This window comes from Galeopterus variegatus, unplaced genomic scaffold, assembly GCF_000696425.1.
Source record: "Galeopterus variegatus unplaced genomic scaffold, G_variegatus-3.0.2 Scaffold1920, whole genome shotgun sequence".
NCBI classification, from domain to species: Eukaryota; Metazoa; Chordata; class Mammalia; order Dermoptera; family Cynocephalidae; genus Galeopterus; species Galeopterus variegatus.
Genome location: NW_007728031.1, coordinates 32696 through 176874, shown reverse-complemented (window position 1 = coordinate 176874; position 144179 = coordinate 32696). Strand labels below are relative to the sequence as shown.

General features: G+C 36.1%; 1 protein-coding gene across 1 annotated transcript; it reads right to left on the bottom strand.

Moving 5' to 3' along the window:
- Positions 1 to 70498: 70498 nt before the first annotated feature.
- Positions 70499 to 123750, bottom strand: ANKRD50 (ankyrin repeat domain 50). Its single transcript, XM_008579596.1, has 5 exons — positions 123481 to 123750; positions 121045 to 122307; positions 84405 to 84634; positions 75125 to 78675; positions 70499 to 73586 (listed from the first exon to the last, which is right to left on the bottom strand). Exons 2-4 carry the CDS (start codon positions 121554 to 121556, stop codon positions 75128 to 75130), a joined length of 4290 nt encoding a protein of 1429 aa, XP_008577818.1. The 5' UTR covers positions 121557 to 122307; positions 123481 to 123750; the 3' UTR covers positions 70499 to 73586; positions 75125 to 75127.
- Between the last annotated feature and the right edge of the window lie 20429 nt (positions 123751 to 144179).

Here is a 144179-nt window from a genome sequence, read left to right as displayed (position 1 = left end):
ACTAATCGATTAAATGTAGTATTTTTAAACATATCAAAAAATAATTAATATTAGAAAAAACTAAAATAAACAGATAAAAATGCAACAAAACGGTAAAAATGTTTAGGGTAGTATTTATAATATTGCTGAAATGGATAAGAATAAAAACAGTAATTTGTCTATATATAAGGATAGTGTTACTTACTCAGCCTCAGTCTCTGTGTGTTGTACCGCCAACATCGGTTACAGGTTTTACCCATCATCTCCCATAGGAAAATCAAGACTCACCTGCGTACAGAATGTCTGGAAGTGGCTGTATATTCTCTAGCCAGTTTTGTCAGATAAACAAATTTCCTCCTACTGTTACAAATCTACAATATATACCTCAATAATACCACACATTAACCAAATAATTGAAGTAGTTTAGAGTTGCACACACACACACTTCCCATAACATAAACAAATAAAGTTCACTACTTCATTGTTAGACATTTGTTAAATCTAAAAACATATGGGTACAGTGGAGAAAATATGAATAATTGAAAACATCAGCTGTTTGTGTAGCAATGGATATTAGGAGAGAATTTGAAAAAAAGAAAAAAGAAAAGAAATTGGGTGCTCAATAAGTATATAAAAAGATGTTCAGTTTTACTCTGTTAAGAAATAAAATAACTTTCCATATGAGCAAGAGTTTTAAAACATTATAATATCCAGTTTTGATGAGGATGTAGGGAACCAGCCATCAATGTACACTGTTGGTGAAAGTCAAAATCGATGCCATATACTGGAGCAGACTTTAGACTACACAGCTAAATTTAAAACAGTAGTGATTCTTTTACCACGCATTTCCCCAAAGAAATCTCTGCAAAACTGCACCTAGATATATAAGTACACTCATTTCAGGATTATTTTAAATAACATGAAACTGAAAAGGAACTTGTTAATTTTTTCTTCCTTTCATTTCTTCCTTTCTTCTTTCTTTGAGTGTAAAGCTCTGTTTTCCTTCCTTCCTTCTATTCATCAAATATTTAGTAGTATGTTTACTCTGTATCAGGTATCTTGTAAACTTGTAAGGAGTCATTGCACAGTTTTACCTGGTGGCCTAATTTTTTTTTATTTTTTATTTTTATTTTGAAAAGATCACTTTGGTTGCAGTGTGGATGATAGATTTGAAGAAGCTGGTAACGTCAAGGGAACAGAAAGAAGGGATATAGGCAGAGCAGTTATGCAAAATTCAAACACGGGAAAACTGTGAAGGCAGTAAAAAGAAGAAAGTAGGTTATGAAAGTTGTCAGAATCAAAATGGAGTCGCTTGAGTCAAAAACCCCGGACAGAGTTGGGGAAGGCCATGAAGGGAGGGTTCTCATGCACAAATGCCTGATAACAAAAATACTACAAAGGACTCTGCAAAACCACAGCCTTGCACAAAGACCATAGCAACCTTAACAAAAAATACTTCTGTGAGGATATCTGCTCAGCAACTGTGTATCCAAACTGGGACTAGTGTTATCCTTGTTATTAAGCCTTGGAGCCAAGGATAATTATCCCAAAATAATTATGCAATACTCTATCACTTTTCCTTTAAAATCCTTTGCCTTCCTTTACCTTCCTGAATACGCACATAATTTGCTATGGCATTGCAATGTTATATACCCAATTAAACTCACTATTCTTTTAGAGGTCTTTCCGATTGTTATTTAGGTTAACAGGTCTATACATGTTGATTTGAAGAAAGGGCCACGCTATACTAACATGAAAGCAAAAACATATAAGCATTTCTTTTCAGGAAGGATAACGAAAATTTAAATATTAATTACCCTTAAGAAGTAGAAGTACAAATTAAAAGAACAAAGAAACTCAGACTTCTCATATTTTTTTAATTTTAAATATTTTTGTATTGCTTACATTCTTACAAGGTTTTTGTATAACTTTCATTATTTTTTAGCTGAATTAACTAGCTTTGTATTATAAACTATTTTATTTTCTTTACATATTATAAATTACATTTATATTTCCCATTTAAAAATTGTTTTCTCCAATTTATTTTGTTCTTACAATTTGGCTCAAAATATTTTATAATCATAACAACGCTGTAACAATATTTAGTTACTCTTCTTTTTCCTTAACTTTCTTTTCCTTAATGAAGACTAATATCAGTTTAGAAAATAGAACTTAAACTAAAAGCAAAACAAAAAACTAAAAAACTGGCATTTTCATTTCAGTTTCTTTAAGGTTTATTAATTTATTCAAATCTATGGCATATTTACCTTCAAAATGGTGCCTTTTTTTTTTTGCAAGAATTAGCTTTTACACAGTCCCAATAGTCTTACATTTCAGATACACATCTTGAGTCATTTTTGTTTTCAAAACCCAGGACAACACTACACTGTCTTCAGTACATTCTATTTCACTAGAACAGAGGGCTTGAAACAAAATGTATGGACTGAGAGCAAATTTCACGTTTGGAAAAAGGTAAAATTCTGATAAAAGGAATAAGGCCATCTGCAAGAATCCTTCCTGACATCATTTTTAGACTGCTTTAAAATTAGTTTGATACAATATTTGCCCTTTTCTGACTGGCTAATATTACTTAGTATAATATTTTCAATATTCATCCAGATTGTAGCATATGTCAAAATTTCTTTCTTTTTTAAGTCTGAATAATATTCCAATGTATGTATTTACCACATTTTGTTTACACATTCATCCACTGATGGACACTTGAGTTGCATCCACTTTTTGGCTATGGTGAGTAATGCTGCTACGAACTTGAGTGTACAAATATCTGTTCAAGTTTCTGTTTTCATTTCTGTTGGGTATATTTCCAGCAGTGAAATTGCTGGGTCATATTACAATTATGTTTTTAATTTTTTGAGGAATCACATAAACAGGTATAGTTTATATTATGGATGTTTTAGTACGATAAAAAATTTAATTTCAGCTTGATATAGATTCTGCTTAACTGAAAGCCTCCCACACTCTGATTCTGCATGAGAGAATCACTGCCAACTGAACTGGTTTGCCCGCTGAGGAGAAATTAATTCTATACTCCTCACACAATCTGTATTGGCTCTTCTGTGTCCTAACTTGTACTTCTTTCAGTTCCTTAACTTTTCCACCATACCAGTGCTCTCCATGCCCACAGACCCCCACTGCAAACAAAGCTATTCTTTGAAAAATATTTTTTTAATTCACACATATTAATTGCATATATTTATGGGGTATGGGGTATAGAGTTATATTTCAATACATACATACAATGTGTGATTTTCAAATCACAGTAATTAGCATATTTATCATTGCAAAAATGTATCATTTCTTTGTGATAAGAACATTTAACCTCCTCTCTTCTAGCCAACTAAGAACATTACAATAAATTATTGTTAATTATATGAACATACAATAAATTATTGTTAATTATAGATGCCCAGCACTACTGTACACCACTAGAACTTGTTTTTCCTTCGTATTTTGTGTCCATTACCCAGCCCTTACTATAGCCCTTCCCCCACCCCTTCCCAGCCACTAATAACCATAGTTTACTCTCTACTTCTAAAAGTTCAATTTATTATTATTGTTATTTATTTTTATTCTTTTAGCTCCCACATATGAGTGGGAACATGCGATATTTATTGTTCTGTGCCTGAATTATTTCACTTAACATAATGTGTTCCAGGCTCATCCATGTTACCACAAATGACAGAATTTCATTTCTTTCCAGGGCTAAGTAGTATTCCATTGTGTATATATACCATATTTTCTTTATCCATTCATCTGTCAATGGACACCTAGGTTGATTCCATATCTTGGCTATTGTGAATAGTGCTGCAATAAACATGGTAGTGCAGATATTTCTTTGGTATGCTAATTTCCTTTCTATAGATAATTATACTCAGCAATGGGATTGCTGGATCATATTGTAGTACTATTTTTACTGTTTTGAGAAACCTCCATACAGTTTTCCATAATGGCTGTACTAATTCATATTACCATCATCAGAGTATAAGAGTTCCCTTTTCTCTGCATCCTTGCCATTTGCTATTTTCTGTCTTTTTGATAATAGCCATTAGAACTGGGGTGAGATATCTAATTGTGGTTTTGATTTGAATTTCACTGATGACTAGTGATGTTGGGCACTTTTTCATATACCTGTTGGCCATTCGTATGTCTTCTTTTGAGAATTTGAGAAATGTCTACTTGGGTCATTTGCCCATTTTTTAATCAGATTTTTTTTCTTTTTGCTAAGTTCCTTGTATGTTCTGGATATTAATCCTTTGTAGTATGAGTAGTTTACAAATGTTTTTCCCCCATTCTGCTGGTTGCCTCTTCACTCTGTTGAATGTTTCTTTTGCTGTGCAGAAGCATTTTAGTTTGATGCAATCCCATTGGTCTGTTTTTGCTTTTGTTACCTATGCTTTAGAAGTCTTCTCCATAAAATTTTTGCTCAGACCAATGTCTTAGAGTGTTTACCCTATGTTTTCTTCTAGTAGTTTTATAGTTTTAGGTCTTACATTTAAAACTTTAATCCATTTTGAATTTTTTAGGGGTCTAGTTTCATTCTTCTGCCTATGGATATCCAGTTTTCCCAGCACAATTTACTGAAGAGGCTGTCCTTCCCCAATGTATGTTCTTGACACCTTTGTCAAAGATCAGTTGGCTATAAATATATGGATTTTTCTGGGTTCTTGTTCTGTTCAATAGTCCATGTGTCTGTTTTTATGCCAGTATCATGCTGTTTGGGTTACTATAGCTTTGGAGTATATTTTGAAGTCATGTAGTGTAGTGTCTCCAGCTTTGCTCTTTTTTTCCTCAGGATTGCTTTGGTTACTTAGAGTCTTCTGTGGTTCCATATGAATTTTAGGAATTTTTTTTCTGCTTCTGTGAAGAATATCATTAGTATTTTGATAGGGATTGCATTGAATCTGTATATCACTTGGAGTAGTATGATCACTTTGAAAATAATAATTCTTCCATCCCATGAACATGGAATGTCTTTCCATTTTTGTATATCCTCTTTAATTTCCTTCATTAGTGTTTTGTAATTTTCACCCCCTTGGTTAAATTTATTCCTGGGTACTTTATTCTTTTGGTAGCTATTTTAAATGGGATCGTTTTCTTGATTTCTTTATCTGCTGGTTTTTTGTTGGTATATAGAAACTGTACTGATTTTTGTATGTTTATTTTGTATCCCACAACTTTACTGAATTTGTTTATCAGCTCTACACTTCCACATTTTGACATAGAGAAAGTTCCACTACCTCATGTCTAAGCACTTTCCTACTGCTTATTGTGTTTTCTGTGATTGAAAAGACTAGAAATCTGAAAGCCTGGATCAAATTTCCATCTCTGCCACTTACTCAAATTGTGACTTTTCACAATGAATTAAATTTTTTGATCCACCATTTGCTCATTCATTCACTTTTTTAAAAAAAAATGTATTGTTCACAAATAATTTTCTGGGTACTTTGCCAGGTGCTGAGAATGTGAAGAGATTGTGCCATGCCTCTGTTCTCAAGAAGTTCACAGTTAGTGGAGCAAAAATAGTGGCCCAATATCCTTCACAATGATAAAGTAGAAAACTTCTTAAAGAATAATCCATGAGAAAGGATTTTGTGCATTTTAAAGTATTGAATACATGAAGCATGATTAACATGGCTCACCCTGGCCTCTTGCCACACATAGGATACTCTCAAATCCACATAACAAATTGAGAAGGAGGTTTTAACTGTAAAGTGAAAGAATAGCATTCCTTATTTGTACAGAAAAAAGAAGCTATGACTAATAATTTGTATTTTTTAAATACAAAAAAAAATCTAACTCAATTTAAATATTTGGCTTATCCAAATTCTTGTTTCCTTTCATGCACGTCATAGTTATATTTACTGATGACTCTCAAAGTGTGTTGACATAAAGGGAAGGTCTGCATAGTTTTCTCTCCCTTTAATTAAAAAATAAAATAGCAATTAGAAAAAATAATAGAGGAAATAATTTCTGCCTTATGAGGACATTCAACATGTCAGAAAAGATCCTAGAGGTAACCATCTTTGGGTATTACTTTCACTGACCTCATACATCAAAGAGCTGAATAAATGGGAGGGTTGGATGATAAAAATGCTGATGCAATCAGCCAACATTTTTTCATTCTTCGTTAATTTCTAATCTTGTCTATCTTCTCCATGCAGTACTAGGCTAAATGGGAATATCAGCTCCATGGTTAATACCCACCACTGAAGAGCAATCACATGCCCCCGTTATCTTAGTCGTGGGTACTCCACGAAGCGATGCAAAATAAACAGGTGTCTATTAAAAATGTAATAAAATAATTAAATAGTTTATCCTGGTTACTATATTGTCCACAAATAAAGATGCCCTACCACTGAGAAACTTACCAGGCAAGATGGAATCATGTAATTTTAACTAAGCAAATATTGAAACAACTTGCAAGATATTTTGTTTTCCCCAACTGTTTATCCATATAAGATAAGCAACTTATCCAAAGAAGATAAGCAGCTGGGGAAAACAAAATGTCAGTTGCATCATTCAACAGAGAAGTATAGAGAGGAATTTACTACTTGTTTTCAGTTTCACGAATTAAGATTATTTAAAGTGATCATTAGTACTTCTGTATTAAAACAATAAAATATGCATTAGTTTTGACCAATGTTAAAATCTATTCTCACTCACTTAAGAGATGTTTCCTGAACAGTGACTCTGTACCAGAATGAGTGTCACATAGGCTGTTGTAGCAGCACAGGATGCAACAGGTGGTCAAATCACGGGAGTTCAGTGAAGGTTTCATAAAGAAAGTCCCATACTGAGACTAGGAGGGAAGAAGTTTTACTGGCAAAGCAGAGGAGTGACAAAGTACTTCAAGCATACAAATAACAGCAAGTACACCGGACAAGAGGGAAGCAAGAACGAACACATCTTAGAATTAAGAGAAAGTCAGTATTTGAATATTGAATGCAAGGGGAGAAATATTTGACAGACGAGGCTGGAGAGTTATCAGAGAGCAGATCAAAAGGGAATATGCAATCTAATAGGAAGTTGTAACTTCTTCCTACTGCAATGGGACTCTCCCAAAGCATTTTAGGTAAGAAAGTGACAAGTATTACAAAAAAATAAATAAATAAATAAATAGGATAACAATTGTGTTTTTTTCCAACCATTTTTGTGATGTACCTGCTTACCTGAAACCAATCAGCCTAAATTGTGGTGACATTTCAGTTTTCTATGAAGTTGGTCATGTCAGAGGTATTGTGCTGAGGAAACAAAGTGTGTCTTTCTTCCGTTTGCATCCAAAAATAGATCACTTCTCCCAGCACAAGAGACAGTCAGGAAGAAAGTGCAGGATAGAAAAGCAACCGAAAGGAGCAAGATTTCCACTTATAGGATCTAATTTAAAAAAAAAAAATCTCAGAATGGCAAAGATGTAATTCCAGTCATATGCATCAGGCACGTGGTAGGTGTTTAATGAGTACTTGTTCACTGAAGAGTACATTAGTACAGCTTGTAGAGAGGAGAAATTATATGTGAGACAGTTAATGCTGTATCATATAATGAGGCCACAAAGACTAGAAAAGTGGAAGGGTTTAAAAAGGAAGAGAAAAATGAAGGGAAAGGAGTACTACAAGAAAGGAGGTGGGAAAGGAAATGTGTAATCATGATTTATAATTAGAGCAGCCAAGTCCTAGCAAAGGAAGACAACACTGAGTCAGTTTTAGAGGGCTTAGAAACCACCTGCAGCACACAAAAGAGGGCATAAAATAAAGGTATAGAGTACACAAGAGCCCTTAAGAGCAGCACCGACTTACTGGAAAATTAATAGCATGGAGAAATTGGTGCTCAACAGGAAGCAAACCCAAATAATGTTATTATTCAATGTAAATGTACAGAAAGTGTGTTTTTCAATTTTTCCACAAGGAGACTAAATTTATGTTAAATAAATTTTGTTTGAAAGTCCAAAATTTAGATCCCTAATCAGCCTTTGTCTCAAGTAGAAATATTTCAATCTGGTTAGATTTTATAGGCAAATTGACTTCATATTTTATAATGAAGAAAACTTCCTAACTCTGCTACACAAGGAGGCCACAAAGATTGCCTGAGTAGTCAGGTTTGACCCTGAGAATAAGGAGCCCCATCGCTCCCCATCTCGTGTGAGTGTAATAACTATGGACGGGCAACAGCCCTGACCGGAGGGAGGGGAGGAGAAAGAAAGCACTGCATGGGGCATTACTGCACCTGAGAAACATAAGAAACTCACATTCCTATTTTACATGGTGGAAACCAATTCTGTATTTAGAATAAATTAACAAGAGTCTGGACAACTTGTCAAATGGATTCTTCTTTCCTGAGAATTTTTTACTACACTTTTTCTTCAGGGAAATTCAAATATTAATACTATTATCATTGTGCCTATTTTGATCCTTTATTTTTCATCAATTATCTCATTTAATCTTTATAATCTTCCCATAAATTATTAGTATTATCCACATTTCAGATGAGAAGAAACTCGACTCCACTTCTATTTAAATTCAACATTCATGTTGTGGAATCTTTTGCTCTACTTCCTTTCTTCTATTCAGTTGGATTTTCAAGAAAGACACTTAACTTCCCCTACTGCAAGAAGAATTTAATTGGATTTTGATGCTGTAATTATTGAAAAGCAACGTCAGAGTTGGCTGTGGGGTGGTGGGGTGGGTAAAAATAAATACTTATTGGGAATCAACTTTTCACCAGACCTCACTTGGATGCTTTACATACAGTGTCTCTCATCTGACTTCCACAACAATGAGAGAAAATTAGTGGTTCTTACTACATTTCACAAGTAAGGAAACTGATTTTGTGAGTTTGTCACTTCCTTAAAGTCCATCAGTTACTAACCAAAAGAACTAAAATTTGGGCCGGCCCGGTGGCGCACTGCTACAGTGCGCTGCTTGGGAGCGCGGTGGCGCTCCCGCCGAGGGTTCGGATCCCACATACAGACCGGTTCCGCTCACTGGCTGAGCGAGGGGCGGGCGCAGCACCAAGGGTTGCGATCCCGTTGCCGGTCCCGGTCCGGTACGGGCGCGACACTGAGGGTTGCGGTCCGTTGCCGGACATGAAAAAAAGACAAAAAAAAGGAAAAAAAAAAAAGAACTAAAATTTGAGGGAATATCTGACTTCAAATCCCATTAGTGAAACTATTGATTTATATATTTTCTCCCAAGTTATTCTTATCACATACATTTCTGTAGAATATTAAAATTAAAATTCACTCCTTAATATCCTAACTCCATGTACACTGATTAGATTTGTCTGATGTTTTTAAATATTTTTCTCTAACAAAATTAGCAGAGTTCTATCCACACCCTGAGGCTATCTCATTCTCCACAGTCATCACATATATTTATTTTATATCCCATCTTGCTTCCAAACTGGCTAATGCTTGTGCTAGACTATTTGTGGTCACTCTGGCACTACCACCACTAAAGCTAAGGCTATATTTCTCAGAATCCCCTTCCCAGTAAATGAGAGGAGTTTGTAAGGGAGTTCAAAGTGGAAATGAAGTAGAGATCAAGATCTTCTGGGGTCAAACAAGAATGTTTTATCAGAGGCTTTTCAGACCTTCCCACTAACTTCTACTTCACTCCTAATGGGCCTTGAAGACCTCTCCAAGAGCTCCCACATGCTGCCATGGCAGGTTCTCCACACTCACCTGTGAGCTCCGGCTTCTCTATTTCTGCTACCTACGCCAGTATTTCTCACTGAGATACTCACTGTTAATTTCTGTGATCATTGGCAGCAGCTTTGACTTCCTGCCCTGGAGTTTTAGAGTCTAAAACAGGCTTTCTCCACCTCAGCATCACTGACATTTTGGATCAGATAATTCTTTGTTGTTGGGAGGAAGCAGCTGTCCTGTGCATTTCGGAAAGTTTAGTAGCATTCTTGATGTATTAACCATATTTTTGTTTTTTATAAATTGATGCTTACGCATCTATAAAATGTACCCAAGTAAACTCTGGCTCACTTAAAAACATCTATAGATTTTAGATAGTTCCAAACCACATGCTCTAATAGTCACAGTGAACCTGAATTTAGCAGGGGCACCACTTTTAGACCTAACTAGGCAATCTTAAACCTGCATACCCTGCCGTGCCTGTTCCTCTCAGGCACTTGCGCACAATTCCCCACTCTCCGTCTGCCTCCTCACTGAACTCAGAGCTTCCTCTGAGTGGTTCTGTGTGGCATGCAGTGTTCTCCCCAGGGAAAGATGGAGTATAAAAAAACTGTAAAACTCTTTATAGTTTCTCTCTCTTGATCTGCCTCTGGCCTCACCAAACCTCACTCAAAGTAATAGGGTTAAAACATCTGGCCTGTGCCCAATGGAAACCAGTAGCAACCTTCACCCTACCAGTCATGACATTCAAAAAAGTCTCCAGACACTGCTGAATGCTCCAGTTGAGAACCACTGACCTAAAGTACTCACTATCAACCTCTGATCTTCAATAGCTGTTTTCCTGACATGCCTTATCCCAGCTCCTCCTTCTTACAATAGTGTAAGCAGTTAATTCCAAGTTATTTCTGGCTAACACAGAATAGCTTCTTTTGTTCTAACCAAACCTGACTGAAAGATGTTACGTAACTGATAAATTATTTTTTGCATATAAATCATCCAAAATGTATTTAATTCGGTCACATAAAATATTTACTAGAAGTTGTTAAATATTGCCGTAGTTTGTGATATAACGTATTCCTTTTCTATAGATGATATTTCAATATAAGAGCATCTTTATTATTAAAAAAATATTAGTTTAATATTTAAGAAATATTCAACTTCTGCAACCTATTGCATTTTGAAGAAAAATGTAACCCATTTGGCAAGTTTGTTTCTAGGGAGATAGTTGCTGGTTTATATTTTTAGAATATGTTTATGCAAGAGTTAGATTATAATTTACCAAAATGTTAAGTATAAAAAAGCCAACTAAAAATAAAAGTATTTGATGTGGTTGTGGTACAGATTATTTTGTACTATGCATATGCAGAACACATGAGAGGGAAAGTAGTACTTTCCCTTGATTGTCAATGGCCTTACCAGACTAAAGCCAAGAAGAAGTGAACAAAGAGAACGAAGGTTTTGATGCTTTCTAAACTGGAGTAGATCTATGTGACAGAAGATCTTTTGACAAAACAAGCAGACAAGCAAACAAAAAAGAGCCCCTCTTTTTGTTTGTTTATTGTAATTTCACCTTCAATGAAGTTTGATTAGTCTTACCACAGATAATAATTTTAAAAATTGACCTATTTGTACAACTGTGAAGCTTTATGGGCTTTGAAATTCTCCAATGTAGGATATTATAGAGGTGCCAGGTAACAGAGATATAATATAAATCTTGAGTAAATGTTTCAAAGTATAGAATTTCATGCCTTTCTTCTCCCATCTGTGCTCTAATCCTGCCTTTGAGAAACAAAGCGTCAGGAGCACTTCACAGTGTGGTGCAGAAAATATAAATAAAACTTACAAAAAAAAACCTCTTCAGTAAGTCAGCACCCACTGAAGTCATGCCAGCCTGTGAATTACAGTTTGCTGAAGCTTTAGAAATGAGGATAAAATTGCAGGATATTATATCTCATGTGATACGAAAAAGTGTTTTGCCTTGTATATCCCGTAGAATAGAACAGTACTCTAATCTAAACTGGTTCACTTTCTAAAATATTGTACGTTTCATGACCTCCAAGAGTTTTCATCCATATTCATCAGTCTGTTGTTCACGTCTCATAATATTCAAGCAATGGACCAACAGTGCCAACCACAGTTCTGCATGTGGCTCTAGCCAATCCGAGAGCATATTCATTTTAAATTTAAAATGGAAAAACAATTGCTGCATGTTGAAATTTACATATTTATTTTGCCCCTGGAACCTGTTAATATATTAGTTTGCTAAATGCATGTTGTAGGTCATACAGACTCTGTATTTGTATGAATAAAATAGAAACACCATAAGATGAAATCTCTACTAATGGTACCATAAACAATTTCTTGACCTTTGATAAATGAAGTTGTAAAAACATCAATTGCCTTTGGACTGAATATTATTTTCTCCTCTTTGTCTCCCTGGAAAATATGCTTTATGATATATCCCCTATAAATCATGCCTGCCTACCCCGCAAATTAGGCTTTCTCTTTTATGTGTTTTTATTTATTCAAGAAATATTTACTGAGCTTCTACTGTGTGACTGGCTCTGTTCCTGGGTTATTAAAAGTGGGGACATATTTCCTACCATAAATGAATTTACACTCAAATATTAGGTATAAAAAGTTAGCAGGATAATATTTGATATGTCAGCCATGGCATCCTATTCCTATCACGTAAGTCTATGACCTTCCTGACAACCAAACATCATCTATTACCTCAAAGAAGTGATGTTACAGCAGAATGAAAGAAAATGATTTTAATACCAAACTCCTAGTTTTCAAGAAGAGTTAGGACATAAGAATCCAAAAGAAGTAAGAGAAGAATTTCACATTTCTCCCAAGCTAGATAAAGTTTTCTGGGTAAGTAGACATTGTGAATCCGTGAGAGACCAGGGCCTCACTCATGCCAGCTCCAAAGCTGGGCCTTCCACCTCTCATGGTGGAGGAACACTCAGAGTATTTGAGAAGAAAGTGAGAAAGTGAGCCCCTATTGCCTTGATTTAAATAAAGCCCAGTGAGGATCAAGAGCCAGGCTGTCTTTTCACACAGTGGTAGATAGTGTGATAAGAACAGTAAAGTATAAAATGATCCACCAGGGACAGTCTCCCAAATTTTCCCTCACCTCCACAAGACACAGGAAGAACCACTAAAAATATTCTTTAAAAAGATGTAAATAAGAAATCTAAAGTAGAGATAAATGAAAACATAAAGATTCATCAATTAACCCAAGAAAAGCAAAAAAGAGAAAAAAGAAGAAAAGAACAGATGAAACAAGCAGAAAAAACCTAGGAAGTTGGTAGGTTTTAATCCAAATATATCTATGATTATATTAAATGTTAGTGATCTAAAGACAATAATTAAAAGTGATAAATTGTTAAATTGGATAAAAAAATAAAACCCAAATATAGGCTTTCTAGTAAATCCACTTTAAATATAAAATATAAAGAAGTTGAAATAAAAGAATATAAAAAGATACACTAAAAGAAGATAGAAGCAGCAATATTAATATTAAAATAATCCTCTGAACAAGGTAAATCACTAACCATGAAGAAGGATATTCTATAATAAAGATGTAGCCAATTGACCAGGCAATTATAAAGTTTCTAAATGTGCATGCACCAAACAACAGAACCTCAAAAAACATAAAGCAATAACTGAAAGAACTGAGAGGAGAAATAGATAACTCTGCAGCTCTAGCTGGAGATTTCTATGCTTTTCTCTCAGAATCAATATAATAGCTAAACAGAAATTCTGCAACAGAAATCTTGAACAATGTTATTGAACTAATTGACAATTATCGACCACTCTACACAGTATTATCAGAATAAATATTTATTTAAATTGCACATGTAAATTAATGTTCACAAAGAGAGACTATAATCTGTACCAATAAACAAAACTTAATGAACTTAAAAAGAATTAAAAGCATACAAAGTGTATTTTGAAACAAAACTGAATTAAACAAGAAATCAGATAATTGGAAAATCCCCACATATTTAAAAATTTAATAGCACATTTGTATATAACTGATGGGTCACAGAAAAAGTTACTTATGAAATTAGAAAATATCTCTAACTGAATAAAAATAAAAACAGAAAATGTCAAAGTTTGTGAGATGCAGCTAACACAGTGAATAAAGGGAAATGTATAGCATTATTGCTTATATTTTAGAAAGAGAAAATCCATGATCAAAGTTTCCACTTAATAAATTATTTTTAAAAAGAGCAAATTAAACCCAAAGGAAGCAGAAGGAGAGACATCATAAGGATAAAAACAAAAAGAAAATGACATTCTATAAAAAAATCATACAATTCTTGTCAGGGACTGTGGTGGGGTGGTTTTTGGGGGAGTGGGGCAAACTTGGTTTGACTACTAAAAAGAAAAAAAGGAATTTGCAGGAGGTGATGAAACTCTTCTAAATCACCTTGACTGTGGTGGTGGTGATTACTCAAATGTATGCATTTGCCAAACTTAGCAAAAATGTACCCCCAAAAAAGAGGACTTTATAGTATATAAATTATGTCTTAATTTTTATTTCTTATTTTCTTTGTCTTTTATTGAAATATAGTTGATTGGGGCCCTCCCGTGGCGCACTCGGGAGAGTGCCACGCTGGGAGCGCAGCGAAGCTCCCGCCGCGGGTTCGGATCCTATATAGGACTGGCCGGTGCGCTCACTGGCTGAGCGTGGTGCGGGTGACACCAAGCCAAGGGTTGCAATCCCCTTACCGGTCATGAAAAGGACAAAAAAAAAAAAAAAAGAAAGAAAGAAATATAGTTGATTGTACATCTTAACTTCTAAAATTCAAAATAAACTATTGAAACATATAGCAGGAGTATCTAAATTAGTCATGTTCCCAAAGAACTATCCCAGCACAACTATCTACCTACTTGGCTTTTCTACTAAATACTAAGCTCCTGTAAAGTAGAGATTTTGTTTCCTTTGTCTCTGCACCCCAGCACCCACTATGATGCTAGTAAAAGGAGAATTCTTAATAAAAGTTTTTCGTGTATACATAAAATGATTCAACTAAGAGTTTTAAAGCTCAGATAACAGATCTGATTGATTGATTCTATATGATCCATACTGGAAAAAATTAATATTCATACAAATTTTTTTTTTTTTTTTTGTCTTTTTTCCGTGTCCGGCAACGGATCGCAACCCTCAGTGTTGCCCCCGTACCGGACCGGGGACCGGCAACGGGATCGCAAGCCTCGGTGTTGCTCCCGTGCCTCGCTCAGCCAGTGAGCAGGACAGGAGCCGGTCTGTATGTGGGATCCGAACCCTCGGACGGGAGCGTCGCTGTGCTTCCCAAGCGGCGCACTATCCAGTGCGCCACCGGGCCGGCCCCGGCCCCCATACAAAATTTTAAAAACATATGACATATGGATGATAGAGCAGCTAAACTGAAGAATTCCAAATGGCCCTTGATGAAAGGTTTATTACTTTCACAGAGCATCTATTTTAAGAAATTTCTGGATCTGTCACACAGAACTTGTGTGATAAAGTTAAGAAAATTAAAACGGCTGCAGCTCAAGTTGGGACCTGGGAGAAGTGGAATTGTGTATCTTAACATAAATTATTACGGTCCTAGGGGGTCTGAAAGAGTCTATCTTGCAGGTAGGAAGGGAAAAACCACTCAAACACAGAAAGCAGAAAGTGATAAGGAGTCTGAGAAAGCTCACGCAGACTCGAAGCTCCGTGACAGTAGTGTCAAAGGATTTTATTTGAGCCAGCTGAAGCGCAGTAGGGTCCTGGGAGAGTCTAACTGCACCAGCTGTCCCTCTCCATGGTGTGTTTGATGTGCAGGGCTGTGCCTGCAGCCCCAGAGCTTTAAGAGCACGTGCAATTTTCCAGTCTCATTTACTGACAGAAATAAGACTGCTGGGAGTCAATTTAGTCGGTGTGAAGCATTGTATTTTAGTAAGTGTCTTTCTCTGAAGCCACAGATGAAGGGCGAGAAAAAAAAAAAGAATTCTACTCAGTAGATAATCAATAAATTACTTGTTATAAGAATAAATGGATGAATAAATGAATCAATAGTGAATGAATAAATGAGCGAGCCTTAATTTGTATTATTTGGCTTTTGAAAAAATAGAAGCTAGGAGATTAATGGTAATGATGATTAACTTGTGTGGAGCAGCCTTTCAGAATTCAAACCTACTTTTCACTGATCTCCCTCATTTACACGTGGATTTGCTGTTGGCCTGGTTCGTTAGCTTTTCCTGTTTTTAGTTTCCAAAATTCTAGATAGTACTGCCTCTTGGGAACTCTTTTCTGATACTCTCTGTTCTCTGCATTTCTTTGTCTTTGTCTCCTATGAATATATTCTCCTCACACAGCTTTTCAGTAAGAAGACTCATGCCTTTATGAGCCCATAGGCTGGTTTTGTGGGTTTTTTTCCTATGAAACAAAGAAAACAATAAAATACACTTCTTTTCATGGAATTAACTAGAGATTGTATCTCCTATCTACATAATAGCATTTTCATTCTTACAGATTTAAAATAAAATAAAAGCAAAATATCCCCCCCTTTTTAAACTAATTTATGAACTTTGGGTTCCCTTTTAATTTATCAAGAAGACAACAATGAATTATAACGGAATAGATGTGTTTGGAACTATTGGCCAAAGGAAATTTCACTTACCTCTTTATCAGTCCGAGTTCTGTCCATGTTACTTTGGCATTAAAAAAAAAAAATCATAAACTGAAATAAAGCCAATGCCTGCTTGAGATAAGCAGAAGAAATACATGCCAAGCTACATAAACTCACTTTGATATCATCTAAAACTACATTAACTTAAAATTTCCCAAAATAAATTTTGTTATTCATTATTAAAAATAAGAGACTAAGAATGTGAAGACTAGGGTATTGAATTGGAAATGGTTTAGTCTTATTTTAATTTTCTGATTTTCTAGTTGTAATAATTTCATAAGGTTGCACAGCCAGAATCCTGTAATACAATTTACAAAATGTGACAGTATTTCATTCAGTTAATGATTCATCATGGATGACTCTCTGCACCTCTGTTCCATTTCCTTCCACTGGAAAGCAGATGATAAGGCTTGCAACACAGTTACCTTACTGAGCTTCAAGAAGATTGAATGAAAAATGAGCAACACTTTGAATTTATTAAAAGGTGCTCCAGAAAAGGGAAATAATATGCATGCTGTTTAAAAAAATTTGATCTCCAAATATTTTAAGCTCTGATTAGATGTAGGTCAATTGAATCAGTTGGCGTTTTTAACCAACGGGTTTATTATATGTAGAGATTGGCATTCCTAACTTTAAACTGTTTGCCTGATTTTTCATGTTCAGATTCTCATAACAACCTAATGAAGTAAGTTTCAGGTTTAAAAAAAAAAAGTGAGACTCAAAGACAGAAAGGGATTGTTCAAGTCACTCTACTGGCAACAGGTAGAGGTGGGATGTGAACCCAGGCAATCTGATCCCAGGCCCTATTCTAACCCATTGGAACTGTTTCCTCCAAGTGTACCCATCTTAGAAAGTAGTGAATAAATAGAATTATCAGTATAATCTGAAGAACTATCTCAATTCTAACATTGCTTGGGCTTTTATGTGGTATTTTTGTTCCTAAGAAGTGTGCATGGTGATTGGTGTTTATTAGCAGAACAATAATTCATTTCACAAATAAGGGCATATAAGATTACTCCTAGATCCACTTTTTTGTCTGGTAATAGCATGCTTCCACAGTTAGAGTTGGACTAATTGAGGAACTATGGAAGTTTTCTGTTGTTTCTCAGTTTATATGGTGTAGAGAATCATATTCTTTCCTGTTCCCCTCCCCCCACCTCCCCCCCACTGGACTTTTGACCCGTTTTCCTGAAAACCTGGGAATTTTCAAGAAATGGTCCAACATGACTCACTTCCAACAGTGGAAGAACCAAGCCCATTATTTCTTTTAAAAATGTTACCTACAAGTCTACAAAGAATTTTACTTAATAATAATTTGCAAATTTGGGATATTCTAATTCCCAAAGAGAAAAAGCATTTCTGAATCTGAGGCTAATAAACAAACTGCAGCTTTTGTGATTTCCTATGTATACAGATGGCTTCTTGTTAAGTATGATCCTAAAATGGATGAGTACAGTTTCTAGGATTTTTAATGTGTGCATTGGACAAAATTTAATACCATCTTCTTTTGCTAAATATGGATGTCACAACGGGTAAAAGATTTAGAGAGAATTTTGCAACATAATTATCAGGTGCACTGCTAGTGAAAGATCATTACTGTGTCCATAATGCTTTGGATCCTAATTTTGTCACTTTCTCTCTTCTTTTTTTTGCCTCACCTTTTCAAGTTTGGCTATTATAACAATGATCATTTCTTGTTTCTGTCGCTGCAAAGATTTGAGGGATTTTTTTCACAGTCTTTTCAGTGATTCACTCTAGCATTAGAGTGGAGTTTACATAAAGAAAAAAATGGGTCCTCTAAAAAAAACTCATGTCAAAAGAGCACAGGAGCCAACTACAAGAGCTACCAATGACCAAAGCTGAAGTAGTTTAAGCAACAAAATAAATAATTAATGCTGAATTATAATCCCAAGTATAAGATAAATACCCCTGAGTTCATACCAATGTAAATAAATTATTGAATAAACTAATAAATGAGGGAAAAGAGGTAAATCTCCTGTGCAGAAGAGTTCCAATTAAATTATATAGATACACCACCGTAAAGGAAGGAGGACGTAACTCTCCACTCCCTAAATGTGTGCTGTATATAGTGATTTCCATTAGAAGAGAGCATTATGGAGTTGGGAAAATAGAGACTTTACAGTGCAGGAACTTGACAAACAGTGTTTCAGCAATCTGATCAAGATTAATATTAGCAGTCATAAATCATGTTGATAGTATATACCCTTGATATGAAATGATAAAAATGGCAGTTTACCTCTCTGGTCTTCCTTCCCAAAACCCATAACACCAGTCTAATTTTGAGAAAAACAGTGGACAAATTTCAATAGAAGAGCATCCTGTAATATATCTGACTAGTATTCCTCAAAACATTAAAGTCATCAAAAAATAAGAAGGAATGTCTGAGAAGCTGTCACAGCCAACACGCATCTTAATGAGACATGATAACTAAATGTAATATGGTACCTTGATGATACCCTGGGACAGAAAAAAGACATTAGGTAAAAACTAAGGAAATTGGAATAAACTATGGACATTAGTTAAGAATGATATATCAATACTGGTTAATTAATTGTAACAAATGTACCATACTAATGTAAAAGTTTAATAATAGGTGAAATCATGTGTATGGAAATTTCTGTACTATTATCTCAATTTGTCTTGAAATCTAAAACTGTTCTAAAAATAAAATCTAATAATTAAAAAAAATTGGGTCATCTGACTGTATTGAACATAATGAAACTAACAAAATAACCTGTGGGGAAGGTTGAATCAGAGTACTTCATGATTAAGTAAAACCTTAGATGACAAACTACTTGAAAATCATGTTCTGTCCTAGTTACAGAATGATTTTTTAAAATCTTTATAAATGTAGGATTTTATTTTTTACAAGATCATAATATAGCTACATTAAAAGTTGTTTTAAATGGGATATAATAAATATCTCCTCCTTGGTGTTTTTCCTGATATTATTTTCCTTGCATTTCCAGTCTTTGCTTATATGTGTATATTCACAAGGTTGTCCTAAGTTTAGAAATGTTGGTTTGTTCACTCACATTATGCATTTGTTTGTTGTTACTTGTCCCTTATAATTATAAATTGACTGAATAGTTATAGTTATTCTAGTTCATTTAAAAGGCAAATTATTTTTGAAAACATAATAGAAATAAAATGAACTGAAAAAGTACATTAAACTCATTTTATAAAAAAACTAAGACTGAAAAAAATTCAGAAGTATCAATGGCTTTATTTTATTTGCTATAGACATAAAAATATTGTGATTACTTTGAACTACAATCTCTTTGCTCTACTAAGTAATACTGTTCATCTTGAACATATTCCTGTATTTTTTAATTGTGGGGAAAATTTGGTTATAGCCAACTGTATTAGTCTGTTTATATTGCTTGTAACAGAATGCCCCAAACTGGGTAATTTACAAAGAAATGAAATTTGTTTCTCACAGCTTTGGAGGCTGAGAAGTCCAAAGTCCAGGGAGCATATCTGGTGAGGGCTTTCTTCCTGGTGGGGTGACTCTACAGCAACTCAGTGTATCACATGGTAAGAATGGATGAGCAAGAGAGCTAACCTTACTCTCTCCTTTTAAAGCCATCAGAACCATGCCCATTGCTCCATGAATGAATCAATCCATTCATGAGGTCGCAGTCTTCATAATCTAATTACTTCTTAAAGTCCCCACCTTTCAAATACCATACTTGGATTTCCTATCCTTTTAACACTGTTATAGTAGGGATCAAGTTTCCAATGCATGAACTTTTGGGTGACACATTTAACCCATAGCACCAACTTATAATAAATAAAATAAATGAATAAAACAGATTATTTATTAAACCAAGCCAAAGATAATCCTCAAATCTGTTTCTTTTTTGTGATTGAAAATCTGTTAATCTTTTGTGATTTGGAAGATGAAGCCTTGTGTACATATTTTAACTGAAGTGATATATTCTATTTCAATAATTAATCTGTTTCACTGGTTTTGGCATATTATTTATATACCAGAAACCAAAATACATGTCAATTTTTGAATACTAGATGCATGCTTATTCCAATGTACAAACCAAACATTTGCTTTTGCAGACCTTCTTTGCAAGGCATAATTTTTGAAATGTGGCTTTTAAATCTTCTATTATTGGATATTTTTTAATGTAAAGAGCAGAAAGCATGAATCTTAAAACTTTTGTAACATTACAAAATGCTATGCTGCTATTTGCCAAGGATATTTTCACGTAATCCTGTAACCTTGCAGAATTCATAAAAAATAATAATATCGCTTTTAATATTATGTGCCAGGCCCTCTGATAAAAATTTTCTTTTTGTATATTATCCCTTAAACCTCACAACAACTTTGTGATATTAGTACTTGTAACACCATTTTACAAGTGAGAAAACTTCAGAAGGGCTAAGTAACTTTCCCAAATCATAATTAGAGGAGAAGTGATTTGATATCAAGCTTGTGGGACTCCAGAGCTTACATTTAACTGTTTTACCAAATTTAAAACTTCTTTTTTAAGTCAATAATTTTATTTAAATTTTTTTAATGAAACATAGTTGGTTATATATATTCGTGAGGTACTGAGTTGAATATCGACCCCTGTGTACAATATGTGATGATCAAATCAGGATAATTCTATATTCATCACTACAAAACATAATCATTCTTTGTGACCTTTTACCAATTTCTCACTAACTCCTCTTCCCACCTTCCCACCTCTAATAACCACAGTTCTGTTCTCTCCTTTTGAAAGTTCAACATATTGTTGTGATTGTTGTATCTTTCTTTCTTTTTTATTTATTTGTTTATTTTTTCGCTCCCAGTTATGATTGAGGACATGTGGTATTTCTCTTTCTGTGCCTGGCTTATTTCACTCAACATAATTTTCTCCAAGCTCATCCATGTTGTTATGAATGGCAGAATTTCATTCTTTTTTTATGGCTCCATTTTGTATATATGCCACATTTTCCTTATCCAGTCATCTGTTGATGGACATTTAGTTTGGTTCCATCTCTTGGCTATTGTACATAGAGTACTTTTAAATCCAAAATCTTATAGAGACCTTGAAAATGTCTGGACCTGCAGAAGTACACAGACCACTGCCAGAGTATTTTATCTCTGTGAGTACCAAAAGAACAAGTTTAATAATACAATGCTAAATTAGGTTCCCTGCTATTCAATCTTACAGCACACAATGTTTTCCTTAATCTTGCTTTTCATATGGTTAAATTCTATTTTAATTTTAGGTCTAGTCTTCCCCCTTGCTCTGAAAGCACCATGAGGGGAGGAACCATGTGTGTTTGCTCATTTTACTTTTCTATTCCTAGAGTCCAGCAAAGTGCCTGTCAGAGTGAGTCATCTCATTTGTAAGGATACCTTACACTTCCAATGACAGACTATCCTACTTATTAGTATACTTGTTACTATACTAACTTGTTATTACTTCTTAGATGATATGGACATGTACTTATTTTATATAACAAGGAACTTGGAGTTAAACATATTTGGGAGAGGGGTTTAGTTGCTTACAGATGCCAGGACATTGGCTGAACATATCTGTGTGTGTTAGGAGCTGCTGCATAGCAAAACACTCAAAATTGAGTTCCTTAAAACTGTAAGGACTTATTATAGTTAATGAGTTGTGGATCAGCTTTGTGGCTCTCCTACTAGTCTCAGCTGGGTTCAACCATGCATCTACAGTTAGCTGATGGATTGGCTAGGGCAAGCTGCTCCGGGATGACTTCAGCTGAGAAGACTTGTCTTTGCATTGTGGGGTCTGTCATCCTCCAGCAGGCCAGTTTGGACTTGTTCATATGATGGTGACAGAATTACAAAAGAGAAAAAGAAGAAGCACCCATGGCTCCTAAGACCTAGACTTGGAACTGGTCCACTCTCATTTCTTCCATATTCTATAGACCAAAGCAAGTATTCAGAGATAGTCTAGGTAACTGACAACTTCCCTTAATGGTTAAGTCTCACTTGGCTGATGGATGATGAAGGTGAACCAACATTAAACTCTGTAGAGTCTTATTCTCTGGATGTCTTTCAACATACATTCTCATTTGTATTTCTACTCTCATCATTATATTGTAAAAATAACAATGGTTCTCAATGGTTAGGCCAAAGTACAAGTATATCCTAATTGGAAATACAAGAAAGGACTGAGGAATTGTATCCCAGAGAATGAGGAACTAGGGGGTAATCATGGAATCTTGGCTTGGGAAGGGGCATCAGAAATCAGATAGCCTCACCCTGCCTCATTTCTATGTCGTCTTTTGACAGGTACCTATGTGAGACAGCCTATGCTTTATCTTTCCCAGTTCATTAGCTAGGAAAAGATGGCTTCATAAGTAACCCATTCTTTTCTTGAATAATTCCAGCTATAAAAAGTTATTACACCAGTATAGATGTTCTTTGTTCTCAAACGTTTCACTAGTTCTCTGATCCTTCTCTTTCTAACTCCTGATTTTTACTTCACCCCCTAAGCTTGTCCCCATGGTGCATCACAACACATGCAGGTTTGCAGACATATTTTTTAAAAATTTTTATTTTATTTTGTCAATATTCAATGTGGTTGATTATTTGCAGACATATTAAATTTCCTTTCCACCTTGTTTTTCTTCTACACTTCCTGGCAAACCTTCATCTTCAATCAATACTAACATCCTGTAGGATTTTTGAAATTGAGCAAGATCCAATGTAAATCAGTCTGTAGACAGTTTATTACTATGGAACTCTAGCAGAACTTCTCGATCATGACGAAGATGGAGAAAGCTCTTGACTATGTTAATAATTTTTATAAAGAAAAAGCAGGCACTTTCAGTTTCATTACATCACAGATCACATGATTTAGCTGACCTTTCACACATATGCAACTTAAATTTTTGATTGAAATTTTTTTTTTTTGTCCTTTTTGAGACTGGCCGCACCGCGCTCAGCCAGTGAGTGCTGTGAGCGCACCGGTCATCCCTATATAGGATCCGAACCTGCGGCGGGAGCACTGCTGCGCTCCCAGCGCCACACTCTCCCGAGTGCACCATGGGCTCGGTCCTGTTTGAAATTTTTAAAGAGTGGTCATGTTGTATTGATTAAGTTGGAGTTGTCTGAAGTTAATAACTGAACTTGTACAAATAGAATTTTGCAACCAATAGATGGAATATACACTTGTTCAGCCAGCTGGACTACTTCTGAGCAAATGACTTGAACTAAAAAAGGAAGTTGCTTTTTTCTTTTTAAAAAATGCAGAATGATTTTTTAAATGAGGGAAGGGGGGTGAAAGAAATGTCTCAATTCCTAAGCTTTTTACTTATTTTCATATTTTCCACCACACATCCCAACACCTTAAATTTTACATCTAGGCTGCTGAGAGATGTAAAAAAAGAAGCCAATAAATGATTTTAACCTCAGCTGAACTCTTCAACACTGCTCCAATAACCTCTAAACGTCCCTGAAGAGAGTTCCTACTGTCCACCAAAGTTGTTTAGAAATTTAAAGTCTTTACTTATTTTTCCTACTAAACTTCTCCCTTTCAGTAAGAGAAAACCAGGGTTTAGCCTTCATTGAGAAAATTAATGCTGAAGCATAAAATTTCTGTCCCCTATCTAAAAACAGTAATTTTATCTGTACCACTCTCAACCCAGTTCCCCCAATCTCAAAGAAAGGATAATATCACCAATTGATAATTTTGGGGATTTCTCCTTGTTTTTGTTTCCACCTCAGAGACCTGACAAGTTTCTCTTCTCCCTCCAGCATCTCAACCTCTTCCTCTAACAGGATTTCTTTCCTCCATGCATAGAAATGCAATCATGTAGCTCCTACCTTAAAAATATTTATACTTGTTGTCCCCAATTTAATCATTGGACCTCAGTCTTTTGACCCACCATTCCATTGAAATGGCCCTGATCAAGTTCACATATGACATCTTAAGAGTTAAAGCCAAAGTGCTTTTTATAATTTATCATCTGTAACATTTGGCATTATTGACCAGTCTTTTCTTGAAATTAACTCTCTCTATGATTGTGTGCTAGTGGACTCTTCACTCATCCAACATATATTTATTAAGCATTTATTTTCAGCAAGCCACTGTTCTTGGCACTTGGAATGTATCATTGAATGTATCAGTTAATTACTGCTGCCCATCTGGCGCTTATATTCTATTGAGGGAAGTCAGAAATGATCAACACATATAATAAAACTAATTTGATGGTATGTTAGAAATTGGTAAGTTTTATGGAAAAAAATAGAGCAGATGAAGGGGGTCAGGAACATGAAGGATAAGATCAGTCACAGCATTAGATTTAATGGCCAGCTTAGGCCTTATTGAATATGTGAGATGCAGGGGACACGGGGTGTAATGGGAATTTGTGGTAATGGGAATGCTGCCAGTATGGATCTGGCCATCACATCTTGGGCACGAGTGTTGACAATCAGCTTTGTCTTTCATGAATATTCATAACCAATAAAAATAAATAAATAAATAACTAAAGGAAAATGTGAGATATGAATGAAAATTCAAAAATATGAGAGAAGTATCCAAGAAGAAATATGGAAAAAAGAGCATTACAGGCAAATGGAAAAATTAGACTAAATTCCTGAGGAGCATGCCTGTGTGTTACGAATGCCAAAGACACAGTACAGCTGGAGTGGAGCAAGCAACAGGAAGAGTAGGAGGAGAGAGATCGTTCCGTGACTGGGGGTCAAATGATGCAGATCTTTTCAGGCCATTGGTGGGAACTTGCCTTTTCTTCTGAATGAGCAGACGAGTGACATGATTTGATTTTGGCTGTACAAGTTGCACTCTGCCTTGAGTGAGAATAGATTGCAGTAGGTAAGACCTGTTTTAGTAACCCAGTGAGAGTCAATAGTGGCTTGGACCATGGAGGTACAAACAGAGATGATAAGTGGTTGGATTCTGGCATATTTAGAAAGCAGAGCCAACAGAATTTCCTGCATGTAGGGTATAAGAAAAATCAAGAGATCAAGGATGACCCAAGAGGTTTTGGATAGAGCAATAGGAAGAATGGAGAAGCCATCAAATGAGACAGCAAAAGCTTCAGACAGAGCAGATTGGACAGAGAAAATTGGAAGTTCCCTTCCAGACTTGTAAAGTTGTCACCTGGATATGTCAAATAAGCAACTGGATATATGAGTCTGAAGTAGGAAACAGCAGCCTGAACCAGAGATGTGTATCCTGGAGTCATTAGTGTTTAGATAGTATCAAAAGCCATTGCCAAAGGAGTAGTGTAGTTAGAGAAGAAAAGGGGACCAAGGATGGAGCCCTAGCACAGTGCACCATCACATGCCACATAGAAGACAAGGAGCCAGTAGAGGAGACTGAGTAAAGGCAGCCAGTGAGGTAGAAGGAGAGCAGAGAGAGTGTGGAGCCATGTAAGAAGGAGTGAATTAGTGACCTTGATTTGGTCACTTCCCCAATCTCATCTTCTATGTGGCTTGATTGAGTTGACTGGCTTAGGAGTTTAATCACCATCACGGCTCTTACTGCTCTTGGGATCAGCTCAAGAACTCTGGTGTGTTTTGTTTTTTTTTTCATTTAAACAACTTTATAGCCTACCTTCCTGCATTCAATTCTACATTTTTAAGTTTAAATATCAAACAATATCTATCAGTCTTTTATTACATTTATTATATTTTTTGGCTATTGATAATAAGGCACTGAGAACAGAAGGTACAGGAAATCCTGAAAATAGTGGGACACTGAAAGCACCCTCAAATACACATTTTATATGCCATATTTTCTAGAGTCTAATAAGACTTTTTTTTTTACAATTTCAACTTTCCAAAATCAGTGTCTTATAATTTACGTGAATGTTCAATATAATAATATTTTCATTCTTCCACCAAAAACTGTTTTCAAATCAATGATGAATATGCCATATTTTCTAGAGTCTAATAAGACTTTTTTTTTTACAATTTCAACTTTCCAAAATCAGTGTCTTATAATTTACGTGAATGTTCAATATAATAATATTTTCATTCTTCCACCAAAAACTGTTTTCAAATCAATGATGAATATGCCATATTTTCTAGAGTCTAATAAGACTTTTTTTTTTACAATTTCAACTTTCCAAAATCAGTGTCTTATAATTTATGTGAATGTTCAATATAATAATATTTTCATTCTTCCAACAAAAACTGTTTTCAAATCAATGATGAATCTATAACTAAATTAGCAGCATATTAGAAGCAAAAAATTCCTAAGGATTATTTCTGGGACAATAACAATAGCTAATATTTATTAATCCTTAGGTATCATGCTTAATGCTTAACAGGCATATTATCTCATTGAATTCTAAATGCAACCTTATGAAGTAGATGTGATTACTCCTGTTTTATATATGAGAACCTGAAGCTTAGAGAAGTTAAGTTACATTCCCAAGATTATACAATTAGTATGAAAGCCCAAAATTGAGCCAGGTCTTCCTGACAACAAGAGTATCCTCGTAGCCATCATGTGATCTAAGCTATTTAAGTGAGTAAAAATCCTTACAGAGACATTTGTAATCATAAAAGATTAGAAAAGTTCTGCATACTTTCATAATCAAATTTCCATTTGATCATGAATAATAATGTCTTAACACTATATTACCAATTTCCTTTTAAATTTCATGGACCTGGAGAGAAAGCTTGTTTTCTCCCTTCTCCCTCCAAAATGCTTTTGTCTGTTTTCTTCAGTTAACTACTAATTTTAAAATGTAGTATTTAATGCATATATTTGTAATAGATTTATTTTATATATACACATACACAAGATACATATGTACATACACAAACAAAGAGAGACAAGAATTTTTAAATTCTAATTTTTGTCAAAACTTTCTCCAGGCTGATTCCCTTATTTGCACAGCCTATGTTTATTATCTACATTTCTGCTTCAATAATTTCAACTTAACTGTAATAATTCGTATGATTCTGTGATATAACACAAATCACATCCTTTAAATGTAAAGCATTTCCTATATAGTGCTGTGAATTTTATCACAAAATTGTTGGCAATTTTGCCATAATCATAAGGAGTTATTTTGATTTCTCATTAGTGCACTATATGCTGTAATTTACTTGGTCCCTTTGTTTAAGGCAATAGTTTGTGATTACAGGATGCGCAACAGACAGAATACTAATGTTTTCTCAGAATACTTGGCTAGGACAGTTTTAGGCAGCTAATCCAAAAGAGATTATAGCGTAACTCAAATTCTAATTTAAAAACAGAAATTGTCCTATGTTTATACTTTTATTACCTGGCATTTACCTTGTAATTACAGTTACCAGTTATAATACTTACAGTAATTTAAAAGTAATGTGGCTTTCATGCCTTCTAGCTCAAATCTTCTACATCATTGAATGGAAAAATTGCAACTCAAGGCATGCGGACAGAAATGAGTGTATTTATAGTGAAGTTTTTCTCTTCATCTAGATTTTTAATTGTGGTGTTATAAATGGCATTGTGAGAATAACCTCAAACAATTACTAAGAATAAGCCTGCAAAACTTATTGGTTATTCAAATATAACAAGCCCTCTCATGTAGAAATACAGATGAAAATTGTAGGGACAGATTATTCAATGGCTAATCCTTACAGATTTATTTATAAGTAGTCCAAGAATAGCCACCAAAAGATTACTTTTTTTCTCCAACATTAATTAAATTCTATTCAAATATTGGAATATTTTAACTTAAAATATTGTTAAATTGACATCTTTATATCTTAAGTAAGCTATATATAAATTAGCTGTATGATATCTAAAATGTTTAATGATCTTCAATCTTTAGATTCAAAAGTTCAAACATAATTTAAAACAGAAAATTAGATGGGATTTCCTTAAAAACAGAAAAAAAAAATAAACATCATCAGCTCTGTGGGCATGCCAGTCATGGATCTAAGAAAGTCTATTTACTCTGAATGCACATTCATGTAAGAACATAATAATTACCAGAGTGGAATTGAACCACTGGCCCAAAACCTTTTAGTAACTAGGAATGGTGTATTGAAAACAGCCAATTATGACCAGTTATAAACTTTTCTAGGGCAATGACTAAATGAATCAACATCCAATTTTATGAGAATACTTTATATTCTGGTTCTTTTTAATTTGCACTAAAGGTTCTATAATGTATCTCCATTGAAGTGAAATGTTTATTTTATAAAAAGCACTAGTATAATTCCAATAGTTTAAGATTTTACTGAGTAGATCAAACTCAATTTAAAATTTAAGAAGAGTCGTCCTAGGACTGATCCCTGGCAAATTTTATTTCTTATCACAGTGGCCTGATCATTTCTACCTGTATTAGATAAGATTAGATTCAGCTCCAAAGGACAGAAAGCTCAAGATAGCAAAGGCTTAAATAAGATAGATGCTCATTTCTGGATGTCAGTAGTCTTGGTCCACAATTACCAGTACCTTTGGCACTTCACAACTTGTTCTTCCTAATCTCAACACATGACTTCCATTTTATGGTCCAAAATAGCTGTTCAGGCTCCAGCAATCACATTTCATTTCAGCTAACAGGAAAGAAAAAGAGACAAAGGAAGAAATACCTCTTTCCTTTAAGGACACTTCCCGGAAGTTGCATACAACTTCTGATTATATTCCAAATACCAAAAAATTAAGTCACATCCTGATATTTAATTATAGATGAGTGTGGAAAATGTATTCTTTGTTCCAGGCAACCATGTGCTCAGGTAAAAATCAGGAGTTCTATAGCCATGGGAGGGAGAACAAACAGCAATATCAACCACATTGCTCGCTGTTTGATTCAAGTCTGTTGCATATCTACGGCAAACTGCCCCTTCTCCATTTTGATGGTGATTTATTTATTCACAAGTAAATGTTAATCACTTGACAGTTATTCCTTCTAAAACAGGTCCAGTTGATGAAATTGAAATGATTTTATCCCCCATATAAACTATTTTGAGTTTATCTGAGTAACATTGTTGTTACATGACTCCTATGTTAAAGAGTGTTAATCTGTGTTTCCCCAAAACAAAGGTTTGTCTGGGTAAATAGGTGGGCACATGGTTCTACCATGTCCCTCTGATGCTCTGCTTATGACTACTTACATGTCTGCTTAAATAACTAATGATCTCAATTGCATAATACTGAATTAAAATTCAGTAATAAAAGAATTTTTAAAGTTTCTTAATACAAATTCATAGGACTGCCTAACACCTGGGAAATTCATTTTTTCTCTAATACAATTCTTCTTGTTATAAATTGGCCAATTTCTCTACATCATAGCCAGAAATAAATACATAAAATCTAGCCACTTCTCAAAATCTCTATTCATAGCCACCATCATCTGTCTCCTGGATTATTGCAAAGGCCTTCTGACTGATCTCAATGCTTTGGTCTATTTTTTAGACATAGAGGTGAGAGTGATTCTTTCAACATATAAATCAGATCATGTTCCTTCTTGGTTCAAAATCATTCCCTGGCCCCCATCTCAGAGTAAATGGTGAAACCCTTACATGGATCTTCAAGACCTACTAACTCTCTGATTTTATCTCTACTTTTTTTTCTTACTCTGCGCTACAACAAAGAAAGACTTCTTGTTTTATGTCAAGCACATTGAGCATACTCCTGCTTCAAGGCTTTTGCATCTTCCCCGCACTAGCATGTTTTTTTCCCAGTTGCTCACATGCCTAAACCCTTACTGCTTTCAGTTCTCTACTCAAATGTCATCTTCCATCAGATGTCTCTCCTCACCATCCTAAATAAAAATATAACCCCCTACTTAACATACCACATTCCTCTTACATTTCTTCACTTTTCTCTATAGCATATATATGTAGATTTAGATGCTATATGTTGATTTATTGATTTATTTGCATATTCTTGTGCTTCCGCTGGAATGTGAGCTCCATGAGGGTAGGAACTTTGTTTTGATCAATACTATATCCTACTATCTACAACATCAGTCATGTACTGGTACTTAACGATATTAAATAAAAAATTAACATGCACCCTAGAGTTCCTTCAAAGTTCGTGAGTGAATGCTACTGTCTGAGTCTATTTATCCTATCTTCTTCATTGGAGCAGGTTATCTTCACCATTTGTTCTAGGAGCATTAGCTGCATGCTTCAAAAGACAATTAAGAAACAGAAATATCCTCAGTGTCCTTCCCAATAACACCTAAGAAAAGAAAGAGAATTTTTCTATTTCCATGCTAGCACCTCCTTCACCTCAGAGTCTACCTTATACACCGTCCATCTGATTCCCCAGTCAGGCTCAGCCACTAGGATGTACTGTTTCTGGAAGCCTTGATAAGAAGCTCCTTATTTTCACACTGGAACTAACTTATAATAATAAATAACTTTATTAATAAAATGTCATTTTTCCCTCTAGTAGCTCTTTTCTCTTATCTTTTTCTCCTCAGCAGTGCCTATATTTTCCTCTGTTCCTTGTATAAATTTTAATACTGGCCTTTAAAAATGAGTATGAGGGGACTCCAAACAGTTCGTGGAAAATGGAATTAAAAATAAATGAAAAATACAACTTTACTTCTCAACATAAGCTCCATCAAGTTCAGGACACTTTTGTAAGCAATGATACCAGCCATTTAGCATCTAAGGAACTGAAGATCCTGGGAATTTCATGTCGATGAAATATTTTTTACATTATTAAGTGAAGAAAAATGGGTGCCCTTTAAAGATTTTCCAAGATTAGGAAACAATAACTCAGAAGGATCCAAATAAGGACTGTAAGGTGGATGCCTAATGATTTCCCATCAAAGTTCTCACAAAGTTGCCCCTGTTTGATGAAAGGAATGAGCCGGAGCATTGCCATGGTGGAGAAGAATTCTCGGGTGAACCTTTCCTGGGCATTTTTCTGCTAAAGCTTTGGCTATCTTTTTTTAAAACACTCTCCTGATAAGCAGATGTTATCATTCTTTGACCCTCCAGAAAGTCATCAAGCAAAATGCCTTTAGCATCCCAAAAAAACGTTGCCATGACCTTTGCTCTGGACTGGTCCACTTTTGCTTTGATTGGACCATTCCACCTCTTGGTAGCCATAGCTTTGATTGTGCTTTGTCTTCAGGATCATGTTGGTAATGCTATGTTTTATCTCCTGTTACAACTCCTCTAAACAATGCTTCAGGATCTTGATCCCACCTGTTTAAAATTTCCTTTAAAGCTCGTCTCTTGTCAGTAGCCAATCTGGGTGCAACAGTTTTGGCATCCATCAGGCAGAAAGTTTGCTCAACTGTAATTTTTTAGTCAGAATTGTACAAGCTGAATTAATTGAGATGTGTATGGTGTTGGCTATTATTTCTGCTGTTAATCATCAGTCTTCTTCATTAGAACACAAACAAAGTTTTTCTTCTCAAATTGATGTAGATGGTCTGCCACTGCAGGCTTTATCTTCAACATCGTCTTCTCCCTTCTTAAAATGACTTACTCGTTTGTAAGCTGCTTATTTATTTGGGGCTCTGTCCCCATAGACATTTGTAAGTCAGCAATGATTTCATCATTGTTCCTCCCAAGCTTTATCTTAAATTTGATGTTTGTTCTTGCTTCAATTTCAGCAGAATTTATGTTGCTATGATTGGGGCTCTTTTCAAGTGGGCAAAAGTGACCTTCTTAATGCCTCAAACTAGATCCTGTTCAGACATGTTATAACAAGTTAGAATGAGTTTATTTTGGTGCAAAAAAATTCTTTAATTTATTCATAGTTTTTTGTAATACACATTTTCCATGAACGTGTTGAACTTGTCATATTTAATGACTTCTATATTCCACGTTTACCTATTTGCTTTAATCTTTTTATCTTCAGTGTTTGCATTTTTGACATTTCCCTTTTCTAAAACATACCAGATATGCAATAGCTACATTAAATGCAGTGTGCTGTTTTCTAACACCCCATAATAAAATCTAATATTTGCATTTACTAAAGTGCTACATTGATATGCTATTCCTAAATTTATACACCTGTAGAATTACACCTGTAGGTTAGCCTACTATGCCTCTGCCTTGCACTTAGAGAAATAACATTTTCTTTTATGCAGACATTTCAAACAGTCATGCAACACATGTTTATTTTGTGGTGCTAGGGATTGATGTAGTAGAATGAAGCAGTCATCAACTCTGCTTTTATAATATTTACAGTTCGGATATATGAACTGAGAAAATAACTACAGAAGGAAATAGATATAAATAGCCAGAATATAGTCATTCTTTCTGACTATTTAATTTATATTTACCTTTTTGAGCAGAGAGTTGAGCGTGAGCTAAGTATGTCCTTCATATGTGATTGCTGACAAAGAATTTATCTATGTAAAGTTTCCAGCTGGAGTTGTATAATGGTTTCTGCCATATGTTTTACTTGTATACAAAAATATAAATTAAAAAATCCTACGATACTGAAATATAAATGGAATATCTGTTGGAATTATTTTTTATCTTTTTTTGTAATTTATGCTTTAGAATGTAATTTTTAACTTTTGAGAATAGTAAGAAATTCTGTTTTTGTTGTTGTTGTTCCCTATCTAGTACTAGATTCTACTGAGATTCAGATAATTATGTATTAGTGCCAACTATTACATGTCATTCAAAAAACCCCTAAAATATAAATTAATAAAATAGATAATGCTATTATGAGAATGAATTTAAGTATGTTTTGAGTTAGGATAGCTAGGTACATACATATAAATAACTCTGCCCATGAAGTGTTTATTAATGCTTTTGTGTTAAGCAGGAAAAAATTTTCTACTGGAAAACTGTAATGCTAGGCCCTTGACTTTATCTTATTCTCCAGAATTTAAATGAGTTTGCAGTAGAAATGCTCACTAAATTTGGAGATTTATATAATAATGGCTGACATTTTTATTGCTCCCTGTATGCTAGGTACTATATTTTAGTTAATCTCTACAAACATCCCATAAGAGAAATCTTATTATTATGTACTAAATGTGAGAAAAGTGAAACTCAGCTAAGTGAGCTGGGTTACCCGAGATCATACAACAAGAAGTGGCAAGGCTAAGGGTAGAATCCTATTTAATTAGACCCCAAAGACAGGGTTTTCACCACTACTCCAGAGTGCTTCTTATGGAAGGTAATAGCTAGCCCTGAAAGCAGAGACTGAGAAAGAAGGCAGAAGCAAGCTCCAAAGCTTGCTTCATGGTCTATAAAATGTACTGAGTTAGGAAACTCTTATTTAGCTCAGGATCCATCAACAACAAAATATGATCTTAGGTCACTTAGGTTTACAGTTCTAATAAAATGAGATGATGGCATTAAATAATTTTAATTACATATTCTCTAATATTCCCTGGCTTAACAATTCTCTATGAACTATTATTTTTAAAGTTATGTGCAATACATGGTTAAGTGACTTACATTGGTAAAAGAAATCTGGATGTTTACACAATCACAAATTTAATGGATCAATTGTGTAATCTGGTTGCTCAAAATTAACAGATCTTTAGAGTTCATCAGTATTTGGAATACTCCAGAAAATGGGAAGTGATAGTCCCACGGAGTTGCACACAGCTCAGACAGCATTTTTGGTGTTCATTCAGTTCTGACCCAGGCAAATAGGTGACCTACAAATATATAGAGCGGGAGTTTCAAGACCCAGGTCAGGATGTAGAATTTGGGTAGCACTGAACTAGGTAGCTTCCAGAACTAGAAGGGTGTCAGATAAAGTGGGAACTCCATATCTAATAGCATATCTAAAAAGGTTTCATCCAAGAGCACCAAGCCTTTACAAGGCTTTACAAACCCAGAGTTAGCTTTCTCTGTCTCTCACTAGGGCCACACAAGGAGCAGGAAAGTGTGCACAATTGTAAGACTCAATGAATCAAAATGGAGAGGGAGGAAGGAGGGAGGGAGAGGAAGGGAAGAGAGGGGGAAGAGAAAAGAGTGGCGAGCTAAACTGAACAATAAAAAAGTAAATTGCCTGAGGAGTAAGTTAACTCTACCAAGAAAAAAAGGTAGTGGGTTTGGCACACAGGTTGGCAAATATAGTACATCTGGACTCTGGAAAGAATATTTGCAAGAGTGAGTAACTTGCCTTTAGAGAATGCTGGGTGAAAGCAGATGTTCTGAGGGAAAAGAAACTGCCATAGTTGTCAGTACAGATTGTTCCAAATCTTTCCATGACATATAGGCTACAGACATGTTTTGCTAACAACAAACTTAATTGTCAGGAGAAAAAAAAATAATTCTCTATGTGCAAGAAATAGCTAAAGATATAAGCTTGCACACTCTTCTTTAAAAACATTTCTGGGACTCCACTGGATTGGACTTCAGGCTTCCTGGATTTCTGATCCTATCTTTTAAAAGAAAAAAATAGTGATACTACTCATACTACCTTGTGTGGTCTGACACGTGGGACAACCTGGCATTTGTTAGCACCTGCACTGGGCAAATGCGTAGCATTACTCAGTGTAGTTACTCTAATGTTGAGCCCAAATGATGTGATGTTCTCCAGAAAGAGCTCAGGAGTAGCTCTACAGTTTATCACCCCTCCCTGTGTCAAGAGCAAACCCTGCAAGGCCCTCCACTCCTCCACTGGCTATTTTCTCTAACTTGCCCATCACATCTCTTCTCTCTCTCTCTCTCTCTCTCTCTCTCTCTCTCTCTCTCTCTCTCTCTCTCTCTCGTTATCATCGCTTTTCTTTTTCTGCAAGCAAATCTGCTTAAATTCCCACACACTCAGTCTTTTCCCAAGACACTTATCTGGCCTCTCTTTGTGTCTCTCTTAATCTATATCATCCCCCTTTTAAAGCTTTGTTAAATATGTATTTTCTCTAGAAGAGTTTGCTCACTGACTCCACAACATTATATAACACCATGACCACTCATCGTGTCCACTGCTGTAACACACTGATTAAAGTTACACTGTCATGTTGTTACATTGTCATGTTAGATACATTGCACTGCATTGTTCTTATTGACTCTATGTGATTTTCTTAGGATGATCTCTAAAAAAGAAGGAGTAACTCTATGCTTCCTTTTGATCACTTCCCCTTCCTTTTTTTTCCTTCATCTCAACACACACACACACACACACACACACACACACACAGAGGCACACACACTTTGCCCAGTTTAGTAATTTTATTCAGAGAGAAGGGGTAAATAAATACACAGGATTATCACTATTTTCTCCATTCTCTTCCATAACTGAGATTGCATTCACCTCAATATAAAGTAACTTTCCACTATCAGGAGGACATTGAAGTGAAATCTGATGGCATGGCTCATCAGAAAAAAAAAGAAAAATCACATATTGGAAAAATAAGGGATACTGCTATAAATGTGGAAAAAAAACCCACACCCATGGATACACTATAGAACTAATTTTGCTTTCCCTTTGAAGCTAGCCCTTAATAATTAACTAAGATTGTATCACAAGCAGCTGACCATTATACTTGAAGACCCTACATCCTATCTTCCCCAATACATCTCTCAAAGATAGCATCACAGAATGGAGACCAGAGGAGACTTTGTCACCATAGATAATGTGAGAAGGCAATTGTCCATCACACTTGAAAATCCTACATCCTGTCTCCTCCAGTACAGCTTCCTATGTAAACCCCAGCCCTCAATAGATCAGGGAGGCAGTTGGGACTTTACCCTCTGTCTCCCCGTCAGTGTCTCCCAAAACAAAAAGGCCTTGCATTAAGTTCTATCTGGAGGGTGTGATTGGCGATCCTACAGTGGTGAGCACTTGGACACACATGGGTCAGGGATTCCCTTGACTAAGTCAGCCTCTCACACTCAGCTGACAGTGAAGGGGAATTCCACAGGGCTCATTTGTCACCACTGCTTTGCTTCATTCTTAGGAAACTGGATACCTTGTGTATAAAAGTAACAAGATTATGTACCTCACATAGGCACCAAAAGAAGTCTTCTTGCTTTTTCTCTAAAATCCATGCTGAGTGCTCTCTCCACCTGCTCATGTCATCGCAACCTCTGTTAATAGATAGGAGGTGGTAACCATTACATGTACACAATGTAATTAATATCACATTAAGTGGATAATGCAGATGTTTTCTCTAAATTGAAAAAAAAATAAAAAGAAAAATCAGTTTAAGGAACATTACTAAGTCCTGGGCACTTCAAAATGGTTAACATCTTCAACACCTGCCAAGAATATTTTACCACCTTTTTTTTCCAAGTGATAATACAAGGTCTAAAACAAGTTGACAAAATATCCCACATTCATACAGATTGTAAGTAGCTGATATTCAAACCTGTTCTTTATACTTCAAGCCAATCTCTCCATAATTATCACAGCTCCCTCAAAGGAAAATAGATATATATTTTTTCATGACACAGCTTAGACAAACAATATGCTTTAGATTTTGTTGCTTAAACAAGGATATGATGAGATAAGAGTCTTATATAGGGAAGCTGACATTACAAATCCAGAAACATAAAAAAAGCCAAATGTAGAGAAAGAAAAAAACATGTGGATCAGAAATGCTCAAACTTGAAAAAGAAATCCACATGATGTTTTACATCAGTCTGAAAAGTGATGCCACCTGACTCTCCTCAGCAAATAAGTGAGAGGATGGAAAACAAAAAAGCAAAGATGCTTCTTTCCTACCATAGTCTGCCCACTGCCACCAGATGCCCATTTCCGAGTCTTCTCCATTGCCCACACTGCTTCGGTTTGCAGACTCTGAAGACTGTTGATGAAGCACCACTTGGTGAATTTACATTCTTTGTCTTCTCTGAAGAGATGGCAGAAATGATCCCCAGTGTTCCAAGGTTTCTCACTTTCCCCAGAGCCTCCACAAACTAAGCCCAGTGTTTTCTCTTTTCTTCACTGGGAATTCAATTCAAAATAAAAGGGTACTTCACAAAGTTCATGGAAAGATTCCTGTGATCTTTTAATTCTATTCTTCCACAAACTTTTTGAAATACCCTTGTATGGATGTGTACATATGCCCTTCCTTGCAGAGTGAGGCGCATGTAAGCCCAGCCCAAGTAAGAACTTCTTATGGATTTTAAGAACAGGTTAATATAAGATGGTTTTGAAATTTTCTCTTTCATCCTCTTCACTCTTCCCAGTTTCCTGAGGTGCATGTGATCCCTCCTCGGATAGTGTTAACGCCTCTAATTGCTCCTTTCCCCAAATTCTTCACTCAAACAACCCACTCCCAGGCCACACTTTCCTTTCTACTTTCCTGTCTAGCGACGCCCCCCATGAGCAATTGGATATGAACCGAGTCCTCCAGCTTTTAGGTCTGGCATTCAAAGTTTTCATTTATTGAATCCTACCTACTTTACCAGGCTTAGCTCTCTGTAATCCCAGCCACACACATCACTCCCTGTACCCCGAGCATTTTCTGTGTGCACTCTAATGCCTCCGGGATTGGCTTAATCTATTTTCTCTTCCTAAAATGACACCATCTCCTTCACTGTTTCCATCTGTTGAATTCTACTCTACCTTTCAACTCTACCTCTTTCTCTTACACAATCCTTTTTTTTAAAAAAGTCTTCCCATACAATTAACTTTCCATTCCCTCAAACTCTAACACCACTTATTTTGTATTTCTTGCTTACCATAGTCCACCTTTACTATAAGTGCTCTATTTTGTTGAATGGTTTGTGAGCTCTTGCAGGACATGGGAAGGGTCTTTATCTTTTCTATGTCTTCAACATACCTAGCTCAGGGTTTTGTAAGTAGCAGTTGCTCAATAAACTGAAATTAAATTATTTCAGGGTTTTTATTAATAGCACAGAGATGTTTGTCTCATTTATATAAATAAATGCAGTCATTTAGAACAAGTTTATTTTGTTTATGCTTTTCAGTGACCTACCTAAAAGCTCTGTGAATCAGCTTAATTAGAAGCAGAGAGAAAACAGCTGTTTGTTTAACATTATTTTAGTAGCTCACAGCATAAACTGTGTTTAAATTTCTATCAGTTTCCCATCCTCTCTCAGTTAATATCATTATTGGTATGTCACTATGTAGTAGGCACCATAAAAAAGTAACAAATTTATTGTCTACTGTGTTTACAACATAAATGGGAGGTATTAAATGGTTCAATAAAACTTTTTGTCAGAGAAATCACTGTACCATAACCATAAGAAGTATTAGAGACGTTGTTAAAATCACAGCCTCCTGCTGTGAAGCAGTATTTTTTGGAATATGTGTATGCCTCCATCAGCAGAGCCACCGAATGGGACCCAAGGTCATTTCTGACAGCATTCCTTCACTTTCTTGTGTATTTTTGTCTCTTTTTCATCTTCCTTTTTTCTATAGCCTTTCTCTCGCTCCCCTTATTCCTTCTCCCATCTTAAATCTTGGATTGAGCAGGAATACACAGGGATGACTTTAATGTCCCTCAGTGTGTTCAGAGTCAGAGGTCACTGATCCCAGTGTAGAAGGTGCCATTGTTCAAAAAAGTTCAGCAAATGGACTGTTCCAGATTTCTTCAGCATTCTGATTAACCACGAATAAGAGAATTCTTGATATTTTCTCTCTATATATTTTTTGACAACAAAGAATATATTGATATAGCTTGCTGCCTTAGGAAGTAGAATATATTAAATATTACAGAATTCTTTTTCTTAGGATTTTATGTAACAGGATAAATATTTAGATTATATGTAATCATTATATAATAAAGAAAATGGCATAGGGAAAGATATTTTTGTTTGTTTTTCTGTTTTTGCTTTTTTTTTTTTTTTTTTTTTTTTCCCCCTGAATGGGTACTTACACCAAATTATGCTCTGGAAGTTTTTGGTGGAATTTTGTAAAGTAAAATTTTGATGTAAGCTTATTTTTTGTATGTTTTTTTTTTTTTTTTTTTTTTTTTTTTTTTTTTTTTTTTTTTTTTTTTTCCCCCTGAATGGGTACTTACACCAAATTATGCTCTGGAAGTTTTTGGTGGAATTTTGTAAAGTAAAATTTTGATGTAAGCTTATTTTTTGTATGCGACCTCATTTTTTCAGCTTTTTGAGGGGGAAAAATAGTTAATTAAGGGTTCCAGTCATATGGTTTAAACTTAATCAGGATTGACCATACTGGAACTAAAATTTTTGAAATGACACACACAAACTCGGTTAACTTCTGTCTTTTGAGGTCACATATTACATTAAAGTCAGTGGTTAAATAACCAGTCCATGAAAAAATGACAGTTTTCTTTTGCCAACATTATTTTAATTGTAAGCTCCAATTTCTTCAGCATTTTGTTGTTTTCTGATATGTAACCAGCTTACGCAGCACCTTGGTTTGCTGTTCCAAGTAATGTATTGGTTTTCCCTCTTTCCCATAATTAAATTCAAGGAAATATTTCCCCCAACCTACATCTCATAATTAGTAGTTAAGTATATGAAACTATCCACTAGTTATTTTTCTATATTTTAAAATTTTAATATAAGAAGTTGGGTTAGCACATCCATTTCTTAATAGTCTAATTTATTAGATGACATATAATGTGAACTCAAATCCTGTCATAAATAGTTACATCTTTCACTTTGTGTACTATAAAGTAATTTCAGCTTTAGGGACAAGAATTTCAATCCTAGTATTATTTTCCATAAATATGACTTACATTTTCCAATCTTTTTTCTTTGCCTCTCTTTGCTAAATGTAGACACAAGCCCTACTTATTTAAACAAACAGTAGCTACAGCCTTGAGTTTCTCTCTACTTGATCCCACTGTGTATTTCTTTGGGGTAAAATATGCTTCACTAAGGAAGAATAGTTTTCTTCTCTCTGTAAGTGCAACAAATCACTTATCACACAATGACATAAAAATATAGTTTGTTTTGGGGCCGGCCCGGTGGCGCACTGCTACAGTGCGCCGCTTGGGAGCGCGGCGGCGCTCCCGCCGAGGGTTCGGATCCCACATACAGACCGGTCGCTCACTGGCTGAGCGAGGTGTGGGAGCAACACCGAGGGTTGCGATCCCGTTGCCGGTCCCGGTCCAGTACGGGCACGACACTGAGGGTTGCGATCCGTTGCCGGACACGAAAAAAGACAAAAAGGAAAAAAAAAAATATATATATATATATATATAGTTTGTTTTTAGTTAGCATGTGTGATAAAGTATCATAAGCCCACCATGGCTGAGGCCAATGAGACAGAATGGTGACTTCCTGAATGAGATTTATTTTTTCATTTGCTGCTGCTTTGGGTTGATTAGTCATTACTGCCATCTAAAAATAGAAAACTTCCAAGGAATGGGGTAGTATATGTGCAGAATAATCAGTCATCTGGCATGCTGGTTATCCATACAAATTCACAGACCTCACCTCTAGAATTACTGGTTAGAAAGCCTGCAGAATGGTGCAGTTAATGCCACTTTTATCATTTTATTACTCCCCACCCCCCAACTACACCTGCTACACGTAATTCTGAATCAAAGGTACATGGACCACAGGCTGTGAAAAAGTACAACGGAGACCATGCTTCTGTGCTGAAATCTTCTTCTGCTCTTCTAATAAAAAATGGTCAATGATTGACAATGTCCTAGACTCAATCTAATATTTTTCCTACTTATATTAAAGCATAAAGTTGGGTTTTCTATGGGTTGGGATATTCAGTGCTATGGTGAAACAATATTTTGAAGTATTAACTAATGTGTTATTCCCTATGTTTTATGTTAGTTATTCTGTGACTCTATGACATTCGGGCAGATAAATTATGTAGCATCTATTGTTCTCTGTACATGTAGAAACAGAGAACAACCTGTTGAGATCAAAAGTAGCCTGCAACGCAACCCAAGGCATATGACTCAAGTGAAATTTTACTGTTTCTGTCTCCCACTCCCTGCTTTCTCTCACATCAAGATGCAAAGTGAGCTCAAAAGTTGGGGGAAGAAAACTGTGAGAGGGATATCTAGGAGTGAGTAGACTTTGTCGGGCCCAAAGAGGGGACATCCATACTCTGCTGAGGAAATTCTTGAGGGAGGATACAGAAGGACTCCAGAAAATGTTTTCCATTTTGTTATGAAAAACAAGTATAGAGAGAATGTTTACTGCATTTTTTTCTGGAAAAGATATAGAAAGGGAATCAGAGTAGAAATGGCTTCAGAATTTCTCCAGGAAACCTCATACAATTTCCTTTCACCAGGAGCAGATGATTCCTTTTTCCCTGAGTAAATAGGAAGGAGGGAAGAGATGTGAGAAGCCCCCTTAGCTTTCTGTAGTGCAGCATAGGCAAGAACAGCAAAGTGATTCCTGTGCACCGAAGAGGGGTTCAAGCATCAACTGGGTCTAACATGACCCAGAGCCTTGCAGTCAAGACTAAAGAATGTCACGGCAGTCATCTGCAGGAACCAACACACAAAGGCCAGAATAAACAAGGCTTCTGCAACAGATGCCAGGACGGTTCCCTGAGATATATGCCACCCTTCACCACTTGGCACTATGTAAGATCCTTGAAGCCTAGATACAGCCCTAGAGAAAGGACAGGGAGTGTTTTGGGGGGTGGGTGGAAGGATGGCCTATGAGTGAAATCAGAGTTCATGTTAGATATACCAGTTGGAAAAAATAAAGAAAAATCGATTTCTTGGATATCTGAGTTTGGGGGCTAAACTAGATGGCTTATTACAAGAATGCAAACTATACACAGTTGAAATACATTTCAAACCAAGATGATTTAAAGCATCTAGCTGTCCCTTTCTAAACCCTGAGTTGACAACACTTTTAGTCCATAAGGTATTTTAGATCTTTCTATAAGAAAAGCATTTGGCTTTATAGGCCATCTTTCAGCTCAGGACTGTGCTGATGTCCCAGCCACATTAGAAGCCAGTGAAGTTTGATGAACATATTGCATCGCTCTCTACTCTGGTTAACGCCATCAACTGCTGTCACTCAACAATCTTGATTTTTCCCCTTCTTTCCTACTTTTATTGTCAGGTTTTTCTTAAAGAATTTTTATTAGCCCTTAACTCATTCCTGACTCTCTTGGTCTTGACTTCCTGTTATGTTATAACCAAATAGTGAAATCGACTTTGCCCTCACATTTTCCCCAGAGCTCCTTTCCATTTTTTTATCAACCCCCATCTCCCCAAGTAGCATGGCTGTGTATGTTGCCCTTTAATCTAAAGTTTGTGTTCTTAATATTTTTACTTTAAATTTGTGACATATTTTATTTTCCAAAGGTGTCTGTGACAATAACTCCTATTCTACAGATTCTCCTGTAATGTGAGTTCTCCACATACCCATCAGGAGCTAGAGTGTGTTTCTGCACCCTTTAAACCCCGAGCCTGCTTTGACTAATAGAATATCACGGAAGTGACACTGTGCTAGTTCTGGGGGCAACCCTTAACTGACATAGCAGCTTACACCTCTTGCTTCTTAGAAGTCAGCTGCCAGAAGAAGTGAGACTATCATTCTGTGATGGTCCCAGCTAGTTGGGAAGGCTCTGGAAAACAAAACATCTTTTTTAAAAAAAAAATGTATTGAATCATAATTGATTATACATATTTTGGGGGTTCAATGTTGACATATGTTGATCAAATCCATATTACTTGCATATATATTGTTACAAATCATACTTATTCTTTATGCCCTTTGTCCAATCTCTCTCCATCATCTCTCCTTTCACCCTCCCACCTCTGAAAACCCTAGATTTCATCTCTCCTTGTGAAAGAGTAATGGTTACTCTGTTAATTTGTTGCTTAGATGATCTGTCCGATGCTGAGAAGTGTGTTCAGTTCCCCCGGTGTTATCGTACAGCAGATGCTTCTTCTGTCTCTCTGGAATGGGTTTTGTGGAGAGAGACATCCTCTTCTTTTCTTTGGTCTCTGCTGGTGACTCTCCTTGTGTCAATGAACTCTAGTGGCTGGTGGACCATCTGCATGGTGGATGTGGAGTCTAGCCACTTTTGTAGCAGCTGTGGTTATTGTGGTGGTTGTGGTGGGCCACCCACATGGATGTCATGTTTTTGGCATGCTACTTAATTAGCTGCTGCTGGCTCCTGGCTCCAACCTCAGGACCCCAGGCAGGCCCTGTGGCACTGGTGGTGTGCCTGGTTATAGGCCGAGGGTCTGGTCCCCAACTCCCAGCAGGCCCCAATGGGTACTCTGTTTTTTCTTTCAGTGCCGTGTTAGATTATTTACTGTTCCCACCACTTAAACTCTGCGCTGGAACTAATTTGTTGTCCTTTGCTTACTTTTAAAGTGGGGAAACTTCCTGTGGGGACCAGTACTTGAGCTGTGCAGTTGAGCTAAATTGCTGCTTTGCTGCTGATTCCCTGGGGAAGGCCTTTTGTGCAGCTCTAGTTTTAATGGTTGACTTTATAGGTACTTCCAGCTCTCATGCAATCCACTGCACCTGGCTTGGCTAGAAACACTGGTCTGGGCCTGAGTCTTTTCATCAAACTGCACCCCATGCAATTCTGTATTACTGACCAGTCTCCTTGGAGTCATCCTACACTGACTGGGAGGCAGATCAGCTGTCTTTGCTGTGCCCCAGTGTTCTCCTGGTGGGCCTATCTCCCCTACTGCCATGCTTCAAATACTTCCCATGGGACGAGTTCCTTGCAATGACTCACTGGCCTCTAAGTGGCTCCTTTTTTTCATTTGTTGTGTCTTCTCAGTCCTATGTGGGTCCACAGGAACCCTATTAGTGGTCTTGCTGGCCTGGGGGCCACCAAGGCCCTCTTCTCCAAGCAACTTCATCTAAAAGGCACAACTGTGGCTTTTGCCAGCTCCTGCTCTGTGTGCTCAGCAGCTCCAGCCTGGAAATGGCTGGGATTCAAAATGATTGGAGCAGTTTTTTCTTTCTCTCATCCTGGCTTCTCCTGCCCTCATGTACTCCGTAGGTCTCTCCTCCTCTTCCCCTGAGCCATAGCAGTCGCAGCCTTGCCATCATTGCTTTTCAATAGTTGTAAATTAGTTGATTTGTGGGAGAGAGTGATGCTGGGGACCATCTATTCCCACTGTCTTGACCAGAAGTAAAAAAAAAAAACCCAAAACATCTTAAGGAAAGACTGAGAGGCCAAGGAAGACTGAGGCTCCACACATGTGAGCAAAGAAGCCACCTTGAATATCTTCTCATCAAATCAAACGGTATAAGAGGCCCTAAGAGAACCAAACTGTTGAGCCAGGCAACCTACAGAACCACATGAGATAATTATGAATTGTTTAAAGCCATTAAATTTTGAGATGTGCTATAGTCTGAATGATCCTCAAAATTCCTGTGATGAAACATAATCACCAGGGTGGTAGTATTAAGAGGTGGGGCTTTTAGGGGGTGATTAAGCCACAAAAGCTCTGTCACCAGCACATCTGGGTCTGGATGTTTACTTTCAATATAAAAACCTAAATAGTTAGAGAAGAATGCATTTTGCAGTTGGTATTAAGACCAAAATCTCGAATAGTCTTGGGACTTGGCAGAGGGCCCCATGACTCCTGAGGCTGTGGTCCTTTGAAGACCAGCAGGGAAGTCCTGATTAACCAGTTTGAAGGCCTGAATGGCTCACTGGCCTTAACTCTGCTCTTAAAGAGTAATCTCAATATTGTTCTTTATCTCATCAGCCTATTAATTTCCTAGACTTTTGTCACAGTCACTTGAATATGATACTGCTCGATTCTTCTCAACCTATCAGAAAAATCGGTCCCAACCCTCCTCCCATATTCTAATCTCCGTGTTGGCTTCCTCTGCCCTCATTTCCCTTTGCCAAAGATTGTGAATTTGAGAACAATTAGTCATTTCTCTACTCATTCTCAGGTGCATTATCCTCTCCAGTTTTGTTCACTGCAAAGCACTAGCCCTTTTTTCTGGAAACTGCACCTGTTTTACATCAGGGTGCTGCTTTTTTCTTCCTCTTCTACCTTCGAGTTCTAAAGAAAGCTGACAGTGATATTACCCTACCTTCTTTGACAGAGTTGACTTACCCAGGGGTGATCCAACTGGAATTTTTCCTTGGGAAGAGTGGGATGAGTAGAAGTTGCTCTTTAGTGGCAATGTTATGAAACGTGAGGACTCCAACCTATGATAGAAACTGATCTACAATAAAAATAAAAATAAAAAAAAAAAACCCTTACATCCAGAGAGAACAGAAGAAAGACAGAAGGGTGTTTGCTTCCTGGATTCAGTTTCCTGTTAGGCTAAGGTCACCCTGAGGTTCCGTGGTTAGGCAGTCCAGCCTTTCAATAAAGTCCCCTCTCAGCTGGAAATAATTTGAACAGATTCCTATCTGTTGCAAACGAGAAAACTCGTGATTAATATATTCATCGCCTGTGGCCATTGAATCACCCTTCTTTTAAGAGATCCTAATTCTGGCCTGGTCAGACCTTAGCTTCTCTTTGACTGGTTAGCATGCCTTTTTGAGGAAGTTTCACTGAAACCATCTGAAGCGAATACATCACAGTTGTTCTATGAAAATGTTTTCTACAAAGTAGGTTTTCAAAGCTATTTCAAGGTCTAATAATTTTTCCTTTCAGAAGGTATTTATAATTAAACTGGACTCTTTATTATCCAGTTTAGAAGGTCTCATACCTATCTGTACTTACATTTTTTGATGAAGGATCTATGTAAAGTATCCTTGATCCTTCAGCCAAAGAGCAAGTTCATTTTAGGTTTGGTATGAATGGGCCTGTCTTCCTTCTTCCAGGACCTGAAGTGTAGATCTGAATTTGGACTCTGCATCATAAATAACTTAAAATTAAGATCATCTCGGGGCCTTAGAATAAAGATAAAAAAGCAGTGTCGATGTGATGGCTTCAGCACTGTAAGATCGCAGTGAGTTTGGGGCACCAGAGCCATTTCGGTTTCATTACTAATTTTATGATGAATGCATATCTGTGAGTGGTAGGACAGAGTACAGCAGAATTCCGCAAAGAAGTCATATAGAGAAGTAAATCTGAATGTGGAATTTGTAATAAATCTATGACCAGATACTTTTAGAAGCTCATTTCACAGAGCTCTAACCCCACCTTCTAGCCCATCCCCTGATTCTGATGTAAGGAGATAGTTCAACTATTCCGTGAAAAATACAATTCTGTACATGTTCAGAAAATCCTTTGTGTTCTTTGCTCCCATTAAGGATAATCCAAAACAGACCAAAAAATAAAAATAAAAAAAAGCCACAGGGCAACACCACTAGTCATGCACTAATCATTACTTTACACCTCAGAATGTTCATGCCTGCTTCAGGCAAATCTCCATGAGAATTCTAAATGTTTTGATTGCTCAATAATCACTGACAAAATGCAAGAGGCCCTCATTGTGCAGTCATAGCAGGCCTCCCCAAGTGCGAATTCCCAAAACCTACTAATTTGTCAGCAGCTGCAATCTTCTGATCTCCAAAGTTACATTTGCTTGGAACCCAGCCTTTGTTTAGAGTAATTAAAATGCCCTGGGCAAAATGCACATCTCCCCCTTAAATGTACTTTTCCCTCTGAGTTGCCTGCAATGCATTTATTTACTTTAAAGAGAAACTTACAGATATGAAAAAGCTTATGTGGGGGATTAGCCATAAAGCTATGTGGTTCTAGAAATCTAACTTTGCTCTCTTTGATTTATGAATGGGAACCGTCACTGGAAGCTTTTTGGGGTATAGCTGCTCTTGAAATCTGTGTCAGTTGCTAATCAAAACATACTGTTCCACAGTAGAGGAGATGTATGCATGTTTCTGGAGGAGAAAGAGTATGTTTGAAGATGTTGGCTGTTCCAATTTTAACTTCCTTTCTTCATGGAACATAGGCCTTTTCCAGGCTCATTAAAATGGGGTGGGTGGGGGGCTTTGAAAATGTTTGTTGTTACATGGTGTAGTGTGAAGGGTGGGTGTGGACCTCAAGCTTAAGCTGAAAGAAAAGATAAAAGTGACAGGTCTTTACCTGTAGAGATCCATGAAGATCGTTGAAGTCCTGAAAAAACTGAGTTACAAAACAGAAATAGAATTCTGTAGACACAAAGCAATATTGCCACAGCCAAGGGTGACCTGAACAAAATGTAAACAGATTATCAAATACTGTCATTAAATTAAATTTTCTTTCAATATTTGAATATGGTTTTCAAATTTTCTCTCTTCATTGTCCCTTCTTATTTTCTTCTTTATAAATATTTGAGATTCCATGTTACCTGGTTATTGAGAAGATACTGGAATTTATGACTACTTAAACTTATTTCTGAACATTTTTATTTTATTAAAATTTAGAAATAATTTTAAGTAGTCTCCAGCATTAACAATTGCCAGTATTTGAAATATATATATATATATATATATATAGTAAAATATAATAATATTATACTGTATATTTCTAAATAGCTAGAAAAGAGGATTGTGACCATAATCACCACAAAAAAAAAGGTAAATGTTCAGGGGATGTATATGCTATCTACTTTAAGTGAATCATTATACAATACATGCATGCACTGAAACAACACAGTGTACCCCACAAACATGTAGAATTAAATTTTAAAATAAAAAAAAATCTAGGTACAATATCTCTAATTTTATGATTGGCAAAATATTTTGATATAATTGTATGAATAGCTGGAAGAACGAAAATTCTTATTTCTATAGATAGAACAGTGACTCAGGAAGGAATGTAAAACAAAGAGCATCAAAGCATAGGTTACTTTCTAAGTCTTCTGCATGCTAACTTGGTGTTTTCTCCAGTAAGTACATCATGTGCTATTTTTTAAAAATCATTCCTGAATTTAACTACCGAGGGAATGTTCCCTACAGAAACCTACAAAATAAGGTTTTTTTGTTGTTTTACCTTAAGTGCACTGCATAAATTAACATTGACGCTAAAGATAATTTTGCCAGGAATAAACCATACCTGTAGGTGCGAGAGATTTTCAGCTTAACATTTGAATTTTAGAGCATGGAACTTAAATTTCATACCAACAGAAAACACAGCACGATTGACACTCAAGTTTCACTAAATGACAACTAACAATACCCTATTTATCCTGGCTAATTGATGGATCACTGTAAAAAGGTATGACCACAAGATTGTTGTTGTAGTTTCAACGAATGAAAACACTTTCAGATGTGTATTGGTTTTGTAGGCGGTGGTTTTTTTTTTTTTCTTGTTCTGTTTTGGTAAGGGGATTGAGTTTTTATCAAGGTCTAGTTCCAAAATCAGTTTATATATAATAGCTTATCATATTTTCATCTCATTCTTTCCCCTATAATTCAAAGATAATCAAATGCCTATGGCAACTCTTCCACTCCCTACATATTCAAACCCATGTTGACAACTTGCCAGATTCTCATGTTCTGAAACTGTTTGGAATCCTCTTGGAGGTTTTCCTGGCTATTGAAGGTCTCTGCCTACAAAACTCGGAAAACGAGCAGCTCACAAGATCATGCCCAGCTGACTCTTCTTTCACATTAACTTGTGTATCGTCATGTTGGCAACTTTTCCTATCTCACAAGTAAGAAATAGTAACTAAGAAATCAACTCATTCCAAATCCTCCCTACAGACAGGTGTTTTCCACCAAAACTATGTAATTTTTACTTTTTAAAAAATTTCTGAGGTTTGTCATCCTTACATTACTCCTATTACAAAATCATTTACTATTACTGAACACTTTTTAAAAAAAATTTAAATGGTGACCATCTTTCTTCTTTTATACGTAAGATACAGGACAACTATTTAACATTTTCCTCATTGATTTTATGAATTCGGAGGTAATATTGAGTCACCCTTCACCTTTTGTTTCTCATGATTTACAATCTCAGCTTACTTGACTTAGTCCATAGTCCCTAAATTGCTACCTATTTCTTCAGCTTTTCCTTCAACTTAACACTCAAAAATGACAAAAACAGAATCTTGGCTCTGTCTTTTGACTGACTTCGTTGACAATGTATAAGTTACTTAACCTCTGTAAAACGATTTCCTTAATTCATAAAATATGGGTAATAAAATTTATTTCATAAACTTTTCTAAGGGTTAAATGCAAAATAAGTACATATAATGCACTTAGCACAGTGCCTTCAGTGTAAACTCTTCGTAAAGTGTAAATTCTCCACAGATTGTAGGCTGAGGAGGAGGGGGGCATACAGGAGGATCTGTAATTTAAAATATATTTCTTCTTAAAAATTAAAAAAAAGAAAAAGAAAGGATAGGAAAGAAAAAGGAGCTATCCACTATAAATACATAACCTATAACTATCCACTGTGGCTGTGTTAGGAAGGACTGGCTCTGTTCTGGCTTTGCCTGTTGGCCTCAACCTAAATAGTCTGCTTCTTTGCAAACACGTCCCCTGATTGCTTTATACCCATGTGTTCTGCCTGCTGTTCTCATTTCCCCAACTCCTGAGCTGCTGTTACTACTCTTCAAATTGAGGGCACCAGAAGATGGAAACCTGCAGGGCAGCAGAATGAATTTAATCCCATTGTTAGTTTTTACTCTAAACTGCTCAGCAAGCAAAGAGCAACTCCTTACAGAATGTGTTGCTCCTGAGAGTCAGAGGGTAATGAACTGTAAAAACAGATGGCTCAATCCCCTACAGCCATTACAGGGTTAACTTCCCACGTGCCTGGGAGCAGCAAGGGTGCCCACTGCCTGCTGATCATCTCTCCAAATCCCTGGTATAACTAAATCTGTTTCTCAAAAGAAGTCTCCTTTGTGGGGGGAGAAATATGAAAATGTGTTAAGATGATCAAGAAAAAGAGAAATCCTCCATTCCTTGTTGCAGAAAACTAATAGATATTATGTAATTTTCCTCCCAGTAATTCTAAAGAGTTGATACTTTAATCTGGGAAGGTAGCTGGAAGTTTTTGCCTGTGGATTGAAAGAGAATACAAATATAGGTTAGGTTTTCAACAATGTGTTCTGTAAGAAGCTTCGTGCCAGTGTGTTCCTCTCTGTCTTATGACCTTTCTGACTATAGTTTGGTTTAAAGAATTCACCATCGGTGCAGGCATATATCCCTTATAAAGTCTAATAGAAACTGCAAATGCACATTAAGGGAAAGCACGTCTCAAAATAAAAAAAAAAAAAATAAAAAAAAAAATAACAAAAAAAAGCTTTTTCTTTTTTTTTTTTTTACACTAAAGCTTTTACTACAAATAGAAAAAAGAAAAAGAAAATAACATCATTGGTCCTTTTACTTTTTCATGCATTCTATTTTTAAAGCATTTTTTGGGAAAAATGACAGTGGCCGTCTTTTATATTGTCGTTGGTTAACAGGGTTCTAAAGACATTTTTTCCTCAGAGCATGGTGAAAAGTGCCTTCATCCATTGAAGACAAGAGACGAAAAAAAAAAAAAAAAAAATAAATAAATAAAAAAAAAAAACTTTTTTTTTTTTTTTTTTTTTACACTAAAGCTTTTACTACAAATAGAAAAAAGAAAAAGAAAATAACATCATTGGTCCTTTTACTTTTTCATGCATTCTATTTTTAAAGCATTTTTTGGGAAAAATGACAGTGGCCGTCTTTTATATTGTCGTTGGTTAACAGGGTTCTAAAGACATTTTTTCCTCAGAGCATGGTGAAAAGTGCCTTCATCCATTGAAGACAAGAGACGATGAAGAGAAAACTAGCTTTCTTTTTTGGTCCATATTATAATTTTTGTTGACCTGAGGTGTTTCTTCATATTGTACTGCTGTGATAAATCAAACACAACTACAAGTCTTGCAATATTATTTTCATTTTAGATTGTTCTCAGAGATAACTATTTTGCTTGTGACATAAAGTTTCAAGATACTTCTTCAGAAATTTGTTTGGGGAACCAACTGCAGTCACTTTGAAGAAGTGTGTACATATGTCTTATTTGTAAATCTCGACTTTCAGCTTTAAGGTTCTGACAAAGACTCCCTCCTTGAACAAACTGCAGTCAGGCTCCTCTGAGCCCTCTTCTCGACAAGGCCTGCTCTGTGGGCTTCCCCATCCACCCTTGCAGAGTCAGTTGTAGCAACGATCCTGCTAAGTCAGTTCAGAAAGAACCTCCACGCCCTTGAAATCTGATTGATTTTTGGTATATTAATAAATTTCTCATCTCCTACACTTTATGCCTGATCAACCTGGCTTGCCTTCAGCAAGAACGCTGTTAAGTCAGTTCAGCGAGAATCCCTCTACCTTTGATGTCCTCCTGTTACAAAGTTTTCATCCAACAACCTGACCTTCTATCCTGCTCCTTAGCTATAAATCTCCCACTTGGTCTTGTATTCAAAACTGAGCCTGATTTCTGTCTCCTATCTTGACAGTCTTGATACCTACCACAATAGTCCTGAATGAAGTTTTCATTACCATTTTAACAAGTGTCAGAACAATTTTTTTATCATTAACAGTTCATTACTAGTTTCTACAAATCTCAGTAATCTATTCCCAGAAATTCCAAATAAATCACAGGAACCCACTGGAGGAGCTAACCTGTTGCTTCATTTTTTTAAGTAGAAAATTTCAGAATATTTACTAGTCTTTGAAGGGAAAGTTCATTGCTAATGCTAATTTGCTTTTAATCTGCTTTCATCTCTTATTTATCTCTGCTTCCCCCTCGTTAATAGCATGGCATTCTTCAGGTATAAAGTGCTATTCTGCCTCTAGCCTCTAAATAAAAGCATACAGTTGTATATGCTAAAATCAATCCTTATTGGTCAGGGGGGAAAAAAAAAAGGTTGCCTGCACACAAAAATCTATTTAGGGATTTGATGGAAATAAGTTTTCTCCAGAAATTTATAAGCCAGAAATTAGTCAGCATTTTATGAAAGAATACACTATTCATTTAAACTGTTAACTTAGTTTGAACATATAGACTCAGTCTATTATAGTCTTAGTCACAGTATCAAAAAAAATAAAAGCCAAAGTACTTGTCTGACTGACGAGTTAAATCAAAACAATTCACAGTTAATCAGTAATCAATGACTACAAAATTTACTAATGAATGAAAAAGGACACATTTGATTCCTCAGTTAATTTAAAATACTGTTTGCTAGACTTGGCCAGTCATGTGGGAAACAAAGAGAAAAAGGCAAAGGCAACTATTTAGTGCCTCAGCAAATGTTTTATATATGTTCACTACTTTAATCCTCACAACCTTGTAGTAAAGGTATTATATTCATTTTGCAAAAAGAAAATCAAAGCTAAGAGAGTTTAAGTAATTTGCCTAAGGTCATATTGCTAGGAAATAGTAGATAACAGCTTTGAAATCAAGTCTGACAACAAAAGTTCACACCTTTTCCAAGGCCTGCAGCTCAGGCAGGAAACAATTTTGTATCCGTAGCTGATTCATGGATCGCAGCCATGGTAGCTAAGGTGATACTGTAATGAGTCATCATGGCATGAATCCAGCTCTTGTACAAATTGGCAGGTGAGGCCTCCTTCAAGAGAAAGATTTAAAGTGTCTCTAGCAAATAAATAATATCTTAAAATATTAAGCTAGAAAACAAGTTCAAAAAATCAAATTTGTCAGTTTCATTGACTTTTCCTTTAATTGGGAATAAATTCATACACCTGGTAAATTAATAATAGGTGTCCAGTGAAAAAATCTGCCTCCACTTTGGTCTCATGGGTCAGTTCCTATCCTCCTCCTCCCACATTTAATCCAGTTCTTATCTGCCCGTCTCAGTGGCTGTTTTACACACATGTTATTGTCACCATTTTAAATGCAAAAGGCAGCATAAGATACACATTGTTCTGCAGCAAGCTTTTTTCCCAAGTGACAAAGCATGTTAGAGATGGAGAGTTTTTAATATACTGTATAGAGAGCTTTCTCATTCTTTTTCTTTTTTTTTTTACAGTTGCAGAGTGTTCCATTATATAGATAGACAATAATTAATTTTAATCAGTCTCTTACCAATGGACATGTTTTTCAAATGTATTGCCATTATCAGTTTTCATTTGTGTGTTGGACTTTGATTGTCACTGGCCAATTTTCTTTTTCAATTATTCAAACAACGCTTCTGTGAATAAATGTGTACCTACACCATTTCATACCTGTATGGGCTTATCTGTAGGTAAACTACCAAACTGGGATTGCTGGGTCAAATAGTAAATGAGTTTGCGGTTTCCTTGATAGTAAGTAAATTGTTTTCTATCGGTATCGCAGCAGTTTGCACTCACACTTGCAATGTGTGAGCATGCCTATTTCTCACAGACTTTATAAAAAAAGAGATTTTTTCAAAATCAAATTTTAGGATTTTTGCCATTCTGATAGATTTTTTTTAAAAAAGCTATTTTAGTGTATTTTTTTCACTGTAATGTTGTACTTGTTTGTTATTTGTATATGTGAAAACTACTGAAAATACACATTGCATACTTCACTGCCTTACTAAAATCACCAATTGCTTGGGACAGTTTTTCAGTTGATTTGTTTGGGCTTTTCCAAGCAAACAATGACATTGTCTGCACATAGTGATAACTTACCTGCTTTACAAACTGTACTATATGTTTTTTTCTTTCTCTAACTGTATTAGCAACTAATTTCAGAACATATGCAATAAAATTTTATAGGACTATTAAAAAATGCATATAAAAATCTGTGAACTACAAATAGGGTCTATAGTTTTGTTATAATATTGCTCCCATGTTCATTTCTTGACTTTCAAAAATGTACTATAGTAATGTTACGTGTTATTGCAAGAATCCCTGTAAACAATACATGGGAACTCTGAACCATTTTTGCAAGTAAAAGTTTTCTTGTAGTTGAGCAGATTCTTGCTCTAATTCTTAGACTGATTTCTTTTTACAGGAACTTAGACCTTTTAGATATCAGATATGCCTCTAGATAGTAGGAAACTCAATGATATTGTTTAGTCTATGCACATTCAAGGTTCATAATGTGTCTCATGTGTCCTGGTTGTATTTCACATAGCATGGCTATCTTTCTCCACTTGAAAAATTGTATTAAAAATTACAACTGAGATATATGCTGCTGTTTCCTGTACTGATCTCTGATGGGAAAACAGAAGTACCTCTGTTCTCTGTGTGACAGGCTGAAGGAGGAAATATGATCCATTCTCCTTTGAAATAATGGAACTTCACTGTGGAGTCCCTTATGGGGAAGGAAGAATATCAAAATAATCAATGGGAAAAATAGAAACATAAGATCTTAGGGTTAAGGAGGGGATGGAAACTCATTCAGCTTGGATTAAGAAGATCTGTCATAGGATTGAGACTAAGTTTTCTGAGTCATTCTGTTAAAGGAGAAAAGTTGAACTAGATGACCCAAGGCAGTAGTTTACAAGCAGAGCTGATTTTTTCGAAAATCATGGCAAGCTGCTGAAGTGATTCTGATGGCCAGCTGGGTATGGAAATCCACTGAATCAAGACAAATTTCATGTCTAAAATTATTGTTTTAGGCAGGACTAGAACAACATCTATTGCAGAGATGAATGATATTCTCAGCTTAATAATAATAACCAATTGAAAAAGTGAGCGTTCTTAAACCAACCCATATATGCATTGCATTTTCAAACCTTAAAGGAAAGTCATTCTTCTTTTAAATTACTTTCTGTCCATTGGAAATTCTGGATTCACCTTCAAGCCTTTATTCTTAAGAACTCCTTTTTTTTTTATGACCGGTAAGGGGGTCACAACCCTTGGCTTGGTGTCGCCTGCACCGGGCTCGGCCAGTGTATATAGGATCCGAACCCACGGTGGGAGCGCCACTGCGCTCCCAAGGGCCGCACTCTCCCGAGTGCGCTGCGGGGCCGGCCCTGGGGCTGGCCCCTTAAGAACTCCTTTAAGAGAGTGTATTTGACTGAAATACACCCTAAATAATAGCTTAAGTGCAGTGAAGCCAAGCTTTTCTTTCCGATATTATGAAGTACATTGAGTAATTTGTCATTCAGGATTTGAGTAGGATCACTGCAAAAAAAGAGGAAATACTTAAGATAAGTGTTTTTTATATATCTGTATAAATATATCCATATTTATGTGATAATACATTTCTTGCTTAATAGAAGTTTTAGTTTATATTCCCACTAGCTTTTCATTTCTTAAATATCAAAAATGACTTAGCAGTTTTTATTTTCCTTAAAAAATATTTTTAAAATTCTTTAGTTAGAATCATCCACCTAAAGGGACTTACTTTTAAATCCTGACTCTCACTTTAACTTGTATTACCTTGTGCTTAAGTTAAAAAACAAAAAACAATAACAAAAAAACTGCCTTTGGGCTGTTTTTCCTTTAGTATTAATGTTTACCCCTAAGTGATCAATATATTTTTAATATGGAAACCAAGAACTGTTTCCTCATATCTTTCTGAGAAGCACTAGAGACCATGCCACCTTGCCCGCTTCTCCCGTTAAGGTTCTAGAGTGTCACTCTTGGTTCAGGTCCCACATTTGTACTCTCATTACTGCCCTACGGGAAGGGCTGGGACCAACAATAACAAAATTTGGCTTCTGTTCTCCCAGGAAGTACCTGTGAGCTTAGGCAGAGAAGACATCTATATCGTACACAGTTAAGATTTGATGGGGAAAATATTTCAAAGCATGATGATCACAGTCTTCCTCCGTCTTAGAAGCCTGTGAAGGGCCCTGCTGCTATGCTGGGAATTAATACTGAAGAAAAGCACACTGAGCGCAGTGTCCGGGGTTAAGTGCTCTGTCACTAAGGCAATGCAGTGAAGCTGACTTCTTGGTTGAATTCCAAATTGAGCTCTGCCTGATCTCCACATGCTCCTGCACCGTATTCACAAATACATTCATACAATTCTTCAAACAAATTATCAGGGTTTGAGGATAACTCCAGTGCAAGCATCAACACCAGTACCTGGCTCTTTCTGAATCTATAAAACCCAAATCACTTAGCTATGTGACCCTAGTCTTATATTTATCCCCTAGTTCCATTGAACTTTAATTCTAATGTTCTAGGCACTTGCTTTCTCTTCCATCGCTGCTTTAAATCAGACATTCATGTATCAATGTCCCTTTACCCATCTTAACTCATCCTCTCATCTTGTTTGGAGACAATTCTCCATAGTCTCTCATATTTCTGCCCATTTTGTAACATCTTTCATTGTGTACTATCCTTTCAAAGGTGTTTGTATAGTATATAGCCTTGGAGATACAGTGTCTACTTCCAGTGCAGAGGGTGATTTCTTTGCTGTCCAAGTTAATAAAGACAATGGCTCTCTCTGGGGAAAAGTTTGGGCAAGTCTGCAAGGTTTCCTAGATCGAGGGTTTCCTAGGCTCTGGATTTCTTAGCTGTCATGCACAACCACTGTGCATACAGCATCCTCCTGGGCCTGCCTCCAAATCATTCATGTGGAGCTCGTGGGAGTGAGGAAAAAATCTATGCAAAGATGAAGCTCATGCTGCCTTCTGTGCTGTGAAAAGTAAAGTTTTTTGGTCTCTAACCCGGAAGTCTTGTGTCTTCTGCTGGCATCTCCAAGACTGTGACAAGCTAACTTGTGAGCTTGCAGGTAGGATAAAATCTCAGACCCTGCACAGTTCTTGACATGCCTCAGTTCATATAAGCAGTATAGCTAGAGTTTTCTGTGTTGAGTTTTTCTAGGATTTCTTCCCTCTTTCTAATGGCAATCTGATTTCTTCTAGAGAATTGGATATTTCCACTGGATAGTATATTCAGGAATTTAATTAGGTGCTCTGTCCTCTCCTAGCTAAGGGATGGAGGCATGACCTAGTCTAACCTCACTGGAAATTAAAGTGACAAAGACAATGAAAACAATTGTCATTCATTCATCCCAGCAGTAACTCCCTAAACAAATATTTCCTGCTATTTTTCTACATCTATTTTCTAGAATCTATAGATAATGTGTGCCCAGGTCAGTTTCCTTACATTTCCTATGAATTGTATAAAATTCTCATATCCCCAAAATACATTCCTTTCAGCTTAAGTTGGTCTCCTATTGCTTCAGTCAAAAAATTATAACATAGACAGCATTCTGGAAAGTTTGAGCCTAGCTACCCACAAGGGCATAATGTGTTTTTTGTGTTTTGTGAGCTGCCTTTTCACATAGCAATGATTATCTCCCTCTGCAACTGGGGATTAGAAACAAGACACTATTAATGATATAAGTAAAAGAGATAAAATGCCCTACATTTCTAGATTTTGTAGATCTCTCTGGTTCCAAATCTATTTCAAATCACTCATTCATTAGTTTAACTAATACATACTGAGCACCTCTTTTATGCCAAGAACTGCTGGAAATATAGGTGTGAACAAAAGAGAAGCTGCCTCTGCTCTCACAGAGCTTACCTTCTAATTCTGCTCTATAACTTATTTTACTCTCTCTAAAATAAAGCCTGTTAGGATATAAATTTTTTATGGGCAGAAATTGTGCTTTTCTTGTTTATCACTTTGTAACAAGTAGACATTAAGTTTCGATAAGTATTTATTGACTAAATAAATAAATTGCACTTCCAATGGACAGTTGCTGGCACTGAAATAAACTCATTGTTTATAACAAACAGAATTGTCCAAGACAGAGATTACAAGCATTAGAACACAAAAGGATGAAAGAATAAAGTTCTCTTTGTATTTAAATAAGGCCAGTCTAATAATTTTCACAGTTAATATTCTTTTGACAAATTCTCAATGTTATTAAGAATTTAACTAGAGAGGGAATATAACAATCAAATTTAAAAAGTAAAAAATAAATCAAAAATAAATCAAAAAACAAATAAAAAATTGTATGAATATAGAAGTAGTGAGTAGAATAATGGTTATCAGGTTGAAAGGGAAAGGGGGTTGGGGGGGAGGGGAACAGGTAGATAAAAGGTTGCAAAGTTATAGGCAGATAAGAAGAATAGGTTCTGTGTTCTAGGCTGATTATAGCTAATAATATATTATATATTTCTAAATAGTTAGAAAAGAGGATATTAAATGTAATCATTTGAAAGAAAAGATAAATGTTTAGGTGATGGATACACTGTTACCTTAAGTGAGTCATTGTAAACTATATGCATATATTGAGACAACACACTGTACTCCACAAATATGAACAATTAAGAATAAAATTAAAAAAATAAAACCATTAAAGCAAAAAAAGAGAAATGTATAAGTAGAATTTAATTCACAGTTTAATGAAGAGTACTTTTTTGCACAAATCAAATGAGAATATAAACCGGAAGTTTATTTATTTATTTATTGTATTGGTTATGAATATTCATGAGATACAAAGCTGATTGTCACCCCTCATGCCCATGATGTGAGGGCCAGATTCATACTGGCAGCATACCCATTACCACGAATTGCATCGGTACCCCATGTCCCCCACCCAATTATCCCCAACCTCCCTCTCCCTCCCCCGCACTCCACCTTGTAGCCCAAGGAATGTTCTCTCCCTCTGACAGTTCAATGCACTACTGTGGTTTTTCTTTCCTTCTGTCTTTCTATTTTAGCTCCCACATATGAGTGAGTACATGCGGTATTTATTCCTCTTTGCTTTGCTTATTTCACTCAACATAATTTCTTCCAGCCTCATCCATGTTGTTACAAGTGATCGTATTTCATTCTTCTTTATGGCAGAGTAGTATTCCATAGTGTGTATATACCACATTTTCCTTATCCAATCATCGATCGATGGACATTTAGGTTGGTTCCATATCTTGGTTATTCTAAACAGAGCTGTGATGAACATGGGAGTGCAGGTATCCTTTCAACACAATGATTTCCATTCCTCTGGGTATATACCTAGAACTTGGATTGCTGGATAGCATGGAAGATCTATCTGTAGTTGTTTGAGAAAACTCCATAGTGTTTTCCATAGTGGTTGTACTAATTTACAGTCCCACCAACAGTGTAGGAGTGTTCCCTTCTCTCCCCATCCTTGACAGCATTTTTTATTCACTGTCCTTTTGATTCTAGTCAGTCTAACTGAGGTGGTATCTCACTGTGGTTTTAATTTGCATTTCCCTGATGACTAGTTATGTTGAGCATTTTTGCATGTACCTGTTGGCAATTTGTATGTCTTCCTTTGAAAAATGTCTATTCAGCTCCTTTGCCCATTTTTTAATTGGATTATTTGTTTTGTTACTGTATAATTGCTTGAGTTCCTTGTATATTATGGATACCAATCCCTTGTCGAATGCACAATTAGAAAACTCTGTAGGCTGTCATTTCACTCTGTTGATTGTTTCCTTTGCTGTGCAGAAGCTTTTTAGTTTGATATAGTCCCATTTGTTTATTTTTTCTTTTACTGCTTGTGCTTTCAGGCTCATGTTCATGAACTTTGTGCCCAGACCTAGTTCCTGAAGTGTTTCACCTACATTTTCCCTTAGTAATGTTACAGTTTCAGATCTTATACTTAAGTCTTTAATCCATTTTGAGTTGATTTTAGTGTATGGTGAGAGGTGCATATCTAGTTCCATTCTTCTGCATATGGATATCCAGTTTTCCCAGCACCACTTGTTGAAGAGGCAATCTTTTCCCCAATGTAGATTTTTGCTGCATTTGTCCAATATCAGATGGCTATAAGACTAAGGGGTGATTTATGGGTTCTCAATTCTACTCCACTGGTCTAAATGTCCACTTTTATATCAGTACCATGCTGTTTGGGTTACAATAGCTTTGTAGTATAATTTGAAGTCAGGTAGTGTTATGCCTCTGGCTTTATTTATTTATTTATTTATTTATTTATTTATTTATTTGGTCAGGATTGCTTTGGCTATTTGGGATCTTTTGTTGTTCCATATGAAGGGTAAGATTGTTTTTTCCATTTCTGTGAAGAATGTCATTAGTATTTTAATGAGGATTTCATTGAATCTGTAGATTGCTTTGGGTAGTATAGACATCTTCACAGTGTTAATTATACCAATCCAAGAGCACAGAATATCTTTTCATCTTTTTTTGTCTTCTTTAATTTCTTTCAGAAGTGGTTTGTAGTTCTCATTGTAGAGGTTTTTCACCTCTTTGGTTAAATTAATCCCTATGTATCTTATTTTTTTTTTTTATAACAATTGTAAATGGGCTTACTTTATTTCTCTTTCATTATTTGAGTATATAAATGCAACTGATTTGGGGGCATTTATTTTGTATCCTGCAACATTACTGAAGTTTTTAACCAGCTCTAGGAGTTTTTTGATAGAGTCTTTAGGTTTTTCTATATATCCTATCATGTCTTCTACAAATAGGGAAAGTTTGACTTTGTCTTTTCCAATCTGGATTCCCTTTATTTCTTTCTCTTGCCTGATTGCTCTGGCCAGTACTTCTAGTAATATGTTAAATTGAAGTGGTGAGAGTGGGCATCCTTGTCTTGCTTCTGTTCTTAATGGAAAGGCCCTCAGTTTTTCCCCATTCAGAATGACACTGGTGGTGGGCTTGTTATAAATGGCTTTTATTGTGTTGAGTTATTTTCCTTCTATACCTAATTTGTTGAGAGTCTTTATCATGAAGGGATGTTGAATTTTGTCAAAAGCTTTTTCAGCATCTATTGAGGTAATCATATGGTCTTTGTCTGTGAGTTTGTTGATGTGATGTATCACATTTATTGACTTTTGTATGTTGAACCATCCTTGCATCCCTGGGATGAATCCCACTTGATCATAGTGTGTAATATTTTTTAATATGTTTTTGTATTCTGATTGCTAATATTTTGTTGAGGATTTTTGCATCTAGGTTCATCAAGGATATGGACTGTAATTTTCTTTTTTTGTTGTGTCTTTATCTGCTTTTGGTATCAGAGTTATGTTGGCCTCATAGAATGAGTTCAGGAGAGTAGCTTCTGTTTCAATTGTTTGGAATAGTTTGAGGAGAATTGGTATTAATGCACCTTTAAATGTTTGATAGAATTCAGCTATAAAGCCATCCGGACATGTACTTTTCTTTGTTGGAAGATTGCTAATTACCACTTCAATCCCCTTGCTTGTTATTGGTCTGTTCAGGTTTTCTATCTCTTCTTGGTTCAGTCTTGGTAATTTGTATGTGTCTAGAAAATTATGCATATCTTCCAGATTTTCATATTTGTTTTCACACAGTTGCTTATAGCAGTCTCTAATGATTCTTTGTATTTCTGTGGTATCGGTTGTAATGTTTCCCTTTTCATTTCTGATTTTTGTTTTTGGGTCTTTTCTTTTCTTTTCTTTTTTGTTAACCTAGCTAATATTTTGTCTATTTTATTTATTTTCTCGAAAAACCAACTTTTTGTTTTGTTGATCTTTTCTATTGTTTTTTGGATCTCTATTTCATTAGTTCTGCTCTGATCTTAATTCTTTCTTTCTGTCTACTACCTTTAAATTTGGATTGTTGTTTTTCAAGTTCTTTGAAGTGTAGTGTTAGGTCATCTATTTGAAGTCTCTCCATTCTTTTGATGTAAGCATTTATTGCAATAAATCTGCCTCTTAGTACTGCTTTTGCAGTATCCCACAGGTTTCAGTATGGTGTATGTTTATTTTCATTAGTTTTTAGAAATTTTTTTATTTCTTGTTTAATTTTTTCTTGGACTCATAGGTCATTCAGGAGCCTATTCTTTAGTTTCCATGTATTTGTTTAGTTTCCTAAGTTTTGCTTAATATTAATTTCCAATTTTTTGTCCACTGTGGTCTGAAAAGATATTTGGAATGATTTCAATTTTTAAAAAATTTGCCGAGACAAGACTTGTGACCTAATATGTGGTCTATCCTGGAGAATGTTCCATGATAATGAGCTGATGAGAACAAAATATATTCTTTAGTTGTTGGGTGAAATGTTCTGTATATATCTGCCAAGTCTGGTTCATCTAAGGTGTAGATTAAATCCTGTGTCTCTTTGTTAATTTGTTGCCTGGAAGATCTGTCTGATACTGAGAGAGGGGTGTTCAGGTCACCTATTATTAACGTATTATGGTATATTTCTTTCTTTAGTCTAATAGTATTTGCTTTATATATCTGGGTGCTCCAGTATTGGGTGCATATATATTTATGATAGTTATTTCTTCTAGCTGGATCAATCCTTTTATCATTATATAGTGGCCTTCTTTGTCTCTTTTTATGTCTTTAGGTTTAAAGTCTATTTTATCCAGTGTAAGAATAGCTGCTTCTGCTTGCTTTTGGTCAGAAGTTTAAAATAAGGTAAAATTATAGTCTTCATTGATTGTTTTTTGTCATCTTATTGTGGTGTCCTTATTAGGGCTTCTATTTTTGTTTTAAGATTACACTTTTTTTTCCCTCCTGGTACATCTTTTATTCTTTCATTTCACTAATTTTATTTCACTTTTAATTAGTTATTTTCTCCACTGATCCAACTGTTTCCATTTCTGCTTCTTCTAAAACTTATATCAAAGTCACTATTACCAGGGCTCATATCCAATGCCTACTTTTATTACTGCACTACACTTATGGTAGATGCTCAAAGAAAGATTTGGTCAGCCAGGGGAAATGATGTGTCTGTGACATTGAGTGGGTCCAGCAGCCCACACTTCTCTTTCTACATACCTGAAAACTGCTTGTTCTCCATGCATGCTGGATAATTAAAGGACAAACGGGCACGTTTTCTTGACTTCAGTGACAGCTACTAAATTCTTCATTCAAAAGAATCAACTGAATTCAACTTAATTGTCTCCAATACAAAGAGGTCAAGGCAGGGCATCAGCTAAAAGCAAGTAAGCAGTCAACCACAAGTGTTCACATGAATAAGTGATGAATAATTGGTTTGCTTTTTCCTGTTATATTCAATAGAAACTAAGTAGAACAGATGGGAAAGCAAAAATAAGAAAATATATACTATTTTGTACTAAGAGTTGGGTTCCTGTTTAAGCATGATTAAGCCAAGAGTTTTGTTTTAACAAGTGGCCTAAAATAGCAGGATTTAAATGTTTCTCATTACCGTGCAGCTGTTTTTGAATGAAAAGAAAGCCCAATTCAAACAATAGTAATTGAACACTTACTATGTACAAAACAATCCAAAAGATACAAAGTTAAGTAGGACTCAATTTCTATCTAAGTGAAGATTACAGTGGGAGAAAAGGAGACAATCTGTTTAGCATAAAACAGAAAAAACCTGTAAATGACAAAAATAAATTACAACAGTAATTAAAAAGAAATTATCTATGGCTGGGAAATGGGGACAAAGACCAATGTGGACAGAGAAATATAGCTGTGAAAGGGCATAGAGTGTTCTAGAAATAGCAAATATTTCTATGAGGTAGGAGCAGAGGATTTGGTGCATGTCCTGTGGGGATGGAATGGTGGAGAAAATGGAGGAAGAAGCAACTGTAAAAAAAGGTAAAAGATGGTCTATGACTGGCTTTGTGCACCATATATTAACTGTGGCATTCTGTTAGGGGAGATTTTGAAGGTTTGAGGTATGTTATAATCTGGGTGGTGTTCTGAAAAGATAACTGGTGGCCACACAAAGGAAAGTCTGCAGAAGAGACAGACTGAAGACCGCTGAAGAGTCTGACATGATCAGAGCCCTGCTGTAAGATCATTTATCTGCCATCGGTGTCTAAAGTTGGAGAAATCAGGGCACAGAGGACAGGAGTACTAGTTGATAGGGGGTCCAAGGAGACCAGGGAGGCCCTAAACAAGGCTAGCAGAAAAGGGTAGGGGTAGAATCCGTAGGTAAAAGTGACTTGAATATGAGAGGTACAGAGAAGCAAGATGATTCCAGAATGTATTTCTTACCTGCATTTTAGCAGGATAGATTCTAAAAAGAACACAAAGGCGGACACTCTACTGTCAAAAATCGTTTGAAAAAACATTAGTTTATGCAAAGTTTAATACGTAATTATTTCCTAAGCAAAATATTTGGTTATTTAAAATTTTAGTCACAAAATGTGCACACTTTCCCTAATTTCCTGAGGAAGAGCCAAAGACTTATCTACTAGGAAAAGTTACCTGATGGGAGTTTCCTGGCCTCTTTCGTGCATAAGCCTCACCTACACAGCATCATCTACAATATCCAATTTCCATTTCTTTAAAGTAGAATGAAAAACTCTACTTATTCAAAGAAGAGACAAGAAGACAACTGGTGTTTTTAGAATATGCATGTAGAGATTTTTAGCTGGTGTTTGGAAATGCATAAATTGCCTTTCCCTGTGAGAATTTGTGTGTGTGTATGAGAGTGTCTGTGCTTGTCGTTTATCCCCCTACTGAAATATGTTAATGAAGTTATTAAATCACCATCAAATCTCCTATGATCAGATGGTTGATTTGAATGTAACCTCTACATTCACAACAAACATTAATTTCTTCAGATATAAGAAGGTTTATATTTATATATGAAAAATACACATAGATGCACTGGTTATTGTCTCAGCTAAGAATCACAGAGCACAGACAGGTACCATACTAGTGACATATTTCTTGTTGAAAACCACAATTATGTAGAGTTAGATGTGTACAGATTCTAACTATTGTGACCACACTTGCCTTGAACTATTTTTGAAAATGTTAAGGTAGGTCAAAGCTAGACATAATAAGAATGACAACATGAAAGTAAGTGGCACAGGAAGAATCCCTAATAATAGGGTAGAGCCCTGAGTGTGGACATGGCTGTCCCCTTGACTAATATAGCACAAGGCACTGTGTATCTCTGAGGTCCTCTGATGGTGTGCATGCTGTGCTCCCTGTGGGCTCCAGAGTCCTAATTCATGGAGAAAGCCTAAAATACAAGCTTTTTTGTAGCTGGTAGACTCTTAGGTGTAGAGAATCATTTAATCTAGCATTGGGAAATTTTGTGATACATAAGGATGAAGCTACTTTTCTTTCATAGCAAGATAGTATAGCACAGGGATTAGTAATATAAGTACTAAAGCTAGACTGCTGGGGTTCAATCCTAGCTTTTTGACTCACCGTCTATGTGCTCTTGGGCAACCCACATAAACTTCAGTACAAACCTTGGGTGTCTCATCTGTAAAATGAAGATAAAAATAATATTTACCCTATAGGGTTGTTGTGAACCTTAAATGAGTAGATAATTTAGAGCAGTCAAACCAAATTACAAGTTAAAATATTTTAATATGTAAAACATACAAAATTCTCCTGAAAGTGAAAACTGAAGACACAGGCAATTAAATCTGTTTGCTCATTGGAAGTAGTTTATAAACAAGAGAAACTAGAGCCAGGAAAGCAGGAATTCAGGAGAGTATAAACCAACCAGAGGTGGGGTGGGAGAGGAGAGCAGGTCTGGTCCAGGCAGTGTTCCCAGTCAGTCAGTTAACAAGGTCTAGCACAGATGAACAATCTGTGAATCAGTGAAACAGAAGCAATCAGGCAAGTAGGGATCAAGAAATACTAGAAATTTTGGTTAGTAATGGATCCAAAATTAGATGAAAATTAGGATGCTTTTGGTTAAAAAAAAATTCATAAGGTTCATGGGAATCGTAGAGTCAGATCAGAATAGGCAGAACAAGTGACAGAAAAAACATTCATAATGTAAATTATTGTTATTCAAGACACAGTATGAATCTATTTTCTCAAGGAGATTTTTCCTTACCAACAATCTAAAGCAGTAAGATAAGACGAATCAGAGATCTTACCCAGTATCAAGCTCTAGAAAAAAAAAAATCCAAACATAGAAGTAATCAAGAGGGATCTGGAAGCTCCAAGCAGGAAAAATAGTTCCCCAGGTCTTTTCTTCTACTGTTATATACACTCCAGCTTAGAATAATAGTTGGGGTTTCTAAGTGAGTTGTGTGAGCATCTCAGTTATGAGATCTCTATTTTTTACTAATATAGTTATATACTTACTACTTATGTGACATTTTGGGGGGAACTCTGTACTTTAAGTTCACAAATACAAGGTTTCCTTATCTCGAGCAATTCTAGACAAGGGAGATCCTGCTAAAAACATTATAAAGATTAAGACTCTCTAGCTAGCAAATACTACTAGTTTACACACCTAGAGGTCTGTCATTAGCATATTGGCAAGATTAGACTGGTCACCTCTGCCTTCTTTCTTTCCTGAGATGGATTTCAGACCTGTTGCTCAACTCTTTCCTTTCCAACTAGCTACTACGCTTTAGTTTTCTACTTGGCACATTACATTTGTATATTTGTTTATAACCTGTTCCCACTCTGCCCACCATCACCACTAAAGGGTGAGCTTCATGTGAGTAGGGACTTTATCTGTCTTATGAACTGCTGTTTCCTCAGTCCATTAATATAAAATAGGGGCTCAATAATTACTTATCATTTTCAGAGAGGAGTCATTAACTAGACTTTTAAGAATGAATTAGATTTTGAGAAGGTAAAAATACCATTTCAGGTCACAATAAACAGTGTGTAGAAAAGATTGAGAGAAATTGCACATCACACACACACACACACACACACACACACACACAGATTAAGTTTTGCAATGAATTGAATAGGGTAATTACCCTGAACAGATCAACACACACTGCATACATGTATTGAAATACAAGTCTGTACCCCATACAAATTTACAATCAATATGCTTCAATAAAATTTTTTTTTTAAAAGATTGAAAGAATAAAAGTGTTTGAGTGGAATTCATCTCCTGGAAAAGATAATCTGATTTTCTTTTGACCACGGTTTTCGAGTTTTGAAGACTGATGATGGAACTGTTTTGTATTTTGACCATTGTGTAGATACAGGAACCTATATGTGTGATAAATTGAATAGAATTAAATTCACACACAAATGAGTACAATGAATTGTATCAATGTTAACATACTGACTGATATTGTTCTACAGTTTTGTAAGATTTTACCATGATAGGAAACTGGATAAAAGGTACATAGGATCTGTCTGTATTATTTCTCACTATGGCATGTAAATCTACAATCATCTCAATTAAAATTTCAACTAAAAAGACTGACAATATTAAGTGTGGGTGAAAATGTGGAGAAATTGGAAATCTCATCCATTGCTGGTGAGAATGAAAAATGGTACACCTATGTCAGTTTCTTATGAACTTAACCATATACCTCACAATCCACCAATCCCACCCTAGGTATTTAACCAAGACAAATGAAATCATATCTTGGCAAAAATATATAAATATAAATGCTTATAGAAGCATTATTCATAGTAGCCAACAACTGAAAATAACTCAAATGCTTTAAATGTGCAAATGGATAACCAAATTGTGGGGCACAAAGAATGTAAATATATGACATAAATATTATAGTTTTATTCTATAACTCAATTGTGGTGATTGTATTATATACACTTGTCAAACTCATCAAACTATACTTTAAAAGGGTGAATTTTAGTGTATGCAAGTTATGCCTCACTTAAACTGTATTTCTATATATATCAGAAAAAATAGAATGTAAAAAATACAGCAGAATCAATAAGAAACAAATTACCTACTAAAATAGCTAATAGATGCACATACTTCTACACAGAAAACTAGAACCATTACTCAAAGTAAAGAAGATGTAAATAAATGAAGGATATAACAAGTTCATCGAAAATCAAGTTCAATGAAAATCTCAATCAAGATCTCAGCAGGTTTTAAAAAATAATAGAGAAGCTTATTTTAAAGTTCTACAGAAATGCAGAATGCCAAGATAAGCCAACGCAACCTTGAAGAAAAAAGTGGGAGGATCTAGACTATTTTATATTAAATCTTATCGTAAAGCCACAGTAATTAAATGGATATAATATTGGCTCAAGGAAGGACAAAAAGACCAACCTACATAAGAGTACCTGATTTATAACAAAGGTGCTACTAACATGCAGTGAGAAATAGATAACTTTTCAATGAATAATGCTGGATTAATTTGATAATTAATCAAGGTAAAACAATAAGGCTATTAGAAGAAAACATAGAATATCATCATGACCTGAGACAGGCAAATATTTATGCAACAGGATACAAAAAGCATAACTAACTAAAAAAGATTATATTTTATTAAATAAGAATCTCTGTTTAGGGTCGGCCTGGTGGCGCACTGCTACAGTGCGCTGCTTGGGAGCGCAGTGGCGCTCCCGCCGAGGGTTCGGATCCCACATACAGACCGGTTCCCGCTCACTGGCTGAGCGAGGTGCGGGCACAACACCGAGGGTTGCGATCCCATTGCCGGTCCCGGTCCGGTACGGGCGCGACACTGAGGGTTGCGATCCGTTGCCAGACACGAAAAAAGACAAAAAGGAAAAAAAAAAAAAAAAGAATCTCTGTTTAGCAAAATATTCCATTAGGAGAGTGAAAGTGCAAAGCATAGAGTCTGAGAAGATATTTGCATTGTATATATTATATAAAGGAGGACTTAAATCCAAAATATACAAGAATTTCTATAAACTAAGACACTCCAGGGGAAAAAAAAGCATATATTTCTCCACAAGATAGGATATCCAAATAGATGATAATCATACAGAAGTGACTAATTTCATCAGTCATTTGGGAAATGCAAATTCAAACCATTAGGCAGTGCTAGTACACAACCAAACAGATTTTTTAAAAAAGAAAGAAGAAAAAGAAAATTAAATTCCAAATTCTGGCTAAGATTTAGAATAATGCAGACTTGCAAACAACTGGTGGGAGTAGAAATTGATAAAACCACTTGGGAAACCATTTGGCACTGTCTACTAAAGCTGATCATACACATACCCTAAGATCTTGTAATTTCAGTTATATTTTTGAAAAATATATATACATATGGGCACCAAAAATATGTACAAAACTATCATTACTGGCAGTATTCTTAAGAGCCCCAAACTGGAAATAATCCAAATGTCCATTAGTAGTAAAATGGATTTTCAAAAGTAGTAAAATGGATTTTCAATGGAAAACTACACAACAATATAAAAAGCACAAACAATACGGTGCTGCATAGCAATGAAAAACAGCACACCACTGCTACAAAGTGGGGATGAATTTCACAAATATAATGTTAGGGGAAAGAAACGAGCACAAAAAGAACATGTTGTTTGATTCCATATAAAGCAGTATAAAGTTTAAAAAAGAAAGTCAATACTAATCTATGGTAACGAAAGTCAGAAGAGTGGTTTTCTTTGTTGGGGGTAAAGTCTGGAAGCAGCAAGAGATGTTTCTGAGATTATGGTTATGGTCTACATCGTGATCCAGGTGATAAACAGGTTTGTCCGATTTGTAGTAATTTTGGGGATAGCAATTTAGGATTTGCGTATCTTCCTGTACATATGCTAAAGCTCAATATAAGTTTACAAACAAAATGAGATTAAGACACATCCATTAATAATGTAGCATCAATTCTATCAGGATACACCATGATTAATATACACACATGTAGTCCAAGAATAAGTAAAAGCTACAAGTATACAGGGGTCTTCTAAACATTACAAATATTCTTCTAAGAATATGGCTCAGAATTTAGCTAAATTTTGCTAGTATAGTAATTATAGTGTGAATTTAAGAGTGAAAATCTAAATATGCAATTAAAAATGAATCCACTTCAATATTGGATAATTGTAATTTTACTGTAATAGCAAACCTGGCAAGCAGAGGCCATATCTTGAAACATTAGTGCATGTATTTGCACGACGAATGAAAAATTTCCAGATATTCTGCAACATAATCCCTCAGTATGTATCTCACCACTATTAGTTGGAATCCTTCCCACAGCTAGGGCAAAGGAGAGAAAACATTAGACATTGGTAAGTTCTCACAATGTATTTCCTTGAACCACCAGCTAGAAAATTCCCTGTAAGTTTAATCCAACAAATTTATAAGGAACATAATTAACAGAATTACTGCAGAACACTGTAATTATAAAATTATTGAACAGAAAATACCTGTCAGCCTTTTTAAAAACCTCTCCCTAGATTGTGCGTGTGTGTGTTTGTTCTGATGTGGGGAACAGAAGAACAGAAGAACAGAAGGTCTTGAAGAAGTGAGTCAAGTTTACTGAGTGAAGAAGAAACAAATTTTATTTAGAAAATGAATGACTGTGTTTGCAATTAAATCCAAAAATATCCAATGTAAGATGGCCATAATATTCTGATGAACAAGAAACACACATGTACACAATTTATTGGATTATTGCAATTCTCAGAGGTATGAAATCTGACATGGTGAAATAGAGTATATAATGAGGGAGAAAAAAACCCCAAACATTAAGACCTTTAGGAAGACATAAAGGTTAAATCTTTTATTTTTCTACCTTCCTATGGAAAGTGATGAATCTCACTTTTTCGTAATGTTTCCAAATTCATTTGCTCAGTTATTTATTTAAAATAATAACTTAAAACAACAGCTGTTTTTACCATAAGCATACACGTTCTATTAGATGAGGGAGAAAAAAACCCCAAACATTAAGACCTTTAGGAAGACATAAAGGTTAAATCTTTTGTTTTTCTACCTTCCTATGGAAAGTGATGAATCTCACTTTTTCGTAATGTTTCCAAATGCATTTGCTCAGTTATTTATTTAAAATAATAACTTAAAACAACAGCTGTTTTTACCATAAGCATACACGTTCTATTAGTTCAAGGATAAAATTAAAACAAGATATCCTCTGTAAAGCAAATATATTTATTATGCACTTTCATATACATAGGGATTTTTGCATAATATAATACAAGGAATAAAATAAAACTTTTATAATGTGAAATTCAATGTACATTTTAGGCTATTTACATACCCCAAACCAAGGAAAAATAAAAAGAAAGCATTTGTCTGCAACTACATTTGCCGAGAAGTGTAAATGAAGGACAATAAGCAAAACAAACATTTGCATAGACAAAACAATATTGAGAAAAATATTTACTCCTGTTTTTTGAGTTGTGAATTATTTCTGGCAAGGATTCTGGTAGGGGTGGGGTTGAGGTTGAGGGACAAAAGACACTGGCTATACTTTGCAGTATACACTGATTTCTGGTCAATTTTCCTTCTTAGAAACATTCAGATATTTTTTATTCCTGTATTTTTATCACTTCCTTTATGAAATCATGACTTTCAGGGAATGAGCACAGATGGAATGTTATAAAAATGGTATAAGCATGATGGCATCATAGTTGTGTAGTGGCAACAACTGACTTACAAAATTTAAATATTATAATTTCAAAAATAGTTATTTAGGAATTTTACACTTGGGGGATTATTTTTATTTTTTAATGGAGCAGAAGCCATTTTCAGTTATGGTATTAAATCCCCCACAGACACAAATAAGCAGAGCAGGGCAGCTCCAGCACCTCTATCATCTTTATCCTAACTGAAAGTCATTTATATTCTATTCCAAAACAATTTATATGAAAACATCCAAGCTGGCCGGTTAGCTCAGTTCGTTAGAGCATGGTGCTAAGAATAAAAACATCTAGAGGAATACATACTTTTGAAAATCTTCTTTTTCCAACAGGTCCTCTTCCTACCGACTGTTTCAAGTGTATAAAGTAGTATAGATATGAAAACTTTTAGCTCTTTGAAAAACATAAATCCCTTATGGAATGAGTCATATCTTTGCCCTTTGGCCACAAGGTGCAATTTTGTAAAAACAATAAAATTAAATAAATACAATTTCAATAATTCAAGGTTACTAGAAAAACTGGCAGCTTTCAGGGTTCTCTTTCTAAAGAAAAATACACCTAATAAGAAATTAGAGCTTCATCCTCTACAGTAATGTAAATGTACTCTGTTTGAGATATGAGTAAAGTTGGTTCTAATAATAATGTGTTCATATTTATTACTAGACTCATTAACACTTTTAAGGCTACTTTGCAAGAGTCCTATTAAGTGTATTTAACATATGTCCCATAGGGACAAGAGTTCAATACTTGAAACATTCACATTTGAGTTATTAATATTGCCATGTCACCCTAATATTGACTGAACTTTTGTCAACTTATCTCCCAGTCCTGATTATGACTTATAGATGACATAGACAAAATGAGTTTTGCTGACTTTAAAAAACAAAAGCAAGAAAAGCCTCACATGAAGATTCAAGTGAAACATTTACCACAACCAATTACTCATTTGTTTCCATAAACAATGTATCACGTGTCCTTCATATATGAAAATGACATTACTGACCTCTGTTACTAAGACATATTTAAAAAATTTTTTTTCTAGAAGTTTTGTGCTGAATCTCCAAATTCTCTTTCCTCATTTTTCTCATCAACAGCACATGGAAAAAAAAATAATTTCTGTATTCTGTAAGATTAACAGGGCTCATTGAAAGATGAAATCCACAACCTCGGCTTCTAAACCATTATGCCAATGTTTCCAGACATACACAGAACCCATTTAAGCTGGCTCCACTGGTTTAGAGTTCGTCCACGAGGCAAGGCTGTAGGCCACACGCTCATTTGAACAAATTTTACTTTCCTTGGTCACAGACTTCTTCCTTAACCCTGGTACCCAGCCATCTTGCATGCAATTGTCCAAAGAAGAAAACGGGAGAGTATGTGGATAGAAAAGTGCAAATCCATCATTTTTTATCAAATAACAATAAAAAAATAAAAAATACACGTGTGCTATGACAGATGGATTAGCGGTGTCATCTGTGAAGGACAGCACATACTACATTCATCAAGAATATTCATCCTACTAAACCATTAAAATAATCCACTTGCTTTTCAGTGGCGCTATTTAGGTCATGCAATGATTTACAAAATAGAAACAGCTGAGAGAGAAGCCAGTATTAACATTTACACTTGAAAGTTATATTTTATTCAGATGGAAGGAAGAGATATGGGTAGTCAATGAATTGTTCAGGGATCAAAAATCTACCCTCAGATAGACAGGTGCGTCTCCCTCTGCACACACAAGCAACTGAGGCATGGCTTTGTCCCTGAGAATTTTCATGCCTCAAGAATGATAGTCTGTCTTCCTAGAGATGGAATGACAAGTGAGTGGAAGGTGAAACTGCATCCCAGTGAATGAAATAAACTTTGTTTTGCCTATAGTCTGGTTGGTTGGTTGGTTGGACACTTAGCCAGAGATGAGGAGGATTCTACAGGGAAAGTCGAGATTTAAACTACTTAGAGCAGCTGGCTAAACTACTAAAAACATTTTTTTTATCTGCCAAGAAATCATTTTTTCACCTCAATGTGGCATTTATATAGAAATTCATTTTTATCCAATGCTGAGGGTGTAGTGAATATAAAACAGCTGCAAGATTTATTTTATTAAGCAACACTTTTAAAGATACAAGAAACAGGCCATGAACTATGATGCAAATGTGACTCAAACAGTATGCTTTAAGTTTCTTTTGCCACAAAAAGAAAAAAATAAATACAAGAAACACTGCCTTTTCATATATATTTGATCATGGCACATGCACATTTATCAAATCTTAACTTAAAATACTTTACTCAATTTTTTTAGCTTTTATCAGGGAACTGCAGTATATATCTGCATTTTTTAAAAAAGTGCTTATTCTTGTGTAGTGAATACAAAGCACACAAAATAAAATTTTTTAAGCACAGAGTTACATTGAGAAGGCAGCCTTGCTATTTAGGCACATTACAGTAATTAAGGTAATTGTACTGCAGATATCACATTCTTCATTTTTTTTCCCAGCAAATCAATAGGCATTTCATGTTTTCATCCAGTAGCTGAAGAAGCACACCAATCACAATGTCTTCTGTTTCACAGAACAGGAAACTAATGTAAAAGTTAAAAAAAAAAAAAAAAGAATTAATTCCTATATTATACTTATCATATAACTACATATAGTTTTAAGACTTTGTATAAGAATATGTACATTTATTTATCTATATTTACCATATAAAGCACAAAATAGACTTATCTATTAGATGTCTATTCATTATTTAACTTATAAGTTGCTTTTAAAGATTTCACAAAAAGTTTACCTTAATTCATGTGTTTCTGTTTAAATACATATTTAGACTTTGTCTTTACAAAAGATGTCATGAAAGTTGGAGGGCTGTACCATCAGAACTAAATATTTAAAAAATAAATCACACCGGAGAATGAATTAACTACTTCATACAAATTTTTGTTGAATGACATTTGACTGGTTGCCCATAGATTCTCATTGAATCTATGTTTATTATTAGAGGACATAAGGGCTTTTTTTTAATAATAATAATGTTTCACCTATCATAGTCTTAAAATATATCCCCAAAGACAAAAGAAGCAAAAGAGATTTCAGTTTGCTTGAGGAAAGAGTGCAATTTCATTAGAGAAAGAAAAATGATTAAGCAAAGTGGGATAAATATAGTTGTAGTATAAGCTAGCAAAGATTCCTAGTGAAATCTTCAGATTTATCTCCAGTATAGGAAATGTGCTTCTGAAAAAGTATCGATAATATAAAAATTATGTGCCTATCTATATTCCCTGTAACTTCCTCTATATAATTAGTGAACGCTCCTTGTAGTAGGGAAGGGGATGTTTTTATTTAGTAATTATGACTTTTTTTATCTAAATATGATGGACCCTAAATACCCATCTTACCAATATATCCATTTAACATCTTCCACGCCTATTCTTGGTATGTGAAAAGATTACTTAAAAGATTCTTGAGATCTGTCATACTAAAAATTGTCTTTTACTGATTAAAATATTTGGCTTCTTTCTGGGTGAAAAGGAATGAAATTAATATTTCCTATCTAAGAAGCCTTACATACACTATTTTATTCAAACCAAAAGATGAATATTACAGAAATAGCCCCTCCCTCAATCACCAAGAAAGAGCTTTTAAGAGAGGAAAATGACTGTATAGAAAAGAATTCTTAATCTGGGATCCATAAATAGTATATCCATTCATTCATTCATTCACTAATTCATTCATTCACTTACTTAACAAATTTCTACTGAGAAACTTCCACAGATCTAAGCACTATTCCAAGTACATGAAATATAGCAGGAAACAAAACAGATAAAAATCTGTACCTTCACAAAGCTTACATTTTAGTTGGGGAAGACAAATAGTAAACATAGTAAAATAATATAAAGTATGTTAAATAATAAGTGCTTTGGATAACATAAAGCAGGAAAAGGGAAAAGGAGAATGCGAATTTAAAAGGGTGGTAAGGGGAGGTCTGTCTGAGAAGATGAGATCTGAATAGAGACTAGAAGAAGGTGAGGGAATTGGCCCTGTTAATATTAGAGAAAACAGCATTAAAAGTAGAGGTAACTATACTTTTGATTTTTTATTTTTTATGCTGACAAAATATTACCTTTTATAATGGCGTTTCTTTTTTATAGTTGAAGCTAGGATCAGAACCCTCAATCTGAAGCTTCAGGGCTTGTTTAAGGCTTAATTCTGTCTCTGAGGAAGGATACCCCTCTAACACTTCCTGATGCCCTCTATCTTGTGCTATTCGTGGGACTGAAACCCTACCAAGAAAAACTTGGTTGCTCTGAAGATGATAATTTGGATTTGTCATTATTCCATTTCTCTTCTTCTGTTCCCCACTTTGTTGGTGAATAAGAAATTGCTGTTGAGTTCGACCAATTTCTTGCTGAGTTGAAGGTATCGTAATTTTGCACTGAGATTCTGCTGGCATTTGTTTAGGTGGGGCACTAGTCCCAGATTTGGCTATCAGACCTCTTTTATCAAACTGAGTCATTTCATATTCTAAAACCTTTGGCTGTGAAGAATTACTTTGTTTAGCTTTTTTTCCAGCTGACTCAGATTTACTGGAATTTTCTGATTTTGCCCCTTTATTTGCTTTAGTTGACTTCAAACTGGGCTTTACCTGACTCCACTCAAACTCACTACTCGGTGAATTATGACTCTGTCCTAAGGACTGTGTTGTGGAAGACGGGGAAACAATTGACTGCCGACTTCTACTGCGTGGCAATGAATGCTGCTGAATTTGTTCTGTAAATGACAAGTTATGAAAGCTGTCAATTGGCACTGTTTGAGCCGTTGCTGTAGATGAAGTAGTTCTCAAAGATGAATTTTTTGAGCTTTTCAGGGAATTATTTGACAATGATGACTTCTGCCGATCAACTGTAGAATCTGGAGATTCTGAAGGAGAACTGAATGCATGGGCTGGCCCATTGGGTAAACCTCGTAATGAAGGCTGCATATCTCCACCACCAGTACTGCCAGAGCTGTTTGATTTAATTGTTAGGGATTGCATTTTTGAAGACACTGACTGTAGAGGTTTTTGCTCCATTGTGTGAACAGGAGAGGGGGAACAGCCATTCAAACTAGATGCACCATATTTTTCTAATAATTTAATTATTTGAGAATGTCCATTTTTGGCTGCAACACGCATAGCAGTACGTCCAAATTGATCAGCATGGTTTGGGTCAGCACCGTGCTCTAATAAAACCTGCACTACATCAATGTGCCCTTCCTGGGCTGCGATACAGAGTGCAGTCGCACCTTGATTACATGTATGGTCAACTACAGCACAATGCTCAATTAGAAGCTGAACCACTTTTACATGGCCCTGCCAGGCTGCAGACTGCAAAGCAGAACGCTTTTCATTGTCTGCAGCATTGACATCAGCATGGTAGGCTATCAGAACCTGCACCATTTCCATATGGCCTTGCCAGCAGGAAACATGAAGTGCTGTCCTTCCTTCAGCATCACTTGCTTCTACATTGGCACCGTTTTCTAAAAAATATTCAGCCATTGAAAGCTGGTTTTCTAAGGCCAAGATATAAAGTGTGGGCCTACCATCAGCATCTTTATAATTAACATCAGCTCCATGGCTAAAAAGCAATTCGACAATGTCTCTGTGTCCTTCCAGTGCAGCAACCCGCAGTGCATTTCTTCCATCATAACCTCTTTGATCAATATTGGATTTATTTTCCAATAATATTTGAACACAATCATAATGACCCTCTTGTGAAGCTAATATGAAAGGGATTCGCCCATCATTGTCTGTCTCATTTGTTCTAGCACCTTGTTCAATAAGTGCTTCACATATTAATCTGTGACCTTCAAAAGCTGCCATATGCAAAGGTGTCCATCCAGCATCATCTCTGTGATTTTCATCTAACCCTCTATCCAGTAGAGTACGTACCACCTCAACATTTCCTTGTGCTGAAGCTATGCTGAGGACTGTCCTACCCTCACTGTCAATACTATCCACAGCTGCACCCCAAAACAAAAGTGTGTTTACAACTGAAGCATGTCCCATAGAAGCTGCTGCTAAGAGAGGTGTACGACCATTGTTATCTGTGTGATCTACATCTGCTCCCCCCTCTAGAAGCAAGTCAACAACATCAACATGTCCTTCATAGGCAGCGACCAGCAGTGGAGTCATGCCATCTTTATCACAATGATCTACTTCAGCACCTCGATCAATTAAAAGGCTAACGACTGACGCATGTCCTTTACTTGCAGGCACACAAAGTGCAGCTACAGAGAGTGCAGTCCTGCCATCAACATCCTCATGATTTACTTCTGCTCCGTGGTCCAGTAGGTGTTCCACAATTTCTCTATGTCCCATGTATGCTGCTGCTATCAAAGCAGTTCTACCTTCATTGTCAGCTTTATTAACTTCAGCACCATGTTGTAGCAAATTCAGTACAATATCCTCGTGTCCTCCCCAAGCTGCTGCTCTCAAAGCTGTTCGGCTATCAGCATCTGCACAATCCACCTTCACACCAGCATAAAGTAAAGCAGAAACTACCTCAGTATGGCCACCCCAAGCAGCAGATCTTAATGCTGTCCAACCATCTTGATCAGTATGATTAACATTTGCTCCACACCCAATCAAACAATTAACCACCTTGGTATGTCCTTGTCTAGCAGCCAGGGTGAGTGGTGTATGTCCATGAGCATCTTCTATCTCTAAATCTGATCCTCTTGAGACAAGTAAATTCACTACATCAAGATTGCCACTGTATGCAGCATTAGCCAATAATGTTCTCCCATTTGAATCACACTGATTTACTGAAGCTCCATTATCTAATAATGTCCGAATGGAATCTTCTCTTTCTAAGGCCTGTCGGACTATGCATGATGTGCGATCATCTTCACTGTTGACATGAGCACCAGCTTTAACTAACAGCTGTAGCACTTCTTGTTCCTTGGGTATTAAAGTGGATAGGGAATCTCTGACAGGTGTACCATTCCATATCATCCACAGAGCTAACTCAGCTGTCTCTAATTGTAAGTTTGAATTAATTAAGTGCAATGCAAATTCTTGTGCTTCCAATGGTGTTAAATTCTTGGCTTGACAGGTATAACTCATAGCCAACATTCTGTGTCCTTCTGCTGCATTACATAAATACTTCTGAGTACAGTGTTTTACATCCAGAAGCCACTCTGCAAAACTGTAGTGAAACAGTATTTTAGTATTTCCTAGTCCATCAACAAGAAGTTTGGAGAGAACATCTAACTTGCGTTGAAAGTCTTCCAAGGTTAATGACATATTCTTGGTCCATACTGCATGATATAATTCTGTTATGGTCAAAGGTCGGCAGGCTGCAAGAATCACATTCAAAATAGGCTGAACCTTTGCAAATTGTTTTCTTACAAAAAGTCTTTGGCATAGCCAGAGATATAGACCATTTAGAGTTCCTGGGATGTCACGAATCTCTCTTAACATAATAAAATTTTCTACAACTCCATCTAGAACTCGTTCTAGGTAAAGAAAGCATCCACTGCTTTTAATGTGCAGTTGATTTAACATCTCTGCAGTTTCTTTTGTGAGGTGTTGTCGCAAAGCTTCTTCTTGATCTAAACGATGAAGAATGTACTGTTGAACATCCTTGACAATGTACGCCTTCCGAAGATCATCTAAACTTATTTTTCGAAAACCTAGAGAAGAAACAAAAAAGATATCATTAGTGGAAAAGGATTATAGAAGTTGCCATATATTCAAAGAGAATGTCTTCAATATAGAATAAACTAATAAATATATCAATTAATAAATTAATACTAATTAACCATTTAATACCTATTAGTATGCAATTCAGTTTCTGTAAAAAAACATTGATTGCAGAAAAATAATTTAATTTTCCTATCTACAACTGGAACTATTTCTTATTCTTTTATTGTTACAGTGCCTCTTTCAACTTCATTGTAAGAGATACTAACTAAGCATTAAACAATCTTACATATCCATAAAAGCAGCTTGCTAAGACTTTTCTGAACTCCCAAATGATTAGGAAAAAAAGCTGTGGAAGACATAATAAGGTTTGTTTTAATAGGATGATCTTTTTCATACAAATAATTTATGTATTTCCCACTCATACACTTGAATGTTAACTAGCCTTAATTATGGAATTGAATATTTACATCCAACTAGAATATCATCTGTCACTGTCCTTAAATTACATTATTTTACATGTTATTAAATTAAGATAATTAAATCTCACACTACAATAAATAGCTTGAACTAATTAAGATGAAACTTGGCCAAATTATGCTCACAAAACTGCAACATTGTAAAAATAAAGCAACTTAATAAAATTCAAAGAAACCTAAAAACACAGTAGTTACAGCTATTTGAAAAACTCAATTTAAGTTCTTTAAAGGGAACCATAATTTCATTTTTTGAAGGGAGATGATATGATGTACATAAATTTATTAGACAATTGTGTATTTATTGTACGGAAGGAAAAACTGCTGAGTGTATGAACTCACCAAGGCAACAACATGACCAGAGGGAACTGGAGTGAGTCAAGACTAGAGGCAAAACATTTTAAAAAGAGGCTGAGATATACGCTAGAGAATCATTAAGGGTCTGAACAACCACGGGAGCAGAAGCAGCAGCAAAGATAAAGATACATGATGACTTTGTGAATTACTAATAAAGCTAGATTGCATAGGATTTGGTTGAATGTGGAGAAGGAAAGAGAGAAGGAAGAGTTAAAGTTGACATTAATTTCTGGCTTGGCCAACAGGATTGAAAGAGATCACTGAAGGATAAATAATAGGTTTGGAGAGAATAAATTCAATTTTGTGATACTAAGTTTGAAGTACTTAGATGAAATGAACAAATTTACTGAAAAACATAACCTACCAAGAATGAAACGCAAAGAAATAAATTTGCATAGCCTTAAATCTACGTGAAAAATAAAATCTGTAATTTAAATATATATACACACAGTTAATTATTAAATTCTCAACAGAAATACATTCAAAAGATAGATTTCAATTAGGAAAACAGACACTCTTGACATAAGCAGGGTTTAAAACATGCCTAGAAACTTTATAGCAATCTACACTAACCAGTGATACGAAATGACTTGCCACTTCCTTTTTTTGTGTGTGTCTGTTTGCTTTTGGCTTATAAATTCATTAAAACAATTTAAGTTGAAAAAGGAAAACAATGGCATGTTGCTAAAAAAAAACTTTTAAAAAAATACTATCTTACATATACAATATTTTAAAGTTTCCAAAGTGATGTTCTACATACTGATTAATATACATGAAAAATCATATAACCCATTATAAATAAATATCTGTAATTTAAACCTAATTAACTAAGATCTCATGATTGAAACTTAAGAAAATTAAGACAGAAACTAGGCTAAATCTCCACAGTAGCAGGCTTAGTTCCTCACAAAGGAATAGAAGAGAGCAACATTTATTGAGGGTTAACTATTTCTAAGGCAACACTGTAAAAAGTTATCAAACATAACTTCTTTCTATGTTAAGCCTTGGAGATAAGTTTCCCTATTTTAACAATGAGAATGCTAAAGCTCAGAAAGGATAAGTATTGACCAAAGTAACAAAGCTAGTAAGTGACAGAACCCGGATTCTAAGTTTGCTCTTTTCATTAAGAAGGGAATGGGAATATAAAGTTGTGAAAGAAAACACAAGTATCTGATAGGGGACTGAGGGGAGGGAGTAGACACAATAGCATTGATCCTATAAGAAAATAAAGAATTACATAAAAAGTGGATACAAAATGTTTGCAATTTAATTGCAACTTTTGACTAACATACTCACACATGTAATCCTCTTACTATGAACACACACAATTTAATATATTACTATCAAAGCACTTAAAAATTATAAGATATGACAGAAAAGTGATTAAAATTTCTCTAGGTATAATTTATTAAAATGTTGGACCGCTTCTCTATTGGATCACTTTTCTATTCTTTCTTATTACTTTTATAATAAGATAAAAGGAATATGTATAAAAATCTTTGAGGGTTAATTTTTGTACACAAAATGTTTTTAAATGGGCTGCTATTTCTTTCAGTCCCATAATAAGACCAATAGATATCAGCCTATGATAAAATCTTTAGATGTAGTCAAAATTCTGCTTAAGTGCTAAAATGATTTTTATTCCATTAACTCTGATTTGAAGCTATTAATGAAAATGAAGCTACTGGTCAGTATAATTAATACATCAGCAAACAGAGTAACTCTCTTTCCAAAGGTTAAATCCACAGATATGAGTAGGTGAAACTAATTTAGACATAGTAAAAATCTTAACATTACTGCCTATGGCGATGCACCTGCCAATTTTAAGTTTGAATGTATACATCTCAGTTCAAAACACACACATCACAACTTAAAACATAAGCAAAAAGCAAGAAGAAATTTATAGGACAAATAGAAGAAAAACTGAAAAATCTAAGGAAAAAACTTGAATAAATTAAGAAATATGTTCATGGGTGAAAAGAACCTATTTTAATTGTCAAACTTTTCCTAATTTAAATTAAAGTTTTAATCTTAAATTTGGGGTGTTTTATCATTGTTGGTTATGATTTAAAGAATATGCTATTAAAGTCAATCTGAAAGAATAAAGAATAAAGGTAAATATATATCATTTAGAATACTAATATTGATAGCAAAAAAGGGTTGAGAAGTAACTGTACAAGAAAATTACAAAAACTAAACCAACATGGCATTTGCATAATAATGACAGACAGTTCAGAAGAGCAGATGAATAGTTCAGAAATAAGCAATAACACACAGACATACATATATGCACACTTACTGAAATTTAATGTATGACAAAAGGAATATCAAGATATAATAGTAAAGGGAATCAATAAATTGCTGAGAAAATTTATGGTTTGATAATTTTATCAAAGTTAGAGCCTTATTTCACACCGTTTAGTAGAAAACTTTCTATATAGATAAAATCATAAAATGTAAAATGATTACGTTAGAGTACATATAAAAGACTTTAAAATAATTACTACAATTTTTAAAAGCTGAAGAAATCAGTTGCAAAGAATGAAAGAATATGAAATAAAAACCCTGTTAACAATCAATAAGAAAATAACTAACTTCCTGATGGAAGCACATGTAAAGGTCAGACAGCAAAAATTAACAGGAAAAAAAAAGATAAATAAATACAAGGAGAAAGAGTTCAATAGTAAACAAGAAGTACAGATAAAAGTGAGGTAGCATTTTTCACATATCAAATTGATAAATATTAAAAAGATATAATCCAATACTGGTGGGAGTACAAAGAAACCAACACTTTAAGATAGGAACATAATATATATCTTTTTGGAAAGCAATTTGACAGTATGTATTAATAACTTCAGTAATAATCTTAAATTTTTACCCCTAAATTCCAAATCTACCATCAATGGAGAGGTGGTCAAATGTTTATATACAGCCCAGCATTTTAATAATTAACAACATCTCAGGGGAAAGAGAAGGATAAGGGAATCTGACCATAATTTGGTTCCTCCTGATTCCTAGTTCATTGCTTTTTCCACTAAAATGTGGTTCAAAGAAAATACATACTCATTTATTTGCAAATAACTTAATGACAGCTTTGTTCCAAGCTCTGTTCTAGATGCTGCGGAGATACAGCAATGGAGAAAACTGAAAAAATTCCTATTCTCATGGAGACTCTATCCTAGTGGAGCAGATAGACTAGTGGGTAAACACACATAAAATACAAATTTTAAACAGTGATAAGACTCATGAAGAAAATAAAACCAGATGAAGAGAAAGAGTGTGTAACTAAGCAGCTGGGGAGGCAAAAATAAAACTGGAATAGAAAACATAATCAGAGCCTGTGTGTGATTGATCCTTGAGCAGAGATTTAAATGGGAAGACAGTGAGAAGTTCAAGTGCAGAGCATTCCAGTTAGAACATCAAGTACAGGACCCTAAACTAGAACAAAGCAGACTTGAAAAGAACAAAAGTTGTCTGATGAAAATGTAGAGAAAAGGAAAAACTCATATGTTGTTGGTAGGTGTGTACATTATTAAGCACACTAGGTAGCAATTTGGCAGAATCAATTAAAGTTCCAAATGTACATACTCTACAACTCAGCAATTCCAAGTCTATGCTTATCATGTAAACATTTAGCATATGTGCACAAGATGACGTGAACAAGTATGTTCATGAAACATTTTTTTGTAATAGTGAAAAACTACAAACAATCTAAATGTCCATGAATAAGATTACAGAAAAATAAATAGGAAATTTATTCATGGGAAGGAATACTAGCCAGCAGTTGAAACCAATAAACTGGATTTATAAGCAGTAATAGAAATAGGGCTCAAAAAATAATGTTTGCTAACTAAGAGAGTAAAGTAATAAAAATAATAGCAACAATACATCTATGAAGCACTTTATATATTAGGTATTATCCTAAGTGCTTCAGATGTAATTTGTCATTTAGCCTTACAAAAATCCTATAAAAAAAGTAATTTTATAATCCCCATCTTACAGATGAGAAAACTGAGGCACAGAGAATATAAATAAGTTGCATAAGAATACTATATATAAAACCAAAAGCTATGCCATTAGTAACAAGGGGATCTAAGAGAGACAACCTGATAGAGGGAATAAAGCTGGTTACAGAAAATCATTTTAATGAATTAATAAGTTTCCACCATACTGTAAAATGTACAGAACTACTTAAAAGTGATATGTCTAATTAACCATTAACTTAATTAATATCTCTCTAATTACACTCTAAATCCTGTGAGAGGTCGTTGTTTTACACCCCTTTTATTTCCCACAAAGAATACTTTACATAATCTAATTACAACTTTACTACAGTAGTAAAAAAGTAGTAAGAAAAAAAAAAAAACTGATCATGGAATTTTATACATTATACAGACTATTCTCTCAACCATCAGTAAAGGGTTAAAAAATTATGTATTTCAAGAGGTATCCTAAAGGGCCGTTAGCTCTGCCTCTCTTACACCCAGAAAAAAGCCTTTGAGTAACTGCCATTGATTTGTTTAAAGAGGCATATTCATTACTTTTCAGATATTCAGTCTAGTTAGAAGAAATATGAAAACTGCTCATGACACAACAGCATAATAAATGCAGCCCCATAGCTATATAGCAACAAATAAGGCAGAAATACTCCTAACATTTGCTAAGGCAGTTAGGAAAAGAATCTCAAAAAAGGCAATGTTTAAATGATCTTAAAATATGCTACATCTTGTTTTTAATATAACTTTAAAAAGGTACAGTTGAGAATAACTGACAGAAGGAGCAAATGCAGCATTCAGATTTTCAACTGCACACATTCCTCTGAGAAAGAAGCACATATACTAGTTCAACAATGAAAAACATTTGAGGATAGCAGTAATTATGCTTACCAGTAAACATTTTAGTAACAGCCTTACTCTGCTTTCGGGCAGAACAGAGCAGCAGTAGCCATGGTGGAAAGAACTCATGGTGACCAGCTAAAAGCTCTGCAACAGTCCCAGATAAGCTGGTAGACGTTTGTTCACCTTCAGTAACGTTACACCCTTCATCAACAGAATCAACAAGCAGGTATAGGCTTTGCTGGGGAGGCTTCATTCCCAAAAGGGGAAGCAGAACACACCTGTAAAACACATCCACATAGGTATTTTGAATATTATTGGCTCTGATGTTAGGATTTGCTATTAAAACATCAGTATTACTTATTATAAATGTTTTAAGAATAAAATAAATTAGGGTATTAGAAAAAAAAGTTACACAAGTTTTAATGCCTTACTTTAAGAACAATACTCGTCCTAAATACTTCACATTTCCAGTAAGAACATTTTCCACAATAAATTGTGTGTGTGTGTTAATAATTCAAAATAATTAAGAAGGGCAGTAGAAACTAGAGGAAACTAGATTTTAATATTCTCTTCCTAATTTGTGTCTATGATGAAAAGCTTGAATTGTTTATAAGGCTGAAGTGTCACAAAGAGAAAAAAACACAAACTTTGGGGACCATCTAAATAAGAAGGAAAATATCAAGGGTTTTACAGTAAATTTAGAAGTGTTTTATCATCATTTCTCTCACCAAATTACTTTATACTAGCTTGTCACTCACAAATTTTATTTTAAAAGATTGCACAAAGATAAACTATACTCCAGGTCCTATTTGATGTAGTATTAAATTTTAAAATAAAGAACAAATTATTAGGTTTTAGTGTATTGAATAATGCATTTCCTACTCATGTAATTTATATTGCAGTTGAATATAACTTCTTCATAAATAAAACAATGCTCACTTATTTTCAACAAATATTTACTTGACGTATGTATGCCATGTGCTCAATAAGGTGCTGAGCAGATAGATATAACAGTGAAGAGGACATAGGCCATACAGTTAGGAGCAACAGAATAAATTTACAAATAATATTTTTTACAACTCTCATCTTAACCTTTCAATCCCATAACCATGAAGATCCAATTTACCACTATGCAGCAATCAATTTTTCTTTCTAAAAGTCTCTCAATTTTTTCTCAGTCTGCAACATCATCAGCCTCGTCCAAACTACCATCATCTCATCCAAACTACCATCATCTCTTTCACCTGGGCTGCCATAACAGCCTACATGCTGCCAACAGTTCCCCTCCAGTGAGTTTCTTCTATAGCCAGTCGCCTTTCCAAGTGTTACTCTAGTCACACTAGCCTTCTTTCAATGACCTTTTAAAGACACAATTACACAAGGATCTTCATTTCTAGTTCCTTCTGCCTGGTATTGCACTTCTCTCTTCACATAGTTAACTTAAGTTTGACAGTCACTTTCTCAAGGTCAAATCCCTATTATATCCTTTCATAACATCTCTTTCACTGCACTATGAAATTTTCGATTTCATATTTACTCTTAATATCATTAGTTTTTTATTTCTCTCTTTAGACTGTAAGCAGCAAGAAAATAGGGACAAAGTCGGCTTTGCTCATCAGTGTACCCCCAGGATCTTACATAGTGCCCATTGTAGATTCTGAATAACAACTTGACATTGTTGCAATCTAGAATGGAAAACAATACAGTGTGTTCAGTACTATGATAAAAAAACAGAGAAATTACTAACATAGTAAATAAGAAATGATCAACTCAAGGGAAGTAGGTAGGGAAGACAGAGAATTTCATAAAAATATTCAAATATTAGGTGCTCAAGATAAACTGTTTTGAAGAACCAATTAGAATTCTGCAGGGAGATAGAGGAAAGGCTGGGAAATGCTGGAAGAAGAAACATGCTAAATTTGGGAAAACCTACTCTATTGTACCTTATGTACATGTTTTGTCTGCTACGAGTGCAAAGAAGGTTGATAAAAAACCAGTAATATAGTCATACAGCACAATATATGTAGTACATAATATACTATAATAATATAGCGTCATCAGTGACACTTCAGTAACAGTGTTGTGGGAGTATACAAGAAGCCAACCTAACCTACTTTTGATAGGGAAGGTGTTGGGCGGAGGTTGGGGAAGTTGGGAGCTGAGGTTGGTAAGGTAATGAGTGAGGAGATTAGTCAGGAGAAAGATCTAGGGGTAGGACAAACAGAAAAAAAAAAAATCTAGTTGAGCAAACAGTACATGCAAGGCTCGAACAAGAGAAAGACCAGTGAATAAGTACGGAAGGAAAGAATGAGTTATGAGTAAATGCTGGGCTTTGTCAGCATTACTATGACATTTGGACTTTACCCTAAGGATGCTAAGGAGCTGCTGAAGTATTTCAAGAAGAAAACTGATACTTTTATATTTGTGTTTAGAAAGACAACTCTGGCACATTTGAAAGAAAGCCTGAAGCATGGTAAGTCTCGAATGAAACAGTGATACAGTAAACCATCACTTAGACTTAAAACAAAACAAAACAAAAAGACCTAAATCCTCAACTACTATCACTAACACCACCATTGCTAATTTTAATTCAGTGCTCATATTGAATATGCTTTAAGTACTTTACATGTCCATAACTCATCTGATTCTCTCATTAACTCTTTAAGATAGCTACTATTATAATACTCATTTCCAGATGAGGCATTTGAGGCACAGAGGATCCGTCATTTGTCCAAAGTTACTTCTAAGTGATAAGGAAAGGATTCAAGCCCGAGGACTGGCTTCAAAACCTACACAAGGGTGACCACTCATCCTAGTTTGCCTGGGACTTTCCCAGTATTAAGCACTAAGTGCCAGGAACCAGCCTCCCCTCCTCCCAACCTCCTTCACCTCCATTCCTGAGCAAACCAGAATGACTGGTCAACCTAGTCTACTCTTATCTGTTATGGTCCACTGACTATAACCAATATTATAAAGAAGTAGCACTCAGGATGGCATGAAGAAGACAGATTTGAGAAAAATTTGGTGGGTAAAATTGATAGGATTTGGTGATTATCTCCTTTTTTTACCTACAGGTTATTTGCTCTTCTCTTCTAGTTTCTTAGAAACTGAAGTCAGTGTTTCATACTTTTTTTCTCTTCTAATATAATCCTTTATTTTCAATATCGCTCACTTCAAAATAATTTACCTTTGACTCCTTTGAAACATAGGTTATTTAGAAATGAATTACATCCCTTTCAAATATTTGGGGATTTCCCAGGTATCTTTACGTTATTATGTTATCACAGTTTAATACAATTGTGATCAGATAACATATCTTGTATAACCTTCCATATCTTTAAATTTATTGAGACTTGTTTTATGGCCCAGAATACATATAACTTAGCAAATGTTGTGTAGGCACCTGAAAAGAATGAGTATTCTGTTGTTGGGTTGATTGTTCTATAAATATCAGTTAGGTCAATTTGGTAATAGTGTTGCTCAAATCTTCCATGTACTTACTGTTTTTCTGTTTATTTGCTAAGCCAATTATTGAAAGAACACTGTTAAAATATTCGACATGTAAGTGAATTTGTCTACTTCTTGCAATTGTTAGTTTTTGCTTCCTAGATTTGGAAGCTCTGTTATGAGTGACACAAATGTTTATACTTGTTATATCCTCTTCAGGAATTGACCTCTTTAACATTATGAAATTACCCTGTTTATCCCTGGTAATATTCTTTTCTCCAATATCTACTTTGTCTGATATTAGTGCAGCCAACCAAGCTTACTTTTGGTTAGGGTTAGCATGGTATATATATATATTTCATTCTTTTATAATTAAGCTATTTGTCTCTTTATATATAGTATATTTCTTATAGGCAATATAGAATTAGATTTTGTGTTTGTATCCAATCAAAGTCTGCCATTTAATTGGGGCACTTATTTATATTTAATGTGATTATTGATATGGTTCACTTTAAATCTACCATGTTCTTGTCCATATCATTTAGCAATGTACAAGCATATCGTAGAATACATTATTAGAAATAGAATTGTTAGATTAAGGGGGGCATGTTCATGTATATTTTGATAGATATTGCCAAAATGCTCTTCTTAGAAATTATATAACTATACATTCTCAGCAGCTATGGAAGAGTGCATGTTTCTCTAGCCCCTCCATATTAGTGATTAACATTCTTTGATTTTTCTACAGATTGGTAAAAACTGACATCCTTATTATAGTTTTAACTTACATTTCCTTACCATAAAGGCAATCATGTTTAAATGTGCCTAGGAATCATATTTATTTTCTTTAAACTGTGTCTTCATATCCTTTACCCATTTTCCAAAAGATTGCCAATTTTTCTCTAATCAGCACTCTTTAAGTATTAAATTAAGTGTGTTGTATGTAGTATGCATAAATTGCCAATATTTTCCACCATTTGTAATTTTTCTTTTTACTTTTTAAACTTTTTTTGACATGTACAATTTCTTATTTATATACTTTTATATAGATAACATGTCTTTCTTTTATGACTTCTAAGTTTTATGTCACATTTCTGCGGAGCTTTCCCAATTCAGAGGTTATTAAAAAAACAAAACAACAAAAAAAACCACCTTCCTTCAAAAACTTTTAACATTTTTTAATCAAATTAAGTTTGACATAAGATGTAACTAGCATTCCAATTTTTTGTTTTTCCACATGGCTCCACAGTTACCCCAAAACTATTTACTAAATTATCTGTCATTTCCTTATTGATTATTGATTTAAAATATCTCTTCTTATAGAAGAGATTTATATGTCCCATCTCATTCTGTTGTTTTACCACTTCTTATCAAAATACTTACATATGCGCTTCACGCAATTCTTTAACTCAGGCAATCAATCGCTCATTAACTATGTTTTCATTTAAGGCAATATATTTGACCAAAGATTTCTTTTGTTCCATGGCAATATTTTTCTAGTGTTTTTTTTTTTTTTTTCAGATTCCCTCCCCTTTCTGTTCTTGAGATATATTTTTAAATACCTTGTGACAGCTCTTTTTCAATAAGATATGTTCCTCTGGACCAGCAATTCCAAGTTAGTGCATGCAGTGAAGAAGCTAACAAGAAGTCTCCTTATGCATCAGTATTATGGGCATGACAATTTCTTTGAGCTTCTACTTCTCCCAGCCAATTAAGATCACAAGGTGTGGAGATGTACAAACCGCAGGGTTTCTTACTACAAACCCCTTCTCTTCTACCTCCCAGCGTCTGACTTTTCCTTGCACACAGTTCACCTGTGTGATTCATTTTGCCTGCTCTACTTGTTCTTCCTTTCTGCTTATCTGGGTGCATAGAAACTTCTGTAAGTCTATAACTTGTCTCCATGGTCCCAAATAAGACCTCTTGTGCTCTTGATATTCAGGGTATGCACTTATTTTAAACAATAACGTTTTGCCAGCTTTGTCTGCATCTCAATTTGATATTAATTTCTCTACTATATTGAGGTTTGGGTTTATAGGTCTCTCATAGTTTCAAAATATATAGAGCTTTCCTTCACTTTCTTGCTTTAGGACCATTTCTGAGAACTATTTAAAATGGACTTACTTAGTCATATTAAAAACATAAGCCAATCACACAGCTTTAAAAATGTTGATCTATTTATTTCTAGTCCTGACCTCACTCCTAAACTCAAAACTGAAAATCCCCCAAACTATCAGCTATCTCCATGTGGCTGTCCTGCAGGCATCTCAAATCTAGTATGTTCAAATGACCCTTCTCTTTAAATTTACCCCCAAAACAAATTCCTCCCTGTCTGTCTTTCCTATGTCACTTGATGGTACCACATTATCCTCTAGCTGCTTAAGACAAAAATCCTAGGATTCATTCCTGAGTCCTCCCTTCTGTTCCAGCATACTGTCTTCTTTTTCATTCTAACACCAAGCTGTTTTTTCCTTTCAGGGCCTATTTCAAATACAAAGCTTTTTTCCACTACGGCCTATGCACTTACTGCTGTCTCTGCCTAGAAAGCTCTTCCAGGCAGAACTTCTTGTCCTTCGGGTTTCAATACAAATTTTATTATGATGGCCTTCCCCTGCCGTCACATCTAAGGAAGCCCTCATTATCACTATTGCTGTTACTCTGACATCTCATTCCAATTGTTTTCTTTGTTGCATTTGTCATATTCTTAAATTAATTTATTGTGTTACTGTGTACTGTTTTTGTTGTAAGGCTGGGAGTGAAGCAGCCCCACCTCCACACCTCCCTCCCCCACAATCTGGGCTTCAAAAGGGCAGGGACTATGCCTGTTTTATGCACTGCTAGATTTATAACACTCAAAACCATTCTTAGTACATCAAAAACACTCAATAAACTTGCTTTATGAATGAATAGTATTTAATGGAAAAGCTGCTACTTTAAAAAACTAGATAAAACATTTATTAAACTCAAAATTCCCATATTCAGTTCCCTTTCAATTATTTCAAAAGCACCTATTCGGGGATAACATACCTATACTGAGTGATGAAAAGATCCACATTTTTTCTGTCAGGCTACATTTTATCATTCTGTAAAATGAAAATCCCATCAAAGTATGCATACATAAAACATGAATGATTTAGATAATCTGAAACAGACTTTCCTGTGTTTGTGAATATATATATATATATATATATATATGTATTTTATTACTATTATTCCAAATGAAGATAATGTGATATATATTTTTTTGTCCTTTTTGAGACCAGCCGCACTGCACTCACCCAGTGAGCGCTGTGAGCGCACCGGCCATCCCTATATAGGATCCGAACCCGCGGCGGGAGAGCCACAGCGCTCCCAGCGCCACACTCTCCTGAGTGCGCCATGGGCTCGGCCCGATAATGTGATATTTTTAAGTTATCACAATCATACAAAGATATTCACCATATTTAACAGCAGCAGTATAGTACAGGGTTTTACTTTTGTATGTATATCTTACTAAATATCTTCTATTTCTTAGCTTCATTATTAATATTCAGACAATATTTATTACATTCTTAATATTTTTATTAATTCAATTTAAAATTCTTGAGCTAGTTTTCCCCAGTTTTTGTCTTGAATATGAGTACTGCTGTAATCATCCTTCTGTAGCTATCCCTTCTTAGATTTTACTATTTTATTTTTTTAATTGACAGATACAATTGTTATGTATTTACCATGTACAACATGATGTTTTGAAGTATGTACACATTGTGGAATGACTAAATCTAGGTAATTAATATACGCATTACCTCACATAGTTACAATTTTTGTGTTGAGAACATTTTTGATTTCCTGGCAGAAGGGCAGCTGAAAGACCATTAGGGCAATTCTGAAATGAAATACATCCATTGTTCCTTTTCATTGATACAAGGAATTTACTTACTGCTTGTTACTTAGGAGGTAATTAGCTTTTAAAAGCTACTATAAATAAATTATAAGGAGTATACCATTAGGTAGATAGATATTGAACATGTACAATAGTTCCTCAGAACTGTTACCATGGAACATCAGATTGCAGCTCTTTTTCTTTCTTACTGCATCAAGTATAGAGAACTAGAGATGGTGTCCTTCCCACCTGTACAACAAAACAAGCCAGATTAGCTGTAAATTCAAGACTTCTTGAACTTATCAGAGAGCTGAGGGGCAACCAACCACCTAGCCCCAAATCTAAAAAGAGACAGACACCTACAGGGAGACAGAATGCAGGCACTCACCTACCTGGGGCAGATGCAGCTGGACACTGGGAAAAAAGTTAGCTAAAACAATTAAAGAATGGATGAAGAAATAGTGTGAGCTGAGTGAGTGCAGAGACCCTGGAACCCTCAATAAAGGGAGAATGCACACCCTCTTGCAAACTTTTCTCTACTGACCACACAGGCTTTTAAAAAAAATGCAACAATCCTGGCTGGCAAGGGCATGGAATGAAAGCCCCCACCCTAGACTCTCTTCCTAAATATCCCCTATGAAAAAACTTTGGGGGGTGGGGGTATGGGGCAGGTAGAATAAACACTACTGCCTTAGGAAAGTAGTGAAAACCCATTGCAACCTACAGTGAGGAGATGGGCAGGATCACTGACGAGACCTTACCCCAGATCAAGGGGAACACTGTAGGCCTAATCAGAAAAACAGAAAATGTCTCCACCCTCTGTCTCAACCCCCACTGCTGGGACAGTTACAGACAGGAAAAATTTGAGAGCTGAAGGCAGAGTAGATATTAAGAGAATCCACCTGGAAAATCAGCCCCCACCCAAAACACATTGCTAGAACATATGAAGTCTGAGGTACACTAAGGGTAACCACAGCAACAACAAACCTCAAATCGCCTGAGTCCTGACTAGATTAATTCACCTACCCTCCACACTAAAGGCCCCCAAAGAAAAAAAAGGTTGAACCATTTCCAGGCACAAAGACAACTTATAAGGGTACTTCGAGAAGTTCCTGGAAAAATAGAATTAAAAGATAATATGAATTTTCCCATGAACTTTTTGAAGACCCCTCGTAATTCTGTTCCAATTGTTTTACATAAGATATATAAGATATCTGATTTTTCGACAAATAATCATAAAAGATTAAAATAAAAAAATAATTCTGAAAGAGAAAAACAAAGTGGGAGGATTCACATTACCCAATTTTAAGATTTACTATGAAGCTAGTGCAATCAAGGTAGTATGGTATTTGCTAAAGACAGACACAGAGATTATGTAAACACATCAGCATAAATACAGGAAGCTGATTTTTCACAAAATTGCAATTGAGAAAGGAAAGTTTTTCAACAAATGAGGCTGAACAAACAGTGATGATATACAGAAAAGATGAACTTCAATATATATCTCTCATCCCCTATTACCAAAATTGACTCAAAACAGATCATAGACTTAAACGTAAAACTACAAAACTTCTAAAAGAAAATCTTCATGATCTTGGATTACATAAAGTTTTTGGATACTCTGTCAAAGGAAGGATGCATGAAAGAAAAAAAAATTGAAAAACTTGACTTTATCAAAATTAACTATTAGATACTGTTAAGAAAATGAAAAGACAAGCTGAAGACTGGCAGAAAATTGCTGTAAAGCAAATTTCAGACTAAAGACTTGTATGCAGAATACATAAAGAACTCTCAAACTCAACAATAAGAAAACAAAAAAAATTTTAAATGGGTAAAAGATTGGAATAGAGACTTTAGAAAATAAAATATAGGGGTGTCAAATAAGATATGGAAGGGTGTAAAGAAGGCTCAAACGCTCAACATCATCAGTCACTAGAAAAATTCAAATTAAAACCGCAGTCATATACCATTCGACACCTATTAGAATTGCTGAAATAAACAAAACTCTTGGAAATACCAAGTGCTTCTGTATCAATGCAGAGCAACGATACAGCTGTCAAAATTACAGAACTGTACTCCACGAAGACTGAATTTCATTGTATGTAAACTAAAAATAATAATAATAAACTGTTGTTAATGTGATTCTCAGAATGAAAAGACACAGTTGAACAGAATATCTGAAACTGGGTAAGGTATAAAGAAGACAGGTTTATTTCTTACAGTTTTGGAGGATGGGAAGTCCAAGGTTCAGGGAACACATCTGGTGAGAGCCTTCTTCTTAGTGGTGACTCTGTATGGAGTCCTGTGGCAACACAGGGTCTCATATGGAGAGCATAGTATGAGTGCGAGAGTTACCTTGCTTACTTTGCTCTCTTTATAAAGCCATTCAAACCACTACCTGACAACCCATTAACCATTAACCCATGACTTCATGAACAGATCAATCCATTCATGAAGGCAGAGACCTCATGATCCAGTCACCTCTTAAAAGGCACCACCTTTCAAATACCATAATCAGATTTCCCATCCTCTTCATACTGTTACAATGGGGGTCAAGCTTGAATGAATTTTGGGGGGGATATTCAATCCATAGCAGGTACATACCAGGGAATAGGAATATTCAGAACACAAGAGACTAATTTTGTCCTTATTATGCATAACACTGAGCAAGTCATTAAAAAAAGAAAGTCTTTGTTAATGGTTTTCCCTCTTTCAACATAGTACTCTGAGGTTCATCTGAACAGATGAATCCTCTTAGATTAGATCATTACCACTGAAGTCAGTGAAGCCCATCTAGCCCCAGTAGCATGCTGAAACCATGGGCTTCTGTTTTCCAAAACCTGCCCAACAACTGGCACCTTACCCATTTCTCTAAACTCATCATCCCTGCTCTTTGTTCTTTAAATAGACCCTCCTTTCAGCTTCAGGTCTTTAATAAGAGTGTATGCTATTCCCTTTCCTGCTGTGATTTTCACTCCTTGTCACTTCAGAGCTTTTATTCATCCTTTAGAGATCAGCTCAAATAACACTAACTCAGAGAGGTCTTCCCTGACTACACTTCTCACCCTACAACTCAAACTAGGTAAAGTTCTATAAATATATGCTTTACAACAGTTATGAAAGCCCTTATAACAACTGTAATTAATCAAGTAACTAAGGAATTGGTAAGTTAGCATTCATCTTCAAAAACTCTGAGAGGGAAGGAACTACCTACATATTATTCACCACTGCATTTCTAGCAGCTAGCACAGGACCTTTCAAAAAGTAGATGATCTCTATATATTTATTGAATAAATGAGTGAGTGAGTTTATTTCATTATTAATATACAGAACAGAGCTTATTCATTTTAGTGTCACACCTGTAAAATTAAATATAAACAACAGTTCATCATTGGCTAGTACTCAGCTCCTAGGGGCTTGTTTGTGATGGTTAATTTTATGTGTCAGCTTGACTGAGCCACAGGACACTCAGACATTTGGTCAAACATTATTCTGGGTGCGTCTGTGAGGGTGTTTCTTGGTGAAATTAACATTTCAATCAGTAGGCTAAGTAAAGAATATTACCCTCCCTAATGTGATAGCCCTCATCCAATCAGTTGAAGGCCTGAAGAGCACAAAAGGATAACCCTCCCACTTGCCTGCGTGAATTTGGACATCTGTCTTTTTCTGCCTTTGGACTTAAGTAGTCAGCTCTTCTTGCATCTTGCTGGCTTTCAAACTAGAACTTACACCATCAGCTCTCCTGATTTTCAGGACTTCAAGCTTATACTAGAATAGACACCATTGGCTCTCTTGGCTCTCTTTGCTCTCTACCTTGCTGACTACAGATCTTGGGATTTCTCAGCCTTCTAAACTGTGTGAGCCAATTCCTTATAATAAATCTTTTAATACAGATACATGTATGCACATATATCTTATTAGTTCTGTTTCTCTCGAGAACCATAATGCAAGGCTTATTGTAAAAGTTTTCCCTCGTACATGTTACTTTTTAAAATTTATTCTAATATAATTTAAATTTTTTAAATGTGTATTTTATTGTTTATTTATTTACTTATTTTGACTGGTAAGGGGATCGCAACCCTCCGCACAGTGTGGTCCACATCACACTCAGCCAGTGAGTGCACCAGCCATCCCTATATAGGATCCAAACCCGCAACCTCGGTACTACCAGCGCCACACTCTCCCAAGTGAGCCACGGGGCCGGCCCTAAATGTGTATTTTATATATCGCATTTATACCTACATAACATGTTTATACCTTCCCATCTATCTTTGCAGTATGAGTGGACTTCAGAAAGTTCGTAGGAAAATGGAATTAAAAGATAAAAATATAAACTGTATTTCTCAATGTGAGCTCCATCAAGTTCAAAATGATGTTACCAGCCATTTAGTTCATCCCTAAAGAACAGAGGGTCCCGGGAATTTAATCACATCAATGCAGCCTTTATTAACTAAAGAAGAATGGGTGCCCTTTAAAGATTTTTTAAGATTAGGGAACAATAACAAGTCAAAAGGAGCTAAATCAAGATTGTAAGAGGGATGCCTAATGATTTCCCATGGAAACTCTCACAAAATTGCCCTTGTTTGATGAGATGAATGAGTGGGAGCATTGTCGCGGTAGAGACAGACTGGTGAAGCTTTCCAGGGCATTTTTATGCTAAAGCTTTGGCTTTCTCAGAGCATTCTCATAATAAGCAGATGGTATTGTTCTTTGGCTCTCCGGAAAGTCATCAAGCAAAATGAACTGAGCATCCTGAAAAACTTTTGTTCTTGACCTTTATACTTTTGCTTTGACCTTACCACTTCAACCTCTTGGTAGCCATGGCTTTGATTATGTTTTGTCTTCACGATTGTACTGGTAAAGCCATGTTTCATCTCCTGTTACAATTCTTTGAAGAAATGCTTCAGGATCTTGATCCCACTTGTTTAAAATTTTCATGGGAAGTTCTGCTCTTGTCTGCAGCTGATCTGGGTGCAACAGTTTTGGTACCCATCAAGTGGAAAGTTTGCTCAACTGTAATTTTTCAGTCAGAATTCTGTAAGCTGAACCAATTGAGATGTCTATGCTGTTTGCTACGGTTTCTGCTGTTACTCTTCAGTTGTCTTCAATTAGGGCATGAACAAGGCTAATCTTTCCCTTGCATATTGATAAGGATAGTGTGCCACTGCATGCTTCATCTTCAACATTGTCTCATCCCTTCTTAAAACAAGTTATATATTTATAAATTGTGAGAAATGCTCTCACCCATCCTATACCAAAGGATGGACATGGAGACAAGAGGTACAGTGAAGTGAGACTTTAATTATGGCCTTGCAAGTTTCAGATGTTTGAAGGGCAGCATGCGAAAAAGGGCTGTAGCAAGCAATTTATTCTCTAGTATGCAAGTCCCCCCCCACCCCGTTCCTCATTGGCTGAGAGTACTACTACCAGGTGCACAATCTTCGCAGTTGACACATAAGATTTTATTACCCCCTTGTAAGAAATTTCTTTGTCTGAGGGCTCAGGAGAAGCCTGCAAAAAAAGGCTTGCCAAAGCCCTGTGGAAGAAGAAACACCAGGGAATGAAGAAAACAATAGGGACTAAATACTACCATTTCAAGGAGAGCTCTATCTGTTCAGTGACCCTTCAGGAATGGGCTGGACCAGACAGACAACTTTCGGGCTGGACATGAATCAGTTAAAACACCCTCAGATAAGCCATTTCTGAAAATGAATCATTTAGATTATTTTCTTACATAAACTGATTTCTTTGGGGCACTGTCTCCATAAGCTTTTCATCAAGCATCAATGATTTCACCATTCTTCCACCCAAGCTTCAGCATAAATTTGATGTTTGTTCTTGCTTCAATTTTAGCAGAATTCACTAAATAGTGGCTCTTCTCAAACTTATATCTTATCCTTCTTACTGCCTCAAACTAGATCCTATTCAGACATATTATAACAAGTTAGTAAGAGTTTACTTTGCTGCAAAAAAAAATTGAAATCCATGTTTTGCTTTGTTTTTATAATTTGCATTTTCCACCAACTTTTTGAAGACCCTCATATTACCCCATCCTTACAATGCTCCACAGTACTGGATAAAAGCCCACTTGTGTGATTTTTAAGTTTGGGCTCAAGAAAAAACAAAAACAAAAAACAGCCACCAAAGGCATGAAAGACTTATACACAAAAATGAAGAAATAAACAAAAAAACTCATGTATCATTAGGAGAGGTATACCTCTCAATTTTAGGACATTTGTAATACGCCAAAAATATGGCAAAAGCTGTTATAGTCGCTCAAGAGTAATAGTGAAGACTCAATATCTTTTTGGACGTCAGACAGATTCTAAAGGTATATCGCTATGCCATCTCTGAAATTCTCTTGAAGTTTCAAGTAAAATGGTAACACACAATTGCCTTATTTCCTATACTGATAACTAAATAAATATTAATATTGTCTTCTATTAAGATTAAGCTGCACTCCATAAATTATCTAATTACCAAATTACCTCAACATTATTGGCTTTGATTTACTCTAATGATGAAGCTAAGTTCTGAGGAGGTGAGCACATTTTCTGAGAAAAGTCTGTTTTTTAATATTCATAACAAATCATTCTTGTTAGTATAAGCATTTCCAAAAAATATACATTTCCAATTAGGAAGCTCAAAATAATAGGCATTGATAACTAAAAATTGGACAATACAAGAAAAAAACTACGATGAAACAATCACGGCAATTTAAAGTAAATAACATTAAAAACATTACCTTTACAAATACTTTTTTTAAAAAAAGGTCATGGTTTACTACAATTAACTGTTACAGGCTTTAATATCTCCCCATTCTTAGTATGCTGCTAAATAATTCCTATTATTTTTGATCAAGTAATAGTTCTAGAATACTCTATTGTAAATTTGGTGTAGGCAGTTGTATTTCTTTAAGGTCACTAACTTGTATGAGAAAGATCAAGTGCAAGAAAGAGGAATAAGCATAGAAAGAAGTAAAGAAAGAGAATCAACTGAGGCCCATGTACCCTCCCTACAAATTTGTGAATTCCAATATTTTTTCAGAGATAAACTGTTTGACCGACTTAAAGTTTCTATTAAATGGTATAAGCATACATTTATCCCATAAATGAAACACATCTCTTTGTTATGTACTTAAGAGTAGACAGTGGAGGAGTATCAGGAGGAACAATCAAACAGTACTCAGAGAGAAAGAGGAAGAGAGGATTAGGATTGAAAAAAATAAGGAAAGCAGCTCTGTGGAACTGTAAATGGAAAGGCAATAACCCCAACTTCACCTATGATCCAAATATTATCATGTTATCCTGCACTCATTTTGTTATCCACTGGTTTTAAAATTGAGAAGAATACTTACATCTTTAACTCTCTGAAGACACTGAAGTTCAAGAAATTATTTCTCTGGGCTACGATCAATGCAATATTGCTGCAATGATCGGTGCAATATTACTGAAACACCAAGTTTTTTAGAAGGGATTTCCCATTTCTGCTCTAAACAGTACAATTAAAGATTATGATTTATCATGAAATGCTAACCCCCCCCCCACTTTTGAGTATCCTAAAGGAAAGAGTGCAATATAAATGAAAACTACCGTTTTCTCTAGGAAAAACTGCGCTTCTAGTGAAATGCCTTGAGATGAGGGCAGAAGAAAAAACCTTTACTGCAACAGCAATACAAAATTACTGAAATTACTGATTCCCAGGGCTCGTTGGTTAGCTCACTCAGTTAGAGCATGGTGCTGCTAACACCAAGGTCAAGGGTTCGGATCCCCTTACTGCCAAAAAAAAAAAAAAAAAGTTACTGAGTCTCATCTACTTGAAAGCAGTATATTAATTCAAGCTGTTCTGTACTTGTTAGCTGGTAACGAATCAAAATTCTCAAGTACTAAATGCTCAAAATTGTGTATATACACTAAAATACATGTCTGGAAAGTGATTTAACTGGTAGATATTTTAAGGCAGTTTGTCCTTCTGGTGGAAGGGAATGGTTAGGAGGATGTAAGGCATTTGTCTACTAAATCAAATACATGTGTAATGTTTGTTCAATTATTTTCTTCTTCAGGAAACCCAAGCTAAATATAAACATGAAAAATAAACACAATCATCCTGCTATGGTCTAAATGTTTGAGTCCCTTCCAAAATTAATATTAAATCCTAACCCCCAAGAAGGTGAGGTCTTTGAAAGGTGATTAAGTCATGAGGGCAGAGACGTCATGAATGGGATTAGTGCTCTTTAAGTTTAGACCCCAGAGAGCTTGCTCATTCCTTTTCCACCATGTGAGAGCACACCAAGAAGGTACCATCTGTGAACCAGGAAACAGGTCTTGACCAGACACCAAATCAGCTAGAGCTTTCCACGATCTTGGACTTTCTAGCTTCCAGAACAGTGAGAAATATATTTCTGTTGTTTATAACTGTTAAATGAAAATTAGAGGAGGCCATTATTTTGATTAAACTCCTCACTAGGACCTAACAGAACAGACTAAAAACGAGTCACTCATACTAAAATTCCCCATCACCAAACCAAAACTAAGTTATTATCTGGCCTTCTGAGAAATCAAGAGAGAGAAAGAAGTAACAGCCAAATTTCCCAAACAAGCCAGTTTCAGTGGGCATGATAATCAAGTCCCTCAGTTTTAATCTTTACAACAAAAAGTAACCTGATATTAACCAATCAGTAATTTTTCTATTATTCTGTTTTCCTGTTCCTACCTGACAAAAAAGGTAACTTTGAAATGACCAAAGCATTTTTTGTTCTTTGTTTCTGCTTTTTCAGCCCTTCTCTCTCTGTAAAACCAACCTCCTCTGCTTGGTTCACTGGAACACCTATTCTATTTTATGGAATGAAGTGTTAACCCAACTCTAGAATTGCAAATAAAGCCAATTAAGATCTTTAAACTAAATTTGTTGTAATTTTGAATTTTGATATTAGCTGCCCAGTCTACTGCATTTTGTTATAACATGAATGAATGTAGACACATTCTTACTCTTACTGAGTGCTTACTATGTATAAAGTACTGTGCTAAATAATCTCTATGGATTTACTCATTTATCCCTCACAACAGTCCAGCAAAGTACACTATTATCATTTCCATTTCACAGATGAAGAAACAAAGGTTTAGAGGGTATGTAACAAAGTGAGACAAATAGTAAGAGGCAGAAGTGGGAATAGAATTCTGTTCATTTCAAAATTCCTCTTCTTGATTATTATGTTAAACTGCTTCTGAAAACATCAAAAGTTATATATATAAAAGCTTGAAGTCCAATTTTAAACAAGAAAGTTCTTAGAACAACTCGACTAAACCTTGCAAGTGACACTAACTTTTTAGCAATTAAACTAGCTGAAAACCTTTTAATGGAAGAAACAAAATTGTAACTATTAAGGTCTTCCAACTGAAGATTATACTTTTCAAATTTTACTTTCCTGAGAGTATTGAACATTCATGTTTGTTTGTGTAGTGGATTGAATGATGTCTCCCCAAAACTCAATGAAGCTTGGACTTTGTTGTCCCCCCAAGTTTTAGGTATTAGAAACTTTGCCCCCACAGTGACTTTAAGAGGGTAGAAAATCCTATTACGGTAACTGAAAGGTGGAGCCTTGAAGAGATGATTGGATTGTAGGACCATGCTGTAGTGAATGGATCAAAAATGGTGGTCAGGGGCATGGTTCTGAGGGCTTTAAAAGAAGAGGAGAGTCTGTCTTGCTCTTTCTGCTCTCTCTGCTTCCACCATCTTGCAAAGTGAGACCCCCGGGTCGCCATTGCCACCACCAGATGGACTTTGGACTTCCTAGCTTCAGAAACTGTAAGCAGTAAATGTCATTTTTTTTATAAATCAGTCAGTTTCAGATATTTCGTTGTAAGTAACACAAACTAACTAATACAGTTTGCTACAGAGTCTTTACTAAAAATCACTTGTCTCAATACTGAAATTTCAGAAAATCAGTAGATGGCAAGGGTTCATAATAATATTGCTGAAATTATTACATAATTAATATCAGGGGTTTAATTACTTACAGCTCCTGGATCTGTAGTTGATTTTCTGTGATGTATCAATATACTTTTTCAATATATTAAAATTGCTCGTGTCACTCACATGCTTCATTTTATTCAGTTACCCCATTACACTATGCAGCAGAATTATGAATGATTATTGACCCAAAATACCCTTAGACTTAATGCTTTTCAATTATATTTTTTCTACACTCATTATCAACTACCTTGATATTTAAGTAATTTTTTTTTTTTTTTGTCCTTTTTGAGACGGCCGCCCCGCACTCAGCCAGTGAGCGCACCGGCCATCCCTATATAGGATCCGAACCCGCTGCGGGAGCGCTACTGCGCTCCCAGCGCCGCACTCTCTCGAGTGCGCCACGGGCTCGGCCCTTTAAGTAATTTTAAAAATTAAATTATATGTAACATTACCAGATTACCCATTTTTGAATTCTGGACCTGAAATCTCACTATCTGGTGAAATCTAGCATTAAAACATTATACATTCAGGGCTGGCCCTGTGGCTCACTCGGGAGAGTGTGGTGCTGGTAGCATCAAAGAGGCCACGGGTTCAGATCCTATATAGGGATGGCTGGTGTGCTCACTAGCTGAGCGTGGTGCAGCTGACACCATGCTGAGGGTTGTGATCCCCTTACCGGTCAAAAAAAAGAAAGAAAAAAAATTATACATTCAGAGTTTACGTAAAAGGTGATCTTAAATACCTTGCACCTTCTAAGATAATATAGGAGAATATGTTGACACATCTCCCTATCATTTTATCAACCAAATTATTAAATTCCTGCAAAAAGCTAGGTTTTTAAAAATACTTTACAGAAAATGAGAAAAAAGTAGAAAAAGTAAACCACTAATAATTCTTGCTCAATACATCTTGTGTTCTTTTGGGAAAGCAAACCTAGGTTCTACTTTCTTTTTTTAGGAACAAAATTACTCACCTAATAAATTATAGCATGTGGAAAAAAAAGGGAAAATAGGAAAAAAAGAAAGCAGTATCATCAATACTTCCAATCAGTTAGAAATCAAATATTATCTATTCATTTACCAGAAAAAAAAATCTAGTAAGTATAATTGATAATTAAAATCAGTTCAGGATTTTGGCCAAAATGTACAGTAAAATTTGTCCCTGAACTTTTAACCAAGGAGTTGTAGTAATTTCATTTTTTGTTTTGTTTTTAACTGTCTCTCCTTTGTTAAAACATAGCAGGAAAATATGGAATACGAAAACAAAAAGAAAAAAGAAAAAAATATAGCCAGTCAAAAATAAGGTTATTTTAAAGTATCAGAAACAGAAAAAAATCATAATGCTGTAAGTCAGCCTAAAGCCCTAGCTTGCCAAAAATGTATGTCATGGCAGCCTGCAGATTTGCTGGTAGAACTGAAAGGGACTACAAGTTCTCCTACTGCTAGCAACAGGACTGAGGCTCACTGTTTGATACTAGGGGCTGGAACAGGGGCTTGACCTATTAATAATGAAAGAAAGATGAAACAAAAAGCACTGCTAACTACCACCTAGAGATATGGCCTTTAAGAAGCAGCTGGAAGCACACAAAGCTAGCCTCAAAGAAAACAGAAACTAAACCTAAAAGGATCCTGGGTCAGTGACTGAATCTTACAAAATCGCTAATAACAGCTTAGAGTTGGAGCTTCATATCTCAATTTTTAGTCCTCATTCTAGATCACATTGGAGATGGAGAATGGTGAAGGAAATCAATAACAATTAGGCAGAGCAGGAAGAGCAAAGAGGTGGAAATGGTGATAGAAAGTAGATCCAAAAAAGAGAGTGGAAAAAAAAAATTACAAAACTCATAATGTTCAGAAAGAAAGCAGCTAATTCAATAACGAGTATATGTATTCATATCCAAATTAAAGTAATTTGTAAAACTGCCTAAGAACTGAAACAAAATGTACTTGTAGTGTTCAGAGAAATAAAAATGGGATTAAATTAATTTTTTTAAAAAAAGAAATTATTTAACAAGCAAAAGCACAATTCTAATAAAATTGGAAAGAACCAGAGAAATCTTTTTCATAGAGACTTCTACAGCCAGACAAATGTAGTAAGTGGCAGCAGCCCAAACTCCCACTTTAACAATTAGAAAAAAAGGGATATATTACATAATTTATATTTTTAAAGATATGAGAGAGCTTATTGGAGCAAAAAGACAAGATAAATTAGACCTCCAGAGCATAGGAGCTCTTCCAAAAGTGAACAAAAAAATGACCCGCTGATTTCTTCTCATTTGCTGATTTGATATACATATACTGATTTTAGAGTACAGACTAAAAATCAGGTTTGGCCCAATATGAGAGACTCTACCAGGAGAACAAAACCAGCAAGGCTTTTCAGACATTAGTCTTGCCCCTTTTAGAGAACAAAGTGCAAATTTGAGGTGTCCTGAACATGAGGCATTTCTCCAAGTACAGTACATTTGCTAAATTCTGATCCATGCTTCAAAAGCTGGTGAACTAGACCAAGTGCATCTGAAAGCCAACATGAAATCTGTCATGGTCTGTATGTTGGAAACAAAAGTCTGCTAAAGGGAGGGTACTTTAAACACAAAATTCAGGATATTTGCAAGAATTTGAAGCTATAATAGGTAGGCAGCTAAAGAGTTAAACATAAATATTTCTTGGGAAAGAACTGAATTACCAAGTTTTTCACAGCTAAGGAGATACATCCAGGCTCTCAATTAAAAGTTTGGGAAGACCACACCAAAATAATAGAAATAATCCAAAGGTCTTTGTAAGACTACAGAGAAGCCCCACCTCAGTTTGATCCCTGATTGTATCAAGCTCTGACCCTATCTCAAAGCTTTTTTTTTTTTTTTTTAACCTGCCAAAAGCTTTTTTTAAATCAGAAAGCCTTATCTGATAAAAGACATCATCTTGGAACTCCACAATCATTTAACACATTGTTTGAAATACAATAAAAAATTATCGGACCAAAAAAAGACAGGAATATGAGACTGATAATCTGGAAGAAAAAGAGAGAATAGATGCAGACAGACAAATAATTAAGATATTTTTGTTAGCACAGGCTAAAATAATCATGATTAATATGTTAAATAAAATAGAGTAGATGAATGAAGATAGATAATAGAGAGAATTTCAACAAAAAAATGGACTCCATAAAAATGAAGAATCAAAATTCTATTCCAGAACTAAAAAGTATATAAAAATACATAATACTTGACATTAGGAACTCTGGGTGTATTCAACATCATCCTGATTACAACAGAAGACAGGATTAGAAATTCAAAACAACAGGTCAATGGGAAATATCCAAAGTGAAGCACAATGAAAAGAAGGATAGAGAAAATGGAAAAAGACATGTAGGACACAGTTAAAAGGTACAAAATACATGCAATTGTGGTCCCCAAAGAAAAAGAAAGAATGGGCTAGACACAATATCTGAAGAGATCATGCTTAAGACTCTTCCAAAATTTATGAAAAGCATCAATCTACAGATTTAAGAAACTTGATAAATTCAGAACAAAAAAATTCCAAGAAACCACACTTAGGCATATCATAGTCACACTGCCAAAAAACCAAAGCCAGAAAATCTTAAAAGGAACCAGAGAAAAAAGGACTTATCTTCAAAAGAGCAAAAATAAGACTTCGAGGGCCGGCCCGGTGGCGCACTGCTACAGTGCGCCGCTTGAGAGCGCAGCGGCGCTCCCACCGAGGGTTCAGATCCCACATACAGATCGGTTCCCGCTCACTGGCTGAGTGAGGTGCGGGCGCAACACCGAGGGTTGCAATCCCATTGCCGGTCCCGGTCCGGTACGGGCGCGACACTGAGGGTTGCGATCCGTTGCCGGACACGAAAAAAGACAAAAAGGAAAAAAAAAAAAAATAAGACTTTGAGAAGCTTTTCAACAGAAATTATACATGCACAAGACAATTTAAAGATGTCTTTAAAATGATGAAGGAAACACACATACACATGTACACACAATCTTCTAAGCCTCTAATTCTAAGTGGATATATCCTTCAAAAGTGAAAGTGACTAGAAAATAATAATGAATGGACTTAGCAAGGTTGCTTGTTATGAGTCAATATACAAAAATTTGAATATTGAATCCCTAGACACTAGCATTAAAAAAAAGTCAGAAAATAGCATCTACAAACAATATTATTTACAATAGTACCAAATAAATTGAATACCTGGGGATAAATCTAATCAAAGATCTATTAGACCTGTACACTAGAATCTATAAAACACTGCTAAGGAAAATTATAAAAAAAATAAAAATAAAAAATAAGTGAATGGAGGGATACATCATTTTCATTGATTACAGGATTCAATATTGTATACAGGCCAATTCCTACAAATTAATCTATAGATTCAATGCAATCCTAATCAAAATCCCAACCAGAATGTTTGTGTACTCAATCTCTTACAATATCTCACAGACCAAGTAGTCTCTAGAAAGCTCCACCATACCCTCAGAAGAGAATGAGAGTGAAAAAGCAAATACTGTGCTAGTATTATTTTGAAAATAGCTTTGTCCTCACAGACCTCCTCATATGTCTGAGAGCCTCAGAGTCCCCTAGATTCCTCATAATACACTTTGAGAAACAATAACCATCCATTCTCCCACTTGCCTAGCTGACCATTTCACACTTCTCAAACCTCCAATATCTATCTCCCTGTCCCCTACACTCACTCCTAGCTATTGACTTTGCTTCCCATATGATAACAAGTATTTAGATAAATAACACATATATTATAAATACGTACACATACATACACACAAACATATGTGTAAGTAGAAGAGAACTTCCACACATTCACTGGAACATCTACTGTATCAAGCTACCCACATTTATATCTACATACTCTACCTTACTCTAACTATAGATGTAGAGTATGGATCCACTGTCTAACTACGAATGAACCATCTATGCTCCTATCCCATTTATTTACTAGTTCCCACCCCATCTCACCTACAGAATGACCTATTTCCAGCAATTTACCCTTGCTGTCATGAATTACCAATTTTATCTCTTCTTTATCATTTCCATCATTATACAAACTCTCCCTTCTTAAAATATCCCCCAAACCCACATCCTTCTTTAGCTGCTACTCAACTTCACTGCTCACCTCTACAGCAAATGCCTCAAAAAATTCTTCTTGTATTTACTGTCTATTTACTCCTCCCATTTATTCATCATCCTAGCATAATCAAGCTCTGTTTTCCACTCCACCAATATCCCAAGACCTCCATGTCGCTAAATGCAATACTCAACCCTCAACTCAGCAGAAATACAAGGGTAATTCAAAAAGTTCATGGAAAGATATGTATTATCTTTTAATTCTATTTTTTAATTAACTTTTTTAAGTACCCTCATACTTGACATAGCTTATCACTCCCTCCTTCTACCAACATTTTCTTCACTTTTTCACTTGGGTTTCTCTTCCTATTACACCAGCTATTCTTTCTTCCTTACTTCTTACAACCTTTGAATTTTGAAGTACATCAAGGTTCAGATCTTGGAAATCCTTTCTTCTCTATTTACATGCACTTCTACGTAAAGCTCATTAATGGCCTTAAGTACCATCTATATCCCAATGAACCCAAATTTATATATACTGCCAATACCTTTTCTCTCAATCTAGACTTAAAAATCTAACTGCTTACTCCACTTCTCTGCTTAGATGCCTCATACTGACCATGTTCAAAATTAAACTTCTGACTGCCTACCCACATCTTGCTCCTCCCTTAGTCTTTTCCTTTTCAGTAAATAGCAATTCCATCCTTCCTGTTCCTCAGGCCAAAATTCTTGGAATCATCCTATATTCCTCTATTTTCTCACACCCCACATCCAATATGCAGTCAGATCAACTGTGGTATTTTGAAATACAGTACATATTTGGTTTCCTCCCAAATCTTCTGACACACAACTCCTAAAATCCTTAGAATCTCCAAAGTGCTGTCTTTTTGTATGCTAATGAGCCCCTAGGTAGCTTCAGGATGGGGGCTGGTCACCAGAAAGGGCAAGGCACTCCCACTTCCCAACCTCCAGGGAGGGGAGAAGGGGATGGGAGAGGGACTAAAGGTTAAGTTGATCATCAATGGCCAGTGATGTAATCAATCATATCTACATCATGAAGCTTCCATAAAAATCCAAAAGAACTGGATTTGGGGAGCTTCCAGATAGCTAAACACGTGGAGGTTCCTGAAGGGTGGCATGCCCAGACAGGGCATAGAAGCTCCACGGCCCTTCTCTCATACCTTGCCCTATGAATCTCTTCATCTGTATCCTTTGTAATATTCGTTATGATAAACTCGTAAATATAAGTGTTTGTTTTCCTGAGTTCTGTGAGTAGCTCAGCAAATTAATCTAATGAGACAGGGTGACCCCCACATTCATAACATACGAAATTCGCTTCTGTGAAACTGCTTTCTGTGTGACAAGGTAGATTAATTAAGTTTAAATAATGTTTGAATTACTTAAAAAATGTTGTTTAAAAATCCCCCTTGGCTCTTTAGCCCCCCTTGATAGAAGTTAAAAGCTAAATATTAGCCTGCACTTAGAGAAGTTTGAATTTTGTTTGATGTTCCCCACCCAAGCTACCCCGAGCAACTAACGGGCTTGTTTTAGCTTCTGTTATCAGCTTGCGCTAGGCTTCCCCAAACCCCCTCCTCATGCTCCTCAGTGATTAACTGGCTTCTTTCAGCTTTGGTTATCAGCTTGCACTAGGTCTCCCCAAACCCCCTCCTTACGCCAGAAGGGTATGTGTGTATGATTGTGGCTATTTGATAATTTTAACTGTGCGACTAATGTAAAAATGTACCTTTTAAAAATCCCTCTAAACTTTAATTCAGGGCTGTTCCCTTCTGAGACTTTCTTGGAGGGCAGTCGCCAGCCGGCCAATAAAAACCCCTTTGAAATTCTCAACTGCGTGTTCTGGTTCCTTTTCCGTGTGGCAACCTCACAACACTAACCCACGGAGGGGGTTGTGGGAACCCCAATTTTTAAACAGTCTGTCAGAAGCTCAGGTAAAACAACCTGTAGCTTGTTATTGTCATCAGAAGTGGAATGGGGAGCAGTCTCAGGGACTGAGCCCTCAACTTGTAGAATCTGATGCTATCTCCAGGTAGATAATGTCAGAACTGAATTGGAGGGCACCAGTTTGTGTCCACTGCAGAACTGCTTGTTTGCTTGATGTGTGGGGAAAAAAAACACATATTTGGTCTCAGAAGTCTTGTGTCTTCACTGTTGCTGAGTAAGAGTAGAGGAAAAACACTTTGTGTTTTTTCTATATATTCTCTCATCAATCATAAAAAATAAATTAGAATACAGTTTTCATTAGCTCTACCACTTCACCAAAGTCCAAGCACCATTGTCTCTCACTTCAGTTACTCACTAGCCACTTACTAGTTTCCTTGTTTCCACCTTCACTACCCCACTTCTCAACACAGTAGCCAGTGTGAGCCTATAAAATCATAAGTCAGATAATGTTACTCACTATTTAAAAGACTTCAATGGCTTCCAATTTACTCAAAGTAAAATTGAATGTCCTTACAACAGCCTCAAAGATCATACATGGTATGTCTCCTGACACTCTACTTGTCTCCTACTACTTGCCTCTTTCTTACTCCGTTCCATTCAAACAGGCTGCCTTGCTTTTCTTAGATAATATTAAGCCATCTCCCACCTACCTCATGACTTTGCCCTTGATACTTCCTCAGTCTGGAATGCTCTAATCAGAGACCTCCTTCAGAATGCCCTAACCATATTTACGTAAAATGGCAACTCCCTCCCCCATCCCCACACACAGCCCATCCAGAACATCACTCCTAACCTCTTTACTCTGCTTTGATTTTCTACAACAGACAAAATAATTATAATATAAAGAAGGGATTATATATGTATAGTAGTTAAAGTAAATCATGTAGATACACATGCAACAACATGGATATATCTAAAAAACCATGTTACACAGAGAATGTTGCAGAATGGTGCTGGCAGCATGATACCATTTACCTGGAAGAGTGGTTTTCAAAGTGTGATCCGGGGATACCTAGGGGTACCCTACACTGTAGACCCTTTCGAGGTCACAATAAAACTAAGATATTGTTTGCCTTTTACACTCGCATTCTTTCTCCATAATACAGTGATGTTTTCCAGAGCCTACATGCAGAAGCAGATATAATGTCTTTTACTAAGTCTTATTTTTAAAAGATTTCCAAAAAAATGAGAAACAATGCTATTCTTGAAAATATTACTTTTTTTGGTCTTGGGCAATAAAGTCATTCATTCATTAAAATGTTGTTTATGTTAACATGTAAGACTCATTAAATACATTAATAGCTATTTAAAAAATTTATCAGTTTAAATTTGAAACATAACAAATATTGACAGATATAATCCACATAAACAAAAGTTCTTTGGGGTCCTCAATCATTTTTAAGAGTGTAAAGAGTATCTAGAACCAAAAAGTTTGAAAACTGCTGTTACCAAATCAGAATGCACAAAACTAGAGCAAATAACAAGTACGTGTGTATACCTGTACACCTACCCACTCGGTCAAACTACACAGGTATAAGAAGTAAATTCACAGGAGGGGTTATCTAAGGAGTGTAAGTAGAACAAAATTAGGAAGAGACAACCAGAGACTTCAAGTGTGGATAATTTGTTCTTTGAAACAAAATAGAAAAACCCAATTTGAAGCAAATATGACCAAAAAAAATGAGTAGGTACATGCTTGTTTTTCCTATTTACTTTCCTGTACAATTGAAACGCTTGGAAGAGTGGAAGCAATCCATCATTTCCCCCACAAATTGCTTTCTATAACCATTTCTTTCCTTCTGGTGCTATTACATTTTTCCTTTCAATTCTTAAGACCATTGTTTGTGAGTTGTTTCCTTCTCTAAGCAGCAATTTAAAAAACATATCAACTGAGATTTAAGCTACAAAAGATTTTTCTTCCCTTTCCAACTGAATATAAATTTTAAAAGATAACCTCAGAAAGAATAGAAATTCCACAGATGAAACTATGGATTTATGGTGGAGAGGCAAAGGTGACCTCATATGATTTTCATCACATAACATAAATCTGGTGCTGTTTAAAAGATTTTGCATTTGATAAAAATTAATTTTAACATGAATTGTAAAAGATACAAACCACCCCTTTAAAACAGATCCTTTTCATCTATAACTATATGATTTATACATATAAATTGTTCCACAAAAAACCGGAATATTTCAAAACTAAATATGATTAAAGCAATACAAATTAGAATGACAAAAATTATAATGCTTTAAATCAGTCATTCATTAATTCAAGAAATAGTTATTGAGTTCCCACTATATTCTAAGCCCTGGGGATACAAAGAGGACAAGACAGGCAAGTATGCATGCACAAAATAATTCCAGATCATGAGAGATATTTAAAATTAAGAATAAAGAAACAAACCAGGATGACGTAATTTGAGAAAATGACTGGGTGAGGAGTCTTCTACAGCTTTCTGAAGGGGGTAATGCTAAAGAAGGAACCTAAGTGATAACAGGGCAAATAGCCATACAAAAGACTGCTGGCATGAACTTGACCTATTTCAGAAGATAATAAGGTCCATGTGGATGAAGAGCAATGAACAAGGGTGAAAGCAGTAGGAGATGAGGTCAAAGGCAAGGGGTAGACCATGTAGAGCTTAGGTTTTATCCTAAAGATGGTAAAAAGCCATTGGCAGGTTTTAAGCAGGTAGTAACATGATCTGATACCCCAACTGCTTTTTGAAGATAACAGGGACAACAGGAGCAACTAGGAGAGCAATGAGGAGACTACTGTAGTAGTCTAGACAGGAGATAATGGGAGTAGCAGCAGTGGAGATGGTGAGAAGTGGAAGTAGTTGTTTTATCTTGGAGACAGAACAAAAGTAGATGATGAACTGAGTATAGGAAATGAGTGAAATTAAGGAATCATTGATGACTCCTAGATTTTTTGATGAAAATTAATGACTTCCCATTTGAAATATTATTTCCTTAGTTTCTAAGGATTATTAGCTATTATTAGCTATTTTCACAATAGTCGTATATAACAGACTCAGTGGCTTAAAATAATAGTCATTTATACTTTCTTCTGCATCTGTGTGTTTGTTGATCTACTCTAGGATTGCAGTCAAGCTGCATATAGGTTAGATCTTGTCTGCTCCACATCTCTCTCATTTTCCTTGGTCTATCGGGCTAGCCAGAGCATGTCCTTCTCATGGTGATGGCAGAAGCACAAGAGGACAAGCCCAACTTTAAGTCTGTGGGTCCTATCTGCTAACATTCCACTGGCCAAGGCAAATAACATGGCTGAGTCAAAATCAGAAGGTAGAGAAGGACACTTCTCCTCCGGTGAAAGGATCTGCAATATCACAGAGAAAGATCATTGATACATGGAGGGATGAATAGAGGCAAATAATTCAATCCACCACAGTGTCTACGTATTCAAATCATGAGACATAATTGTAAAAGGTGACCAGTTTCTGTAAAGCTCTAAATCATTCTTCAAGACAACCATAAGTAAAATATAATTAGTCCTCTTAACTAATTACTTATTTTTCTTAAGCAATTACATAAACATTTTCAAATTCTATTTTATTACCAAAGACCACACATGTGTATAGCAGAAATAAAATGACATTAAGAATATCTCTGAGATTGGGATAACATTATAGTGAGAAATCAGTTTGAAATTTAACCAATTAAAATGGGAATGGTCAAAGACATCACTGGAACAACTAGAGGGTAAAGACAGGCAACCAATCAGAGCACATTTCAAAGAAATTTTTAAGAGCAGAACATTGAGTACTTATTTACTGTACTTCATAAAAGCAAACCATTTTACTTCACAGAAATAATTTTACTTAACAAAATTAAAAAACAGCAAAATTGCTAAAAACAAAGTAAAGGGCTAAAAAACTAAAAAATTCTGCAACATTAACAAATAAAACATTTATATTTTTACTTTGTACACGATGCTTTTACTAAACACTAAGATAAATAAGAATTTTCTTACTTGTCCATATCCCATACAAACTTTAATACTATCTCATTCTTAAAAGAATCAAAGAGCTTAATGTGCTGTGATGAGGTTCTGGAAAAATGATAACACTCTCTAAATGAAGTAGAACCAAATTATCAGGAGTTTTTAAAGCTAAGCAGAGAAATTTGAATTTGTTATGAAGGTTATCTGAGGCTCAGAGAAATGGCCCAAAGTGAGCATTGTTTCACTACAGTTAATTGGGCAATTGTCAGCAAAATAAACTAAGTAGACCAACTAGGAATAGGTGAACAAATATTCTAGATTAGAGTAAAGGAATTCAAGAAACATTCCAAGAAAATGATTAAATATCTTAGAATAGAAGTTAGTCAAAGAAAACCTAGAATCCAGCCTAGGGCAGTGTTTCTCAAACTTCAATGTGAACAGGATTCACTTAGGGGTCTTATTAAAAGGCAGATTCTGAATTTTCTAACAACCTCCCTGGTGATGCTAATATTTCTGATCTAAAGAGCACACTTTTGAGTAGAAAGGGTATTGGAAAAAAGACTAATTATGAAACAACTTAGACAAAAGAGTCACTTTTCCCAGAATTCCTGATAATGATCAAGCTACATATTATATACATTTCTTATCATTCTGTTCCTTCCTTCTTAGCACTTATCAAAGCTGGGTTTTTTTACATTTATTTTTGTTACTATTTATTCAATGTATTTCTCCCCACTCAGTGTACTGTCTGGCTCAACACTTTAGCCCTGACACTTAGCACATATACAGCACATGGCTAGCACTGAATATTTAAGAAATGAATTGATGAATAGAAATGGTGTTAGAGAAGCTAGTTTGAATATATGAAGGTTAATGAGGGACACCCAAATGAAAAGATACATTTGACCAGAATGAAGGTAAAGGCTGTTGATACAGATTTGATTGCTATCATATTAGATATGGGTGCTGGTAGCCATGTAAATAAATAAAATAATTGAAGGAGGATGTATAAAGAGAGAAGATCTAAGTAAGCTTTGTGGGGCAAGCACCCAAAGAGGAAACTGGAGGAAGGGCCATCAAAGAATGAAGTCCACAGGGGATTCTGAAAGGAAATAAATACAAATAATAAAAAAAAAGTTCTAAAACACATCATCGAAGGATAAATACAGACTGAACAATAAATTCAGAGGCAACTATGCATAAACATCTTTCTGTAAATATGTAGACAGAAGTCAGATTTCTCTAAATTTAGAAGAAACAAAGTGACAAGGAAGAGGAAGTAGCATTCATAGAACAAATTTGAGACAATATAAGAACGAATTTGGAGGGATATAAAAAATATACTTTCTTTTTTCAGGGGAGCAGATAACATGTTTGTGTTTGGAAATGGCTGTAGAAGCCAGGCTGGCATATATAAACAAATGAAGTGGTCTTGGTATAGAGTAACAGAGAGTGGAGGGGAATGAACCAAATTAAACATGTAGGCCTCATATAAAGACAGCTGCTGACTCAGCTCCACCAGATTATTGCTTTAAAAGAATGAGAATCTAGTACTGTCAAAATTTCCAGGGTTTTTTTTCCCCAAGAAAATATACATGTGAAATTTTCCAAATTAGGTAAAAAACATATTCAGTTTGTGGGGCACCACTTTAACTCTCTCTCTCTGGTCTGAAAAGAATCTGAGTTATCAAAAAGTAAATAAAAAGACTTCTGAACAGAACTAAGAATGTGGCTGACTTTCAACAGTATAAATAAGCAAACAGGAGCAGTATGTTATGCCAGTATAGCAGAAGTGATTGGAGTCTGATGATTGGTTTAGTACATGGTAAAGAGTACCAGGAACCAAAGGAAGCAGCACTTGATATTAAGTATAAAAGAAAGAACCAATCTACAGTAAAAAGAAAAGATTTTCATGAAGGAAAATGGGAGGGATTGAATGAATAGAAGTTCATCTAAAAATAAAAATGATACAGTTAAAAACTGGAAACAAGGGCCAGCCCGGTGGCGCACTGGATAAGTGCGCCGCTTGGGAGGCGCGGCGGCGCTCCCGCCCAAGGGTTCGGATCCCACATACAGACCGGTTCCCGCTCGCTGGCTGGGTGAGGCGCGGGAGCAACACCGAGGGTTGCAATCCCGTTGCCGGTCCCCGGTCCGGTACGGGGGCAACACTGAGGGTTGCGATCTGTTGCCGGACACGGAAAAAGACAAAAAAACAAAAAAAAAAAAAACTGGAAACAAAAGACAATTCAGGGCCGGCCCGGTGGCGCACTGGATAAGTGCGCCGCTTGGGAGGCGCGGCGGCGCTCCCGCCCAAGGGTTCGGATCCCACATACAGACCAGTTCCCGCTAACTGGCTGAGCGAGGTGCGGGCGCAGCACCGAGGGTTGCGGTCCCGTTGCCGGTCCCGGTCCGGTACGGGCGCGACACTGAGGGTTGCGATCCATTGCCGGACATGAAAAAAGACAAAAAGGAAAAAAAAAAAAAAAAAAAGACAATTCAGTGAAAAGTAAAAGACAAACAGGTAAAATTTTGATTATGAAAATTATATTGATTCATTTATTTAAAATCTGAATAGGAAAGACATTTTTACAAGGATCTTTTAATTTGACAGCATTTAAGAATGGATAATGACAATTATCTTAAATAGTATTAGCTATACAAGATAGATTGTGAAAGTGAAATATTTTACCGTGAAAACACATTATAAGTGAGAATAAGTAGAAAGCACACATCCCAGCTCCCTTCTGCTCTTAGCCCCTTTGTTGAGTGTGCCAAAAATACTTGGAGCCAGTTGAGACAGAAGATAGATATCTGGCCACTTAAAACTATCTGGACTAATGCCATATTTATACATGTTAAAGAGCAGACAGAAGGTTAATAAATTAATAATCACTATACCAGTCTGGTCTGCATTTAAAACTCAGCTAAATGATATAAATTTTCAATTTCCTTTCTTATTCAAGGTCGTCAGCCTCCTTTCAATTAAGTGCAGACATATTCTAGATAAGTAAGTAGCATTATTCACTCATTCAAAAGATAATCATTCAGCAATTATTATATGCAAAGTGCTATACAAAGCACTACAGTAAATATAAAAAATTCATCAGTCATGAATAACGTCATCGAGAAGCATATGCTTAATAGAGAAAACAAAAGATACATGCATAAATTACTAGACATAAGTTAAAAAACTAAAGAGATATAAGTGCAGAACCATAAATGCTCCAGAAGGAGATAAAATACAAGAAAGAATATTCAAACATTCAAGGATTCCTATTTGACATAAAAAACAAATGTCAACATTTGTCACTCAGTTTTCAATCTTTTTCTGTCATGCTATGCTTCCTTTTACCATTAACACAACTTTTCTGCTACTCTCTCGAAGCTTAGAGTCATTCACCTTTAATTCTTCATCACAATGTTTTTCCATTTAGACTTAATTTGTGGTATCCCTGAAGATGTTTGATTTTCCCTGTGAGCATTACACAGAACAAAAACATTTACTCAATATAGGAAAATTGACATCAAATATTGAAAACTTATACCTGCTCCTGCAGATTGTTAACCAGAAATAAAAGTTAGGGAATGATACACACCAGGAACAAAGATCTGTACTTCCCCAGCACCACATACATGTAAATCTGCAAAAAGACTCTTAGGGGTTCAAGACCCATGATAACAAGGTTCAGAAAGGAGTTTATGGTTGAATGAAATAACCATCTTTAGTTCTGCTTCTAAACCAATCACAAGACCTGAAACTACTACTTTGCTACTCTTCATTCCCTAACTTAGATGCTTGATTCTTTTATCAAAAATAAGTGGAATTTGTTTTGTAGTTATAGAGCTACTAGGAAACTCTACCTCTAAAACTAACTCTAGAAAAGATATATTCAACATAAAATATACAAAGTTTTGCAATAAAAACCTGAAAGGGAAGCAGAATGAAATAAATCAGCTTTTGGTTCTCACAACAAGTAAAAATACAATCATTATCAACTTAGTTCCACTAACAGAAATGTGGGGAAAAAATACTATAAACATACTAACAATAGGTTTGTACTTTAACCAGTTTTTAAAAAAACAAAATAAGAAATTAATGTGTCCTTGTCATTTCCTGTAGCAGATCACATAATTCTATTAATGTTAAAATGTTATATGTTACAGGAACACTTTAAAGTATTGACTCCAACTGTTATTTCTCTTTACAGAAATAAGATAAATATTAATGATAGAATTTAAGTTCAATGAAGGCAATGAATTCTGTCTGTTTTATTCAATTCACTGATTTATCTCTGGGTGAACGCTACCTAACACACACACATACAGATTCTCAATACAAACCTCAGTTGAGCTGTGCTAAAACACAGAACACTCAATATTTGCTGTTAAGAGTGAATGAATGAATGTCAGAAGAAATTTCATGACAACTAAATCTAAGTGTCAATATTTAACTACATTAATACAAAGTTCCTTTCCTTGTTTTAACGGTCATAATGAAAAAGTGATTTCAGTAAACTGGTAACTAACAAGTTACCACCCAACCATATGATTTCATATAAAAAGTTAGCTTGCAGTACTAATTGTTCTATCTAGTATCAGTAAGGGTAAAAAATAGAAAAAATTAGAAAGTAAAACTGAAGAAAATTAAGTGGATAAAAAAAAGCATCCATTACTTAATCATTCTCTGCAATTTCCCCAGCTTTGCAGATCTGTGAATAACTAAGATTTTTCTTTATCAGCTTTTAATTACTATTAAATTGTTTCACACATAAATACATGAAATCATCAATATTATCAAGTTTTAAATGTTAAGAAAGTAACAATACAAAAACTGGTTTTGGATTTTGTTTTTGTCAAAACTGAAAAAAAAAAAAAGATTTTATTTCTCTTTGCTTACATTTTCATTTCATCTCCGGTCATGTTATAATTACCTACTACTGGGCCGGCCTGGTGGCGCACTGCTACAGTGCGCCACTTGGGAGCGTGGTGGCGCTCCCGCCGAGGGTTCGGATCCCACATACAGACCGGTTCCGCTCACTGGCTGAGCAAGGTGGGGGCGCAACACCGAAGGGTTGCGATCCCGTTGCCGGTCCGGTACGGGCGCGACACTGAGGGTTGCAATCCGTTTCCGGACACGAAAAAAGACAAAAAAAAAAGGAAAAAAAAATAAAATAAAATAATAATTACCTACTACCATCTCCGTCTCCCTCAAAATATTGTAACTTCTTGGGAACAATAGTCTTCTGCCCCATTGTCTACCTGTTGAATTACATCTATCCATGCCTAAATAAAACACATTCCTATTAAAATCCTCTAAAGGACTTATTTAAGAAGTCAGTCAATCACTAATAGAACCTATAATAAAACTTTCACTATTTGTCCAAAAGTAGAGGCCTATATCATCTAATGCCACAGACCATGAAAAACATATTTTTAACTCTGAACTATGCTTTCATGTTTGCATTTGAATATGGCTATATTATAGCTTACACAGTCCTAGAGGAAATGCAACTCTATGAATGATCAGAAAGAGTGTTCCAATACCAAAGTTACCTAATTTATTTTATGATTAATTAATGTTGAAGAAAGAAAGTGACCCAGGTTTTTGAAAGATACAGTAAGAGATTAAGTAAGAGCACCAAAATGGTCCTAGGAAAAAGAGTGGCATTTTCTAACAAAGTACAGATTGGGAATACAAAGTGATTCTCTCCTTCTGTCAGTCAGAAAAGCAGTTCTGGTGTGCTTTCTACACACAGCTCTAATTGCTTCTTCTTTCTCTTTAATTAGTTAATAAGTGCAACTCATACAGAAAAAAAATAATAGGAGGAACATCTGAATAGGATAGTTTTTTTTCCAGGAAAACTATAATACTACAGAGAAATATATGTTTAGGATCAGAATATATCAAAAATATATAGTTATCAGACATAATTTTAAATATTTTAAACATATGAATTCCAATAAATTATATAATTACATAATTTAGTTAGATTACATTCAATTTAGATTAAGCTCTTTGGAAGTGATTGTTTAAGGTGTCATTAAATCCAAATAATTTATGAAATTACTTATAACAGAAGTGAAAATTCAGCTCTTCAGCTACTGGTAGTACTCATATCTTCAGAAAAAGCAGTAAATCAAGAAGAAAAGCATTGTTTGTGTACAGAGACTTTAAGTCTCTTAAAAGGGAAAGTTTTTGTGTTAAAAACTATATTATTCCATACAGAGTGACTCTACATTGAACACTCTCCCATCAAACCTGGCATATCATATTTGTGCCACATGCACCAGATTTCTTAATTAATTTAAAAGCGAGACAACAATTTTAATCCTGATTTTGATGGCTAACTGCAAAAGATAATAAATTTGCCCTGAGTTGGTACTGGAACTACATTTACACACTAAGAAGTCTACAAGACTATTACACCTCTCAAAGACATCCACCTTTGGCTGACTTTAATAAACCGTCCCATGTATGAATTCTATACCATCATCCATAACTCTCATTCTAGAATACCACTCTCTATCACTTATATAGGTAATAAGAAAACTGCACTCAGACCACACTGACACTCTCTTCCTGTTCTCAACTTCACCATACACGAATTTCTTCTAAACTACTCCTCTTCTCAAGTTCTCCAAAGAATTTCTAGGATTACAAACATATATACATACACATGTATTTCAAATATATCAAATCTCAGCTCTGCCACTGCTATAGTTTTGATATGACTGGCCCTCCAAAACCCATGTTGAAATTTGATCCCCGGTGTGGCAGTGTTGGGAGGTGGGGCCTAGTGGAGGTGTTTGGGTCATGGGGACAGATTCCTCATGAATAGACAAATGCCCTCCTGCCCTCCCTAGGAGGGGGAGGGAGTGGGTGGTGAGTTCTTGCTCTATTAGTTCCACAAGAGCTACTTGTTAATAGAAACCTGGCACCTAGCTTCCTCTCTTGCTTCCTCTCTCACCATGTGATCTCTGCACACACCGGCAGGCTTTCCACCATGAGTAGAAGCAGCCTGAGGCCGGCCCCAGATGAAGCTGTCCCAGAATAGTGAGCCAAATAAACCTCTTTTTATGACTAGTCAATCTCAGTAATTCTGTTGTAAGTGACAAAAAATGGACTAATACAGCTCTAACTAGCTTGTAACCTTGGACAACTAGGCTCTCTATGCCTCAATTTCTTCATCTATAAAATGGGAATTATAGTAGTACCTACCTCACAGGATTATTATTAAGATCAAATGATTTAATATTTGTATAGCACTTAGAATAGTGACTGACAGGTATTGTTTGCTATAATTCCATTAAATATTTTCAATATCATTTCCAAAATTTACAGATTTCATACCATTAGATTTGAGGACATAATAAAATCAAACCACTGTTTTCATAGCAATTCAAATTCTGTTCAATATCTCATAGAGACACACTCACACAGGCAGAGAGAGAGAGAGACACACACACACACACTCCTCCAGTGTATACCAGAATCTTTGAGAAACAAACTTTTTTGCCTGCTAAAAAATAGTTTTTGTGGAGAAAAGGGATATGACAAAATAAGTAACTCAAGTAGAAATGAGATATAGAAAGTGCAAAACAACAGTTTGCCTGCTGCTTTTACAATGAGCATAGGAGTGATATCCAAACAGTTATTTTCAAGGAATTATGCTTTCTCGAACATATTCTGAATCTGAAACCATTCTGAAAAGCAACCTGCTTACTTCTTAGACCAATCCATTTACCATGGAAAAATGCTTAATTGAAGTTAGGAAAAAATGTTTTTTGTACCACTCACTAAAAATTACTAAAATGATCCCAAATGTTCACTATTTTATAAATATCACATAGTTCAAAATATTACTTAATTTTTCAATTCTTCAATAGGGGAATAAATCCTAAAACAATTAGCAAATTTTCTTCAGATTCTTAATAGCCAATAATCTCTTTTAAAGAGAACATTTTTTATTTAAAGAAATACTACTACTTTAAACAAAAAGATACTACATTCTATACTGAGAGTTCTTCTAAGTTCAGCTCTATGAATAGTTCAACCTCCCTGAAAACTCAGCCTAGTTTCCAGGCAGCTAAATTATGTTCTCTACTATAAAAACAAATTTCCCTTACAATTTACATGTCATGTTAGAAAAGTAACATTTTGTTATTAAACAAGTAAAATTAAAGACATACTTTTAATCCACATACCGTGCAAGACAAAGCTTAAATTTCATTTCCTTCAATACACAAAGCAAACAGGTGTATTCACAACCACAGATTAAACCCAAATGTACAGCACTAGTAAAGGTACTCCATAAACTTAAAAAAAAAAAAAAAAAAAACTTTAATTTTTGCATAGAAATCTGAACACCATGACATTCTCATTGTTACCTTTTAAATGCTTCAGCTGGGTTCCTCTCACATTCCCCAGGCTGTAAGAAGCTTTGGATTGCTGGATCCCTTAGCTTGTCCTCATATCCTTGGAGTAGTCCACTGCGGCAGATCTGGGCAACTAAACCTCTAATAAACCCTCCAACACACAAAGTATCAGAGTCCTGGGCTTTGCAAAAATGAAAGGCCAAAGCCTGACGATGTAAACCTCTCTGCAAGCTTGTAGGTGAACTTGGCCATAAGAGCTCAGTACATAGGGCCGTCTTGCCACTGCCAGGCCCTCCTACCAGCAACACACCCCAGGAAGCTCCCTTTCCAGAGACAGCACTAGCATTATTCCCAGAATTCATAACAAGCGATGGTGTGTTGACAGCACTATTGCAGCAGTTAGTTTTCTCCTGGAGGCAATGCTGAAGCTTGTGGAAAACCCACTCCCTACAGTAAAACTGCTTCCCTTGCAGTAAACTTGTTTGAGCCATTTTGCAGACTTTCTCTTCCCAAGGATTAGTCATAACAGGTTCTTTATCTTCAACGTTTGCTAGAATCTGGATACAACACAGGTCTTTACATCCATTAGGACATAACTTGCATATCAAGTTGACTTTGAATGACAGAATAACCAGTTACAGTAAAATTCAACAGCCACAGAGTCCATTTGTCAACATAATATGCATGACTTTATTTGGCTCCTTATTCTTTATTAATAAAGAATGTATTAGTTTAATTGTTGAACTGATGGAAAAAATGCCTGGTTCCAAAGCTCAGCAACACTTTTCCTACATCTTGATGAGTCACATAACTGCATGGTTATATCTGGAATTTATGTGATTGTGGATATTTCAAGTATATAGATGAGGCAATACATCTGGAAAACTAAAGAGAAAGCCCAATCTTTCAATTTGTACAAAACGCTTCTCCAGATTCCAAGTGTTAATTCTGTATCTGAAAATTAGATGCAGAAAAGCTGTCCATTACATTAAATGTCCCAAAGAGATTGCATTTATACAGTTTGTAGGTAGCTCTGTATTTCTTGTTGAAGGATGATCACTCAAAGTATTAGTTCTTGCCAGTTTCAGGAATCTGGGCAACTGCCAGGGAACTGTTTCAGATTATAGTCTCTTATGTGGCAGATATTACAGACCACTGTTAACACCTTCTTAATTCAAAGCATTCGTAAAACGCATTTTTCAAGATTCTTAATGAACCTGTTCACAGTTGTCTTGGTTTTAAGATGTCCAGGTAGTCAACAATAACCACAAGTTACTAAAATTAAAAAAAAAAAAAATCTTAGTGCAAAATATCATATTAAAAGCTTATAAATCAAAGGATACAAATTACCAGTTAAATTAATCAAAAAAGTCCACATACTTCATCTTTGACACTTTCAAGAAGTTGGACAATTACCCCCGAAATAATTGTATTTTATTTTCTGCATTTTTCTTCCTTCATGGCTATGCCTCCCAAACGGCCACACTTTGATCAAGTTACCTCGCCAAAGAAAAGGGAAAAAAAGACATTTTATGCACATACAGTAGCATCCTTAACTCCATCCAAAAAGCTCTTTCCGACTACCTTGGTAGAATAACGCCAGCAAAGGAAGCTCTATTAACTTACACAGTCCAGTCAGCCAAGAACTCGGACTACTCGACAAGCCACACTTCTTTGTTAATAGTTTGCAAAATCTAGGGGCAGATTACCAGATATGCGACTGGATGGGAACTGGTTAAAAGAAAAAAAAAAAAAAAAAAAAAAAAAGAAAAGGAAGGGGGCTGATTGTTCTCATGTAAATGATAAACCAAACACAAGTAAAAGATGAATCCTTTCTCTGCGCCAAGGAGGAAGGTTTAGAATGGGGGGTCAGGAATAGAATCTACCACTGTGGCTGGAGAAAAGCTCCTGGGGGACATTCCTTCCCAGGCAGGAAAGGGGTAAGGAGTAGAGCGCTCCAGAGCTGGTGGGTGTTTGCCTACAGTTCCGGCCTCTAGTTTCAGCTGATAGACAAAAGGAACTCCGGGATTCCCAGCGACAGGAACCACCTTGGTTTGAGCCGCCCCAAAGAGCCACAGGGGGGCCACCTCGGAGAGGCCACGAGCGGAGGTGCTGCCTCCAATCTGAGGTCTACCCTTCCACAAGGCTGCGAGCGCCTCGGCACCCCGCCCCGCCCGAGACGGGGTGTGTCTTTTGAAGGGGGAGGGGGTGCCCGAGGTCCTCGCCACTCACTAACTAGGGGTCGCTTCCCGGTGGGCGTCTGGCTCTGCGCCCCCACCCCGTGCCCAAGCTCCCGCTCCTACCGGCCCGGGGCGAAGCGAGGAAGAGGTCGAATTTGGGGCCCGAGGCTGGAGAGGGCGGGTGGATCAGGTCCGAGCCTCAGCCTCAGCTCCAGAGCTTCCAACCTGAGGGAGGGGCTCCCCACCGCCGCCACCGCCCCTCGGTTACCTCGACCCCCGCCGCCGCCGTGGCTGCTGCTGTCGCCGCCGCCACTGCAGACTCAGCTTCAGACACTTGCTTCGCTGAGAAGCCGCCGCCAGCAGCGCTGCTGGCACTTCAATGGCAGCTGTCTCCGCCGCCCGGCCAGGGGCACGTTCCCAGTCCAGATCCTCCTCTCGGCCCCCAGCGACTGCCAGTTCCAGCTGCCCCAGCAGCCTCAGTTGTACCCCCCCCACCCCCCCCCGGCCAACCGCCGCCGCCGCCGTCAGGGCAGTGACTGTCTCAGGCAGCCCCGGCCTGGCCGGCTCCGCCCCGCCCCTCTCCGCGGCCCCGCCCCTGTCCCGCCGCTGGGCCTTTCTTTGCCCGCTGGCCCCGCCCCCTGGCCCGCCCCTCCCCCACTGCGCCGGCCCGTCGCAGCCCGTGCCTGGGCGTGTGCGGCAGCCTGGGACCTGCTGTCTGCACCGCGGGGAGACCTTTCTGGGGGTGGCGTTGGGGCCCCGCCTTTCTCAGGGGAGGCGGAGAACTGGGCGGGGGCTGCGTTCTCACGTCCCCAAGCTCACGCGAGTCGCTGCCCCCACCCCGTCACCACTCGGCCCTGAGCCTTCCTTTGTCTTCCAGGCTGGAGAGACTCGCTGGCTTCTGGACCCGTATCCGCTCTTAGGAGGAGCAGTTGGGCAGGGGGAGTTTGCCCTTAGCTTCTCCTTTGAAAACCTTTGCCTCAAAGGCCACTCCGGGCCTTTCCCTGCCCCTCGTCGTCCGGGTCTCCTTTCAATCCATTAAATTCCGGGGATGCTTTTACTTTCTCAGCCTGGGACTAAGCGATGGAAGGAAAGGACTGGGAAGAAGGTGGTAAAAATAGAAATAGTAGGAGTATAGGGCGACGTGGTAGCGACGTTTCCACCCGCCTCATAAAAAGGACGTGGCCTCCATCAGATGGAGATTGACAGCAGGCACAATTAGGTATCTGGCCCCTGCCCTTCTGAACGCTTGATGACCCGCAGGGGCCACTGTGAGGGAAAAAGTCCATGGTCGAGGTCAGAATGTGGAATCAGATGAACCGACCTAGGAGGCTTGCCCACGGAGCAGTTACTTTTGGACTAGACAGATCATGTGTTTGCATTCACTGGGCCTGGATTATTTCGATTCCAAATTTCTGCTGGGAAAATAAATGTACTGTGATGGAAGTAGAAAACGTAGTATCTTTCTTATTTTTATTGTTTATGCTAAAACCAAGATTTCCTTATCTTCCATTCTCCATTAATTTTAATGAGTTTATTTCCTAAAATATTAAGCAAGTCTCCCATCTGGTTTTAGAAACAAGAAGGTATAGCTATCATGCCTTACTAGAAAAAAACAGGTAAACAAATATATCGTGTTTGTGTTTGTGCTTACTCTTCCATGTTGTTTATTCATGGCAATTGAGACTTACTGGTCTTAACCGTATTTAATACATGTACCCTCAATTTGGGGGTTCTTTTCAAAAACACAAGAAAAAATAAGTATGTAAATTCTCCAGAATTAGAGAGATGAAAATTAATTTTTAAAAACTACAGTTTTGATTTATTTTTGTTTAAACAGTTTTAATTGCCCCTTAGCTTGTTTGCCATGCAACTTTATAGGCATTGAATAAGTTGATTTCTTCAGTTTCATGGTTGTAATATTATATGTCTAGAGAAAATCTAAAATGAGAAATGTGTGTATCACATTAACATTTCCATTAAGCCATTTGCTAATATGATAATTAAAATGCTTTTTGCCCAATAGAGGAGTTACAGAAACTTTTGGTTTAGTAGGCCTCTTTTATAACTAATGACTATTATGAAATGCTGTTTTAAATAACATCAGCTATAACTAAGCAGTAATTAATCTTCAGACCCATTTAGAATTTTATATCTTTTGCTTTAAAGTTTATTTCATATTTCATTTTTATAACTTTTTGCTTTCCCTAATTGAAAAGCTTTAACTATAACATATATGTATATACCAAATTTTACAAAACTTCTTTTTATCAATTATCTAAATACTAAAAATGGCATAAGCAGAGTAATTACTCTTGGAACATATTCACATATTTTAATCCGTTTTCTCCAATACCAGGTATTGCCATTTTCAAAGAATGCATTTTTAATATGATTTTCCTTATTTTTAATTTGTTCATAAAATTTTCTGAAATCTTCACAGTTGCATAAATTTAAAATTCTGACAATTTAATGCTACGCTGTAAACTGTAATATTTTAAATTGAAAAATTTCTCTATAAATGGTGAGGTACCTAGTAAGCTCAAAGCAAACTCCACTAAATAAAATATATCCTCAATTCTCATTTCTTTATACTGAAATGTACAAATTTTTCAGCCCAAATCTTTGTGTTGTCTTATATTTTAACCTCAGAGTTAAATCCTTCAAATAATTTTTACAAGACAAAGCTCAGCATATACTTGTAGGTTTTCTTAGATAGTTTCAATCAAATTTATGTACTGCAAAATTATACATCTTCTCAATTTTAATCCATTTGGATGCCAAATATAGTTTTATCCAATTAGAAACAGCAGCTCCATCATCAAAAGATTCTCCCCAGAAGTTGAGGTTTTCCAAAGCACAATTATAAATTTTAAAATTAGGTCTTTTATAACATTTGTGCTCTCATCATAGAGTACATTTAGATTCTTGATTAGTAGAGGTAAATTTCAATTTTTTTTTCTATTTGCAAACTTTGTTTTCAATAATCACAATACCTAAAAGATGAAAAAATTGGGTACTTTAATTTTAGAGTTCCAATTATTTGAAGGGAAATGCTATGAAAATTTACAAGACTCATTTTAGTCTTCTAGTGCAGCTAGTGTAAGTCACTGAAGTTTATTTAGAAAGTAATGCTTTAAACAGTTATCACTGGCAGTCTTTCAGATTATGCCACAAATTTAAAGAATTCTGTTCACTGTACAAAAGCTTCAGTTTACAGTTTACGTACTCTACCACAGGGTGACTCAATCCCTATTTCACATATTTCATATATACCTCACATTTTTTACATTTAGCAGTGATTCTCAGAAGTTGCAGCCTGCTGGATTCATGCATGTGGGAAACAGCAGCAAGAGGCCACAGCACACCAGACTAGTACACCAAGTGTATAGCAAGATCGGCAGCCTTGAAAGTTTCTCTGAATGCTACCAAACCCAGGAATTGGTGGACGTGTATGTGTATTAGCCGCTTATATAAAGCTGTATTTTGCTTTTTAAGCTAGTATCCTGCACACTACCCTTGGAAAGAAGGAACTAGTTACTTTGAATCTGGAAAAGGTCAAGAAAAGAGTTATTGCTGTAAGTCTTTCAGGTTTCCCCACAAATTTAAAGAACTATGTTCATTTCATCTCATACAATATTAAACAGTACCATGGCAGAATCTAGAAATAAAATAATGAAGGTCTACCAAACCATCCCAGATTATTTTAATGCTACTATTAACTGTACTGTTTTTACACAAATACACATGTATGTTAGTTATGTTAATTGAACTTCATGGAGACCTAGACTATAGAAAGGCTTTGATTGACATGGTAAGCACAATGACAGGAACATCCAGCTGTGACTTCCCTCTTTAATACCCTTTTAAAAGAATGCTTATTTAAGCCTTACATTTTGAAAGTACTTGTTGCCAGCTGTATTCATTCCTGTTCTCAAAAACAAGCCTAAAAGTAGTTTTTGCTAATAAAATGTGTAAGATATAGGCAGTTCCTTCAAAGGATTCCACAAACCCCTGATTACATTTATTTTGCAGAATTACCAACCAAGGGGAATCGACTCATCAGCTGAAGTTATTAAGTGGCTGGTTACGGTTCTTCACCTTTATCCTACAGGCTCCTATACAGAGTGAAAACTCTCAGTAGACCCCAAAATTATACCTACGGTATACATGATAGCATGAATCTGAAATTCATATTCTTTTCCACCTCTCACATGCAGCGAGGAATTTAAAGAAGCAAATTAGGCTCCTCTAACATATGTCCCTCCACTGGATTCTCAAAACTATTTTTTACACTTTTCTTCTATAGGTTTATATGTCTTAAATGACTTCCCATTGCTAACCACAATGTCGACATCACCCTTTCATCAAATCTGTCTCGATCAATGTCATTCATGAAATATTCTCTGAACCACATTTTAAATATCTGAGAACAGCTGAAACTGACAGAAATAAGTTACATTCCTGAGTCCTATGTCATATGATTATATTTAATAATAGCAATAATTACATCTAATTATATTAATTTGAAGCTAATGCTAAATGTCATTTGTCAAGGTGAATTTTCATAACTTTATTATGTCCAGTACATATTTTTTTGACAAGATTTTAGCAAAACATGAGATAAATTAATCATTTGATTTGCTGCACATAATTTATTATTTTGCCAGTTTCTTGAGCTAATAAGAAATACTATTTTATTTATTGTCCTCAGGCTCCCTGCCCTTCTAGAAACACACTTTAATTTTTCTTTTTCCAAGTCTCTGTTACTTGCTAAGCCAGCTCGCCTGGCCATTGGCAATCTCAGGAAGGCAGATTTTATTAATTTGGAAGATTATTATTATGTAATATAAAGCATGAAAATAAACTGAACGTAGTCTGTGGGAATAACCTATCTTATAAGAGGTTTCTGCAAATCCCACGCTTCCCATCCTATACAGGATGCCAGAGAACTCATTTATACTGCACTGTGGTGATGCAGTCAGAGAGAGCATGCAACATAACACAAGAGGCCGATGCATGGTGGTTCACTTCTCAGAAAGTTTTTTTTTTATTTTGTTTTTCCTAAGGTAGGCTGGATGTTAAATGTTCACCAAGAGGTAATCTATAATCTTCTTACTGGTCAATTTTATCTACATGACTATATTTCTTATTAGCACTCTTCAGTTAGCCTACTATATGATCATTCCTTTGGACTGTTAAAATTTATTTTTATTTTCATTTAATTTTGATTAAGCTCCTTATGTTTTTGAAAATTATTCTGATGGGAAAATGTTACTAAAATTCCTAGACTGAATGGGTGAGTAGCACTGTATGCCAAGCATTTTAACTATGAAACACAGAACCCTGTCAGAGATGATTTCTACACTAGAAACATACTGAAAATACCGCTCTACAATTACTTTCCAAGAAGCACATGTATAGAGTCCCACACTTGGAAAGAAAGCAATGTTTTGATTTCCTTTTTCTAACTAGCCACCTGTATGGGGTAGCTAGACTCTAAAAAGGCCACTAATGAAGCATGCCTCCTGAAAATTTACATCCTTAAGCAGTTGTTGGGAAAATATAAGGAAAATGGTCAGGGCCCCTGGGACCTTCGAGTCTTACAGAGCCTCTGAGGTGGGTGTGCGTGTGCGCACGGGTGTTCCTTGTTATTGTCCAATGTGATTGTGCATGTGCATCCAGGGTTTTTTTTGGATTATGGGTTTGAGTAAAAAGGACTAAGGGCTCAGATGCGCAAAGCTTCTAGAGGATGCTCCGGGAAGCTATATTAGGTCGACTGCTCCTAGCTCTGAATAAAGCCTATTATTTCTTCACGCACGGCTCCAAGGACCTTTTCCTATTACCTAGCCCGTAGACCTGTGTGTGAAGGTTTTGTCACCCAGTCTGGACAACAGGCTCCAGGGGTCTGTGAGACCTAGCCATAGCTCTACAGCAGTCATTTCTCATTGTATCTGGTCTGGCGTGTAACTAGTATTAACCATTAGAATGTGGCATAAGTGACAGTTTACCAGTTCCAGGCCTGGACTTGAAGAGGACTAGCAGCCTTTGTGACCTACCTTAGAATGCTCACTTTTAGGAACCCCCGTTAAAGAAGTCTAGCTATTTTGCTGAAGAGGCCATGCAGAGGGACCACATGAGGAGGCCATAAGGAGAGGCTCTGAGATAATATGGAGAAATGTAGAGGCCCAGCCAGCCCAGCATCCCAGTGGACAATGAAGTCTTCTGATAACTCCAGTCCCAGCATTAATTGCAACTCCGTGTATAACCCCAAGTGAGACCAGTGAAAGACTTGTCTGGCTGGGCCCAGTCAAACCAAAGAACCGTATGAGATACCAAAATGATTGCTGTTTTAAACCTCTAAGTTGTGGGGGTAGTTTGCTCTATAGTTATAAGTAACTAAAACACTACTTGATGGAAATAAAAAAATCTCCTAGTGTCCACAAATTCTAAATATAACTTAAGTCATTCTCTTCATTCTGTCTCTAGGGCAACTGATGTAGCTTTGGAAAACTGAAACAATATTTGTTTATACCATCCTAGTTTTCTTTGATGCATTTGCTATCCATTTGAGAAGTAATTAGGGAAATGAGATAAAAGTTACATAAATCCTTTCTTTAGGTCATGTAGACTGAATGAGAATTTATATTTATTTCCAAGTGTCTTTTCTGTCCACTACATTTTTCTTATCACATTAGAAAACTTTAGTCTACAAGGAAGTCTCTGGCTGTAGCCTATCAGACAGCCATGTGATATTTCTAAACATAAAAATATCTGGTTCCAGCATAACATCTCTCAACAAATGAGAATCAGGAGCTCCCCTCTCAATTCACCTGCAAAGTTTTGCATGTAACTGGGATGGTATTTCAGGCAGGGCAGGGTTCAGGAATCTAAATCAGATGCGCATTATCTCAATTGTGTTTAAGTTCCGAATGCCTTGAATTTGTAAATCCTTCAAAATTTAAAAAGAAAAAAAAAACAGTTTTTTGTTTGTTTAGCGTTAACCTTAAGGAAATGTTTTTGTTTAATCTCTTTCTCTGATAGGGTTCTATATGCGTTAAGAACACATTATTAAGAAAATTATACAAATAAAAGATAGGTCTAGGGCCGGCCTGGTGGTGCACTGCTACAGTGCACTGCTTGGGAGCGTGGCGGCGCTCCCGCCGAGGGTTCGGATCCCACATACAGACCGGTTCCCACTCACTGGCTGAGCGAGGTGCGGGTGCGACACTGAGGGTTGCGATCCCGTTGCCGGTCCCGGTCCGGTACAGGCACGACACTGAGGGTTGCGATCCGTTGCCGGACACGAAGAAAGACAAAAAGGAAAAAAAAAAAAGATAGGTCTAAAAATGTGAATGATTCAAGTGAACGAACTCATTAGTAATTATCTCAAAAGTCTATTTTTAATATTAGACTATTTAAACGTGGAGGTAAACTAATTTACTAGCGCCCAAGGATCATAGTTTTAGGTGAGAGTCCCACCATATTTATTCTTACAATCTCAAAAACATAATAATAAAACTAAATATTTTTCAGTCAAATCAGGTGAATTTAGAGCTCAGAGAAGGGGGAAGGAAAGCAACCAACCTCACACTTAGAAATGTATACCTTAAAAAAGAGAAGGAATCCTTTTTTCTAAGAGATAGCATGGGAAAAAGAAAGGGTTAATAATTTGGAGATATTTTGAGAGGGAATACATCTGAGAAACAGCATTGTCTGTAAGGTAGAATCATCATTTGAACATTAAGAGTCTCATGGTTTTAAGACAGTATAGTCTCAGTCAGGACCACCACATACTGCTGCACAGGCTGTGCACTGCATAGCTCCAGATGACACCATTCAAATGGACTATGATGCGTTTCACACATCAATGTGAATACAGTTAGAAATCATGTTTGAGTATGTGTAACAAAACCCAAATCCAATAGTTTAATACGTAAGGATGTATTTCTCTTGTGTAATAAAAAGTCTGGAAGGCATAGCTTGTATGGTAGCTCTACAGAGCCATCAGGAACAGCCCTTCTGTTGTTCTCTTCTGCCATTCTGATGTAACTTTCATCCTCACTATCACCTTTTGGTAGGATGACCAATTTGTTCCAGGTTGCCTGGGACTGTCCCTGTTTTAAAATAAAAAGTCACGCATCTAGGGAATCTCCTCAGTCCCTGAATAACCAGGAGGATTGATCACCCTACATGGTTTCAAAATGGTGTTTCACCTCCACATTCTCTTATCCCCTAGAAATAGGAAGATGAGGGAAGAAGTAGGGAATAGCGGTAGGCAGCACTTATATCAAGAAGGTAAAACCATTCTGCTAATTCTCAGCACATTTCTACTTACATCTAATTTACCAGAACTATGCAAGGTGCAGGGAAATAGACTGTGTTTTAGTCCATTTAGTGTTGCTATAACAGAATTACCTGAGACTGGGTAATTTATAAAGAAGAGAGGTTTATTTGGCTTACGATTCTGGGACTGCCGCATCTGGCGTGGGCCTCGGGCTGCTTCTACTCATTGCGGAAAGTGGCAGGGAGCCAACAGGTACAAGTAGATCACATGGTGAGAGTAAGCAAGAGAGAGGAAGCAAGAGAGAGAAAAGGTGCCAGGGTCTTTTTAAGCAAGGAGCTCTCATGGGAACTAATAGAGCAAGAACTCACTCATTAATCCCCCCTCCCCCAGGGAGAGCATTAATCCATTCATGAGGGATCCGCCCCCGTGACTCAATCGGTTTCCAACACCGCCACATTGGAGATCAAATTTCCACATGAGTTTCGGAGGGGACAACACATCCAAACTCTATCAGACTGTATTAGCAAGACACATTGCTGTCCTGAAAAAAAATCAGAATTCTATTGGTAAGAAGTAGAGAAATTTTATTAGAAAGATAGTTAGAAGTATCTGCATAATTTTGTGACTTTCTCTAGTATTTCTCAGCATTTCTGGAGCAGAAATAGAGAAAGCAGACAATGAGAGTAAACCAGGGCTGGGGCTTGTCAAAGAAAGAATACAGAAGGCTAAGGAAACACATTATTTGGATGTATACATATCATCATTAAAATGATTCATCATGCAATGTGTACTGGGGAAGAAGTTTCATATGATCAGGAAGGTGTCATCTACTGAGAAAATGATAGGACTAAGAATTTAGAGTAAAATATCAAGATTCCTTTCAGATCCAGAGGGAAAAACCCTATATAAGATAGTCAATGATTTCTTTCACTTAACTGGGAACAGATTGTTTGCCTTCAGTTCAGTATTCACCTAGGAGTTCGGTTTTGTTGATATTAACATTTTAAGCTTTAAGGAGAAATTTTTATTTAAAATTTGTATTAAAATTATAATATATCTATTACACTGATAATAAATCAATAAAGAAATTAACAATGAAAAGGAAAACCTAATAGAAAAACATCTGGTGAATTGATAACTGAAAGATTTTAAAAATTTATTTTAATAAAAATGTGTGTGCAAATTTAAGCTAAGTATTTTAATGCCACATGACAATTTGAATAGAACATGGATAGAAAAGGAAAACCATTTATCTGTAAATCCTTAAGTGACAACTGAATTGAAAACATCACCTACTTAAGTTAGAACACATTTAAATTAATATCATATGCATTTGGTCAGACTGGGAATAAACAGTACAGTAAGAATCCTAGAATCCCTATGAAAGAAATAATACTTCTACGTGAATGTTCCAGTTTCCCCTAGTTGTAGGTGAGAGGGTTAAAATACAAAGTAATTCAATTCAGTGATATTTAAATAAATATACATTAAAGAATTAGTAAAATATAATAGGTCTGGAATTATTTAAATATTTCTTTGCTTCCACAAAGCAAGCAAACAAATGAGATTGAAGCGGAAGACTTAATTGACTAACATTGTGAACTAGCTGATATTAGGAATTTTCATATGTTATCATGAAATACAAAACAACCAACTGGGAACAAATACATAAATTTGATTTTCCAAGTATGGGCTTCATTTTGATTAAATATTAACTGCTAATTATTTTTTCTATCATTATTGTATTCAACATCTGATACAGAACAAAAAAGATATAGAATAGATGATATAGATATATAATAATTTTTGAGTCATGTCATGGAGAACATAAAATGATCAAATTCTTAAAGAAAATCCAAATTGGGGATACTATATATTCACATAAAGAAGGTCAAGAAATTCCACTGGAAATGTTGTGAGAATTTGGGAGGAAGAAAAGTAACAAGATAAGCATATTAGGCAGCTAAAGAAAGCAATTACTGGTCTACATTCAATAGCTGCATCCTGGTTTGCAATCTGCTGTGGCAGGTAACTCTTCTACTCAGTCTAGAGACCAGATTCCCAGATATGGGATCTATTTCCTACTTTAGCATAGGTCAATTTTACCCTCAAAGGATTTCTTGTTTCTCTAAGCAGGGAGGAAAAATCAAGAAAACAGACAATAATAGGGTAGAGTAATATTACCTGTGAAAGTGGCTGCTTATGCCTGAGAAATTGAAGATTGATTCAAGCCTGTGAGCTTTTGTGTTGATAAAACAAAACTGGAAATTTTGACTTCTTCAAAGAAAAAATAATCTACGTGTCATTTTTATGTAATAGAAATTAATTACAAAATATTTTTAATTACAAAAATATTTTTAAAATAATACGTTTCTCTGAAAATGAATATCTCCTTTTGAGCCATGGAGTAGAAAAAAAATCATTAAAATATTGATAAAGAATCTGTCCATTTTTAGCACTTTTGCCAAAAAGGTTCTATATTAAAGGGAAAAGTTATTGAAGAATTTGTTTTTTACCCCTAAATCAGTTTTTTGTGAGGTATTACACATTTTCTATCTGTTGCTACATCACATACCATAATCTGAAGCTTAGTGGCTTAAATCAACACTGATGTATTTTTTCTCACAATTGTCAGGGTTGACTGGGTGGTTCTTCTGCTGGTCTCACCTGGGCTCCCTAAAGCAGTGACAGTCAGCTGGCTTCACTCACATGTTTGGGTCATCAGCTAGGATAGCTGTAAAGAATGGGACAGATGGGCCTTTTCTTCATGGATCCTTCACAACAAGGTGGTCTTATAGTTCCATGAGAGCTAAGGAAGGATATATGAAGCCTTTTGAGTCCTATGTTCTGGAAATCATGCTGAATTATTTCTGCCACATTTTATAGATCAAAGCAATTCACAAAGCTCTGATTTGGGGCCGGGGGTGGGGGGAATAGGTTCTACCTCTGATGGCATAAGGTACAAAACATTATGGTCATGCTTTTGAAGTATCACAAATAGGAAATGTTGAGAATTTGATAAATAATATAAACTCTTCACCAGAGAAAGCAAAAAGCACAAATTTTGTGTTAATTTTAAAGGAATGGTGCCCTTTTAGGTCACAAGATGCCAGACTAAGAAACCCTGATTTAAACAGATTCCACCCTCACAGATTAAATTCAGAGTATCACCTAACATGAATAAAGGATAAGGGTAAAAGCATATGTCCATCTGTAATGACATTTTTCTCATTGTTAAATTCTGTATTTATGAAAAATTACATTTTTCCTCAACAGGACTTTAAAGAAGTTAAGGTTCAGAAAACTTGAAAAGTCATAGTTAAACAGAGACTGATACTTTTTAGTAAATGTCTTGTTTGATTTTGAATGGAATATTACTTATATAAATTGATACATAACAAAATGGCATTATCCTTTTTTCTAATTCCGTAAAAAGCTTCTGATTTTAATCAACTTGTCATTCTATCTCTGATTAAATTATTTTAACTTAAGAAAGCTAAAAACAACTTATTTTTTATCGTCTTCAGTCATTAGTGGTTGAAGATCCTTCCCTCAAACAAAAAGTAAAAGAGTTTTGTCATAATATATATTATTAAAAGATCAACTAGTGTGTGTTGAAACATACATCAACATGAACATTTTTCAAAAAATAATTTTGTACTTAATATCCGATATCAGTGATATCTTCTCAAGATATATTTCTTATTTAATATAATCTTTGTAGTGTGAACAAGCATTATAATACATGGTGGTTTAATTTGGCTAGATGTCAAATAAAATAAAGAATATTTTATTGTTTGTATTTGTTTATATACATGCATTGTTTGCTTCCAGAAGAATTTAGAAATGTCACGTGAGTAAGTGCCTGACATTTCAGTCTTTAATCTGTGACCGATCAGATAAAAGCAAGACTTTCAGATATGTACACACATTACATGAAGGAAACCCTCACATGGTTCCCGAATTTTGAAAGGAACAAGGTGCTGCCATTTGATAGCACACGCTAGAGGGTATAGGAAGGAAAATATTCTAATCGAGGTATGCTCTCAGACCAAGGCAGAAAGGATATTGAAAAGTTCATTGTGGGAGGTCATATCAGAACCAAAGTCCACAAATTACACACTAAATAAAAAATCCCAATTCAAGCTGCAGAATAGAACTAAGTCTAACCATAATTAATAGGTCAGGGAGAAATTTTTTTTTCTGTTTAGATGCAAAGAAATTAAAAACAGGAAGGGTTTGCAGTGCATTTACTGGCTTTGAAAGTTGGAGAGGGCCATGTGCAAGGATCAAAGAGTGGCACAAGGAGGCAAGAGTTACCCCTGGCCAACTGCCAGCAAGGAAACAGGCACCTCAGTCTTACAAGTGCAAGGAACTAAATTCTGCCAATAACAAGAATGAGCCTGGAAGAGGACCTGAAGTTCCAGAAGAAAACATAGCCAGCCAACATCTTGATTTCAGATTTAGTGATACCTTGAACATGGAAAATACTTGAGCCTGCCTGGACTTTTGATGTACAGAAACTGTGAGATAATAAATGAATGTCGTAAGGTTCTAAGTTTGTGATTATTTTATAGCAGTAGAAAACTAATTTGAATTTGGTACCACAGGTGCTATCACAATAAATACCCAAAAATGTGTAAAGGGTTTTGGAATAGGTCCATTTAGTGTTTTTTTTTTTTTTTTTAATTTGGCAAATACTTTAATAAACATTTTTTTCCAGATTAGTATGAACTTTGTATAATATCCCTGCCTATGTAAAGGAGAATGCACATTTTTTAAAATTTTTATTGAATCAAAATTGATTATACATATTTTTGGGGTTCAACATTGAGAAATGTTGATCAAATCAATATTACTAGCATATATGTTGTTACAAATCGTAATTATTCTTTATGTCCCTTATCCAATCTCTCCCTATCCCCCTCTTCCTCCCCCCTCCCCCTCTAATTGCCCTAGATTTCTTCTCTCCTTCTGAAAGAATAATGGTTACTCTGTTGATTTGTTGCCTAGATGATCTGTCCAATGCTGAGAGGTGTGATCAGGTCCCCCAATATTATCATAGAGCTGCTGCTTCTTCTGTCATTCTGAAATGGGCTTTGTGGACATTCTCTTCTTTTCTTTATCTCTGTTGATGACTCTCCAATGCACTCCAGCGGCTGGCAGACCATCTGTGTGGTGGTTGTGGCGTCTAGCTGCTTTTGCGGCAGCCATGGTTACTGTAGTGGCTGTGGGGGGCCACCCACATGGAGGTGATGTTTTTGGCATGCTCCTTGGTGCTGGCAGTGTGCCAGGTTGTAGAGAGTGTCTGATCCCTGGCTCCATACCTCAGGTCCCTGGCCGAGCCCTGAGGCGCTGATGCCATGTGCCTGGTTGTGGGAGCGGGGTCTGGCCATTTAGTGTTTCTGTAACAGAATACCAGAGGCTGAGTAATTTATGAAGAAAAGAAGTTTATTTGGCTCATGATCTGGTGGTTAGAATGTCAAAGATCATGGTGCTGGCATCTGCTTTGCTTCTGGTGAGGACCTTGTGCTGTATCACAACAAGGCAGGGAAGCAGGCACGTGAAAAACAAAAGGCCAAACACCAGAGGCAAGCTCACTTTATAAGGACTTACTCTCACGGGACTTAATCCTTTCCCAGCAGAACTAACCTAGTCTCAGGAGAGAGATTGCTCCATCTTAATAGCATAATCCCCTCTTAAAGGCACCACCTTCCTACACCACCACATTAGGTACCAAGCCTCAAGATGAGTTTTGGGGAAGACAAACCATAGCAATTGGATAGTGAATTAGGCATCAGAAATTTGAGGAGCATGATAGAAAAAGTCTAGATTGCTTTGAAATGACTGTGAGTAGAAATATGAACATTAAAAACACTGCTAGTGAGGGCTCAGAAGGAAGTAGGGAATATGCCATTGAAAACTGGAGGAAGGGAGATCTTTGTCATATTGTATCAGAAAGCTTAGGAAATTGTTTCCTGCATTTATGTAAAAAGCAGAACTTATAAATGACAAATGTGGATACAGAGTAGAGGAGACTTCTAAGTAAAGTGTTAAAGGTGAGGCCTGGTTTCTTCTTTCTGCTTAAAGTAAAATGTGAGAAGAGAGAGATAAATTGAGGGGGAAATTGGTCAACTAAAAGGAACCAGGACTGGATGATTTGGGAAATTCTTAGCCTTTACAGATGGCAAAAGATGCTAAAATTAAGAGATTGTTTTTGAAAGTCTGGCAGAGAAAAAGCTGAGGATGTGGCTGTCCAACTTTTAACTATAACCTCAGAAAAATTAAAAAGTCAGACTATTCCATACAAGAATTAAAAGTATGTCCCATAGATCATCTCAATCAAATCAGAGAGCCTCTTGGAGGCTTACTGGCATGGTCCTTCAGCCATCTCAGTAGAAGCCATGGCAGAGAAGGAATTATCTCAGAAAACTCTGTGGATGACTTTTTGTCTAATGGAGTGAACCCTGTGAAAACCACACAAAGCCCACAAGGTACTTGGGAATATTTCATAAGCATGAGAACTGCTGGTTGGGACAGAAAGGGACAGAGAGAATATGAAGTAGAAGGAGATTCTCAGAACCCTAAAATTCTCCTGGCAGGAAGCAGGGGCTGATAAAACTACTCAGCAACAAACACAAGCTACCTTTCATGAAAAAGAAAGGATGACTCAGAGCTAGGATCCCAGAGGACAGAGAGGAAAGCCACAGACGATTTTCCCAGGCCTGGAAACCTAACGGACTTTTCCCAGCTAGATTTAAAACTGCTTCCATTTTTGGAACAGAATGTTTATAACTGTATTAGTTTTCTATTGCCATGTAACAAAAGACCACAAATGTAGTGACTTCACACAAATTTATTGTCTCACAGTTCTCCAGCATAGAATTTTAGCATAGCTCATCTGGATTTTCTTCTTAGGGTCTCACAAAGATAAAATCAGTCTGGCTGCGCTCTTATCTTGAGGCTCTGAGGATGAATCTGTTTCTAAGCTCATTCAGGTTGTTGGCTGTATTCAGTTCCTTCAGGTCCCCCTTTCCATGCTGCTGTCAGCCAGGGACCAGTCTCATTTCCTAAAGACCACTCACTTTCCTTTGTACACTCCCCTCCACCTTCTTTGAGCCAGCAAAGGCACATCAAATCTTCCCTGGGCTTGGAATCTGTCTGACTTCTCCTTAACTTCTAATTTTTCCCTAGTAACAAAGTTTATGAACCCTTAAGTGTGAGCAATGGTCAGCACATTGATACCTCAATGACATATGTGAAGTCTGTCTCCTCAGTTGAAATCAACAGCACAAGCCAAAGTCTCTTTGCTAAAATGATCTTGATTTTATGGGTTCATTCTATAGACACCCTCTTTTGCATTTCCAATACTGAATGTTGTCTGATGAATACTGATAAAATAAAATGGCATGTGGTAGGTAGCACTCTTCCTGGCCCATGGGATAAAACTCTGTTGGATACTCTGAGACAGTAAAACCTATCAGAAAAATAGACTAGACACTCAGATATCAGGTTTTTTATTTTAACCTTAGAAAAATCAATTGAATTATCTAGTTCATTTTTCATCATAGTATTTATTTATAATAAAAGTCCTTAGAAAAAAATTATTACTAAATCTCTGCAAAGCAATATATTACTAATTATTACTTCTGTAACACTACTGCTATAGCTATCCCTGATACAATAGTCACTTCCACATTTTTTTAGAGTGACCAGAATTCTGCATCTCTCTTTCATGATTACCCTGCTTGTATTTTCTGCCCCAGCCATACTGAATATACATTACTTGCAATCCACTGGACATGTTGTATGTTTGCTCATGCCTCCTGATCTTTTTACTTTGAAATAAACTGCAATTTCTTCTGTCAGTTTTTCATCTGCATTTTTTAACCTTTACAAATCAGATTCCTAAACCTCTGACACTTCACTTAATGTTAGATGCCCTGGTATGTGCCTGTTATAGACTTAATCATGTCCCTCTCTTCCCAAATGCATACGTTAAAGCCCTGATCATCAACACCACTGTATTTGGATATAGGGCCTTTAAGGAGATAATTAAAATGAAGTGAGGGTATAAGAGTGGGGTCCTAATCCAATAAGACTGCTGTCCTTGTAAAAAGGAGAAGTGGCACCAAGAGTACACACACACAGAGGAAAGGACAGGTGAGGACACAGCCAGAAGGGGCCATCTGCAAGCCAAGGAGAGAGGCCTCACCAAAAACCAACCTTGCTAGCGCTTTGATCTTGGACTTCTAACCTCCAGAACCGTAAGAAAAGAAATTTCTGCTGTTTAAGTCACCATGTCTGTGATATTCTATTGTGAAAGTCCTAGTAGACTGATAAAGTGCCCATGCAGCTGACACAGCTCATCAGTTTTTGTTTTGTTTTTAACAGTGAAACTAAAACTGAACAACAACTACAATATCCACTTATAAGCACACCTAGAAATGTGAAGTTGCGATTGTTGGTTTGTGTTAACTTCAAACTTCCACAAATATTGTGCCGAGCTTGGCATTTCCACTTTCTCGACTTCCATTTTCTCTGAGGCTCCTTATCATCTGGATTTTACCTTCACAACTCTACCAAAACCTGTGTTCAGTTATGTAAATAATGTGCTTCGAATGAGCCAATCCTTATTTAATAGGCTAACTTCATTCATTTGTGAGAAAATATACACCAGATATCCAAATCTGAATAAGAGTAGTTTGCCTGTCAGTTGTTCTTTCAATTAAAAATGGTGTTCCATGGGGAAAAGTGCGCAATTCAATTTGTGGCTCACACCATGCACAAGTGACTTTCATCAAGACAACCATTGGTATGCAGCAGAACATGTACTCAACTGTGAGATTTAATAAAAATAATAATTTTTACTGTCCAATCACAAATATTCTTAGGTGAAAGTGGTTTTTTTTTTTTTTTTTAACTATGAGTATGTGGCAGTGAAAAAAAATGTAGTGACGGGCCGGCCTGGTGGCACACTCAGTAGAGTGCAGTGCTTGGGAGTGTGGCGGCACTCCCGCCGAGGGTTTGGATCCCACATAGAGACCGGTCTGCTCGCTGGTTGAGCGTGGTGCGGGCGTGACACTGAGGGTTGTGATCCCGTTACCGGTCACGAAAAAAGACAAAAAAGAAAATGTAGTGACTACTAGCCCAATTTGGTGCCACTACCTTTGAATCATGTTAAGGTGCCAGCAATTTTATCCACTATTGCTTTTGCACCATCAGTGCAAATGCCAACACAGTGAAAAAGGCAAGTAACTTTTTAGTATTGTTGTAAAAATAATTTTGACCTCACAAATCCCCTGAAAGACTCTTAGTGATCCGTAGACAATATTTGAGAACTGCTGATCAGTATTTTGCTCCAGAGACAGGATTACACTAAAAAGTGAGAACAGACATTGTAGTCATTATATTTTTCTCTAAAGTGGCTCCTCTGCCTGTAATTCCTATCTTGTTTAATGTTACCATTTATCAATTAAGGTCCTCTCAAGAACAAGGATGGCATACCCAAACTAGGTTATCAAAAGAGCATAATAAAGGGGCTAAGTAGAAATGCGAAGTCTAGATTTATAAAAACAAACAAAGGATAGTGCAGTGCTCTGAAGCTAGCAACAGCACCAAGTGTTACCACCTCCCCGCCCCCTAGGACAAAGGGACAAGTGGAGAGAGCAGTTACTGGAACCTGCCTGAGACTGGGCTTCAGTAAGAGTCAGAACCAACCTGTGGTGAACCCTCAGGAAAAGAGCAAAAAGAATAATTCCCTGGCCTCACTTTCCTCTCATTGTCTCATCTCTTCTTTCTGCCTCCCACGTGCCTAAATCAATGTGAAACCAGAGGGTAAGTAGGACATGTGACAGAGTCCAGATGGATTCTTCTCTGGGCACAAGGCCAGAGTGATCAGTGGAGGATAGATCTGGAAGGGCAAAAGGAAGACATCCAGCGACCCAAGGCAGTCTTCGGAGGCATCCTACGCCTCCTTCTTCATCTCAAATCCATAATTTGAACAGTCACTAGATGTGCTCTTTTGCCTTCCCAGTATAATTCAGCTTTCCATGTCTGATTCTTCTCCATCATCATTGCACTGTGCCTGTCCAGAGTTTTCTCGGTTTTCATCTGGACATTGCAATTGTTCCCTAACTGCTCACCATTGATCTAATCTTCTCCAGTCCTTGTTCTATATTGCCATCAGAATGCTCATCTAAATATATATCTAACTATGATGCTCAGCTATTGCAAAAGCTTTATGGTTTTACTGAGTCCCTGTTACCACTAGGGGAAAGCCCAACATTCTTCCTGGGGTGTACGGAGCCATCCACAGTTCTACTGCTGCCTACCTAATGCTGATGACTGTCATCTCCTACCTTTCCCACCCTTTCATCACATGCTCCAATCAAAGGCAAGCATCTATACCCAAATGTTTTCACCCCATGTGTATTTGCATGTTATTCTTACGACCTAGAGGCTCCCTTTCCCCCTTTCTTTCCTGTTGAACTCTTACTCACTTCATGTTGTTTTTGTTTCTTCCTTCCCCTCTGCCACCTTCTCCTTCCTTAATAAAGCTGACAAACTAGTTTTTATTGTGTTTTAAAAATGTATTTACTTATTTAAATTGGTAGTACATGTAGAAAATGATATCCTGTGGAAATCTTTCTCATCCTTTATAGTTCAACTTATTAGAACATGCTCAGTAAAGTCTTAGCATCGCTCCTTCCCTTCCCTCCAACCTAACTTTGGTAGAAGTAGGTCTGTCCTTGCATTTACTGAAGTCTTTGCTTACAAGGTACTCCAAAAAAGTTCACGGGAAGATTTGCATTATCTTTTAATTCTATTTTTCCATGAAATTTTTGAAGTTCCTATATCTAGGGTAGGATTCTTTGTTTATTATAAATGGATGTGTCTTTTGTTCCTATCAATTCTTTTTATCCCAATAGCCTGTTATTTATTCAAAGTAGACAGTGAAGTATCCATTGCCCCAGGGGAGTGATGATAAAACAAAATAATATAAAAAAAGTTTTAGTTTCTGGAGCAAGTTTTTTTTTTTTTTTTTTTTCCTTTTTGTCTTTTTTACTGACCGGTAACGGGATTGCAACCCTCAGTGTAGCGCCCGCACCGTGCTCAGCCAGTGAACGGGAACCGGTCTCCACATGGGATCCAAACCCTCGGTGGGAGCGCCGCCGAGCTCCCAAGCGGCGCACTCTCCAGTGCGCCACCGGGCCGGCCCCTGGAGCAAGAGCAAGTTTTTGACATAACATTTTAGGTATTTGAGCTTCCAAAACCTGAGCCCTGAAAGATGTGGAGTGTAAATTTTATGCCCATAAATCATATACTTGAAATAATTCATGATGATATAAAAGCAAAATTTTACCATTCCAGGGAAAAGAAATATTTCATGGTCTGGGGAGAAATGAGAGAACCAGAATAGAGGTAGAGAGAGTGAGAAACCAGCGGCTCTTTGAGAACACACCCTGAGTCCTAGCTCTTGGCTTTATCTATATGGAAACATGAGAAGCCTAGATGGATTGAGTAATATGGAATATGACAACAGAAAGGACATGTGCTTGGCTTCCAGAATGGAGCTCTGAGAGGCTGTAGTAGTAGAGAAGAAAGGAATCAATAGAATGGCTGAGCAGAGGCACTGCAAATGCCAACACAGTGAAAAAGGCAAGTAACTTTTTAGTATTGTTGTAAAAATAATTTTGACCTCACAAATCCCCTGAAAGACTCTTAGTGATCCGTAGACAATATTTGAGAACTGCTGATCAGTATTTTGCTCCAGAGACAGGATTACACTAAAAAGTGAGAACAGACATTGTAGTCATTATATTTTTCTCTAAAGTGGCTCCTCTGCCTGTAATTCCTATCTTGTTTAATGTTACCATTTATCAATTAAGGTCCTCTCAAGAACAAGGATGGCATACCCAAACTAGGTTATCAAAAGAGCATAATAAAGGGGCTAAGTAGAAATGCGAAGTCTAGATTTATAAAAACAAACAAAGGATAGTGCAGTGCTCTGAAGCTAGCAACAGCACCAAGTGTTACCACCTCCCCGCCCCCTAGGACAAAGGGACAAGTGGAGAGAGCAGTTACTGGAACCTGCCTGAGACTGGGCTTCAGTAAGAGTCAGAACCAACCTGTGGTGAACCCTCAGGAAAAGAGCAAAAAGAATAATTCCCTGGCCTCACTGGCAACGGATCGCAACCCTCAGTGTTGCCCCCATACCAGACCGGGGACTGGCAATGGGATCGCAACCCTCGGTGTTGCCCCCGCGCCTCGCTCAGCCAGTGAGCGGGAACCGGTCTGTATGTGGGATCCGAACCCTCGGGCGGGAGCGCCGCCGCGCTTCCCAAGCGGCGCACTTATCCAGTGCGCCACCGGGCCGGCCCTGGTTATAACACTTTATTTAACTTATTTGTTTGCAGTTCTGTCTTCCTCACATAGATTGTAAACATTTGAAAGGTAGAAAATCAGTCTTATTCAATTTAGTATTACCAATGACTGCAAGCTACTTGCCCACAATGGTTCTTAAATATATATAGAATTAATGCAGTATCTTTGATTATTTTATAAGTAAAAGGAGCTGTTTCTGAGCCGTCAGTGTAAAGGTTTTAAAATATAAATGTTTATCTACTTTATTCATTCATTTCTCTCTTCTTTTTTGACTATATTGCTATCATGAAGAAAAG

What these genes read in the sequence shown, in the direction of transcription:
- ANKRD50 (XM_008579596.1), bottom strand. Translation starts at nt 121,556, where the DNA reads ATGACTAATCCTTGGGAAGAGAAAGTCTGCAAAATGGCTCAAACAAGT. An exon ending in CCAGCTGAAGCATTTAAAAG is followed by an intron (nt 84,635 to 121,044) that starts GTAACAATGAGA and finishes TGTGTTTTACAG; the next exon opens with GTGTGTTCTGCTTCCCCTTT. An exon ending in TGTTACTAAAATGTTTACTG is followed by an intron (nt 78,676 to 84,404) that starts GTAAGCATAATT and finishes TTTCTTCTCTAG; the next exon opens with GTTTTCGAAAAATAAGTTTA.